Here is a 144,179-nt window from a genome sequence, read left to right as displayed (position 1 = left end):
CATGCAACTGTTTGGATCTTTATTTGTTGGGTAGGAATTTTTGAACACAGAGGCATAAATATATTAAAGTCATTTCAGTTTTATTCATACAGCATCAATTCACAACAATAGTCGCCTCAAGGAGTTTTATATTGTAAGCTGAAAACTCTACAATATTAGAAAGAAACCCCAATAAACAAACGGCACCCAATGAGAAAGCACTTGGTAATGGCGGGAAGGAAAAAACTCTCTTTTAACAGGAAGAAGCCTCGGGCAGAACCAGGCTCAGGAAAGGGTGGCCATCCGCTGTGACCAGGTGGAGGTGAGGGGAATGAGACAGAACAAAAGACACACTGTGGGAGAAAGTTCCAGAGTTTAATAATTACTAATGGTTAAATGCAGTAGTGCTGTATAAACACATAGAAAGTGAAAATGGCTGATGCTCAGTGCATGGGAAACTCTCCAGCAGCCTAAGGCTATTTAAGCACAACTAAGAGAGGGCTCAGGGTCACCTGTTCTCACACTAACTATAAGCTTCATCAACAAGGAAAGATCATATATACATAAATGTGGAAATGCATGTCAACACAGGTTGAGTGCTTCACATCCCACTCACCCACAGCAGTGATCATCACCTCATTATCGCTATATTTAGTATGACTTTTCCTATAACTGGTGGTCATCGGTGCTGCCTAAAAGCAAGGAGACACTGAGTTCCAAGTGAAGGGATGGAAAATTAAGCCAACTGCAGCTCCCCTAGGTGCCACTTCACCCAAAAGCGAGTCAGACCCCTTACACTATATTAAAATATTAAAATGGCCAACTTTACAGCATATTTACACCCTGGTTCAAAAACACGTTAAGCTTATATGGCTATTACCCCTCTCTCATTGCAGCTGTGAGTGTGGGGATTTCTTTTTTCTTTAAAAAAAATAAAAATCATCCACTTGGATAATTGAGTTAGGGGTGTGGCCACTTTCACTGACATGTTTTCCAATCAGAGTCTCTTTCTAGCCGTTATCTAGATTATATGGCTAATATCATGACCTGCTATGTGGTACAGACTATTCAAGAAGTCTGTGCTTCAGCTTTGGTGAGTGAAGTTCTAGTAATTTATTAGCTTGCTAATTAGCCAATATGTGCCTGTGAGTTTTGCAAACCAGGCTAGCTAGTTCTAGCTCATAAGGCTACTTCCGATGCCAAAAACCCCCAATATGGCATCAACCAAAACACTATTTTTGAAGCTTACCTCCATCTTTTAAACTGTCTGTTACTTGGATATTTTTTATATTATTTATTATTTTAGGTTTATTTGAATGATTTAAAAAAAAAAAAATCTCAAGTGCTGCTAAGAGCAAGCCAAAGCAACAGATGGTGATATCTTCCTATATGTGCATATATACCTGCATGTACTTTCATTCCTCCTTAATATGTGGGAAATTATTAATATCCCTATGTATTAAACAATATTCATTATAAATCCCCCTTAATATATTAATTCATTTCATTATCTCAGAGAAGAAAATGACGCATGAAGGTGGAACTCACAGGAAGCCATGTATCAGGTAAAAAACAAGTTATTCCTAAATGCAGCAGAAATCTGGAGGGGCATTATTTTTTTTAGCTGTGCATGTTTTTTCTTTTCCAACTACAGCTTCATTGTATGCCATTGACATGCAACAGTTTCCATTCAGATGAGAAGCTTTTTAAGCAAAGAAATTGCTCTAGAAAAAAATCATACTAAGATACCTCTCTCAGATCGTGTGCTTTTCAGCTTTTAATCTTCAGTTAAATAAAACAGTTAATGAGAAGTCGATGTATTTATTTACAAGGATGCGTTTGACATTATCAGAATACCCTTATTAAGTGTAGGAAATAATTTTCTCTGGTCCTGCGACTCGTTCCTTCTGTCTGGCCCGAAGGTTTGCACTAAATTTGGCAAAAGAGCATTCACATTTGCAGCTCCTGGAATCAGCTGCAAAATCAACTGAAAGTTAAGAAGCTGGTTTGGGTGAATACATTTAAGGTGATTTTTAAATGACCTGGAGGCAGTTTCTTCAGGCTGCACATGTTTTGCCTATCACTGCCCCTATTCTTTTTTTAAATATTTTGCCCAAACAAATTTTACTGATGTTTTAGGTTTTATTGGTGCATAAATTCAGAGATTTTGGTTGTTTTTGTATTTTGCACTTTATTAATTGTGCATTTTTGCTGTGTGTGTGTGTCTCTGTCTGTGTTACTGGCTTATGCAGCTACAGTTTAATGCACTTCTACTTGCACTGTTATTGTTGAGGTAATTGCTTGTAAATGGTTTACTCATATTTTAATTGTACTGTCTTAATTAATTGTATAATTTCATTATATAAGTTTGCCTGTTCGGGCACAGTGACAGCTGTGTGTTAGTGGCTGCTGCTTCCAGCGAATGATAACAATGAAAAATAACCTTATGGTTAGTGATTATTCACGTTTCATTTGAGTCAAAATGATGGACGGTGTAACATGAACTCCGCCTCTTCGTCTCTAAAGTCCTTTTCGGTGACATGCGCCAGCAGAGCAGCCTTTGTAGCGGATTCATGTGAAGAGCGGTGATTCAGTGTCCTCCCAGCTGAGCCACACAAACCCCCCAGACCATTTACTGTGGCATGCTGAACTCTTACTGAACCAGCGTGCTGTTAGTGGAGCTGAAAAGCACATCCAGTTCACAGCATTGATTTCACTCACCCAGTCAATTATCCGGCCATCCAGCCATCCAGGCGGCCGGTCAGCCTTTTTTTCTTTTTCTTTTTTGGGAACATTTCAGATGGGTGTTTGGGTGTGAGTGAGCATTAGGCATGCGATTTGAAGAAGATTACCAAGGTCCAGAAAGCTGCCTGGAGGCTTCGTGTGCTTTTCAACAGAACTGCCACTTTCCAGGCTGCATTAGGCTATGAAATATCTGGTGTGTCACTCTCTCTCTGCCCTTTCTCTCTCTGTGTCTCTCTCATTCGCTAAGTGGTTCAGACATTGAAAAACATGGCTGCAGGGCCTGGCGGCGATATCTAGGTCTTCTCTTACCTGCTCTTCACTCCCTTGCTCTTCAATGATATGAACTATTCCTGGTTTGTGTCGCCATGACGTCATCACCTCTCCAGTTCTGCAGACTGTCCTGTGCCTCTTTTACAATGACCTCCTATCTACTTGTGTTAAATTGTGAAAAGAGAGTAGCTGGGTGTTGCTGGCCTAATTATTCATGCTGCTGAGACTTTCATCTTGCCAGCACTGCAGCTTACAGTATGTTGTTTTCAGCAGTTCAAAGGCCTAGGTTTCCCTGATTAGCTATGTTGTGGTACAGGTTAATAAAGGTGTGGTATTACAAAGCATAAAGCATGTCACTAGTAGTGCTTTTGCTGCGATTAAAGGTTTAGCTTTAAGGGTGTGTCATCCTTTATCGAAAACAGAGCAGCTCTCTGGGCTTTTGTCTTTTTTGGGCGTTGAGATCAATTTACTCCTTCGCTGTTTCTGTTTGTGGATGTTGTGAGTTCAACACACCTTAATAGATGACAGTAACTGTTGATTTCAGGAGACAAGGTGGCAAAACGTCTTGTCGTATGTGGGGTACGATTGGGAAATCACAGATGCATGTGTTAAGATTCCAGAAAGCATTTAGACATACTTATTTAAGATAAGATAACTCTTTTTTTTTTTGTCATTGCACAGTCATACATACAGTAGTACAATGAAATTGGAAATTTGATAAGGAGCGTACCTCTACACCGCCAAGTTGGGCTCAGATGGTTCCATGATTTAGTTAATTTAATAAAATCAGCATAATAAACAAATAAGTAGGCTCCACTTTACAACAATACAGCTGGTTCTTAAATGAGATCGCAGATTCTAACACGAGCAAACTCATAGACAGCGTTTCTGTCAGTGCATAAGCATTGAAGTAGTTCATATTTTAATTGATTACATTTGTTCTTGGAGATTTAAAAAAATAAAAATATGAAGTGAACTATTTGACTAGCTAATGTGTTGTATTGCCTTAGAAAAACAAATTTAATGGAACAATTAGACTGAATTTTTTAACATTTAGCGACTGACCTCAAGTAATTTTAGCGATCGGTTTCAATCACAAGGCGATTGCACAACTCGCCAATTCTGGTACTTTCTGGTAAATGTCAGTGTGGCTTCACAGTGCTGGGCAGTGAGCACAAGGCACAGTGAAGGATGTCAGGCCCTCAGGCCACCCTTATGAAGTCTTTGTCTCATCGTGTGGTCAGAGACATTCACACCAGTGGCTTGCTGGAGGTCATTTTGTAGCTCGAGCAGTGCTTATCCTGTTCCTTCTTGCACAAAAGAACAAATACCTGCCCTGCTGATGAGTTAAGGACCTTGCACCGCCCCATCGAGCTCTCCTACAGTAACAGCCTGTCTCCTGGAATCTGCTCCATGCTCTCAAGACTGCGCTGGATGGACAGCAATCCTGGCAATAGCACGTATTGGTGTGCCGTCTTGCAGGAGTTGGACTACCTGTGCAACCTCTGTGTCCAGTATTGATACTGACCCTAGCCAAATGCAAAGCTAGTGAAAAAACTGACAGAAAAGATGAGGATGGAGAAACTGTCAGTTTCCTCCACGTTGCCTCTCTAGTGCACCGGTTAATTTCATGAACACTAAATCAGCTGAAATTGGTTAACAACCTCCTCTGCTGCTTAACCGAACTCATCAGTGTCCTGGAAGTTTACCTGACTCGATGCTATACTCTGATTAAAGTGGGCCTTTTTTTGAGCAGTGTACATAAAAGACTTTTGAAATAGTGTTTTCATTATTCCCCTAATTTAAAGATTTTCTGTCATTTAGGTTTTATACATCACTCTCTAAGACTTAAGACTTAAATGACTCTTACTATGAATAACTCATAAATGTGGCTCCACCATTTCCCAATGACATTTTTCCTCTCACGTGTTTACTTGAGTCATACTAACAATCTATGATAATTATGATGTTTAAGCCAGAAAACAGGCCACCTCATGATTAAATCATAGTACGACACATATGTAGCATGCATTACAAAAAACACTAAGTGTAATATTACAGGAAGATCGGAGCGGATCAAATAAGTTCACTGTTTTAAAAAAACAAAACATATTTAACATCAGTCCAAGTGTCATAAATGCAATATTATTCTAATTGTGAAGGTTAAAATGTTTCTGCTTCAGTGAAAAACTTTTGGATCTTCTTCTTCTTCTGGAATAAACTGGTCTTTATCCTTCAAGCTTGGGTCCTTCACCAGAGGCCTGTGCAGTATCTTTGCTGTTCCTAGGATTGGGCTCTTCTGGACAGAGATCTTAGATGTTGATGCTGAAGCCATTCGCCTAGCTTGGCCGTCTTCCTTTACTTGGCTACCACTGCTATATCTGGTTGGTTAGCTATCACCAGTTTTTCTGTCTGTATATGGAAGTCACACAGGATTTTAGCTCGGTCATTCTCAACTAATGCACAGGAAGAAACGTGAGTGAAATCAACGGTTAGCGTAACGTGATTCCAGCTATCACTCGTAGTCCTCATTGGCTGTCAGGGGCGAACATTTGTAGTTTTTTCAACACGCATGTATTTACACAAAGAATGTGCGAATGCACCATAAGAAGCTTCAGTCTTCTATGTCCTCTAATTTTTGAGTCTGCTGATTGTTGTTTGTCCTGAAACCAGCAGGTGCACTACCCCCAGTAGCTGGACTAGTGTGCTGCCATAAACCATGGTAAATTGTAGGATACAGCTGTGAATATCTTATTAGGATGAGTGTTGGCTGAGTGCACTGCGTGGGATGCGTTTTTTTTCTATCTGGCTATGTGACATTGTGCTCAAGTGCTGTAGATTGCAATTGCACGTACTGGGACGAAACCAACCGTATCTGGCATCCACGTGAACACTTTGTCCTCGTACAGCCTTTACAACTTACTAAACATGTTTTGCCTTGTGAAATCCACAGAGCCAGTTTAGTGTAGAGAGAAACAAAGTGAAGTGTGGTTCAGTCAACAAGGCACCCACACAGGAAGTGGTGTTTATAAACCAGGTTGCTCTTTGAGAATGCGCAGCACTTCCCTCAGATTAACCGTTGCCACTGCAGTGCACTTTACCTGCCCTGCTGCCTTCAGATAAGATGAGTGCTGGGATTTAATCACTGGAAGTGATAGTTCTCACACAGCATCCAAGCGGCTGTGGATGCCAGATACCACTGTACCGGTCTGGCCTTGTTGCCATTAGGGACTTAATCACTTAAAGTATGTGGAAGCGCCTTTGCAAACTAAAGACTGTATGTCTGTGTGCTGATACTGGGTTGGAACAGTGAGAGGAGTAAAGGTGGTATTCATGCCAAAATGACTCTAATTGGTACCTTCAGTCCTCTCGAATGTCCTCTGTGCTCATATTTGCCAGTAGAGATGTCACGAAATTAACAAAAAGGCAGAAATTGGGTGCTATTACCGCCTCACTGGCAGAAAGTCTTCATCATTTTGTGTTTGGAAAGAGCTGGGAATGAATGCAGATTTATTTGCACATAATGTTTTTTACATGATGCAAAACCCTAAAGAAATGATGAAGACAAAAGTGGATGTATGTTGGATATTCGCCATGAAATTTAATGAGCAGGGCCAGTGGCAGATAACCCACAACTGAACCTTGTGTGTAACAGAGAGGGCGAGAGACAGAAAGGAGCGAAGAAGAGGAGGTGGTCGTGTGGGATAACTGCAAAAGAGTGGTGAGAAATGAATTTTGTGTGTGTGTGTGTGTGTGTGTGTGTGTGTGTGTTCGCTTGTCCATGTCACCTCCTCTCTCTGCACCAAAACTTGTGAGGGTGACAGCCTGTGAGAGGAACAGGAAGCAAAAGAGACTGTGGAGGTGTGAGTCTGTGTATGTGTTGGTGTTTGTGGGCAGTGTAGCAGCTTGTTGAGCCGGCTAGCACTTGATCTATTATTAGGATCGATATTTTGTCACCTTTTTGAAACAATAAAAAAAAGGTGCGAAAAATGCATTTGGGGAACAACAACTATGTTGTCAAAGTATATAAAAGTGTGATTTAAAAAAAAATAAATTTAAAAATCACAACGTTTTTAATCTCCCCCCTTTTTCTGTGCATGTTTCCTCCAAACTGCAGCTTGGCTGATGTGCACGGTCAGATCGTTGCTTTGACAGGTACATGCTGCACTTCGAAATCCAATATTAATTTTCTGAAGCACCTGGTTGCTCTTCCCTGTGGGACCAAAAAGCGTGTCTTTTGGAGGAAGAAAGCCACTGATCAATTATTGCATTTCACACTATTGTTTCTGCTAATTAAAAAAAACAAAACGTTCTTCCAAGTGAGCTCCTGGAGGTAATGATTAATTGAATTCTCCTCCTCAAAGGAGCACTAACAATACTTTTACGTTAAAGTGCTAAGACGGTAACCATATAAAACTTGAATTCAAGAGGCATGCTTCATCAAAAAGAAATCTTCATCAAAAGGAACCTTAAATATTTAATTACTATTTATTTAAAAATTTTTTACCTATGGCTTCCACCCGGGTTGACACATGCATGAACCATCACAGGTTCAAGGAAATTACCTTTTGTGTTTATTTATTTATACATACTTAAATACTAAGGTGACATGATGGCAGCATTTGATGCAGGCACATCATCTGAAGCTGCAGGTCATATACAGTGCTTAATAAATTTATTAGTCCACAACATATTTTAGAAATCCATCAAAACCTTGTTTAAAACTAAAAGTAGTATTTATTTGGCAAATGAGAACTTGAATGAATGTTTTTATAGCCAAATTTGAGCTGACACAACTCCACAGAAATTAATCAAGCATAACATTTAACCACTAAAATTAATTTTTCTGCTCAGCAATACAAATAAATAACTGTAATTTGGCATCTTAATCAAAAACAATAACACATTTGATTATTTTCTCCTTTTTTGTAAAACAGTCAGTATGAAAATCAGTGGAGCTTAAACCTTAAGCATAAAGCTTATATTGGATGGTGGTATAAATAAATTTGTTAAGCATTATAAGTGGAGTTAGCCTAAGCAGCCTGATCCTTGGCTAGCAATGATGAACAGCAAGTATCACGGCTGATCAAAAAGAACACGCGAGAAATACGTTTTTCTTCGTGATTTAAATGTACTCCATATTCATTCGACATTTAGTGAACATTTCAAGTCTTTTTTTTTAAGTTGAATGATTATTCAAACTTTGGAAATGCGGAAAAGTTGGTTCAACAAATGGATGAGGGAACTGAGGCTGGTGTCAGTGCACCAACCACGCTCAGACATGTTCAGGAAAGAAGCTACAACTGTAGCGTTACTAATATCGAGTCAGTCATAAGCCAGAGATCTTGCATGGGCTAAGAAGAAAGAGAGCTGGATTGTTGCTCTTTTCTGATGGAAGTCATTTTTTGTGCATTTCATTTGGAAATCAAGGTCCCAGAGATTAGAGATTTATTTTCGCAGCTTAAGTGTTTCCACCTGCTCACAGTGAACTTACTTAATCTGAACCTCACAAGCAATCTGTGACGTATTATCAATAGAATGATGAGAAAAACTCCCAAAAACCCCAAAATACAGATGAGCTGAACCTCAGCAGAGCCACCAGCTGATCAACTCCGTTCCTTGTCACACTGATGTAGTAATTTATGCTAATATGAGTTGCAACCAAGTTGTGAATTCAGAAGTTGGACATTTCTGCATTGTTCTGGAGCTGGTGGTTGTAGCTCACGAGGTAGAGTAGGTCATCTACTGACTACAAAGGTTGGTGGTTCGATCCCTGACTGCACGCCAAATATCCCCAGGTTGCTCTCAGATGCACCCACGAGAGTATGAATGTCTGTCAGCATTGGACAGAAAGCACTTGAGCACAGAAGAAAGAACAGAAAGAAAGTGCTTATATGAATGGGTGAACGAGGCATTTTACATAAAGTGCTCTGGTAGTAGAAAAGCGCTGTATAAACAGTCCATTTACAGGTCATAGGAAATATTCTAATAATTTGATATACTAGATGTCTGACCTCTCATGAGCTAAAAGCAAACAAAGAAAATAATAAAAATGGCTTAAAATGTTTCACTTGCCAAGTAATAAGTCTAGAAAATAAAAAATTATCTTTTTGAATTAAAATACGAGATGATCTACATTTTTGAGATGCACTAGTGTAACATAAACACACAATCTTAACATCAAGTTGTTTTTTAATTCTTTTTTTACATTTTAATACCCGTGCCACAGTTACACCGTTCAAAGCATCCAAACATGATGGAAAACCAGAATGAGATATTGTTTTGTCCTCAGTATTTCATAGCGATGTCGTTAGATGTCACTAGAAAAGCAACGTATAAAGTATAGATGTAGATAAGTTGTATGTATTTTAAAGGCTTTCTTAGCGTGGCCATTTCTAATTGTGTGGTGTCAGTGGAGGCTTCACACTTATGCCAATTGATAAGAAAATATTAAAATAAATATTTAAACAAAACAATAATATATATATATATATATATATATATATATATATATATATATATATATATATATATATATATATATGATCACCTCTTTTTAAATTAATTTAATTTAAAAATCAACACCACCGTCTACTTTAAAAAAAACTTTTACTGCTTACTTCATTAGTGACAGTACAGACATATTTTTCCGACATTAAAAAAACAATATAAACCTTTGTGTGTCTCTACTGTATTTTTCAGAAGGTGTACTTCAATAGAGTTTTAGGTAGCAGGCGGAGACCTACAGGTAAAAAACACAAAACCCACCATAAAACAGCGTGTGGTGCATGCAGAGCTGTGATTGTGTATTCATGTCTTGTCCCCAACCAGCAGACAGGATAGTGAGCGCAGCTGGCAGCCAAGTGTTGATGTTGGAGTGTGTGTGTGTGTGTCTGTGTGTGTGGGTGCGCACATGGTGACTGCATCTAAAGTAGCCCCTGTTGTACACTCATGGCACCATGATTCAATTATATAGAGCCGCTGCTTTGCCTGAATATTAATCTGGAGGCCCAAACTTAATTTGTCTGGCGATGGGGGACACAAGCCCATCTGGCTGTATGGTAAGTGTGACTCAGTGTGTGCGTACGAGGGGGTTGTCTTTCTATTGTGAGACACAGAGGGACCTGTCACCCTCCTCTGAGGAAGACAGATCAGTTTGGAGGAGGCAATCACTGGACACCCATGCGCACACATGCGCACAACTGGTGAAAAGTGAGGCATATAGAAAGTAAGAATAATCCAAATGAGTTATGACCAGCTGCTTTATAATATGAAGATATAGCGAGCACATTTATTCCATGTGGGCGAGAAACGTGTGCTAATGTTTTTTCACTGATGTGAATCTAAGCCTTTATTCAAACCAAAGCCCATTCATTTTTTTGCTGGTTTTTATTCTTGGTATCTGAATGATCTTCTAGATGTTAGATCCGTATATTCAGCACAGTGACTGCATACAGCTGTATATGTGTGCAGATGAACAACACCCCCTAAGGTCAAGTGGGAGCCCCTCCCGCCTCATCCTTGTCACATTGCCCACAGTCCTCTGGGACATAGGCAGCGCCCCAGGGCTTGAATTCAACCTCACCGTGACCCTCCCCCTGTGTGCAAGTGACCTTTCTCTGACGTGTAAGGTTAGCTTTTATACTGGAGCGAGGTCAAAGGCAGTGACTGAGAGGAAAGAGGTTGAATAGAGAGAGGCAGCGAGGGAGGAGGAGGCGGAGGAGAGGGTTGGAAAAGAAAAAAGATAGGAGAGGGAGAGCTGGAACAAAGGGTGAGTGAATGTGTGTTGTGTGTGAGGGAAAGATGAATGGGAGTGGGTTGAAGAAGTTAACAGTTCGTCTAGTGTGTGTCTCATTTTGTGCATCACATTTGGTTTTTTTGGTCTTCTTGCTTTGCTTGTCAACATGAAACAGGAGAGGGGGGATAATGCAAGGAGACTTTAAAGTTGACTGTAGACTGGTGCGGTCCATCGTCCATTATGTCTGTCTCTGCCGTTAAAGGGACCAATGTTTCTCATCCAAATATAATGATGCACAAATTCAGTCAACCTGCAAAAACCTGAATCCCTAATTTTCTAGAAGCAGAATCTCTTGTTCCTGAAAGTGGAGAAGGGCTATACTGTTCCGCATTTCCAGGTCTCTTTTCTCATATTCCAAGGACACATGTGGCAACCTTTCCAAATCCTAAAGGGTGGATTTGTATTTCCAAGTAATGGAGCTTGATTAAAATATAAACCAGTGCGAGAGTGCAAATCAAATTTAAAGGAGATGCTTATAAAAATAGCTTCATAGTTAACATTTTGAATAAGAACACAAAAGTATGGCACCCTTCACAGAAAAATAAAAAACGCTGGCACTTTATTTACATTTATTTTTCAGCAATTTTCATTTGAAGTCAGAAATGTTGTTATATGTGTACTTTAAAAGGTTCGTGAATGCACACTCAAATAGACCTTGGCCTGTGCCGGTTAGTTTGCAGTGTACGAGCCTGTGTGTTAACACGGGTGGATCAGCCAAGGCTGTGGACCTAATAAAAAGGGCCAAACAGCTTTTTACACCTGTATGTTAATTTTGACACTCTAGTGTTTCCCTTGGCTTTGACGTGAGTGTTAAGACAAACTAGAGCTTAATTGCTCGCCAAGCAGTCACTCCCCACATAAGTTACACTGCGCTGTAAAAACACAAAGTAAGCGCGCATTAAACTGCCACGAGGACGGCTTTTGACTCACCGAAGCTCATGAAGATCACGACTGAGGTTATTTATTAATCAGACCTGCCCGTGTCGTGTTTTCTGTGCTTTGTTTTCCATTTAACTCTTCATTCCCCGTGTTTCTGCCTACTTTTACTTGCCTCAGCTCACAATCTTGCCTTTTGCTTAGACCTTTACTTTCACATGTACACGTGCAAGAGGTGCACTCAATGTATAATGTAGGGCTATAATGTAAGACTAGAAAACACATGCCGCAGGACATGCTAAACATAATGGTCATGTTTTGTAGTGAAGAGTCAGTCTTAATCTGTCTGTGGAGACGCATGCTGATGTCACAATGATGTACAATAATTATGTCCTACAGTGTCTGACCATTACAAACTCACGATGACTAGAAAAAATGCGCAGACAAAGTGTCGTATGGAGGTCATTGCCATGAAAATCAGTGCTTCCTGTCACCAGTTTTTGTAAGAGGAACAAACTTGATAGCTGCAGCATTTTTCAGAATGTTTAAACTCATCAATGTAAATGGCTACTGCTCCTGAGAAACCAAATCCCGGCCTTACTTTGTTTCTGAGAGTTTGAATCGCACGCGCAACTGATTCACAAACATATCCCACATGCTTTGTTTACGTGTGTGTGTGTGTGTGTGTGTGTGTTTGGGATTCAGAGCTTGGAGCCTTGAATCATTCTTCCAAGAAGTGTGTGTAGCTGTTCTGACACCACATAATGTTGCTATTGTGTCGCCCAGTGGCACGAATCTCAGTGTCAGCCCCAGTGTCTCCAAGTAGGGCCCTCGCAATCGCCCAAATGGGACGATGAATGGTCCTTTGTTTGTGGGCCTCGTGTCTGAAGTGCAGACACACACAAAGGCACACACAGCGCTGTTACATCCATCTACAGGGTTTAGCGTAGGGTAGAGGCTAGACACACACACACACACACACACACACACACACACACACACACACACACACACACACACACACACACACACAGCTGCTCAGATATGAAACAGAGTGATAATGAATGACTTTAAATAGGTAAGAGCTGCTGCAACCCACACATTGTAATTATCATATATATTGTATTGGCATATCGCTCGTGGCTCAGTGTCAAAAAATGTACACATTTAATGAAAGTGTGACTGCTGGATAAAGAGTACTGGGCCATATAGACTCTGCATCGCATCTCATCTCATTAAGCGTGCCTGTTATTGTCATAAAGAAGCAATAATATAGATTCTTACCTCTGGGAGTCATAAAGTCGCTGTAAAGGAAATTCATTTTCACGTCGCTACAAATTTCATTTTAACGCTGCTTTAGAGTAAAACCGTTTGCCAGGTTAACAATCTGAAAAGGTTATTTCGTTTGCTCTCAGTTCCTTTTCTTGGGTAATGAAAATACACTTATGTTTTAGGGAGGGAAAAAAAAGAAGTATTTCTTCACTGCCAAGTGACCCTGTGCTGAAAACAAGATGAATAAAAATCAGGCTGAATTACACCAAACTGTCTGCTCTGCCTTAGTGCAGGAGGAAAGGGAAAAAGAGAAACCATTTTATTCGTCTTCGTCAAACTGATCAGATCAGACTGAAATGGAAGATCAACATTCCTACTGTGACCCTCCTGGACTGAAAGTGGTGTGGGAAACACATGACTAGCGCTACTTTCTGGACCTGCGTCTGCAGAGAATATGTGGCAGGTTCATCAGACAGTGTTTAGGTTGTGATATTGTTATTATTTTTGATGTTTTGTTTTGTCAGACAACTGGATGAGTGCAAAATAAATGAGGAAAAATCGCAATCACAAGCCTTTATGAGTTAAGCTACATGGAAATGCAACATAAGCTTTAAAACACAGGAGGGTGACAGATCAAACATGTACTCAGTTTCCCAGACATGGATTAAGTCTTGTTGTGGACCATAACCTTTATTCAATGGAGTTCTGTATTGAATTTTTTCTTTTAGTCTGGGACTAGGCTTAGCCATGTCTGGAAAACTGTCCAAGTCTCTGAGAGCCCAGTCATCCCGCAGACCCTCTAATAGACTCAGAGGTCCTGTATAGCTGATTTTTACCTGTGTGGCATAAGCTTCTATTAGCTCATAGTACCATATCGCCCCAATAGCACTTTGCCCTTGTACTGCAGGCTTAGTCGGGGTTCCCAGGGTATTTAAAAGTAGAATGGGAAGCAGAGCCTTCAGCTTTCAGGCCACACTTCTGTGGAAGCAGCTCCCAGTTTGGATTCAGGAGACAGACACCCTCTCTACTTTTAAGATCAGGCTAAAAAGTTTCCTTTGTGATAAAGCTTATATTTAAGGCTGGATCAGATGACCCTTAGTTATGCTGCAATAGGCCTAGGCTGCTGGGGGCTTCCCACGATGCACTGAGTGTTTCTTCTTCACTCTGTGTGCAGTTAATCATTAGTTATTATTAACCTCTGGCTCTCTTCCACAGTGTCTCTTTTGTCCTGACGGACCTTGTTGATGGTTAATAGTGATTATTTTGTTAACGTGCACCAAACTACAGCTCCACTTGCTCTTCTACCGAATAGCTGCGTCTATACTTTCCTCATTGCCAGCTGATTTGTGGTATGAGATCAACAGAAACTTGTTAAAAGAAAAAAAAAAAAGGGAAATTCCAGTGTATTTGAACTTGGCGCATTTCCCACTGGGACAAGGCAACTTTGCACTCATCACCTCAGTCAAAGAGACTTTGGGAGACGATGATTTGCACAGAAGCACAGTTTATTGGCTTAGCTGCTTTTGAGCATTCTGTTATGACGACTTTTCTTCTATTTGTCATTACGTATGCATGTCAGTCATGCTTGTTAAAAGTTTTTATAACCTTCATAACCATGTGGGCCATTTTATAATTTATGTGTAAATCATGTTATTGCTGTGTAACAGAACAAAAACCACAAAGATACAAAGAGAGGGGATGAGGACAAAAATGAGGGAGTAAAGAAAAAGAAAACATCTTTTAGTGTTGCGTCTCCAGTAAGATGAAAGACTTCAGAGCCATTAACCTGCTGGAATGGAAACAGACAAAAGAAGAAATGAATAACTCACCCACTGGCCAATTGTCTTGTGGTTATTAATTCACTTTTAACTGTTTGTTTTGCATACTTGAAAGGGAAACTAGGACACTAAAAATGCTGTGATGTGCTGATACGTTTGCAGCAGTGCTGTTAATTAGATGAATTAGCCGAGCTCTATGATCGTGATCCCCGTTCTCCTGCTGGCCCTCAGCCACAGCTCAGCTCGCTGCGTTGTTGGAAATTACTGTCATGTTTTGCACAGTCTCAGTTTGACGGTATGAATCTGTCACATTTTAGAAGGAGAAACAGGCTGGCTAACTGACAGTACAATGCTAACATGTTACAGTGCCCACAGTAATAATCGTATCTCAACTCTGTGATGAATTAAAGAGAATGCAAAAATCTCTCTGAAGATGCATAAAGCACAAATTACTTTTTTATTCGCTCCATTTTGGTGTCAATGTGTGCGCACGTTGTCATTATTACTCATTTAAAAATGTGTCAATTAAAAGAATTAGCTTTGTAATTAGCTCCCTCTCCACACTGTCTGCAATGTTCCCCTCGAGAGTTTGTTCTCTCATTCGATTTTTACCATGTAGTGCTGGCTTTGCTGTGTCAGTCTGCGGGAGAATATATTCAGAGTGCTGAGTTTGATGAAACCTATTTCTGACCAGTTTGATCAGACTGGCTTATCAGTAGTCTGTCCCACCCCTACTGTGGAATGGTCAGGCAGCTCTTAGTGCGAACCTTGGAGGCGTCTCTCACTTTCTGACAGTTTGGTCGGAAACATGCACGACGAGCAGCCACCGGAGGTCATTTTTTAGGGCTCTGACAGTGCTCCTCAGTTTCCTCTTTGCACAAAAGAGCAGATACCGGCCGTGTCGCTGGGTTGATGCCCGTCTACAGCCCTGTCCAGGTGTCCTTGTGTAACAGCCCATTTCTGATACACTCTTGAGATTGTGCTGGGAGACACAGAAAACCTTCTTGTGACTGCATGTGTGGCTGTGGCATCGTGAAGGAGTCGGACTAGCTGTGCAACCTTAGCGGGCTGCAGGTCAATCCATCAATTTTTTGCCAGATATCTTGATATGAGGCAGTAATCTAAGCGGGTTCGTTCTCAGCTCCCTCTTCGTTGTCAGTCTCCTGCTTCACACTCCCCTCACTCATGACAAGTTCCTGAGCCCCAGAGATATTTCAACTCCTCTACTTGGGGCATCAACTCATTTGGAGTTTGCATTTCAGCCGTTTTCAGCCTCAGACATTAGCAAAAAGTAAATGTAGAGAAAAATCAGTAAGAGGAAGGGTTGCCTTTGATATCCCTGAAGTTTAACTGATTTTGTGTTACACTGTGATTAAGTGATCCCTTATTTTTTTTGACTGGTGCAGTTAAAGGACTAAAACAAGAAAAGTGTTACATCTTCCTATTTGAAAGCAAGCATCCTAGCTATCCCCCCTTCTTTTGTTTTTCTTAGAAATGATCAAATTAATTGAGGCTGACTATGAAAACCAATATCCACTGAACACGCAGAAGTAATTTGTTATTTTTGTTGCTGTTTTTTGTGCTGGACACATTGCAAAGACTCACTCTGGTATCTCAGGGGCCATAGCGTGTCTTCCTAGATATGTAGGCTGTGTGTGGGTTGTACTGTACTGCGTGTGCTCAACAAAATCAAGACATAACGGTTAACAGAGAAAGGGGATGTGGTTGAACGAGTACTGTTGAGATACTGTGATTCAACTTTCACTAAATTGATCACTCATCCAAAAAAAGACAGAGGAAAAAAAAAGCCTGTGTAACACCCTGAAACACAGCATCATTTAGAAACAGAGTCTACAGCGACTGCCGGATCTCGTGGGTGTACGACACTCAGCAGCCGAATTCACTCTGACTCACACATCACAAATATTCTCACACCGCCAATACTAAAGGAGTTTGGATGCTAACAGTTATATTTAGGGGGGGGCAATGCATAACCCTGTGAATCATCCTTGCCCATTATTGGGCACGTCAGGTTTTCTAACTCGTTTAGCTCCTGACATGTTAGTGACTATCCTCACAGTTACCGTTTTTGTGTAGCTAGAGAGAGACAACAGGAAAGCTGGGAGAAAGATATCCAATAAATGGCCTTGGAGCAGTTTTGAACCCAAGCTTCAGCATTAGATTGACAGCCTTACAGGTTGTCTGAGCTGAGCTGGTGTGCAAACCAGAGCATGCCTGAATGTGCACCCAACTGTAGTTGAAAACCAAGCTAACCTGTTGGCAGTAGTTGTTGTCTTTGTGATGACAGCAATGGGAGTGGTAGAAAGAGAAACGAACACAAATGAAAGACATCTGCAGATGTCAAACTCATTGATGTGGACGTGCTGTGGAAAACAACTTCTGAGTGTACTTGAGATACTGAAGTTCCATTTGGCAACTTGGCAAAAGAACTCAATTTTCTTTTCAATTTCAGTTTTATTTATACAGTGCCTATTCACAGCACCAGAAATCTCAAGGTGCTATGTTGCCAGGTAAAAACCCTACAGTATTAGGCAGAACCCCGGTGGTCAGACCTTTCTTTATGAACAGCACTTAGCAATAGCAGGAAAGGATAGTTCCCTTTTAACAGGAAGAGACTGGAGGTCTGCCGGAGGGAAAAGGAGATAAAGGAGGTTATTTTTAGTAATGTTTTATGAACAGTTTGCAGGGGTCTGTGAGTTCATTGGAGTGGGCTCTGTGACATACCTGGCTCACAGAGGGGGACTGACTAACAATCTCAATTAGGCAATAGTAGCTCAACCTTTTTTTTCTGTATTTGGAAAGGGCTTTTACACTTGGCCAAACCCTGATAAACCCTCACAGTCTCATGCGGTTGAGATCATGTCATCTATGTGAATAACTATGAAAAATTCTGACTTTGAATATTAAAATTTTGTGTCTTAATACATGTAAATGTTACACATTGACCAGTTAGAACCCTGGTATATATATATATATATATCATCTATCTATCTTTCTTTCTTAGGGGTGCAACTATACACAAAATTCACGGTTCGGTTCGATACTTTGGTGTCACGGTTCGATATTTTTTCGATACAAAAAAAAAAGTTCATGCTTTTTTAATTTGTCATTTATTAAAATTATAAATATATATTTTAACTCAAAAGTACAGTTTTTAAATTTAATGTTGCTGAAACAACAAAGTAATAAAAAATAATATATCTGATTGAGAAATCACTCATCTTTGGAAAAGAGAGTTTATTACAGAGAAATGGCTCTTTCCAAAATAAAAGCTATACTATACGCTTCTTCTGGGCTATATTCTCAGCAGCATATTAAAAATATCAGGTCCCCATAAGGAGAATCATGTGCTAACGGCTGTCTAAATGACTCTGGTAAAGTTTGTAGCATGTGAGGCAACGTGACTCCAAACAATCGTGGTCTGACTAGGACCGACTGCAGTCAAACTGAAACAGATTAGTGAGGGGTTTGCACATAATTGCATCTATTTCTAAACAGAGAGATTGTCAGTCAGTCTGCACTGATGAGTGCAACCTGTCAGCTATGCATCTCTTCTCAAAAGAAGACTCAACACCACTGGTTGCCAGGCTAAGCTGCAACTGATATAAAATAGATGGGAATATTTATCGCCATTTTATCACATTGTATTGTTGTAGTCTCACAAAGAGATTGAATCAATATAGAAGGAAAGCAACTGACTATTTTTCCCATGTGCGTCTGTATCATAAATAAGTGAATTCATGCAAAAGCTCTGCGGGCATGCATTTGCTGTGCAGAAACTCAAAATGCTGCCAGTACTGTGGGATATTATTGTGTTTTAGAGGATGAAATCTGGGGTAGTGCATGCACTTTCTGCAAAGCAAACATGTAGGGTTGTGCATTGGGGCATTTGTGTGGAAGAGGTATACTCGGGCTATGTTTGTTTTTTAGGAATATGTTAGTAGTTAGTTCATTTTTTCATGTTAAAGGGTTTCTGGTGGGGAGTTTTTCCTTATATCACTCACGGGCCTAACAACAGTGGGTGTTACACGTATTGTGCAGTCTCTAAAGGCAAACTTGTGAGTTGTGAAATTGTGTTATATCAATAAAACACACTTGGCTTGACTTGAAATGTGTGGGAGTGTGTATGTGTGTGTTGAGGGTGGGGGGGGGGGGGGGGGGTGCCAGAGCAGGCTGAGGTAGAGCCTGCATGTCCATGGACAGAGCAGTACCTTGTACAAGAGTTCATGTGATCCCTTGGCTGTGCGCAGAGCTCTTTTATGTGTGTGTTTACACACACAGTATACTAGGAACACGCCTCGCCCTGCATGCCACCTCACAAATCAAAGGACTGCTGGCACGCAGGGAAGCAGGTCTGTAAAAAGTAGGAAAAGGCAGACAGCTGCACCGGTTTTCTTGAAGACACACTCAAGTTGAAACTTCTTGCTGTTGTGCTTCAGTGCCTTCTTTGATAAGCTGTCCACAGACCTTTTTAAAAAAAAACATTTTTATGCTTTTCATGGAGGTCTGAATCCAACACCGCTTTTTCTTTCCCCCCCCCCCCCCCGCGTATCGTTCAGTTTTGCTCTTGCTGTACGACTTTGCCACTATCTGTCGCATAAGTTCGGGTTGCCTAGCAACAGGGTCGTGCTTGTCGCAGCAGGTTCCCACATTGACAGTCGCTAGGCGGGAGCCTGGCAACAAAGACATCAGGTGTTACTTCCCACTGCTTGTCTGTGGACACTTCCATCGACGTCCAATGGCTATAGTGTGTGTTTGTGTGTGTGTGCGTGTGTGCACAAGGTTTGTGTGTTCACTTCTGCTCTGGTGAGCAGGAGAGGTTCTGCAGACGCTATCCGTGTCCCTTCACCATCTCTAATTATAGTGTGCACGTGTGTGTGTGTGTGTTTGTGTTGATTTCTGCTCGAGTGGTCGGTTACTGAGTGCAGCTCACAGTGGAAGCTTTGCTCACGCCGGCTTGTGACACTTCTGGGTGGCTGGTCTGGTCAGGTTAGGAAATGTCACACGGACATGCGAACACACACGCACACACTCGTGTGCACACACATGCCACTTCTTATAAATTGAAGCATTTAGCTGAGATGACCATTGTAAGCGAGATAAAGAGAGAGAAGGATAGAATGATCTGATCATTCCCCACCATTTATTTTCTCTGCTCTGCTGCAAATCTTTATCTAGTCTGCGAGTTTATTCCATAAAATAAATAAATAAAAAATCCGCTCTACCTCGTGTTTCTTCACCACTCCTCTCCCAGTATGAAAGTCCATCTGTTGACACCGGTCGCATCAGCTCTCTCTGGCAGCAAGTGAGAGAAGCCTGCTGCAGCTCCGTTTTCAGCCAGGCCACTGTGAGGGCACAGATGCTCCTGAACAACAAAGACGTCACACTTCCCCTAAAAGCAAGCTGCTCTAAGCTTGTGTGAATGAAATGCTTTACAGCGTGCGATTCACATGTCTGCAACAAAAACAGTGTTAATCTGTGTACATTGTTATACTTTTCACTGAGCTCAAATTGCCATACCACACTTACTCAGGCTGCTGATGTGTGTTCATCGTATTGCAGAGCACATCCTTAAAATTGCTAAGTCCCTCTTTGTGTTTTTCTTATTTTTCATACTTTCTGTAGAATGATTGTGATGGTGGATTTTCCATGATGCAGAGTCTTGTGTTTATTAGTCATCTTGCGGTCTGGCTGTTGGGACATAAGCCTGTTGGGTGTTTGGTTAACCACTCTGGTCCGATCTGTGATAGCTCGACAATTACTGGACGGACTGCGATGACTTGTTTGCTACTAATGGAAATTCCTGATCCTGATGGGGTGAAGTGCAACTATCTGGGTTATTCCCTGACTTTTCCTCCACCAAGAGGTTGTCGAATCTGTTGGAGGCACTGCCAGGAAATTCGTTTTAGGATGAATTGTAATAACAGCGCCAGTCTATCACAATCCCAGTTGCTCCCACACTTTAGGTGACAGTTAATCGCATCCTCAAATGAATGCCGATGGGGAAATTTTAGCCTGATAGTCCAACATGAAAAAGACATGTTGGATGGAAAAAAGAAAAAAACATGAAGGCATTCTGGTAATGGCAAAAACTACAGTTCATTTAAACTGCCCAACATCACAGCGTTAAAACATGTTTACTGCCTGGCCTCCTGCTTTACGACAGCTCCGGGGAGTGTGATTTTATTTATTTATTTGTGTTTAAATGAGTCGTTCGCTTGTACTGTAGTTTTGTTGATTGAAATCCTATATTTTATTAGTCCGTTACTTAATTAGCTAATATTTGTTGTACATGTGCAGTTTATGGCTGCAGCGTGCCAACTTCTGACTCCCACTCCCTGTAGGAAGTGGGTAGAAGAGAGTCTGGAGAGGTGGAGGTATGCACTGGAGAGAAGAGGAATGAAAGGTAGTTGAAGCAAGACAGAATGCATGTATGTGAATGAGAGGGAGACAGGTGTAACAGTGAAGATGCAAGGAGCAGAGGTAGAGAAGGTGGATGAGTTTAAACACCTTGGGTCAACCATCCAAAGCTACAGACTGTGCACAAGAGAGGTGGAGAAGAGAGTGCAGCCAGGTCGGATTGGGTGGAGATGAGGGTTGGGGGTGATTTGTGACAGGATGACAGCAGCAAGAGTGAAAGGGAAGGTTCACAAGATGGTAGTGAGAGCTGCTTTGATGCATGGTCTGAAGATGGTTTGGAGATGTTCAGAGGAAGGATAGTGGGTGTTCATGATGGAGCTGTGAGGAGCCCGAAAGATTATCCTTTTTTTTTGCCAATGATACACGAACATCTCAATTACTTGGAATAAAAACAATTTCAACTCTTCTTCATGCTGTCTTTAAATGTGGCTCAAGAGTTGGCAGTTCATCTTGTAATCGGAAGGTTGCCGGTTTGAGCCCCGGCTCTGACAGTCTCGGCCATTGTGTCCTTGGGTAGGACACTTCACCTGTTGCCTACTGGTGGTGGTCAGAGGGCCCGGTGGCGCCAGAGTCCAGTAGCCTCGCCTCTGTCAGTGCTCCTCAGGGTAGCTGTGGCTATTATGTAGCTTGCCATCACCTGTGTGTGAATGTGTGTGTGAATGGGTGGATGTAGTGTAAAGCGCTTTGGGGTCCTTAGGGACTAAGTAAAGTGCTATACAAATACAGGCCATTTACCATTTAGTTGATGTGACAAAATGGATAAATATCAGTCACTGCCAGTGATAAATGCTGTTTGCCAAAAAAAAAAGTAAATATGAAGGCAGTCAGGAAGGTCAGTGCTGGCTGGCTGATATATTATTAGTGTTGTAAGCATGTTGGCATGAGGATTTTAGTGTTTAGCTCAAAGCAGCTTTGTGGATTTGAGCAGACTTCCAGTTCTTTTCTCAGAATAGATCCAATATCTCAGCCTGGCGCAAATGAGTCAGTGAGTTGTGGATGTACTTCATTTAGAGCCAAAGAAACCTATATTTTGTTTATTTTGCTGAGTCGGCAGGTTCTTCACCAGAAGAGCCACTGAAAGAGTTCATTCAGGAAGTGAGCAGGTCATGACATCATTTCCTCCACAGCCTGTACAGGAAACAGTATTATGGCTTTTCAGTTTCCGCTCTGCCTGAGATCACCTTTTACTTTTACTTTTTCTCAAAAAACACCATTTTACTATTAAACGTGTGTGTGTGTGTGTGTGTGTGTGTGTGTGTGTGTGTGTGTGGCACACATGGCAGCTTCTTATTGCAGGCCTGCAGACATAGTAACGATGACCTGCTGAAGTTCAAACTGAGCCTCAGAATGAGAAAGAAAGATTGAAGTGGCATGGTTGATGGTGCAGGACAGGCTGGTCGGACTGGTATTTTCCCACACAACGATCTCTAGCATTTACAGAGAATGCTGTGAAAAACACATCAGAGAAGAATGGCCAGAGTGTTTTGACCTGATAGGAAAGCAACAGTAACTCAAATAACCACTCATTGCAATTAATGTGTGCAGAAGAGCATCTGAATGCACAATGAACCTGGAAGCAGATGGGCTACAGTAGCAGAACGCCACAGCGTGCGCTACTGCTGTCAGCTAACAACAGGAAACTGAGGCTAACGTTCCCGTGGACTGTTACTGGACAACAGAAGATTGGCAATAGGTTGCCTGGTCTGATGAATCGTGATTTTTGTTGCAACATTTGCATGGTGGGATCAGAATTTAACATAAACAACATGAAAGCATGACTCCATACTGCCTCAGTAGGCCAGGCTGCTGGTGATCAGTACTTTCTTGAGCATCAACTTAAGACCACAACCAGTCTCCAGCATCCAAATGCAGTGAGTCCATTTGAGTCTGCTGTACTCAAATGGACACCACAGTCACCAGATCTCAGTGTAACAGAGAGAATTTTCTGTTTCGAATTGTGGTGAAACAGACAGTTCGCATCATGGAGGTGTAGCTGACAAATTTGTAGCAGCTGTTGTGATGCTTTCAAATCAATATGGACCAAAATCGCTGAAGAATGTTTCCAGCACCTTGTTGAATTTATGCCAAGAAGAATTAAAGCAGATCTGAAGGTAAAAGGTGTCCTAGAAAGTACTAGAAAGGTGTATCTAATGAAGTGGCTGGTGAGTGTATAGTGAAGGACGAGTAGTATTTTTACAGAGCACACAGCAGAGATTTGTAGGTGGATATGACTGTAGGATTTAATTTGGCAGCAGCCACAAAGTGATGATATGATTAATCATTAAACGTCTCGGTATCTACTTTAGCTCCAGAATATGTTGACACAGTTAAAAATGTCTGAATCCAATTATAGTTGAGATGGAGTCAGTTTTTTTTGGGAGAGTGGAATAAACTGCTGCGCAGTAGCTGCTGCTGAGTTGGAAAAGGTCAAGAGAGCGAGCTAAAACCACTTGGTAGCCCACAGTTATTGATTTCTCCCACAGCAAAGCATATAGTAGAGGAAAAAAAAACATCTGGGGATGCTTCTGCGCGTTTCAAATCTACTTTGTTTTACACAATGTTTGACCTCTGCAGCCCTCGGACTACACAGAAAACAATCTGGAGTGCTCTCCTCCGGCTTTGCCTGTGCGCCGATCAAACACAAAAACGCGCATGCTGTGCAGACGGGAGGGCACGCACACACAAAAACCCCACCAAGGGTCTAAAAAAATACAGTGTGTGATCCATCAGACAACTTAAAAAATAAATAAATAAATAAAAATACAAGACGCAGCCACAAAGAGCTGTGCTGGCACTTGTGTGTTGAAGTTTGTGGGAGTGCGTCTGCGCTCGTAAACCGTCATCTTAAAGTGAGTGTCCTCCCTCCTCGGCTTTGGTTCGTCATCGAGGCCAGCAGAGATGCAGCCAGCTTTTTGTCTGGCTCACACAATGGACGATGCTGGTGTGAGTCACCCTGCGCACACACACGCACACGGATCCATTCATTCTTCAGTGCCAGCACAAAGTCGGCAAAGCTCGAGTCATCATACGGTGCCCCGAGGCTTGATTATATTTATTCGTGTGCTCTATTTATGGGCTTTAACTAATGGTTGTTTAGACACTAAAAGGACCTGCCAATGGTTTTCTCAAACAAGGTGATTAATAATGGTTCGGTTTGATCCAAAACGTATGATCCGTTGTTAACCAGTTTGATTTTGACAACCAAAAATACGTCGGAATGAGACAATGGAAAACAGAATAGTGAATAACAAAAGCAGAATTATGTTAATTATATGCACATTTTTAGAAGTAGAAAAGTGTGGGTGTTTCTTTTTTTTTTTTTGCTCCATATAGCTTATCTAGCATCTAGGATGGTGTGGTGATTAGCACCGTCACCGCACAGGAAGGGCTTGGGTTTGACTCCAGCCTGGGGCCTTTCTGAGTGGGTCCTCTCCAGGTAATATGGCTTCCTCCCACAGATATGCATGTGGTTAGGCTAATTGGTGAAACTAAACTGACTATAGGTGTGGATGTGGGTGTCAGTGTCTGTGTTAGCTCTGTGATAGACTGGCAACCTGTCAAGGGTGTACCCCGCCTCTCGCCGTATGACAGCTGGGATAGGCTTCAGCCCCCAAAAGCAGTAAGAATTTTGTCCCCAATTATGTTGTTTTAATCTTTGCAAACCAAAATTGTAATTACCCAGCCTTCTTTCCACCTCCAGCCCAGAGTTAATAGTTATGGAATAGTTATGGAGCAATAGGAAAATGGGCAGATGTCATCTCGAATTCTGGATTACAGACCTTTCTTTCATTCATCAGTCAGTGTTGGGCCCAGTGACAGACAAAGGAAGAGACACAATCTTCATTCTTTAATTAAAGTTACAGTGTTTCTGCCTGTTCTTACTGTACCAAGCTGAATTAAGTGTGACCGGTGCCGGCCATCAGTGTCAGTTATTCATTAATCATCCCCTGTATGATTATGAGCATTCACTCATTTTAGTATTTCATTTCTATCCCCTCTTGCATCTGCTGTTGGTGTGTTTTCACTTCCCTGTTTGCCAGATTAGCACATCTATAACATCCTTACTGGCCCTGTTTGTGTTGTGATTCTGCGTGAAATAAAACAAAGAAATCTAACGTTTCAGCCTTTCACGTGTGTTTACGTGTTCAGAATAATCACGTGGGATTATGTTGATCGCTGTGGATAAGGGCTGGAGGACATCCAATAGGTTTGAGGGACGGGGCCCTCAGCAGGGAGGTAACCCCTGCATTAAGAGCGCCCATCGGGACGCCAAAGTCGTGGAGCCCCCAGGCATATGTTGGGGGGCTCAGCAAAGGCGAGTCACTGATGAAGGTCGCTGCGTGGCAGTCGTGCACACCAACACAGACGGCGCTGTTAATTTCTAAAGTGTGTTCGGCTTAATGTGTGACGATGTAAATGAGCTGCAGCGTGCACACGTATGAATTGTTAGTAAAATGACCCACTGCGGCGCCACGATTAGTTACGCAGTCTGTCTGCTGACGACGGAGCCAACCACGTGTGTGCCATTGTTTCTTTTGTCGTGTCTGAATGACTTTTCTTTTTTTTTTGTCTAGTGATACCACGCCAGCTTCCATGTGACTGCACTGAGAAATTGACGAGACAGAAAAGAAGGAAAAAAAACCCCCAACACACACCAGAGTTTGTTCCAGCACATCTTTTCTTTCCTATTAGTTTATTTTTTCAGCTGCTTAGAAAAACAAAAACAAAAGCTCATCACAGATGACCCACCGTCGTCAATCCCAAAAGCTCGTCCGCGCGTCGGCCGGGCCGCTCGTTTTGTCAAGATTCACGAGAAAATCCAAATGAGGGTGCATCTCATTCAGTCGTCGAGTGAGTCACGTGACCCGAGCGCAGGGGTCTAAGGGCACAAGGGGTTGGAGGTGGGGGGAGGGGGTGCCACAGATGATGGGGGCAATCCCCACCTGCCCCAATCTGCTGAGAGAGGGAACCGCTCTTTGCATAATGGATACTGACTGATGGCCTTTTCTTTTTTCACAAAGGAAACTCCAGAAATTCCAAACTTACACACTTGCCAGCAAGCTAGGTATCACTGCTTCAGATGTGTTAAAAACCCACCAGAAGAAAAAAAAGTTTATTTTTAATATATATATATATATATATAAATGAGCTAAATATAATTTAAATACAAACCTAAAAACAAAATAAGACAACAACAAAAGACAAAACAATAAAACAGATCACTTCTTAAGCAGACACACACACGTACAGATGATTGGGATGCGTCTTCAAAAAACATCTGAGCTTAAAAAAGAAAAAAAAATTGTCACCCATCTCATCTAACTAATCTTCTGGGGTGTGTTTCTACCACACAGGATCTTAATTCTTGATGCAAGACACAGAAAATAATAATAATATAAAAACAGCCCACAGAGAATCAGTGGGAACTAAGCATATATATGTGTGTGTGTGTGATTACTCCCAAACAGCTACTTCCTGATGAAAAAGGATGAGCTAACTTGTAGCCACACAACCACGGTATTCCTATGTGTAACATCACTGCTGCATTATTCCCCAAATTTAAGAGGTTTTTTTGTAATACTTGTAATTATATCGTATGCAGATTATATATAGAGAGCCCATTTAAAAAAACAAAAACAAAAAACCCCCAAATAAACGTGATTGGCTTGGTATGACTATTGCAGTACACACGTTAGCTGGAATAAGGGTCACACATGACTAGCTAATATGAGGTCAAACAGTTAAGATTTTTCTTGTCGTCATTGTCATCTTCAAATACACAGGTTAATAGTTGTCATTTCTCTCCAAAAGGAAAAAAAAAATCAAGACCAAACTACAGTCGATATTAAACACTTGCAAAAACATCCACTGCAAAGAATGGCTTGCGTAGGAGGAAATTGTAAAGAAGCATTGTACTTCTGCTTCATTGTGTGCCATGCTTATTTTTTTCTTTTAGTTGTCACATCACTTTTTCAGTTGTTTTATATTTATATATATTTCCTTCAACACAACGATGCGATAAAGTCCTCAGCACGCTCGCTGCTGTGCCCTAAACAACGGAGAGAAAAAAAGGGCAATTGACAAGGCCACTAGTCCATTAAAACATCCTCCAATCCCTCACTATGCTCAACTCAGATCTCTCTCTACTTGAATTCGCCGTTACTCTGCAACGCTGATTCCAATTCAAACTTCCTACTTCTGTTTTTTCTGAGTTTTCAAAGCAAATCGCCTCAAAACGGTGCAAAACAAATCGATCCTGTGCAATAAGGCCTATGACTATAATATCTCATACATATTACCATTGAAACAGGACTTCAAAATGAAACATTGATAACCAAAAACAATAAATGATAAAAAAAATATAATGATGATGATGATGTGGTTAACAAAGCATAGACGTGCACGGCTTAACAGCAGAAGAGACATTCCGTAGCAAGACAAAAACAAAGGAATTATCAGACCGCAGTGTCTGATTTAATTTCCTAATGCTGCTCCCCCCTCACCCCACCCTCTGCAATATTTCTACTGCTTCTATTGGCTGTGTGGGCCTGAGCTTGGGGAACAGGGAGTTGGGGTGCCAGTGGGGTGTGCTCGGAGTGTGTCGTCTCACAGGGGCTCAAGCAGCCATCTGTCACCCTACTCTAGCCAGCCTGATCTTTATCCCCAACCCAGCCTGGCCCAGCAGGCCCGCTGTCTCATCTCCTCAAAAGGGCTTCCCGCTGGGTGGGGGGTGTCGGGGAGACAAAGGCAGGGAGGAGCTGTGGGGGGGCTCCACAGCGAGGCCCTTTGACCTGGTCCCTGGCCTGGCAGGGCAGACAGCCCAGACAGACAGCACTGTGTCTGCTCCCTGCCTCCTCCTCTCTTTTATCAGCCACACAGACCCTGGGGGCTAACGGAGAGACAGAAGAGGGAAGGGGAGGAGGGGAGGTGTGGCAAACGAACACAATGAAGAGACTGACACAGACCACCCCGGCCCCCACCCGCCCCTTCGCTCTCCGTCCTCTATTCATCTCTGGGCACAGATCTCTCTATTCCCCACGGACAGACCGCTGCCCTCTCCTCCTCTCTGCTACGTGACCCCTCTCTTGTCTCTTCCCTCCTTTATCCAGCAGCCAGCCAAGCTCTCAGGCTCCATGTGGCCGAACACACCCACACTGACTACCTATCAGTTACCATCTTCTCAAATGTGTGCCAAATGTGGCACATGTAGTGTTGGCTTTTTGGGTTACCTGTTAGGAGGCTCTTACATGATTTGTCTGTGGTAGTGGTCACCTTTTCTTATCCGTTTTGTTTTTTAATAATGGAATTTACAGTTAAGCTCAATAGCGACATTTACTTCTTTAGGCAACAGAGATTATTACAATGCATAACCAGAAAACATCTGTTGTGTTGGGGTGAGGAGGACACATCTCCTCTTCTCCTGTGGGAGCTGGCACCTAGGCAGTGGTGGTGAGCTTTTGGATGGTACGGTTGTAGTACTGGGTAGTGAGAGCCTCCAGGGGGCTCCAACGGTGCGCATGCAGTTCGATGACCTCCATGAGCAGAGAGCGAGTCAGCGGAGATTCGGCGGGACAAAGCATCTTGTCTCTGACAGCTGCTAAGAGCTCTGTCATCATCTCGGGGAGCTGCTCTTCCAGCAGTCGGCCTGTGCTCTGCAGCTGGTGGAGAGACAAGGAAGGGAGGGTGGGGGAGTAAAGAGGTAGGAGGTCAGAGAAAAGAGTGCGTGTGTGCGTCCTTAACTGAGAACAAGACACAATGTCTGGCACCTTGTTATTGTGGATACAGTCAGACAAGCAGAGGTTCACACACCCTCTGGCCATGGAGATGTGTGCATGCCGAGGCTGCCAGTATGTAATCAAGACTGCAAACATTGTGTTTGCGAGCATCTGGGAACTCTTTTCCAATCAGAGCTCACCTGCCTTAGCCCTTTCTGTCCTTTTAGTTCTAGGTATTACTTTCTGCCGTTTAAAGGATTTATTGCTGCCTGGCAGATTTCCCATTAAATGTGGAGGCTGTGGCTCTATGGGTGATGCAGACTGTACTCGCCCCCACCCCACCCACCCCTGATAACAAGACCCCTGATATAGTTTGCAAGATAGTTGTTCCAGGGGGCTAAATTTCTGTGTTTTTACGTTTACATCCTGCTAGCTTCATTTAAAAAACACACAGCCTCTGGTCTAAAAAACCCACTGCAAAGCCAATTAGGTACTTTAACTGTGTTCTTTTATGGCCAGCAGGGGGCGACTAGTCTTGTTGCAACAAGAAGTTCAAATGTATAGAAGTCTATGGGAAAACGGGCCATCTGCATACCACATTTATGACCTGAGTAAATTCTTTCCTAATAAATTTATGATTGTGGTCGCTACTTTCAAGTCTTTCGTGATGTTAAATCCATCTGCAGAGTACAATTTAGTTATGCTTCGACTGATAATGCTACTGATAAGCATATAGTTTTGCTTCCCAGTTTTAGAAACACTACGCAGCAAAAATGCTCAAATTAAGGCTTCAATATGCAAATCCAGAAACCAATGACTGACTATATCCATCTTTTGTATAGAGATCGAAAATGTGATGTAATTTCCGGGGTAAAACCGCAAAGGATTGTAGGTACGAGTGGCAAGCGGTACTAGGGCACGCAGGCTTTCATAAGAAAACAGTCACACAACGATAAAAAGAAACAAAGAATGGCATTATTAACTGCAATAGCCGGTCACATGACAGCCATGGGAAGCCGACAGGTAAGGAGATCGTTTTTTATCGGATTCTGTCGTGGAAGAGAAATTGTTCAAGCCATGTTTCCGAAGTAACAAAGAGCCGACTGATGGCTTCTGTTGTAGTTATTACGTAATTTATCATAACATAATTGTTGATGAGGGTTACAAATAAGTCTTATATTGATTTGAATTGAATTCGTTGCACTATGCTGCTTTGTTCACTGTGGCGATCCAGACTGGGCCCCCTCTATCAACCTGGGTCATACCGAGTTTAAAGCTGCTACCACAGCGAGATTTGATCGGTTAAGTGAGAGAGCGATATAAAAACAGCCGCGAAAAGTCCCGCATATATGTGCCCAAAGTGTTGTATTGAAGCAATCAAGTGATGAATAACTGTTTTCAAGTAAGTTGTTTTGCAATGGTTATTATTATTATTATTATTTTTTGCATTGTTGATTTGTTTTTCACCGAAGCAGCTAATAAAGCATAGTGGAGTTTTACAATTTTGCCTGTTTCTTGTAAGATCCTATAATAGAATGAAACAATAATGCCAGTTATAAATAAAGACAATAAATTGAATGAATTACGAAACACTTATTTTATTTCTACTGGATCTGAAAATGTAGTGTAACACTACAACCTGAAAAGACAAATAGATTGTGTTTGCCTGTACAGGAGATAAAGAGAAAAAAAAAATTAACAACAGCTGTGAAATGGAATAGTCCAAATCACCAAAGTAAACTGGACCTGGGCTTGTTGCAGCGATCTGAAGTTACCAAACATTTTGTGAGTGTATGCACCCACACTTAGGACCATATAATAATAAATATGTGCGTGATAAAAGTTGGGCAGCACGCTAACGTCCTTACTCCACTCTGTATGCTCGTATAGGTCTAACCTTTTCACTCCTTTGATTTTTTTCCTCGTACTTTTTTTTTTTCTTGGTTTGCCTTTTCGTCAAGTCTGTCTTTGTACGGACCTGCCGTGTTCTCCGTCGTTTTGTACATAACTGTTTTAGGGGCAAATAAAATGCAAGTAGGGATTAAAACCGCAGAATTAATGATTACCGGTGCTGGAAATGCTAACGCTTGATGCAGTGTTTTGATTTTGCTGCCAGTCGTACCTACAATGCAATGCGCGAAAGTCACGTGGTCTGTCAATCTCTATACAGTCTGTGGTGTCTGTATAGGCGAGCACTTGTGTTTGTAGGGGCCAGTTTGACTTTTGAGTATGAAGACTTGACTTTAAGTAATTATGCATTGATACCTCCATGGAGCAGCAGAGGACTGCGTCTTCCTTAACATCCGTCGACTCTAGCAGCTGCAAAGGACAAGAACAGACACTGTAAGACTTACAAAGCAAAGGGCTGCGCAAACTAGCACAACACAACTCCAGAAGTAGCACAGTAGAAATGATGGAAGATGCACTGTATACATACAAAAACTGATTTAAACCACTTGATGAAGAGAACAGAAAAATGTGTTCATGAGTTCACAAAGAAACGGGGAGGGACCTAATCCTGATTGTAAATATTTTTGACATTAACATTTTAAATCCTGGAAGACAACACACTGAGCTTCCAGGCTGCCAGCAAACATCACACATCATGCCTTCCTTTACGCACAATGTACATACACACGCAGTAGCACACACACGTAAACACACAGCGTGGCCAAAAACAAACAGTTTGCCGGCCCGCATGCACAGATGGGCATACAAATACTCCCCTGAAACAATGCAGGCAGAGAGAGGTAGAATAACATTATGCCAGAATACGAGCTTCTAGGTTCAGTTTACAGCAGAAGCGACTTTGGCTAAATGCTCAACTCTAATGCTGCCTTAGTCTTCATAACACTGTTTACAAAGCTCTGCTTTGATTAAACTGATGGAGGGAAGGAAGTACCATGGAGGAAGGGGGGAGCGTGTTTTGAAAATGAGGAAAATACTGTCACGTATCAATGCGCCGTCCAGCGACAGAGTAAAGGAAAAAATAAGTGAGATCACGGAGGGAATAAACAGGACATCACCTTGTTCAGGAGAACGACCCATAAATCCAATTTGTTTTTCAATGCCAACTGTATATAAAAATGTTCAATCTCTTATATGGTTTATCACCTGAATCTGTATTACCTAACATACTGTCCCACAGCTTAGCAGTGTTGGCTCACTCTTAAAAAAAACAGAAAAGAAAAGCTTTTTAAACCCACTGCATGCTACCAGACTGCAGACAGACAGAATTAGCAACCAGCTGATGGGCAGAGAGCAGCATGAAGTTGCCAAATCCCGATATTTCACACAGGAATTGGTGCATCTTAAAACTGGAAGTTTAAAAAAAATGGCAGACTGACTCTCCATAAAGGCTCATGTTGCTCTGAAGCTATTCAATGATTAAAACAAACAATTTTGTATGAATAAGTTCACTATAAAAACGGCAATGATATAATATGTGAGTACTAGATAGAATGCATCATAGAGACTCCAACCCACTCAAGTAACCCAACTTCAGTATTTCAGAGCTAAATAACACGATCACTGTGTTTTCATTTTAAAACTGAGCAGACAAACCAAACCCTGTTTAAATGCATGCTTTAGGAAAGACGCTGTGATCAAAACCAGTCATTCAAATGTCTGACTCCTCAGAGGTAAAAACATTTAAAAAAAAAAAAAGTAATCCTCCACCATTTGATGCTATGCTCCACATTCACTGTGAGCAGGCCTCTTATTTCCACACTGTAAGCTTAATGGTATTCCACCTATCATTTAGGTCCAACAGTTGCTCAGACGTCAGCTCCTCAGTATGCTCAGACGGGCGTGGTGACAGTGTGGCTGTTTGATGTGGAAACTCAAGTCCCGTCCTTTTCCAGAGCAGGAGAACTATGTGACAAGCGGGATTAGCTCATAATGAGTTCCCCGGGGAACCGAGGGAGGAAGTTTTGTTCAATACACTTATAACGATCTAATCTATACTCATCTATCATCGGCTTTCCTATCCGTTGCAATAAGCTTTTCCTCTCTTCTCTCTCCTGTCACTGCTGCACCGTAACACATGGTGTGTTCCAGCTGAAAAATCAGCATTTAAAAAAAAAAAAGTTTTTGAGAGACAGCTTAACACTCAGTCTCTCCGGCTGAAGCTGAAAACACTCGGATGTCTGGTTGGTTATATCATCAAGAAACTAATCTTACTGCCATGGGAAAACCCGGGATTCTGTGCGACTTCCATTTACAGTATTTTTATTTAAAAGACATCAGGATTAGAAAATACAGCCGTCTTATTTTTTTTCCCTTTGATTGTTTCACAGCACTGAAGAGAAGAAATAAATCCAAACACGGCTCTGTGAGTGACTTAAATGAGTTTGGACTTCACATGTGCATTAGTGCAGCGGTCCCCAACCTTTTTTGTGCCACGGACCGGTTCATGCCCGACAATATTTTCACGGACCGGCCTTTAAGGTGTCGCGGATAAATACAACAAAATAAAACTAGTACCGGTACCGAAAAAAAGAAGATTTATTCATAACACACGTGAAAAGACCCAGGAAAACCGAGTTAACGATAAAAACGATAACAAAATAACACCGAAAACCGATAAAAACCCTGAAAACCATACATTTCACACCTGAGCCTCAACTCTCGCGGCCCGGTATCAAACGACTCACGGACCGGTACCGGTCCGAGGCCCGGGGGTTGGGGGCCGCTGCATTAGTGTATCTTCAAGGTTGTATCTTCAATAACTGCAGCACGGGATGAAGCAGAGCGAAACATGCTTTATTAAAAACACACAAACTCGAAGGATTCTGACGTAGTAGACAAAACTGGAATTCACGCTTCAGGACCAGCCCCATATTTGTCTGGTATCTGTTATAATTTAATTTAATTCAGTTTTATTTATGTAGCACCAAATCCCAACAACAGTTGCCTCAAGGCACTTTATACTGTAAGGTAAACACCTACAATAATACAGAGTTTAACAATGTAAGACTGTTAAACTTTCCCCCCCTTGAAAACCCTGAAAGCTGTCTTCTGAACTGAGTGGTTTCTGTCATAGAACAAAATGACTGAGTGTGCATCAGAAGTGAGCGGAAACTATTCTAATGATCGTCTAACCACGTCTTTATTAATACATACTGACGTGTCAACTTGTCATTAAGAATACAGAGGTTGTCAAATCTTAATGGGGGAAAAAGTTAAAATCCACTGAACAAGTTAGTAAACAGCTACTGGTAGCTTTCTAAGAGGGAAGCCAAGATACCATATAAATAGGTCCTGATGTCACCACCGGAGGGTATGTACATGCTGTCTACCAGGAGTGACTGCAAACCAATATCCTGATGGCAACTTCTATGGGTCACATGATGACATGATGATCTTTTGGGGTAGAATCATGAGCCACACTGCATCACAGTTTTTCCCCTTCATTTGAAAATAACAGAGTTGAACTCAAGTGATTCAATAATTGGTAGTGTGTATGATTACTGGTACACAAAGAATGTTGCTTTAACTCAAGGCTAAAGGTCCAAGTCAAAAATCTTTTATATGATTTTTATTAAGTTCTGACCTGAAGGGTTTTTGCCAACCTTTGTTACCATGGCAACATATTAAAAAAGAAGTAAGCCCAAGAGACAAAAAGATAGATGAACGTGTCATTTTAATTGTGCTACAACGCATGCACAGCTGTAGAACGGGTCACTTAATCTAGCAAAAAAAGCAGCTAGTTGGTGAGCAGTCACAGATCAACTGAGCTAAAACAGGACAGCAGGTCCTGGAGCTTGAGTCAAAAGTAGGACTCAAACAAATGCAAATATTGCTCTGTAATGGCAGGATGTGTCAATTGGAAAAAAGTCATTCGTTTTAAGGTGTGCTTTAAATTTAATTTTACTTGAGGATTATGTCTTTTAGTTTGTTCTGTGTGGGGCAAATCTTCCATTTGATTGGAGCTATAGCAGCCTGTCAGTTATTAATGGATGGGATCAGCACTCATTAATTTGCTCTGGCTATAGGAGCTGGCATTTAAGCCCAAACACTAACACACCTTTGCTGTTACCTGATCCTGTTGTGCAGGCTACGTTTACTGGAGAAGTGTCTCCTCTGCAGGGACATATGTATGCATATGCAAACACTTAGACCGCATGTATAAGGCGGGTGTGCGTGTGCATATGCAAACACCTATTGCACATAGCTTGTAGCAAGAATCTGACAATCGCATGTTACAACAGGACAATCAAAACAGCGGCCAGATCAAAGTCACGAAGACTGTCTCTAGGAAACTGATTATTAGACCGTTTATGTGGGCTTGAAAAAACACACACACACACACACACACACACACACACACACACACACACACACACACACACACACACACACAAACACACACACACACACACACACACACACACACACACACACACACACACCATATATCCTCATTATTAGTGTTTAAGTTGTTCACAGGCGCCTTCTGACCTCTAGTCTTCTCGGGGCTCCCTTCATACTGCTGATGTAGATTATAGAGGCGTGTTTGTGTGTATTGCTGACTGGTTAGTCCACACCCTTGGTCATGCTGTTGAGCCTTTTAACAAGCCTGAGATAAAGCCCTGGGCATACCCTCAGACAGGGTGTGGATGGCTTAAACTGTTTGCGATTGTTTTGTTTGTTAATGAGACGCCAGGTGTGTTCAAACTACACTAGAAATATGGAAGTGAAACAAAAGCTGAATTTCAGAATCCAGCCCTCCACCCTCACCAGAAAAATGCACGCACTGTGTAGGAGTTAAAAATAATGTCACCAAATATCCAGCATAGATGCTGGGAGGCTGACGCCTCTTTGCCTGCGAGGAGGTCCTCTGTTTAACCAGCTCCGACTGTTGGGCTGTTGCTCCTTTTGTACTACATCACTTGATCTGGGGCTTGGCTAAGATCTCACTGGCTAGATTTTCTAATGCCTGGAAAAACAGAACAAAAAAAGGGGGTGCAGAGGTCTCCAATTACCCCACTTGAATTTCAATATGAGGAAATGTTCTCCAGTGATGCCAAAAAATTACTTGTCTCCCTGAGGGCTGGACGATATGTTTTCATATCAGATGCGGGGAGGTTTGAAGTGTCATTACACGAATCCTTTTGTTCCGTATAGAGTTCACTTCTATCTCCTCTCACTCATGCAGCCAAACCTCACTCTCCTTCTGCTGATCCGACAACAAATAGAACTTCATCTCACAGCTGCATGTGGTGCAGCAGATGATAGAATTTGTTAATGTAAAATCACATTAAGAAGATACAAACAACAAAGGAAATATCATAAAGAATCTTACTATAACGACTGTAGTGTACGTATGACTGTCTCTGCCCCATCTCCTCCTTATTGGGTGGGCCTATCTGAATGAAACTTTGTCACACATACAGCAATTTTTAATTCTCCGTCTTTTTAAAGTGGATTTCTTATAAATCCCAATTGTTTTGATTCTCATGTTCATCATCCCTCTGTGAATGCCATGTTATTCTATGTGGTCCGAAATGCGTGTCTGCGGTGGACGTTTGTTCAACTCACCGCTAAATGTGGGATGAAGAATTTGAAAAATTGCCGCTAGCAAAAGAAGTGGAGTCTGCCTCTGTGAGTTAATGCCTACTGCGATCATTGAAGGGAATACACACTAACCCTCACAGCCTTATTCAGTTATTTGACTTAGTGTTGCCATGTGATTCGTTGATTTAAATACTTGCGTTAAGGAGCAGTTGAACAGGTGTACCTAACCAAGCAGTGATGCTATTTTGTGGATGTGTATTTTTGGACAGTGTTCAGACTAGTTCCTACACCTGACCTTGTTTTTCCTCTCTCGTTCAGACCCTGTATTAAAACCAAGCTTCCTCTCTGCTGGTTTCTTTTTTACCTGTTGTGCCATGAGTTGACAGTCAACCTGAGCCACAGTCTCCCCCACTTCCCCTCACCTCCCTCACCTCGCTTGCTTCCCCTTTCAGTATTTCATTTGTCATTAACCACTTCTGTATCGCCGTGCGTCTGCTGCGGCTTCCCTTAATGGTTTCCATGGAGACCGAGAGACCGTGTCTAAGTGAGCAAGACCAGCTGATGAGAAGTGAACCTGGGGTCACAAAATTTTACTGGAACTGATGGTGTCCTGGCTGTTTTTGCACCACTAACCAAACAGAGCTGTGGTTTCAAGAGTCTAGACTGAGTCTGGCCAAAAACAGGAAACTCTGATTCAGTGCATGTATTGAACTGAGCAAGCACGATACAGAGACGCAGCCGGGCACTTTCTTTTATTCGAAAAGCGTGAAAGGGGTTGATAATTTTGGCTAGTGACCTAAAAGAAAACAGATACAAACCTCTCGTAGACAAGTGTAGATGGGACACACCAGCACCCTGAACGGCTCGCCGGAGCTCCTCATGGTACCAAACACTTCGCACAAGAAGGTGATGAAACCCAACCACCGCTCCACATCTGACTGCTGGAGCTCCTCGCGACAGGAAAAATCCCTCTGAGTGGAAAAAGGATGCTTGGTTAGTTTAGAAAACACACTGAAACATTCCCGGTTATCCAGCTTCAGTAGCTGTGTAGTACAAGTAGGCAGTGGGTAGGTAGGTGTTAAATTCATAAGTGAAGATGGTTAACCATCTTCCTGGCAGAACCATTAATCATTATTAACAACTTTTCCATCTCTCTAATGGGATTTTTTGGTAGGTGGCACATATATTAACCTTGTTCCTCAACGTACTTGAAGCCAAAAAGCAGCTTGAAAATGCATTAAAAAAATTCCCAAATTTCTTTTAACTGCCAGAAGTGGATGCGAGTGTGTTAATTTAGTTTGAAAGTGAAGTGTGGTGAACTGTGTGGTGCTGTTAAAGTGCCGGGGTTAATATGTGTTAATGCTTAATGTGCACTTGTAAAGATGTTATTCAGCAGATTAAAGTGAAACTTTATCAACAATCAGAGCCGCTCGCTCTGCTGCCTGTTGGGCTGCTGAACGGCTACACTAAAAGTCTGCCTGTGCACAAACAACGGAGACGTAAAGAGGTTTGGCAGGAAGCTCCGCCCATTTAAAAACAAGCGCAACACGCGCTCAAAATTAAACTAAAATGATTCAGCAAATTATCATATCATATTATAATATCAAAAGGTGTCAACAGTAATAGACAAAAAGGGGCCCCTGGGACTTCTGAGCTGTGTTAAATATTTCATTATGAGAAAGTCTGACTATGTTCAAGCAAAGCCACAGCAGACGCACAGTAATTCCACCCCATACTGAGATCCAGGGGCCTGAAAGCAGCATCATTAATTAAAGCTTTCATGAGCCCACTTATGACATTTAAAATGTTTTAAAGCAAAAAAAAAAAAAGTCAAAATGTCAAAGACAAGGGGGAAGGGGGGGCATGCTGGCTGGCTAGCTAGGAAGTGGATTTTAAAGTGAGGAATAAAAGAAAAGAAGGGACCTGACAGCTGAGATGAAGAGGGGGTGAATAAAAAAAAAAGGGGGGGGGGTGTAAAAGGATCAAGGCAAGATTCACTGCTGCTGGATTTGGGATAAAAACAAGTTTAGCATCTAAAGGAAGAGGTGGAAAAACACTAAAGCTCAAGGGAGGAGGAAAAAGAAGAGCGTAGGAGTACAGGGGGGGGGCATAGAAGCGGATGGGTTAACATTTAGTCCTTGCCGGCATCAAGGATGTGTTGTATGTCTACTTCTAGTTTGTCTGCTGCTCTCAGGAGTTTGCGAAGGGCGAAAGGAAAAGTTTGGCGGGTGAGAGATGCACTTGGGAACTATGCAGGATGAAGTAGTGAGGCAGTGGCCTGTGTCATTCTAGGTGAGGGGAGGGTGATAAGATGGGGCAGCTCTGGAATACAGAGCTCATGAGGGATGAGGAGGAAGGGGGAGTGAAGTATGCAACGGCGAAGGGGATGTTTTCACGGAGGGTGCGAGACTGGAACGGTGCAGTTAAGTGAAGACACGGAGAGGAAAAAGGGGGAACGGGTTTCTTTCTTCCCCCCTGGGTGTTTAGATTAGCTGCTGTGCCCACTGACATTTACGGCGTCTCACACACAAACACACACAGTGGGCTTCCACCTGAACGTTCTCAAAAAAGCAAAGCTTGAAAGTAGCTGCTGAAATGACAGATTATTATGTTAAAACAGGGGTAGGCAACTCCAGGCCTCGAGTGCCGGTGTCCTGGAGGTTTTAGATGTGTCCATGATCCATCACAGCTGATTTAAAGGGCTAAACGACTCCTCAGCATTTCTTGAAGTTCTCCAGAGGCCTGGTAATGAACTAATCATTTGATTCAGGTGTGTTAACCCAGGGTGCGATCTAAAACCTGCAGGACACCGACACTCGAGGCCTGGAGTTGCCTACCTCTGTGTTAAAACATAGAGTATAAAATATGATGTTTAATGCTCATTTAAACTTCTTGTTTACAATAACTCATGCATTTCAAGGCATAAAATGGCAGGTACAGTCAGGGGGATTCAAACATTAAAGCAATAGACTGGACAAAAGATTTTCTGGGTCATTATTGCTTCATCTGAAAATGCTGTTTTGGTTAATCAATTAAAAGTGTTTAGTCTATTCCCAAAATATATAAAAAATGATTCAGACTAGAGGTTTTGTTGCTCTACAAACAATTAAATATGAAACTGTTTTCTGCTTAATTTTTAATGATTAACTGCAAAAATGGTTTAGCTGGAAGCTCAACAGTGTGACATGGATTTAAAATATCTAAATTCAGATTTACCAGATTTATCATTTTGACCAGTTTATCATAGTTACTCATGTTCTCACAAACAGATTGGATACAATTGCCAATGCCACCCCATTCACTTGCAGACTTACTGACTGACTCCATCTGCCTTTTTTGATGCAACAACGTTGTTTTAAAAACACTAACTAACTGCAAGTGGTCACAGACCTCATCCCCATCTTCAAAGCAGCTATTTCAAAAGGCAACAGGCTCTCAAGTTCATTGCACATGGCTGCAAACACTGTTGTTTTTTTAAGAACAGTTTAGCACACAACGTTTTTTCAGTAAAAGTTACTATTTAAAAAAATCCCCCCCCCCCCCCCAAAAAAAAAATAAATAAATAAATAAATAAATTACACCTGCTTCAGTATTTAGAGAAAACATTAAGGAGCCAGGATAAGCTTTGGACGCCGTTGTTGTCATCTCACCTGCAGCATGTTGAGCAGCAGCGATCTAAACTTGGTCCCCTCCACCATGAACAGCGCCATCTTGTCGCAGAGCCTCGCAGCTGTTGCCGCGAAGCTCCTGTCCGACACGGCCTTGGAGTAGATCGCGCCGACCACCTGAGCGAGGGTTTCCTCCGAACGGGCTGAGGACTGCGCCTCCTCCATGAAGGACGCCAGCTGTTGCTCTACTCCACTGCTGTTGCTCCTCATGCTGTTGAGAAGCGCCACTAGTCGGTCCATATTCCGTGATCCGGGGCCCGACTGCTGCACGCATGCTTCCTCCTGAGGGGAAAGATAATGCATGTAAGTGGTTGGTGAGGATAATGATATTAGACTCAGAGCACAGTAGATTTCAACACAAATCAGATGTTCCTACAGAGAAATAAATGTCAGCTAATCTGACACATGAGTTGCGATGAATGAAAAAGCAAGTTGAGTTAATGAGAATGTTTAGGAAGTTTATACGTCATGTTTCTTTCCTTAGGGAACAGTTGCTCTAGTTAAAGTCCTGAATATGTGGACAGACATATTAAAGCTCATTTGTAGCTTAAATAGCAAATGCTTCAAAAATGGTACAGTTTCACAGTGATGCATTACTCTGACTAGTAATGATCTCTCATGTGAAATTAAACACCATTGAACTTTTCTGTTTTGGGTTTTTTCTGTTTTACTAAGTTCTCTCACAGCGGAGAAAAAGTCCTGGCTTCAGTGCCAGTCATTGTTACATTTCTTGTTGAAACACATCCCAATAACCTCTGACAGTTCCATGTTTGGGTACAGACACTTCTTGTACTGGGTTGACTGACTTGGTCAGTGGAAAAAGGGTCAGCAGTTAAGTTCAGTGACGTACACGGGCCACAGCTTTCAACATTTTCTTCTTTATAAGCTGTCATATGATGATTTTTTTTTTTTTTTTTTTTGCTGAAACATTCCTCTTCTATCATGCAATGTCCTTGACACTCCCACAGAAATTGTCACAGAAACTCTAATTTACATTCATAACCACTCAAGATTTTTCACATAGAGCACTATCTGGGGTGTCATTTTAAGTGGATAGCCACCCTGGCTCCGATTATTGCTATGTTGGCTCAGTAGACATAGAGTGAGCCAAGGCAGGTATGACTGATACTGTATTTCCAGTTTTCCTATATCCTTTTCCAATAACGTTCTGGTTCAAAGGCAAGTTTATAACTATGTTTATAATTAAGCTGATTAGAAAAAGAGAGATAAATCACAGGTATATCCATTTTTCTTACATTGAGCCTTTGTACCTATTAACTGTATTATTAACTGTATTGTTACACATTGTTTTCCATTGTTAACTGTCAATGCCACTGGGAAAAAAAGTGTAGGAGTATGAGTGAAAGGAGGGAAAAGAACAAAGCAGGCAGTGGGTTCGTTATCATTTAAAAGGTGGTGACTCATGGCACAATTATAATGTGTTTCCCTTGCTCAGCTACCATTCTAACAAAGCAGGGAAAGGGTTGCAGAGATGCACCTCCTAAACTGGTGACCAGAAATAGGACGGGCCCACCTGCCCCATCCCTCTCGCCACAGAGGAATCCTGGCAGAAACTGATGCGAGGAGGCCAGCATGAGCAGCAAGGTGGCCGTTTCATTTCACTCAATTTCAGGTGGCTCGAGTATTGGGGAAAAAAAAAAGTAAAAAATTGAGTCTGATCTAGCGGGAGGCCCTGCTGCTGCTCGTATTAGATGAATAAATTCACCTTCCACCTGTTCCCTGCTCATCTCGCCGTGTGCACGCAGAGTTGTAGCAAAATATATGTGATTTAAAATCGTCTGCAATCAGACTACTGCCAAGCAACAGATTGTGTAGCCCTGCTGAAAGCGCGTGACTTGTAACCCAGTCAAGGTTTTGCAAAATGTTGCGAATACACCAGGTTTTGTCACCAGTTAGGAAAAAACGTTATTGCAAACAACGATGATGCAAACATTAGATGTATTTCTCGGTGCATCCCATCAACCAAAAGTTCCCTTCTAGACTGGTTTCACTGATTCACTGGCATCACAGAGGGTATATTTACTAATTCCTGCCTTGCTGCATCTTGGGAAGTCCCGTGTTGTCAAATCAATGGTCTCCTGGTGGTAATGAATTAGCTGTAAGGAGAAAAAAAAAGGGGGGGGGGGGGGTAGGGGGGCAGCTACAGTTGGCCAACTCATCAGTTTGGGGCACAGTGGAAAACATCAAAAACTGTTAAGCTAATGCTGGTTTAGTTCCTTCACCTCCTTAGTGAGAACATGTGCTCCCCTCCCTGCCAGTCTGGGTGTGTGTTTCAACCTGAATGCTGTAAAAATGAACAGACAAGCAAGGCAGGGAGGAAAGTGTTTCTCCATGTGTGTACATAATGACAGTGCACCCATGTTTTTGAACTTAATTAAGGTAATCATGAGAGCAAATGGTGTCGTGTGACTGTGTTTGTGTGTGTATATACACATCGGTTCTTGTTGTTTTAATACTGACTGACAGTCACTAAGCAGCTTTTCAGTACCTTGTCCTTTAGTCTCCTCCTCAGCCTCTCCTTTGACGACTGCAGAAGGCAGATTTTGGGCTGCTCCGACTGGCCCTCGCTTGCCTTTCCACTTTGCGGTGTGTTGGGAAATTCCTTGTAAGCCGTCAGATCGGCGAAAGCGGTCGTGTTTGCCGTCGAGTCAGATTTGGGTGACTCACTGAGACTCTTGCTGCTGCAGTCTAGAAGAGGTCTCATGTGCTCGTCACCCAGTTTTACATTCTCAGTCTCTTTGTCTTTGGTTGTTCTTGGGGGTACTCCTTTATCACCGGTAGTGTTTGTCTGTCCATGCCCCTGACCTTTCTGATTGTTGTGCCAACGCCGGTTCTGGCTGTATCCGTGATGTAAGGGCCCTCCTTGGCGCTGCCCATGTCCCCCTTGATACTGGCGTGGGGGTCGACCGGCACAAGTGTTTCTGTTATCTCCCTGTTCTGCTGAACTCTGCTGTTGCTGGTTTGGGGACTGCTGCTGGTTTTGATCCCTCTGCTGCTGCGGTGACTGAGGCTGGTTCTTCCCTCCTCCGCCACCTCCGCCGCCGTGAGGCCGCTGCTGTTTCCTGAAATGAGGGCAAGTTTTAGGTGCAGTGTAATGAAATGGCAGCCGCCTTATATCTTAAACGGCTCTGTGACACTGTGACGCACCTTCTCACAAAGATCAAACATTATTCTTGTGAGAACCTCTACACAAAAGCACTAACCCACCACTACTGAACTACATCTAGAAAATCAAAAGCCCAGTGCCTGCTTACATGTGGACGCACAGTGTGTCTGTGTTTTCCTGTCCTGCATTGCTGTGTCCTTTTGCTGCACTGGCTCTGGGCTTGACAAGCCGCTGACATATGGTCCAAGGGATTAGTCACCCTGGCACTGAGAAGGCAACCTATTATTTGCCTCAGCCAGTGAACTAGCTCAAAGGGTAGCAGCAGCTAGCAAGCATTTGTTTAGATATACCTAACTGTATCCATGTAGGCAATTTAATGTTAATTTTTGACTGATGTGATCTGTAAATGAAGGAAATGAAATCAGTATGTTTAGCATATTGGTGTAGGTGGTTACAAACTTTACTTGCAAATGAACAGTAGCTAGTTGCCAAATATTATAAATTAGCATCTATACGGTTGTTTAACTATTGTACATGAACCCAGTAAAACGTATACAATGAAACGTCATGGTGGAGGGGTGGGGCGGCTGTAGCTCAGGAGGTACAGCGGGTCATCTACTAATCAGAAAGTCGGTGGTTTGATCCCTGGCTGCTCCCGTCTGCACGTCAAATATCCTTTGGCAACAGACTAAAACCAAGCTGCACTCAGATGTATCCTTTGGAGTATGAATGTTAGATAGAAAGCACTAGCGTTTAAAAAAACAAAACAAAAAAAGGATAAAAATTATGCTCGTGTGAATGAGGCAAGTTGTATAAAGCACTAAGAGTGTTCAGTTACAGTATAAAAGTGCTGCATAAGGACAATTTAAATAATAGCTTAAATCTGGAACGTCAAACTCATTTTGCGTACATGGTGGGTCACACCACTCACCTGTCTGTCCATGTATAGACGATTAACTACACATTGAATCGCTCAGATATTTCATGATATTATTTATTTATATTTAGTTTTTCTACACTTCTGTAGTTGAAAGAAATCTATCAGCGTGACTCTTTGGGCTTAAAATGTAGTTAATAAATGTGCAAAGTTACAGAACAGAAAGTTTTTGTTAATTCACAGAAAATGTCCTTTTTTAACTTTGAAACCATTGTTTTTTAAAAAAAAAAAGCAATAAACCCCAGAAATATTTCTCTCACTGAATTTTTTTTAATCTATTACTTAAATACTTAAGTCGTATAAATGGCTGTGGAGGAGGTCTGTCAGCAGCAAACTCTGTAAAACCTACGAAGTTAAATGTCTAAAATTGACACCGTCCTTCTAATTTTTCAGAACCATCCAGTGGGCCAGATTGGAGTCTCTGTTGGGCCAATTCTGGCCCCCGGGCCGTGTTTGACACCCCTGACTTAAATGGTTCAATTAACTGGTAGTGGCACGCTGATAGGCATAGCCTGTTAAGTTACTAAATAAATTACAAAGCACAACAGACTTTATGTTGGATTTAAGGCTTAGTTGTCCAACATTTGCTGGATCAAGGTTGTCCTGTGAGGATCGGCTTTCTCTGTTTTAAAGCAATGTAAACTGAAATATTCATGGTTTGGGGAGAGAGTTTTGCGCATGATATTTAAGGAATTTTTTTCTACAAATAATTGATTCCATCAGTAATAAAAAAAACAATTAGCTTTTTTTCCTGTCTGGCAGCTCTCTCGGTAAAGGAGTGTTTGTGTGAACGTATTTATCGTTTTTGTGCGTGTGTTCATGTGGTTTATGTCTCGCCCGGCCTCCCTCCTCCACTCTCTGGGAGGTTGGAAGACAGTTCATCTTGTGAGTCACCTCTGCCAAAGAGCCTACCTTCATCACTTCATAAATATTCCGTCTCAGCCTGATCTGCGTTGGCCTGACGTGTTTGTAATCGCACTGCTAATTGAAGCGGTTCCCTCTGTAAAGAACGACAGCGCCTCTTTCACAGGAATGATTTTCTTTTGCATCAAAAAATTACCCTGTAACTTTTCCTGTATTTAAAAAAAATATATTTATTTTTTTAACCAGTGCTTTATTTTAATCACTAAATTATCTGGCTTATGGTCATTGTGAGCGACCAATTTAACAGTCCCCGCTTTGGTGTCCAAGTTATTTTTTACATTTTTGATTAGGCTGAGCTGTAAACAGATGGTCCTGCAGTTCTATTTTTGAGAGAGTTTACACCTGAGGGGTATTTACTGTAGGTTTAAGACTAAAGAATCAGATGCCTTACGGATTAGGACTTCAGTGCTAATGATGATGTTTAATTTGCTAAGCTGCTCACTGCAAGACAAGAGAGCTGAGGAATATGACACGTCTGTCTTTGACACACACACACACACACACACACACACACACACACACACACACACACACACACACACACACACACACACACATATACTCTGATTTGATTCATTAGATATTTACAGTAGCTGTTAGTTCAGGCTCAACACTAATCCATTCTGATCTACTGGTGTTGGTGATGAGGGGTGAAAGTGAGAATGAAATAAAATGTAAATCATATTTAATGACTGTGAGCTCTGCGGTAGAGAGAGCGTTGCTCAGATTGACCGCCCATCAGTCATATTAATGCCAAAGAGATGTTTGCATTAGGGATAAATGATGGGGCCACTGATGAAATTTCATCTCGCACTGTCTTGTTACTTGGAAACAGACCTGACTCTGGCGTGACCGAGCTTCTAATGAAATGAGAAATTACTTCTTCTTTTTGTCTGAGGATGATGAGTTTGGTAATATGAAGGTATTAACCGGTTTAAATTAGTGTTTGATGTTGCCTGGCGGGCTCCACCTCCTCATTATATGGAGCCATTTGTGTGTTTGATTGAAGGGGGGGGGGTGAGTACCACACCATCATCTGACCTCTGGGTGTCTTGAGTAGAATCAATCAAATGCACTTTCCACCGTTTTGTACTCAGGTCTCGTTCTGAGCATCTTTCTTATGTTGTCACTAACCTGGCGCAGACTTGACGCTTTCCCCCTGGGCCAGTAGGCAGAAGTACGGTTAACTGGTCTCGGGTGAACTGATCAAATGCTCTACAGACAAGAGAGATGGGGATGCCACAGTGCAGGTGATTGGAAGGATGGATGAAGAGTTGAGTACAGTGGCAGCAGTTTGTAGAAAACAGCAGGGGGGATTTAATGGAGAGCGTAAAAGGAGGAAACGGAAGGTTTTAAGAGAAGGAAAAGCAAAGCGGCAAAGAGGGAAACAAACAAAAACTACAGGTTGATAATGGTCATAAAATCAACAGGCACAAAACTACAGAAAGAATGCTAAGGTAACTAAAAAGGTGAAATTAATGGCCAGACATGATCATTGGAGGAGGCAGGATGCTGATGATCAATCACGACTGTTGCCGTGCACGGTTATGTGGATGGAGAATTCATGGAACCACCGGCTGACCCAGACTGGACAATTGATCGGCCCAGGGGAAAGACGCCTGGAGGCCAGACGAGTCAATAACGGGGCCAAAGCTTCATAAAGAACACAACACGCTGGCCTAATGGACTGTGGGGAGATGGGTTTCGACTGCTTGACTGAATATTTGCATTGCTAAGTCTTGAGATTTAAAAGTCCAAAGCATATTGAGCGTGTGTGCATACATGCATGCAGAGCTTTTATTGATTACACTCAGTAAAGCAGGCGTTTCATGGTGGGTGCAGAAGAAGCAGCAGACCTCTTTCAGATGTCTGTCACACACCATTTTCTGTATAATGCATTCTATGTTGATGATTTTTTTTAAAAATAATTTTGCAGTTTCCATCACTCTAAATTTGAGAATCACTCACATTAAATAATTTTGACTATTTAGTTAACAAAACAAAAGGAAAACCCTCAAAATATTGGCTATGGTTAATAGGAGGGTTATCAATTATTCAGTATGGCTCATTTACCTGATGTTGGCTTAAAATGACATGTCATATACACTTACAGGTCACTTTATTATTTAAAACTTGCTAGTATTGGGTGTAACCCCTTTTGCATTTTCCCTTAATTCTTTATGACACAGATTCAATAAGTTGCTGGAAACATTCCTCAGAGACTTTGGCTCATATTGGCATGACGGCATCACACAGTTGCTGGAGTCTGTGCATGCCATCTGAGTGCAGTGAACTCATTGTCATTTTCAGGAAACCAGTTTGAGATGATTTCATGTGATTGGCTGATTAGATATTTGCGTCGAGCGTGTGGCCGGTGAGTGTGTGCATACACGCGATAAAACAGGTGCTATAAATAATCGCAGTCGTTTTGTAATGACAGCTCTTCAAAGACATCGCCAAGTGCCACACAATGCATTTACTTCACAGGCTTAATGAGTCACTGAGCGGGGATAAGCCCTGATATGAAATCGTGAGTTCAGCAGGGCACATAAGGCTCGTACTAGAACTGAGATGTATAAAAACGGAACCAGGCCTACTTTCATCTTCATAAATCTAACAGAAAGTGTGCATTTCTGGTTTTCTCTTTTTGTATTTTTTTGTTGGTGCACAATTTCATGCCTCTGGCCCCAGATGTTTACTCATATTTGAGAGCATAAAAATCATAAAGATAGCGGAACTGTTAGTCATTGCGGTGACATTTAGTCCCACACAAACTGTTTTTAAATCGTTTCAACTCTCAGTTCAACAGCTCCAATGACACTTAACAGGTTTCAGCTATGATGTGTTGTAAATGGGATGTTTATCATCCTCGATTAGTGTTTGTTGTTTGTTTAGTCATGAGTACAGTTAAAGTGATGCTGTGGAGAAAGTGCACTTCTTCCAACAAAGACAAAATTAAGTCAATATGTGTAAAAAGCTTCTTGTTAATTAATAGAATGGGTTTTTTTTTAAAGAAAGACTTTAAGGTATGATGAAGAAAGGATCTGCTATGCTCTTTCTTTGCCCCCTTTTTCTGTTTTGAAGCAGAAAGCGGTAAGCAGCACATTCCAGTAAATCACAACTAATTTCAGCCCTGCTTGACGTGCCTACTAAAGTAGAAACACATGCACTACCTCCCCTTTCTTTTCCTTCCTGCCACAGCCAGCCTACACTTTTCCTTTACTCAATCTCTCAGTCCCACTCTGTTTCTCTTTCTTGAGCTTTGTTCAGCGCAGCCTGCATACCTCGGACAAATAGTCAAATGATCAATAGTTATTTCCATATTTCAACATCTTCTGCTTTTAGCACGTTTGCTCATGTTTTTTTTCTCCTTCTCCTACCTCAGCTGTGTTGAGACATTAGACAAAATAAATCACTAAATACAACGTTTGCATTTACAGTGACTGCTGGTGTTTAGTTGCACAATTACAGGAAAAGATTAGCATGTTTTACAAAGAAACAAATGTGGTAAATGCATTTGATGAGCAGACATGTTAAGCTTTATAAAGACCTTTCACTTTGTTAACTGGCTTTGCTTACTAACCACATGTCGGTAGAAAGGCTTTTAGCTTTGTAATAGGTAGCTCTGTTGGCATGACCCAATCATATCACTTTTTTTTTCATTCTCCTGACCCTCTACATATAAAATCTGCACCTACTTTTAGCCATTCCACTTTAACTCTACTCCACACTCTTCTTCTCTCAACTCCCAGCTTTTCTTTTTCATTAATAATTGTATTGTTTAAAAAAAATAATAATTTGCTTTCATGTTTGGCTTGTGAGAACAATCACGGCTTTTTCCTTTTTGCTCCCTGCTTTTCCAGCTCTACTGATCCCCATTTCATGTCCGCCCAGCTTTTTATCCTCTGCCTCATCCCTCATTTGACATGTTTCATCCTTAGCTTCATTTTGCTTTCTGTGTGATGCTTCTTTTTAGTGTAAAGCAGTTGTTTACTGAGGACCAGGGGGAAAATATGGAGTTAAACTACAGTGAATTAAGATGATTTATGAGGGGCGAAAGAAACCATAGTTTATCATTCATTTTTAATCAACTTCCGAAGAAGGTCAGGCCAAAAAAGATTTACAGACAGTTTAGTTCCCAGTAACACAACCGGGTCAGCAACCCTCGGTCACTAGGGGAAAGACCCCTGACAACGATAGGTCGTTAGGGAAAAATGTGTCTGGTTGGTGAGTAGTATGCAGAGGTTGCCAGCTGTCACTAGGTAAAATTGATAGCAAAGAGGCATAAGTGCTGCCCTCAAAAGCTCTTTGTGATTGCTTTGGTTATTAGCAGATTCCCGTAATCACCTGTAATCTGCATGGAAGATGTTGACTTGTCTGCAAACGCCCCCCACTTACTCAGCTAGTGGTGGGGAAACTGTGAAAAGGGGAGTGTACTTCTTTCCCTATCAACTAGATGTTTCCAGAGGGCTGCCTCTAGGCCTGTGTGACTGTGATGCCTTAGGGTGGTAGCTAGCATCACTGGCATCAGACCCATAGTAGCATGATAGGATCGATACTTTGTATGGAAAGTGAAAATCACAGTGGTTTAGTGGTCACAAAAATGTGTTCAGAATTGAAGGTAATTCATCTCATACAGTATGATACCCTGGTCTCCCTTACACAAGCTGCCTTTGCAGGTTAAAAATATCAGTATTGGTAATACTGGCCATGTATTGATAATGGTATTGGATCAATACCAAAATTTGATTGCACAGCACTAGTGGTAGCCTGGTGGCACCTTTGACAGCATGCACTCATCACTGAAAGAAATTTATGGTTTGAAAATGTGAATACACTTCCAGAGTCCACCATCAACAAGTCATTCAGCAGAAACCTGTTTGCCAAGTAATTCATTGTGGTTAAATGTAAATGAATGTAAATTTAACAGAAGGTTGTGACAAGGTTTTCTTGTCAAGATCCCTCTTCGCGTTTAATGTTATTCCTTTTCAGTTGGATTCAGGCGCAGATGGCTGAATGCAAATGTTGGCGGCAGATTCAAATTTATGAGACGAGAGTTGTGTAAATTCCTGACAATTGTGCATAAACCAGACACAGGCCAGCAGTTTCTCTATGTAAAACTTCCCCTAACATGTAAGCTGTAAGACTGCCTGGGAGCAGAGTGCACGAGAAAACAGGATGGTCTTGTGTTAATATTTCCCATTTAAAAACAAATAGACCAAAACCCAAGCAAACTGATGTTGGTCCATATTTTTGTTCTTTTCTTTCTGCCAAGCCTTCGCTGCTGCGGCCATCAAACATAAATACAAAAGCTCTGGACAAAAGTAATTATCCTCTGAGCTTAAAAACAAGGATAAAAGTGCTTTTTTTCCATTTGAATTAGAGACAATTTCCTCTTTTTAAACCACAAATACAATCACAATATTTTCTCTTCGCTGGTCGCTTAGCAACTGAAGAACAGTTTTCCAGTGACATCAGGGCAGAGAGTGAGAGAGAGAGAGATTTTTTTTTCTTTTCTTCTTTTAAGGACCTGGTTTCAATGAAGTCAGACTTGGGTGAAATTGGATTTCATTGTATACAATTAAAGTAGATGTGCCAGTGTGAAACCTAGTTTGGACTTGAGATTACTTGAACATTGTAGGCACAAAAACAAGTGACTAAAAAGCTGGCACTTTTTTATTATAGAGACCTAATCAACTTGAAAATGGAGGAGAAACTTGTCTCCTCCGTGCATTTTCTTTATTCCCCATCTGCAGTGGAGTGTGGAACCTGCATTACTGTCTCAACTTTTCTTTGGATGGGGAGAGATGTCAGGGCTATGGGCCTGACTGCACTGACACCAACACAGAAAAATGTTTCCTCTTACTGAGGTAGGTGTGTGTATGTGTGTGTGTAGGCTTACCGTCGGTCGTTCCTCCTGCGTCGGAAGAGCTTTTTGGTGTGTGCAATCTCAGCCTCGTTAGGAAGGGGTGGGAAGACCTGTAACAAGACAAATCACAGAGTAAGAGTAAGCATCGCTGCTTTCAAAACTAGCATAAAGAATATACACATGACTTCAACAATAATCCATTAAAACACACTTGAGTTGCTAGTATGTGCACAAATGTCTACAGCTACAGTTAGAACTGTCCTTGATGATGATTTTGATTTTAAGAGAGTGAAGAGTGTTGAACATCTTGTTCCTTTCCACAGGATGACTAAAGTACTGCTACAAGAATTCTCACAGTAATAGTTGACCAACAATTTTTATTCAGGCTTGTGTGACTGCTGGAACTTTTTCCACAGTACTTGTAAGTCATGGAGGAAGTCCCCCCCCCACGTTTGTGCTTGTGATACTTCTGAAATGAGGAAGTATCGAAGTTCATAGAAACCTGTTTTCAGGATCTTTTTCAAACTGTCCTTCAAGGTACATACTCACTAGCACATGATAAGACACAAGCATATTTTTTTCACAAGACCAGCGCCCATTTTTAAAAATCTCAGTACCGCATCAGCTGTGCAAACAACTTCTGGTTTTAAAATTGAACAAAATTGGGGGGAAATGGACCGGGAGTGGAGCCTATATGTGCTGGAGGAAATACACTGAAAATTTCATTCATGAAATGAAGCTCGCAATTTTCTCTCAGCCTGATACTTGAAGTATTCACAGAGATGGTGATGTAGGAAGAAAATAAAGAAACAGGATTAGAAGAAAGAAAAAGACCACACTCATGCTGTGTGTGAAAAGCTAGGCTGTGAGTCTGTGCCACAAAAAGCATTTCAGGTAGGCAGCTCCGCACTGTAAAATGGCAGCTCTCTTACCCTTGGAAGGGCCATAGCCATGGGACTTAAAGGCCTCTTAGCATCTGTTGGTTCATCAGCAACCAATCTAAATTTAGGGTTGGGTTTTGTTTTAGCCACATGCTAAATAGGGACTATTTTAGAAACTAGAATATGCTACATTTCAAATGAAGTGTCACATTTTGGCATAAATATTTTTCTGTTAAAAGCTTTTCTATTTAGGTGTTACAAATAGGAGAACATCCATCAATCTTGTCACAGATGGCTAACACAGACAACCATTCACGCTCACATTTACACCTACAGCCAATCACCAGTTAACCTTGTTTGCATGTTTTTGGACTGTGGGAGGAAGCTGAAATACGCTGAGAGAACCCACACAGGCACAGGGAGAACATGCAAACTGCACTCAGAAAGGCACCAGTCCACCATTTGATTCAAACCCACTTACTGTGAGGCCACAATGCTTATCACTGTACAACTGTGCTGCCCCAAGAAGAAGAATAAAAAGAAAAAATATCCTAATATCCTGTTGGACATTAAGAGTATATAACATACACACTCTATTGGCGATATCTTCTATCCTGTCATTGCTGCTGTTGTTCCTTTGCCAACCACCAGCTCGCCCCAACCGGCTGTGGTGTATTACTGCCCTTCCCCGAGCCTGGTTCTGTTGACGATTTCTTCCTGTTAAAATGGGTTTTTTCCTTCCCACTGTCGCCACTGGTGCTTGCTCATTAGAGGAGGTCTGATTGTTGAGGTTTTCTCTCTAGTGCTGTATGGTCTTTACCTTATAATGCAAAGAGTCCTGATGAGACCGTTGTTATAATTTGGTGCTATATGAGTAACCTAAAACTGAACTGAATAGCTGTTGCATCACTGTAGAGTTCTCATTGGCCATGCAAATAAAAACAGAAAAAAAAAATCCCTTTAAGGCATAAGCCATCTCTCTTCGGAGCTCCCTGCTGGGCAGTGATCCTCAGGGAGTTCCTGGAACTGTTTGATCCACCTATAGTATGTAGAATTGTCCTTGAAGATCTCTTTGATCGGCTGCTTCAAACAAGGATTTCAAACATCCTTTTCATTTCCAAAGGATGACTGAACTATTACCACAGTAATAGCTGAGTGAGAGTTATTGATTGCGATTAGTTTTTCGCAGGCATGACTTTGACAAACTGTACAGTAATAGGATGGCTATGGCGAAAATCCACTGCCTCATGTCATTCACTGCAAACAGACACACTCAGTAATTTACTCAATAATGACCAGTACATTGTGTGTGTGTGTGTGTGTGTGTGTGTGTGTGTGTGTGTGTGTGTGTGTGTGTGTGTGTGTGTGTGTGTGTGTGTGTGTGTGTTTATGCACTCTGGAATCATTAGAAGTTGAGCACCAGCAATCATCATACAAATGTATTAAAAAGAAGCCAAGTGTCTAAAACTGCATAAAAATGGATAAGAGAGAGACAAAAGCTATTATAAGCCTCTTTTTTTATTGTACCAATAACTGAACTCAAATATGTTCTGTTTAAAATGTGATAGGAAAGAGGAAAGCAGGATATCCTCACTTTTGTGCAGGTGAAAACAGCAGAGATATGAAAACAAACAATAATTCATTGAGGGACGAGGAACAGTTATTAATGTTCTTTAGTTTAAATCAAGACTTAACACTTCCCAGGGTTTTAATAAATAGCACAAGGTGCCCTGCATTGGAAGCGACAAAGTATAATCAAACAAATAAGAAACATGAGTATGTTTTTACAGTTAGTTCTAACATGGATATTTCCAATGCACACTGTGTTGGATGTCTTACTTACACAGTTCACTTCTTGTGAAAAGGACATAAGACTGTCTGCCATCCATTAAACATCAGCCCTGTCAATCAAACATCATCATTATGCGCTGTTACCATGGTTACAGGCAGGACTAGCACATGCAGTGTGCAATAAGAGTGAGTGCAGGAGGCTTGGTACTCCTGGTTTCAGGTCTCCCACCCTCATTTTCAAGTACATTGTGTGACACACACACACACACACACACACACACACACACACACACACACACACACACACTTTCGAATTTCTGTGTCCCAGGTGTTGTATGTTTTTTTTCCTTACAGGTGCAGCAGTTGGCGACACGTTGTGTATTTCTATTTGTACTCTATCCTGTCCTGCCTTAGACATTGACATAATGTATACCACATATAATATAATAACTTTAAATACAATGACCAGAAATGAAGAAATAGTCAGATAAACCCTGAACAAGAGGAGCCTAATCAGAATTTATAGAGCTGAACCTGGCTCGTTTGGCACAACAGTGCATTCAGATCATAATTCTGATTGCAAAAGCTACCAGACAGGACAGGATTTAAAAAAAAGGTGCATGAGGCAGAGTGCTGTGCAGTCTTTGGTCGATGCTGTATAATACTGTATCATCATTTTCTTCTTCTACATAAAAGAATGACAAAAAATACGGTCGATATTAAATCTCAAAGATTTTTTTGTCTCATGACTTGATAATATCGACCGTATAATGACAATAATGCCTTTTGATAATGATCACATGAGCATTTTTAATATTTTGTTCCCATTTTTTTTAGTTTACCTTGACATGAAACAGGACTCTTAGACTTTTTAATTCAATGCAAAATAACTAAAATATCAGTACATTTCTGCCGTTATTTTAATGTTAGGAATACATTTAACGAATCATCCATTTACACAATAGATCATAAACAGCCTGAGACGTCGAGAAGTTAGATCAATTTAAGAATTGGTCTCAATTGTTGTTGTTGTTTTTTTTTTTTTTTAATTCAGTCTGCTGTCATTATAATGACATGCACCAGCATGGCTCCTTGGCTTGCTTTGGTAAGACTGCCGTAAAACTGATAATGACTCATACCTGCGGTTTGGATGAATTTAAATGTTCAGACAACCACGTGTGACATGATGCATTCTTAACAACTTCTAACACAATACGTTCTAGTGCACAAAACAAAAAAAAACATCCTCCCCTGTAGTTTTTTTTTGGCACACTGCGAAGTGATCCAGTCAGTGCACTAGACTGGATACCCTGGCAAGCCAATTCTGGTTGGTATATGTATGACCACTCTGGTTTAGAAGTAACACGAGAGAGAACTTTTTAGAGCTCCAAGCTTTGGTTTCCATATATTACAGAAGAGTGAGATAAAGTGAAAAGAAAACTGTGTTACAAAAAATGTTTGTCAGCGGTTCTTTAGTCCTGTAATGACTTATGCCAGCCTTTCATAAACTTCCTCCAAGGACTGTGAGTACACACAGAGTACAGAACATACCTGTACAGCATCGCACTGCAAACTCAGACATCATCTAAAAACCCTCAGAAGAAAAACTGAAGAGCCCAAAATTATTACAGTTGAATTCTGATGGAAATCTGAGATGCAAAGAGTCTGGAAATGTAAATAAACACATGCTTTTAGCCTCTAACAAACTAACCCATATTATAGACTGCCTTTGTTCCCTCATAATTTAACTCTTCTTACCACTGGAATGATCTGAGAGGGAGGAAAACGGAGAAACTGTTGCATGTTTAGCTACTGTAGTTCTCCTCTAGGATATCATTAGCTATAATTCTGCCCTCAAATGGTAACCAGATGACAGTGAGTGCACGCGCGCACACACACACACCCCACCACCACCACATATTTCTTAAACTCTCTACTTGCTGCATTTCCTATTGCTAGTTAGATCTCATTAGAAAGCGCTATTAATAGAAAAATAGAAAAAAATGTGAGTAGTTTCTATCAGATAAGAGAGGCGTGATCGAGAGACAGGAAACGAGAAATGTAGAATTGCCTCTCAAGCAGCTGCATGTGTGAATATGCTATCTGCAGGTAGCAGCCAGTTTAAGGCAGATCAAAGTGAGGACCCATACTGTCCTGGTCCCCAGCCAGAAGACCTCTCACCTCGAGGCAGGCCGTGCTAGCCCTGTGGACGTGACAAGGATGGAGGGGAGGGACTGCCTGCGCAAGAGCTGATAGAAAATGAGACTGATTTTTATCTGTGGATCTGATCACATCTGTATGTTTTTTAAAACAAATGTAGCTCTTCAAAGATTACGATACACTGGTGGAGATGAATGACGAGCTGTGCTACAAAAAACGACGAAAGAAGGATTAACCCCTTTCATCACCACTGTCAATAGTCTTTTATTCAGACTCTTAATTTTATCGTCCATTGAACAATTAGGGCTAATAATGAGGATTCAGACTCATGACAGCTAAATTTGAGGAATATTTTTAATTTGGATTTTATATGCTTGAAGTAGTCGGCAATAAAGGGGCTGGCAGTGATGAGGGCTCGAGTCCTGCTAATGTGAAGGCAGAGCTTCCTTTTAAAACATTCATCACTTGTTTTAACCGAAGCCTTAACAAGCCAGAGCTGGCACAACACACGCATTTTAATAGCTAACAATGATCGTTCCTGCAGTCTTCAGTTTTAGACTTCAGTTGTGGATATGCATGTGTAGTACGCAGCCTTATTTTGTAGAAAAGTAAACAGCATGGTGATGTAAACCATCAAACTCAAGTTTTTCCAAGTTTAAAACAACATCGAGTCTCAGATGTCAAACAGCGTGCCAACAGCTGAAATATAAATCAGCTTGAATTTTACAGGCCTGACTGTGGTGTCTCTTTTATGCGTGTATTGTGTTTTGTGGTTGGGTGTTGCGCGTCCGCCTTCAGGGGAAGTCTGGTCCTGTAGCATGCCAAGGACATTCACAGGTTAGCACATAAATCACAGTAAATAATTCACTCTGGAGTTGGGTTGTGAACTCTTTGTCATCATTAGCATCTTGGAATTTTCTTTAGACACAGGCTGACATGGTTACAGGACTGCCTAAAACAACCACGCAGATTCCTTCAGACTGTTACCTTCAGGTGTTCATCTGCACCAGGAGCAGTCTGAAACATGAGCAGCACCTCTGCCACGCATTTGTTCTGACTTTGGCACACAGTAGTCATTAATTATAGTTAGTGGATAGTGCTTGTTTTTTTTCCATCCAGCTCAATTATAAATTGAAAAAAAAAAGGAAAACCTGTTTAGAAACCTATTTTGTTTAGGTACCAGTGAAACATGGGATGCTATTATAGCTCTCATGTCCTGCATCATTCCCCCTTGCTAATACTTTCCTGTCGACATTCCTGTCAATGTTAGTAATAGAGGTAAAAAAAAGAAAAAAAGATCAACCTATCTAAAATTGAACTACACATACTGAGGTTTTGATGTTAGCATTTTAGCTGCCACCATATTATTTTGTCATTTTGGAGCCAGAAGCTGCCATATTTGGATGAAAGTGTGGAGTGTTATTAGCTATTAGCTAGTTATTAGCTAATGGTAGCAAGCTAGCAAAGTTTAAAGTCAAAGCTCGCAGATGTCCAGATAATTAGTGCTTAATAACACGCTAAACAACTACTAGCATTTCATGTAGCTGAAATAAAGTGCAAAGTCAGTTAATATGTTAAAAAAAAACGAGTTTAGGGGCTACCTTACAAAATAAAACGCCTTGAGGCAATTGTTGTTGTGTTTTGGTGCTGTATGGATAAAACTGAATTGAATTGAACTGAAAATTCCAAAAACGTGACTGTAAAATGTGACTATAAATTTTGAACTTTGAACAATATTTTCATGCGTTTTACATCTTTTCCTATTGATAAAGACTCTCCTTATACTACACAAAAGTAATTAAGTAACAGATAAATAATTAAATGACAGAAAAGTGTCTGTTTTTAAACTGTCTGCTATATAAAAATGTCAGTTTCTCCAATTTCACACATTTATCATGCAGTTTCACTGGTCTGGCCCCACTAATACTTAGTAGCATTTGAGAGGATTCAGTTTTTCTAAAGAGTTGCCTAAACAGTCACGTACCAGGTCAAATGCCATTGTTGATCCATTCATAACAATTATGAGTATGGAAGGAGTATAAGTTGCAAGGAAGGAAAGTAAGGAAATGAGAAATGTTAACAGGGTGGAAATGTGGAGAATGGAAATGGAGAATAAAGATTATAGAACTTTGTCTGCTATAGCATAGAAAATGAAATGCATGTCTTCCTTTCCCTTCTGCTTTGTAACAATTCTGGTATGATGCTTATTGAGTCGCTCCATTGTTTCTCTTAGTTTATTTATGTTGCAAGGGCTTTCAGCCAAAAGCAATAAATTTAAAGCTGACCCAAGGGTGGCATTACAGGACAGGTTGTTGAGAGCAAAAGCCGCTGTCAATACAAGACAGCAGGCACGTAAAATGAAAATACAAAAACGTTCCTCAACGTTTCATTCACAGGCCAAACCAAACAAATAACGCTCCTTTCTGTGTCTGTAAGGAAATTAGAGTTGGAAGTTTTTGTCTTTTGTCTTTTGTGGGGTGGGGTGGGGGGTAGATTTGAAACAGTTTCTTTGTTTAACTTTGTTACTAGCAGGCTTAAAAACTACATCAGATGAACATTATCTGAGTCATATGCTTAAGAAATAGGAGAACCGAGAGATGCATCTGGCTCTTCAGTTCATCCATCTACTGTTTGCCAAAGCCTCAACAGAAATGGTCTCAGTGGAAGGGTGGCTGTCCAGAAGCCATTGTTAAGAAAGAGAAACAAGAACTGGACTGAGAATCAGCAGCTATGCTGATGGAGTCATGTATCCAACTTGGGGTTGTGTTTCAGGCAGTGATGTTGGGGATCTCATCAAAAGATGGAGTTCACCAAGAAAATTACAGTAAGTATTATGACAATTATCCCAAACATTGGTAAAAGCACACCAGGATTGGCCTCCCCAGAGCCCAGACCTCAACAATATTAAGCAGTGTGGGATCACCTTGACAAAAGGAACAAAAGGCAGCCAACATCCAAAGAAGAGCTTTGAAGAACTAGAAAGTGCATTTTCTGAAGAAACTGCAGTGTGAATGCTTGAATCTGAATGTATGCACTGAAATGAATTAATTGCTGAATTTTGAGTTAAAAATATTGAATGAGATTAAAAAAAAACACAAAAAAAAACGAATTTAACCTGAAAACAAAGGTGCTGAACTGCTAAAAGCTGAAGGTTACACAGAAGAAGGAGTTGGAAAAAAACTGAAAATGTTTTAAATGTAAATTAGAAAACCCTAAGAAATGAGAAAAGAACATTTAGAGTCAGAAAACATCTGAATGAATATTAAAAGGTCATATTCTTTGAATCACTGAATGACTAAAATGTGATCCCTCCACTTTGATCCACACAGTTTAAAAAGTTTAAATGCCTGAGCTTTGAAAGATACGGTGTTGGAAAGAGAACAATAATGGCGACAATTTGAGGGTAAAATGATGGCTGTAACACTGTGGACACAGCAGCAGTTGAAAGAGAAGTGCTTAAGATGAATCTTGGTACAGTGGCAGGCAGAGCTCGTTAAGCAGGCAGGTGTGAGCCTGGTTGCTATAGTGACCGCACCCAATGGCTCCATACACACGGACACAGACATGCGCCTCACTTTTGCTGCTTAAAATGAACAGAAAAGTCAGGCCGAAACAAATCGCTCCCAAATGAAAAGTATAGGTCGTATTGACAAAATTCTTTCACCGTGAGCGACAGCAATGTCTAGTCTACCAAATTCTCAGTTTTCATGTCTGTGGAGTTTATTATATGGACGTGGTGACAGTGGAAAGACACCATGCTCTTCTGATTTTCAAACGAACCTTCTGAGACATTTTAACATTAGAGTCTATGGAAGAGTTGGAGGGAGGAGGCTGTGCATTGGTGACATTTATGAAAGAACCATAACACCTAGTACAATAGTAAACACATTGGATGAAAGAGGACAGCCATGGCTACGTTTTGAGGGTAAAATCATACCTGTAGAGCAAACGCTGCGGACACAGCAGCAGTTTTAAAAAAGATTTTAAGATTATTTTTTTTGCTCCTCTCACTCTAGCAGTTGAGCTGCCTCACTCTAGCCCCAACATTCCGTCCCATACACACCCATTATAAACTCTGAAACGGGTGAAAAAACATCATGAAACTTAAACTGGAACTGAAGAAAAAGTATAATAGATATTGAAAAGATAAATACAAGTTGAATAGTTGAATGTCTTGTCTTCGTTTTAAAGTTTGAATGGTGGCTCTATGTGAACGTATGTTGAAGTAGTAAGAGTTTAAAAATGAGTAAGTTGAATGAGAATTTGAAGGGTCTCCCCATTGAAATACATGGGAAATTTTTGTTGAATAAAGTTGAATAAAATTAAAAATATAAATGTTAAAAATGAGAAAAATACAAGCAACAGTGTCCAAAAGAATAGGAATCTAATGGTGTTTGAATGGTTTTTCTAAGTTGAACGGTTTTGAAGGAGTAGGCTTTCAAAAAACGTACGGAATAGATAATAATAAAATAGAACTAGAAAGTGCATTTTCTGAAGAAACTGCAGTGTGAATGCTTGAATCTGAATGTATGCACTGAAATGAATTAATTGCTGAATTTTGAGTTAAAAATATTGAATGAGATTAAAAAAAAACAAAAAAAACCCGAATTTAACCTGAAAACAAAGGTGTTGAACTGCTAAAAGCTGAAGGTTACACAGAAGAAGGAGTTGGAAAAAAACTGAAAATGTTTTAAATGTAAATTAGAAAACCCTAAGAAATGAGAAAAGAACATTTAGAGTCAGAAAACATCTGAATGAATATCAAAAGGTCATATTCTTTGAATCACTGAATGACTCAAATGTGATCCCTCCTCTTTGATCCACACAGTTTAAAAAGTTTAAATGCCTGAGCTTTGAAAGACACGGTGTTGGAAAGAGAACAATAATGGCGACAATTTGAGGGTAAAATGATGGCTTTAACACTGTGGACACAGCAGCAGTTGAAAGAGAAGTGTTTAAGATGAATCTTGGCAGAGAGAGAGAGAGAGCTCGTTAAGCAGGCAGGTGTGAGCCTGGTTGCTATAGTGACCGCACCCAAGGGCTCCATACACACGTACACAGACATGCGCCTCACTTTTGCTGCTTAAAATGAACAGAAAAGTCAGGCCGAAACAAATCGTTCCCAAATGAAAAGTAAAAGTCGTATTGACAAAATTCTTTCACCGTGAGTGACAGCAATGTCTAGTCTACTGAATTCTCAGTTTTCATGCCTGTGGAGTTTATTATATGGACGTGGTGACAGTGGAAAGACACCATGCTCTTCTGATTTTCAAACGAACCTTCTGAGCCATTTTAACATTAGAGTCTATGGAAGAGTTGGAAGGAGGAGGCTGTGCATTGGTGACATTTATGAAAGAACCGTAACACCTAGGACAATAGTAAACACATTGGATGAAAGAGGACAGCCATGGCTACGTTTTGAGGGTAAAATCATACCTGTAGAGCAAACGCTGAGGACACAGCAGCAGTTTTAAAAAAGATTTTAAGATTAATTTTTTTGCTCCTCTCACTCTAGCAGTTGAGCTGCCTCACTCTAGCCCCAACATTCCGTCCCATACACACCCATTATAAACTCTGAAACGGGTGAAAAAACATCATGAAACTTAAACTGGAACTGAAGAAAAAGTATAATAGATATTGAAAAGATAAATACAAGTTGAATAGTTGAATGTCTTGTCTTCGTTTTAAAGTTTGAATGGTGGCTCTATGTGAACGTATGTTGAAGTAGTAAGAGTTTCAAAATGAGTAAGTTGAATGAGAATTTGAAGGGTCTCCCCATTGAAATACATGGGAAATTTTTGTTGAATAAAGTTGAATAAAATTAAAAATATAAATGTTAAAAATGAGAAAAATAGAAGCAATGTTGTCCAAAATAATAGGAATCTAACGATGTTTGAATGGTTTTTCTAAGTTGAACGGTTTTGAAGGAGTAGGCTTTCAAAAAACGTACGGAATACAGAATAAAATATAATAACTAGAAAGTGCATTTTCTGAAGAAACTGCAGTGTGAATGCTTGAATCTGAATGTATGCACTGAAATGAATTAATTGCTGAATTTTGAGTTAAAAATATTGAATGAGATTAAAAAAAAACAAAAAAAACCCGAATTTAACCTGAAAACAAAGGTGCTGAACTGCTAAAAGCTGAAGGTTACACAGAAGGAGTTGGAAAAAAACTGAAAATGTTTTAAATGTAAATTAGAAAACCCTAAGAAATGAGAAAAGAACATTTAGAGTCAGAAAACATCTGAATGAATATTAAAAGGTCATATTCTTTGAATCACTGAATGACTCAAATGTGATCCCTCCACTTTGATCCACACAGTTTAAAAAGTTTAAATGCCTGAGCTTTGAAAGATATGGTGTTGGAAAGAGAACAATAATGGCGACAATTTGAGGGTAAAATGATGGCTGTAACACTGTGGACACAGCAGCAGTTGAAAGAGAAGTGCTTAAGATGAATCTTGGTACAGTGGCAGGCAGAGCTCGTTAAGCAGGCAGGTGTGAGCCTGGTTGCTATAGTGACTGCACCCAATGGCTCCATACACACGTACACAGACATGCACCTCACTTTTGCTGCTTAAAATGAACAGAAAAGTCAGGCCCAAACAAATTCTTCCCAAATGAAAAGTACATGTCGTATTGACAAAATTCTTTCACCGTGAGCGACAGCCATGTCTAGTCTACCTAATTCTCAGTTTTCATGCCTGTGGAGTTTATTATATGGACGTGGTGACAGTGTAAAGACACCATGCTCTTCTGATTTTCAAACGAACCTTCTGAGCCATTTTAACATTAGAGTCTATGGAAGAGTTGGAGGGAGGAGGCTGTGCATTGGTGACATTTATGAAAGAACCATAACACCTAGTACAATAGTAAACACATTGGATGAAAGAGGACAGCCATGGCTACGTTTTGAGGGTAAAATCATACCTGTAGAGCAAACGCTGTGGACACAGCAGCAGTTTTAAAAAAGATTTTAAGATTAATTTTTTTGCTCCTCTCACTCTAGCAGTTGAGCTGTCTCACTCTAGCCCCAACATTCCGTCCCATACACACCCATTATAAACTCTGAAACGGGTGAAAAAACATCATGAAAGTTAAACTGGAACTGAAGAAAAAGTATAATAGATATTGAAAAGATAAATACAAGTTGAATAGTTGAATGTCTTGTCTTCGTTTTAAAGTTTGAATGGTGGCTCTATGTCAATGTATGTGGAAGTAGTAAGAGTTTAAAAATGAGTAAGTTGAATGAGGATTTGAAGGGTCTCCCCATTGAAATACATTATAAATTTTTGTTGAATAAAGTTGAATAAAATTAAAAATATAAATGTTAAAAATATGAAAAATAGAAGCAGTGTTGTCCAAAAGAATAGGAATCTAACGGTGTTTGAATGGTTTTTCTAAGTTGAACGGTTTTGAAGGAGTAGGCTTTGAAAAAACGTACGGAAAAATAAAATATAATAATAATAATAATAATAATAATAATAAAGATTCGAATAACAATACTGTGAATGCTTTTCAAGCATTCACACTAACTAGAAAGTGCATTTTCTGAAGAAACTGCAGTGTGAATGCTTGAATCTGAATGTATGCACTGAAATGAATTAATTACTGAATTTAAGTTAAAAATCTTGAATGAGATTAAAAAAAAACAACAAAAAAACCCGAATTTAACCTGAAAACAAAGGTGCTGAACTGCTAAAAGCTGAAGGTTACACAGAAGAAGGAGTTGGAAAAAAACTGAAAATGTTTTAAATGTAAATTAGAAAACCCTAAGAAATGAGAAAAGAACATTTAGAGTCAGAAAACATCTGAATGAATATTAAAAGGTCATATTCTTTGAATCACTGAATGACTCAAATGTGATCCCTCCACTTTGATCCACACAGTTTAAAAAGTTTAAATGCCTGAGCTTTGAAAGATACGGTGTTGGAAAGAGAACAATAATGGCGACAATTTGAGGGTAAAATGATGGCTGTAATACTGTGGACACAGCAGCAGTTGAAAGAGAAGTGTTTAAGATGAATCTTGGCAGAGTGAGAGAGAGAGCTCGTTAAGCAGGCAGGTGTGAGCCTGGTTGCTATAGTGACCGCACCCAATGGCTCCATACACACGTACACAGACATGCGCCTCACTTTTGCTGCTTAAAATGAACAGAAAAGTCAGGCCGAAACAAATCGTTCCCAAATGAAAAGTATAGGTCGTATTGACAAAATTCTTTCACCGTGAGCGACAGCAGCTTCTAGTCTACCTAATTCTCAGTTTTCATGTCTGTGGAGTTTATTATATGGACGTGGTGACAGTGGAAAGACACCATGCTCTTCTGATTTTCAAACGAACCTTCTGAGCCATTTTAACATTAGAGTCTATGGAAGAGTTGGAGGGAGGAGGCTGTGCATTGGTGACATTTACGAAAGAACCATAACACCTAGGACAATAGTAAACACATTGGATGAAAGAGGACAGCGATGGCTACGTTTTGAGGGTAAAATCATACCTGTAGAGCAAACGCTGCGGACACAGCAGCAGTTTTAAAAAAGATTTTAAGATTAATTTTTTTGCTCCTCTCACTCTAGCAGTTGAGCTGCCTCACTCTAGCCCCAACATTCCGTCCCATACACACCCATTATAAACTCTGAAACGGGTGAAAAAACATCATGAAACTTAAACTGGAACTGAAGAAAAAGTATAATAGATATTGAAAAGATAAATACAAGTTGAATAGTTGAATGTCTTGTCTTCGTTTTAAAGTTTGAATGGTGGCTCTATGTGAACGTATGTTGAAGTAGTAAGAGTTTAAAAATGAGTAAGTTGAATGAGAATTTGAAGGGTCTCCCCATTGAAATACATGGGAAATTTTTGTTGAATAAAGTTGAATAAAATTAAAAATATAAATGTTAAAAATGAGAAAAATAGAAGCAATGTTGTCCAAAATAATAGGAATCTAACGATGTTTGAATGGTTTTTCTAAGTTGAACGGTTTTGAAGGAGTAGGCTTTCAAAAAACGTACGGAATACAGAATAAAATATAATAATAAAGATTAGAAGAACAATACTGTGAATGCTTTTCAAGCATTCACACTAATAATAAAGATTCGAATAACAATACTGTGAATGCTTTTCAAGCATTCACACTAACTAGAAAGTGCATTTTCTGAAGAAACTGCAGTGTGAATGCTTGAATCTGAATGTATGCACTGAAATGAATTAATTACTGAATTTAAGTTAAAAATCTTGAATGAGATTAAAAAAAAACAACAAAAAAACCCGAATTTAACCTGAAAACAAAGGTGCTGAACTGCTAAAAGCTGAAGGTTACACAGAAGAAGGAGTTGGAAAAAAACTGAAAATGTTTTAAATGTAAATTAGAAAACCCTAAGAAATGAGAAAAGAACATTTAGAGTCAGAAAACATCTGAATGAATATTAAAAGGTCATATTCTTTGAATCACTGAATGACTCAAATGTGATCCCTCCACTTTGATCCACACAGTTTAAAAAGTTTAAATGCCTGAGCTTTGAAAGATACGGTGTTGGAAAGAGAACAATAATGGCGACAATTTGAGGGTAAAATGATGGCTGTAATACTGTGGACACAGCAGCAGTTGAAAGAGAAGTGTTTAAGATGAATCTTGGCAGAGTGAGAGAGAGAGCTCGTTAAGCAGGCAGGTGTGAGCCTGGTTGCTATAGTGACCGCACCCAATGGCTCCATACACACGTACACAGACATGCGCCTCACTTTTGCTGCTTAAAATGAACAGAAAAGTCAGGCCGAAACAAATCGTTCCCAAATGAAAAGTATAGGTCGTATTGACAAAATTCTTTCACCGTGAGCGACAGCAGCTTCTAGTCTACCTAATTCTCAGTTTTCATGTCTGTGGAGTTTATTATATGGACGTGGTGACAGTGGAAAGACACCATGCTCTTCTGATTTTCAAACGAACCTTCTGAGCCATTTTAACATTAGAGTCTATGGAAGAGTTGGAGGGAGGAGGCTGTGCATTGGTGACATTTACGAAAGAACCATAACACCTAGGACAATAGTAAACACATTGGATGAAAGAGGACAGCGATGGCTACGTTTTGAGGGTAAAATCATACCTGTAGAGCAAACGCTGCGGACACAGCAGCAGTTTTAAAAAAGATTTTAAGATTAATTTTTTTGCTCCTCTCACTCTAGCAGTTGAGCTGCCTCACTCTAGCCCCAACATTCCGTCCCATACACACCCATTATAAACTCTGAAACGGGTGAAAAAACATCATGAAACTTAAACTGGAACTGAAGAAAAAGTATAATAGATATTGAAAAGATAAATACAAGTTGAATAGTTGAATGTCTTGTCTTCGTTTTAAAGTTTGAATGGTGGCTCTATGTGAACGTATGTTGAAGTAGTAAGAGTTTAAAAATGAGTAAGTTGAATGAGAATTTGAAGGGTCTCCCCATTGAAATACATGGGAAATTTTTGTTGAATAAAGTTGAATAAAATTAAAAATATAAATGTTAAAAATGAGAAAAATAGAAGCAATGTTGTCCAAAATAATAGGAATCTAACGATGTTTGAATGGTTTTTCTAAGTTGAACGGTTTTGAAGGAGTAGGCTTTCAAAAAACGTACGGAATACAGAATAAAATATAATAATAAAGATTAGAAGAACAATACTGTGAATGCTTTTCAAGCATTCACACTAATAAAGATTAGAAGAACAATACTGTGAATGCTTTTCAAGCATTCACACTAACTAGAAAGTGCATTTTCTGAAGAAACTGCAGTGTGAATGCTTGAATCTGAATGTATGCATTGAAATGAAATAATTACTGAATTTAAGTTAAAAATTTTGAATGAGATTAAAAAAAAACCCCGAATTTAACCTGAAAACAAAAGTGCTGAACTGCTAAAAGCTGAAGGTTACACAGAAGAAGGAGTTGGAAAAAAGCTGAAAATGTTTTAATTGGAAATTAGAAAACCCTAAGAAATGAGAAAAGAACATTTAGAGTCAGAAAACATCTGAATGAATATTAAAAGGTCATATTCTTTGAATCACTGAATGACTCAAATGTGATCCCTCCACTTTGATCCACACAGTTTAAAAAGTTTAAATGCCTGAGCTTTGAAAGACACGGTGTTGGAAAGAGAACAATAATGGCGACAATTTGAGGGTAAAATGATGGCTGTAACACTGTGGACACAGCAGCAGTTGAAAGAGAAGTGCTTAAGATGAATCTTGGTACAGTGGCAGGCAGAGCTCGTTAAGCAGGCAGGTGTGAGCCTGGTTGCTATAGTGACCGCACCCAATGGCTCCATACACACGTACACAGACATGCGCCTCACTTTTGCTGCTTAAAATGAACAGAAAAGTCAGGCCGAAACAAATCGCTCCCAAATGAAAAGTATAGGTCGTATTGACGAAATTCTTTCACCGTGAGCGGCAGCAATGTCTAGTCTACCTAATTCTCAGTTTTCATGCCTGTGGAGTTTATTATATGGACGTGGTGACAGTGTAAAAACACCATGCTCTTCTGATTTTCAAACCAACCTTCTGAGCCGTTTTAACATTAGAGTCTATGGAAGAGTTGGAGGGAGGAGGCTGTGCATTGGTGACATTTATGAAAGAACCATAACACCTAGTACAATAGTAAACACATTGGATGAAAGAGGACAGCGATGGCTACGTTTTGAGGGTAAAATCATACCTGTAGAGCAAACGCTGCGGAAACAGCAGCAGTTTTAAAAAATATTTTAAGATTAATTTTTTTGCTCCTCTCACTCTAGCAGTTGAGCTGCCTCACTCTAGCCCCAACATTCCGTCCCATACACACCCATTATAAACTCTGAAACGGGTGAAAAAACATCATGAAACTTAAACTGGAACTGAAGAAAAAGTATAATAGATATTGAAAAGATAAATACAAGTTGAATAGTTGAATGTCTTGTCTTCGTTTTAAAGTTTGAATGGTGGCTCTATGTCAATGTATGTGGAAGTAGTAAGAGTTTAAAAATGAGTAAGTTGAATGAGGATTTGAAGGGTCTCCCCATTGAAATACATTATAAATTTTTGTTGAATAAAGTTGAATAAAATTAAAAATATAAATGTTAAAAATATGAAAAATAGAAGCAGTGTTGTCCAAAAGAATAGGAATCTAACGGTGTTTGAATGGTTTTTCTAAGTTGAACGGTTTTGAAGGAGTAGGCTTTCAAAAAACGTACGGAAAAATAATAAAATATAATAATAACTAGAAAGTGCATTTTCTGAAGAAACTGCAGTGTGAATGCTTGAATCTGAATGTATGCACTGAAATGAATTAATTGCTGAATTTTGAGTTAAAAATATTGAATGAGATTAAAAAAAAACAAAAAAAAAACGAATTTAACCTGAAAACAACAGTGCTGAACTGCTAAAAGCTGAAGGTTACACAGAAGAAGAAGTTGGAAAAAAGCTGAAAATGTTTTAATTGTAAATTAGAAAAACCTAAGAAATGAGAAAAGAACATTTAGAGTCAGAAAACATCTGAATGAATATTAAAAGGTCATATTCTTTGAATCACTGAATGACTCAAATGTGATCCCTCCACTTTGATCCACACAGTTTAAAAAGTTTAAATGCCTGAGCTTTGAAAGATACGGTGTTGGAAAGAGAACAATAATGGCGACAATTTGAGGGTAAAATGATGGCTGTAACACTGTGGACACAGCAGCAGTTGAAAGAGAAGTGCTTAAGATGAATCTTGGTACAGTGGCAGGCAGAGCTCGTTAAGCAGGCAGGTGTGAGCCTGGTTGCTATAGTGACCGCACCCAATGGCTCCATACACACGTACACAGACATGCGCCTCACTTTTGCTGCTTAAAATGAACAGAAAAGTCAGGCCGAAACAAATCGTTCCCAAATGAAAAGTAAAAGTCGTATTGACAAAATTCTTTCACCGTGAGTGACAGCAATGTCTAGTCTACCTAATTCTCAGTTTTCGTGCCTGTGGAGTTTATTATATGGACGTGGTGACAGTGGAAAGACACCATGCTCTTCTGATTTTCAAACGAACCTTCTGAGCCATTTTAACATTAGAGTCTATGGAAGAGTTGGAGGGAGGAGGCTGTGCATTGGTGACATTTACGAAAGAACCATAACACCTAGGACAATAGTAAACACATTGGATGAAAGAGGACAGCGATGGCTACGTTTTGAGGGTAAAATCATACCTGTAGAGCAAACGCTGCGGACACAGCAGCAGTTTTAAAAAAGATTTTAAGATTAATTTTTTTGCTCCTCTCACTCTAGCAGTTGAGCTGCCTCACTCTAGCTCCAACATTCCGTCCCATACACACCCATTATAAACTCTGAAACGGGTGAAAAAACATCATGAAACTTAAACTGGAACTGAAGAAAAAGTATAATAGATATTGAAAAGATAAATACAAGTTGAATAGTTGAATGTCTTGTCTTCGTTTTAAAGTTTGAATGGTGGCTCTATGTCAATGTATGTGGAAGTAGTAAGAGTTTAAAAATGAGTAAGTTGAATGAGGATTTGAAGGGTCTCCCCATTGAAATACATTATAAATTTTTGTTGAATAAAGTTGAATAAAATTAAAAATATAAATGTTAAAAATATGAAAAATAGAAGCAGTGTTGTCCAAAAGAATAGGAATCTAACGGTGTTTGAATGGTTTTTCTAAGTTGAACGGTTTTGAAGGAGTAGGATTACAAAAAACGTACGGAATACAGAATAAAATATAATAATAATAAAGATTAGAATAACAATACTGTGAATGCTTTTCAAGCATTCACACTAATAATAATAAAGATTCGAATAACAATACTGTGAATGCTTTTCAAGCATTCACACTAACTAGAAAGTGCATTTTCTGAAGAAACTGCAGTGTGAATGCTTGAATCTGAATGTATGCATTGAAATGAAATAATTACTGAATTTTGAGTTAAAAATATTGAATGAGATTAAAAAAAAAAAACAAACCCGAATTTAACCTGAAAACAAAAGTGCTGAACTGCTAAAAGCTGAAGGTTACACAGAAGAAGAAGTTGGAAAAAAGCTGAAAATGTTTTAATTGTAAATTAGAAAAACCTAAGAAATGAGAAAAGAAAATTTAGAGTCAGAAAACATCTGAATGAATATTAAAAGGTCATATTCTTTGAATCACTGAATGACTCAAATGTGATCCCTCCACTTTGATCCACACAGTTTAAAAAGTTTAAATGCCTGAGCTTTGAAAGATACGGTGTTGGAAAGAGAACAATAATGGCGACAATTTGAGGGTAAAATGATGGCTGTAACACTGTGGACACAGCAGCAGTTGAAAGAGAAGTGCTTAAGATGAATCTTGGTACAGTGGCAGGCAGAGCTCGTTAAGCAGGCAGGTGTGAGCCTGGTTGCTATAGTGACCGCACCCAATGGCTCCATACACACGTACACAGACATGCGCCTCACTTTTGCTGCTTAAAATGAACAGAAAAGTCAGGCCGAAACAAATCGCTCCCAAATGAAAAGTAAAAGTCGTATTGACAAAATTCTTTCACCGTGAGCGACAGCCATGTCTAGTCTACCTAATTCTCAGTTTTCATGCCTGTGGAGCTTATTATATGGACGTGGTGACAGTGGAAAGACACCATGCTCTTCTGATTTTCAAACGAACCTTCTGAGCCATTTTAACATTAGAGTCTATGGAAGAGTTGGAGGGAGGAGGCTGTGCATTGGTGACATTTATGAAAGAACCATAACACCTAGTACAATAGTAAACACATTGGATGAAAGAGGACAGCGATGGCTACGTTTTGAGGGTAAAATCATACCTGTAGAGCAAACGCTGCGGACACAGCAGCAGTTTTAAAAAAGATTTTAAGATTAATTTTTTTGCTCCTCTCACTCTAGCAGTTGAGCTGTCTCACTCTAGCCCCAACATTCCGTCCCATACACACCCATTATAAATTTTGAAACGGGTGAAAAAACATCATGAAACTTAAACTGGAACTGAAGACAAAGTATAATAGATATTGAAAAGATAAATACAAGTTGAATAGTTGAATGTCTTGTCTTCGTTTTAAAGTTTGAATGGTGGCTCTATGTCAATGTATGTTGAAGTAGATACAGTTTAAAGAGGAGGAAGTTGAATGAGAATTTGAAGGGTCTCCCCATTGAAATACATGGGAAATTTTTGTTGAATAAAGTTGAATAAAATTAAAAATATAAATGTTAAAAATGAGAAAAATAGAAGCAGTGTTGTCCAAAAGAATAGGAATCTAACGGTGTTTGAATGGTTTTTCTAAGTTGAACGGTTTTGAAGGAGTAGGCTTTCAAAAAACGTACGGAATAGATAATAATAAAATAGAATAACTAGAAAGTGCATTTTCTGAAGAAACTGCAGTGTGAATGCTTGAATCTGAATGTATGCACTGAAATGAATTAATTGCTGAATTTTGAGTTAAAACTTTTTCAATGAGATAAAAAAAAAAACCAAATTTAACCTGAAAACAAAAGTGCTGAACTGCTAAAAGCTGAAGGTTACACAGAAGAAGAAGTTGGAAAAAAGCTGAAAATGTTTTAATTGTAAATTAGAAAAACCTAAGAAATGAGAAAAGAACATTTAGAGTCAGAAAACATCTGAAAGAATATTAAAAGGTCATATTCTTTGAATCACTGAATGACTAAAATGTGATCCCTCCACTTGGATCCACACAGTTTAAAAAGTTTACATCTCTGAGCTTTGAAAGATACGGTGTTGGAAAGAGAACAATAATGGCGACAATTTGAGGGTAAAATGATGGCTGTGACACTGTGGACACAGCAGCAGTTGAAAGAGAAGTGCTTAAGATGAATCTTGGTACAGTGGCAGGCAGAGCTCGTTAAGCAGGCAGGTGTGAGCCTGGTTGCTATAGTGACTGCACCCAATGGCTCCATACACACGACACAGACATGCACCTCACTTTTGCTGCTTAAAATGAACAGAAAAGTCAGGCCCAAACAAATCGTTCCCAAATGAAAAGTAAAAGTCGTATTGACAAAATTCTTTCACCGTGAGCGACAGCAATGTCTAGTCTACCTAATTCTCAGTTTTCATGCTTGTGGAGCTTATTATATGGACGTGGTGACAGTGGAAAGACACCATGCTCTTCTGATTTTCAAACCAACCTTCTGAGCCATTTTAACATTAGAGTCTATGGAAGAGTTGGAGGGAGGAGGCTGTGCATTGGTGACATTTATGAAAGAACCACAACACCTAGTACAATAGTAAACACATTGGATGAAAGAGGACAGCCATGGCTACGTTTTGAGGGTAAAATCATACCTGTAGAGCAAACGCTGCGGACACAGCAGCAGTTTTAAAAAAGATTTTAAGATTAATTTTTTTGCTCCTCTCACTCTAGCAGTTGAGCTGCCTCACTCTAGCCCCAACATTCCGTCCCATACACACCCATTATAAACTCTGAAACGGGTGAAAAAACATCATGAAACTTAAACTGGAACTGAAGAAAAAGTATAATAGATATTGAAAAGATAAATACAAGTTGAATAGTTGAATGTCTTGTCTTCGTTTTAAAGTTTGAATGGTGGCTCTATGTCGATGTATGTGGAAGTAGTAAGAGTTTAAAAATGAGTAAGTTGAATGAGGATTTGAAGGGTCTCCCCATTGAAATACATTATAAATTTTTGTTGAATAAAGTTGAATAAAATTAAAAATATAAATGTTAAAAATATGAAAAATAGAAGCAGTGTTGTCCAAAAGAATAGGAATCTAACGGTGTTTGAATGGTTTTTCTAAGTTGAACGGTTTTGAAGTTATAGGATTACAAAAAACGTACGGAATAGATAAAATATAATAATAATAATAATAACTAGAAAGTGCATTTTCTGAAGAAACTGCAGTGTGAATGCTTGAATCTGAATGTATCGACTGAAATGAATTAATTGCTGAATTTTGAGTTAAAAATTTTGAATGAGATAAAAAAAAAAAAAAGAAACAACCTGAATTTAACCTGAAAACAACAGTGCTGAACTGCTAAAAGCTGAAGGTTACACAGAAGAAGAAGTTGGAAAAAAGCTGAAAATGTTTTAATTGTAAATTAGAAAAACCTAAGAAATGAGAAAAGAACATTTAGAGTCAGAAAACATCTGAAAAAATATTAAAAGGTCATATTCTTTGAATCACTGAATGACTAAAATGTGATCCCTCCACTTGGACCCACACAGTTTAAAAAGTTTACATCTCTGAGCTTTGAAAGACAAGATGTTGGAAAAAGAACAACGATGGCGACGTTTTGAGCGTAAAATGATGGCTTTAACACTGTGGACACAGCAGCAGTTGAAAGAGAAGTGTTTAAGATTAATCTTGGCAGAGTGAGAGAGAGAGCTCGTTAAGCAGGCAGGTGTGAGCCTGGTTGCTATAGTGACCGCACCCAATGGCTCCATACACACGTACACAGACATGCGCCTCACTTTTGCTGCTTAAAATGAACAGAAAAGTCAGGCCGAAACAAATCGCTCCCAAATGAAAAGTAAAAGTCGTATTGACAAAATTCTTTCACCGTGAGCGACAGCAATGTCTAGTCTACCTAATTCTCAGTTTTCATGCCTGTGGAGCTTATTATATGGACGTGGTGACAGTGGAAAGACACCATGCTCTTCTGATTTTCAAACGAACCTTCTGAGCCATTTTAACATTAGAGTCTATGGAAGAGTTGGAGGGAGGAGGCTGTGCATTGGTGACATTTATGAAAGAACCACAACACCTAGTACAATAGTAAACACATTGGATGAAAGAGGACAGCCATGGCTACGTTTTGAGGGTAAAATCATACCTGTAGAGCAAACGCTGCGGACACAGCAGCAGTTTTAAAAAAGATTTTAAGATTAATTTTTTTGCTCCTCTCACTCTAGCAGTTGAGCTGCCTCACTCTAGCCCCAACATTCCGTCCCATACACACCCATTATAAACTCTGAAACGGGTGAAAAAACATCATGAAACTTAAACTGGAACTGAAGAAAAAGTATAATAGATATTGAAAAGATAAATACAAGTTGAATAGTTGAATGTCTTGTCTTCGTTTTAAAGTTTGAATGGTGGCTCTATGTCAATGTATGTGGAAGTAGTAAGAGTTTAAAAATGAGTAAGTTGAATGAGGATTTGAAGGGTCTCCCCATTGAAATACATTATAAATTTTTGTTGAATAAAGTTGAATAAAATTAAAAATATAAATGTTAAAAATATGAAAAATAGAAGCAGTGTTGTCCAAAAGAATAGGAATCTAACGGTGTTTGAATGGTTTTTCTAAGTTGAACGGTTTTGAAGGGGTAGGATTACAAAAAACGTACGGAATAGATAAAATATAATAATAATAATAATAACTAGAAAGTGCATTTTCTGAAGAAACTGCAGTGTGAATGCTTGAATCTGAATGTATGCACTGAAATTAATTAATTGCTGAATTTTGAGTTAAAAATATTGAATGAGATTAAAAAAAAACAAAAAAAACCCGAATTTAACCTGAAAACAAAGGTGCTGAACTGCTAAAAGCTGAAGGTTACACAGAAGGAGGAGTTGGAAAAAAACTGAAAATGTTTTAAATGTAAATTAGAAAACCCTAAGAAATGAGAAAAGAACATTTAGAGTCAGAAAACATCTGAATGAATATTAAAAGGTCATATTCTTTGAATCACTGAATGACTCAAATGTGATCCCTCCACTTTGATCCACACAGTTTAAAAAGTTTAAATGCCTGAGCTTTGAAAGATACGGTGTTGGAAAGAGAACAATAATGGCGACAATTTGAGGGTAAAATGATGGCTGTAACACTGTGGACACAGCAGCAGTTGAAAGAGAAGTGCTTAAGATGAATCTTGGTACAGTGGCAGGCAGAGCTCGTTAAGCAGGCAGGTGTGAGCCTGGTTGCTATAGTGACCGCACCCAATGGCTCCATACACACGTACACAGACATGCGCCTCACTTTTGCTGCTTAAAATGAACAGAAAAGTCAGGCCGAAACAAATCGTTCCCAAATGAAAAGTAAAAGTCGTATTGACGAAATTCTTTCACCGTGAGCGACAGCAATGTCTAGTCTACCTAATTCTCAGTTTTCATGCCTGTGGAGCTTATTATATGGACGTGGTGACAGTGGAAAGGCACCATGCTCTTCTGATTTTCAAACGAACCTTCTGAGCCATTTTAACATTAGAGTCTATGGAAGAGTTGGAGGGAGGAGGCTGTGCATTGGTGGCATTTATGAAAGAACCATAACACCTAGGACAATAGTAAACACATTGGATGAAAGAGGACAGCCATGGCTACGTTTTGAGGGTAAAATCATACCTGTAGAGCAAACGCTGCGGACACAGCAGCAGTTTTAAAAAAGATTTTAAGATTAATTTTTTTGCTCCTCTCACTCTAGCAGTTGAGCTGCCTCACTCTAGCCCCAACATTCCGTCCCATACACACCCATTATAAACTCTGAAACGGGTGAAAAAACATCATGAAACTTAAACTGGAACTGAAGAAAAAGTATAATAGATATTGAAAAGATAAATACAAGTTGAATAGTTGAATGTCTTGTCTTCGTTTTAAAGTTTGAATGGTGGCTCTATGTCAATGTATGTGGAAGTAGTAAGAGTTTAAAAATGAGTAAGTTGAATGAGGATTTGAAGGGTCTCCCCATTGAAATACATTATAAATTTTTGTTGAATAAAGTTGAATAAAATTAAAAATATAAATGTTAAAAATATGAAAAATAGAAGCAGTGTTATCCAAAAGAATAGGAATCTAACGGTGTTTGAATGGTTTTTCTAAGTTGAACGGTTTTGAAGGAGTAGGCTTTCAAAAAACGTACGGAAAAATAATAAAATATAATAATAAAGATTAGAAGAACAATACTGTGAATGCTTTTCAAGCATTCACACTAATAAAGATTAGAATAACAATACTGTGAATGCTTTTCAAGCATTCACACTAATAAAGATTAGAATAACAATACTGTGAATGCTTTTCAAGCATTCACACTAATAATAAAGATTCGAATAACAATACTGTGAATGCTTTTCAAGCATTCACACTAATAACTAGAAAGTGCATTTTCTGAAGAAACTGCAGTGTGAATGCTTGAATCTGAATGTATGCACTGAAATGAATTAATTGCTGAATTTTGAGTTAAAAATATTGAATGAAATTTTAAAAAAAAACAAAAAAAAACAACCAAATTTAACCTGAAAACAACAGTGCTGAACTGCTAAAAGCTGAAGGTTACACAGAAGCAGAAGTTGGAAAAAAGCTGAAAATGTTTTAAATGTAAATTAGAAAACCCTAAGAAATGAGAAAAGAACATTTAGAGTCAGAAAACATCTGAATGAATATTAAAAGGTCATATTCTTTAAATCACTGAATGACTAAAATGTGATCCCTCCACTTGGATCCACACAGTTTAAAAAGTTTACATCTCTGAGCTTTGAAAGACAAGATGTTGGAAAAAGAACAACGATGGCGACGTTTTGAGTGTAAAATGATGGCTTTAACACTGTGGACACAGCAGCAGTTGAAAGAGAAGTGTTTAAGATGAATCTTGGCAGAGTGAGGGAGAGAGCTCGTTAAGCAGGCAGGTGTGAGCCTGGTTGCTATAGTGACCGCACCCAATGGCTCCATACACACGACACAGACATGCACCTCACTTTTGCTGCTTAAAATGAACAGAAAAGTCAGGCCGAAACAAATCGTTCCCAAATGAAAAGTACATGTCGTACTGACAAAATTCTTTCACCGTGAGCGACAGCCATGTCTAGTCTACCTAATTCTCAGTTTTCATGCCTGTGGAGCTTATTATATGGACGTGGTGACAGTGTAAAGACACCATGCTCTTCTGATTTTCAAACGAACCTTCTGAGCCATTTTAACATTAGAGTCTATGGAAGAGTTGGAGGGAGGAGGCTGTGCATTGGTGACATTTATGAAAGAACCATAACACCTAGGACAATAGTAAACACATTGGATGAAAGAGGACAGCCATGGCTACGTTTTGAGGGTAAAATCATACCTGTAGAGCAAACGCTGCGGACACAGCAGCAGTTTTAAAAAAGATTTTAAGATTAATTTTTTTGCTCCTCTCACTCTAGCAGTTGAGCTGCCTCACTCTAGCCCCAACATTCCGTCCCATACACACCCATTATAAACTCTGAAACGGGTGAAAAAACATCATGAAACTTAAACTGGAACTGAAGAAAAAGTATAATAGATATTGAAAAGATAAATACAAGTTGAATAGTTGAATGTCTTGTCTTCGTTTTAAAGTTTGAATGGTGGCTCTATGTCAATGTATGTGGAAGTAGTAAGAGTTTAAAAATGAGTAAGTTGAATGAGGATTTGAAGGGTCTCCCCATTGAAATACATTATAAATTTTTGTTGAATAAAGTTGAATAAAATTAAAAATATAAATGTTAAAAATATGAAAAATAGAAGCAGTGTTGTCCAAAAGAATAGGAATCTAACGGTGTTTGAATGGTTTTTCTAAGTTGAACGGTTTTGAAGGAGTAGGCTTTCAAAAAACGTACGGAAAAATAATAAAATATAACTAGAAAGTGCATTTTCTGAAGAAACTGCAGTGTGAATGCTTGAATCTGAATGTATGCATTGAAATGAAATAATTACTGAATTTAAGTTAAAAATTTTGAATGAGATAAAAAAAAAAAACCCGAATTTAACCTGAAAACAAAAGTGCTGAACTGCTAAAAGCTGAAGGTTACACAGAAGAAGAAGTTGGAAAAAAGCTGAAAATGTTTTAATTGTAAATTAGAAAAACCTAAGAAATGAGAAAAGAACATTTAGAGTGAGAAAACATGTGAAAGAATATTAAAAGGTCATATTCTTTGAATCACTGAATGACTAAAATGTGATCCCTCCACTTGGACCCACACAGTTTAAAAAGTTTACATCTCTGAGCTTTGAAAGACAAGATGTTGGAAAAAGAACAACGATGGCGACGTTTTGAGGGTAAAATGATGGCTTTAACACTGTGGACACAGCAGCAGTTGAAAGAGAAGTGTTTCAGATGAATCTTGGCAGAGTGAGAGAGAGAGCTCGTTAAGCAGGCAGGTGTGAGCCTGGTTGCTATAGTGACCGCACCCAATGGCTCCATACACACGGACACAGACATGCACCTCACTTTTGCTGCTTAAAATGAACAGAAAAGTCAGGCCGAAACAAATCGTTCCCATATGAAAAGTACAAGTCGTATTGACGAAATTCTTTCACCGTGAGCGACAGCAATGTCTAGTCTACTGAATTCTCAGTTTTCATGCCTGTGGAGTTTATTATATGGACGTGGTGACAGTGGAAAGACACCATGCTCTTCTGATTTTCAAAAGAACCTTCTGAGCCATTTTAACATTAGAGTCTATGGAAGAGTTGGAGGGAGGAGGCTGTGCATTGGTGACATTTATGAAAGAACCATAACACCTAGTACAATAGTAAACACATTGGATGAAAGAGGACAGCGATGGCTACGTTTTGAGGGTAAAATGGTGGCTGTAGAGCAAACGCTGTGGACACAGCAGCAGTTTTAAAAAATATTTTAAGATTAATTTTTTTGCTCCTCTCACTCTAGCAGTTGAGCTCTCTCACTCTAGCCCCAACATTCCGTCCCATACACACCCATTATAAACTCTGAAACGGGTGAAAAAACATCATGAAACTTAAACTGGAACTGAAGAAAAAGTATAATAGATATTGAAAAGATAAATACAAGTTGAATAGTTGAATGTCTTGTCTTCGTTTTAAAGTTTGAATGGTGGCTCTATGTCAATGTATGTGGAAGTAGTAAGAGTTTAAAAATGAGTAAGTTGAATGAGGATTTGAAGGGTCTCCCCATTGAAATACATGGGAAATTTTTGTTGAATAAAGTTGAATAAAATTAAAAATATAAATGTTAAAAATATGAAAAATAGAAGCAGTGTTGTCCAAAAGAATAGGAATCTAACGGTGTTTGAATGGTTTTTCTAAGTTGAACGGTTTTGAAGGAGTAGGCTTTCAAAAAACGTACGGAAAAATAATAAAATATAACTAGAAAGTGCATTTTCTGAAGAAACTGCAGTGTGAATGCTTGAATCTGAATGTATGCACTGAAATGAATTAATTGCTGAATTTTGAGTTAAAAATATTGAATGAGATTAAAAAAAAACAAAAAAAAAAACGAATTTAACCTGAAAACAAAGGTGCTGAACTGCTAAAAGCTGAAGGTTACACAGAAGAAGGAGTTGGAAAAAAACTGAAAATGTTTTAAATGTAAATTAGAAAACCCTAAGAAATGAGAAAAGAACATTTAGAGTCAGAAAACATCTGAATGAATATTAAAAGGTCATATTCTTTGAATCACTGAATGACTCAAATGTGATCCCTCCACTTTGATCCACACAGTTTAAAAAGTTTAAATGCCTGAGCTTTGAAAGATACGGTGTTGGAAAGAGAACAATAATGGCGACAATTTGAGGGTAAAATGATGGCTGTGACACTGTGGACACAGCAGCAGTTGAAAGAGAAGTGTTTAAGATGAATCTTGGCAGAGTGGCAGGGAGAGCTCGTTAAGCAGGCAGGTGTGAGCCTGGTTGCTATAGTGACTGCACCCAATGGCTCCATACACACGACACAGACATGCACCTCACTTTTGCTGCTTAAAATGAACAGAAAAGTCAGGCCAAAACAAATCGTTCCCAAATGAAAAGTAAAAGTCGTATTGACAAAATTCTTTCACCGTGAGCGACAGCCATGTCTAGTCTACCTAATTCTCAGTTTTCATGCCTGTGGAGCTTATTATATGGACGTGGTGACAGTGTAAAGACACCATGCTCTTCTGATTTTCAAACGAACCTTCTGAGCCATTTTAACATTAGAGTCTATGGAAGAGTTGGAGGGAGGAGGCTGTGCATTGGTGACATTTATGAAAGAACCATAACACCTAGGACAATAGTAAACACATTGGATGAAAGAGGACAGCCATGGCTACGTTTTGAGGGTAAAATCATACCTGTAGAGCAAACGCTGCGGACACAGCAGCAGTTTTAAAAAAGATTTTAAGATTAATTTTTTTGCTCCTCTCACTCTAGCAGTTGAGCTGCCTCACTCTAGCCCCAACATTCCGTCCCATACACACCCATTATAAACTTTGAAACGGGTGAAAAAACATCATGAAACTTAAACTGGAACTGAAGAAAAAGTATAATAGATATTGAAAAGATAAATACAAGTTGAATAGTTGAATGTCTTGTCTTCGTTTTAAAGTTTGAATGGTGGCTCTATGTCAATGTATGTGGAAGTAGTAAGAGTTTAAAAATGAGTAAGTTGAATGAGAATTTGAAGGGTCTCCCCATTGAAATACATGGGAAATTTTTGTTGAATAAAGTTGAATAAAATTAAAAATATAAATGTTAAAAATGAGAAAATTAGAAGCAGTCATGTCCAAAATAATAGGAATCTAACGGTGTTTGAATGGTTTTTCTAAGTTGAACGGTTTTGAAGGAGTAGGCTTTGAAAAAACGTACGGAAAAATAAAATATAATAATAATAACTAGAAAGTGCATTTTCTGAAGAAACTGCAGTGTGAATGCTTGAATCTGAATGTATGCACTGAAATGAATTAATTGCTGAATTTTGAGTTAAAAATATTGAATGAGATTAAAAAAAAACAAAAAAAAAAAACGAATTTAACCTGAAAACAAAGGTGCTGAACTGCTAAAAGCTGAAAGGTTACACAGAAGAAGGAGTTGGAAAAAAACTGAAAATGTTTTAAATGTAAATTAGAAAACCCTAAGAAATGAGAAAAGAACATTTAGAGTCAGAAAACATCTGAATGAATATTAAAAGGTCATATTCTTTGAATCACTGAATGACTCAAATGTGATCCCTCCACTTTGATCCACACAGTTTAAAAAGTTTAAATGCCTGAGCTTTGAAAGATACAGTGTTGGAAAGAGAACAATAATGGCGACAATTTGAGGGTAAAATGATGGCTGTAACACTGTGGACACAGCAGCAGTTGAAAGAGAAGTGCTTAAGATGAATCTTGGTACAGTGGCAGGCAGAGCTCGTTAAGCAGGCAGGTGTGAGCCTGGTTGCTATAGTGACCGCACCCAATGGCTCCATACACACGTACACAGACATGCGCCTCACTTTTGCTGCTTAAAATGAACAGAAAAGTCAGGCCGAAACAAATCGTTCCCAAATGAAAAGTAAAAGTCGTATTGACAAAATTCTTTCACCGTGAGCGACAGCAGCTTCTAGTCTACTGAATTCTCAGTTTTCATGCCTGTGGAGTTTATTATATGGACGTGGTGACAGTGGAAAGACACCATGCTCTTCTGATTTTCAAACTAACCTTCTGAGCCATTTTAACATTAGAGTCTATGGAAGAGTTGGAGGGAGGAGGCTGTGCATTGGTGACATTTATGAAAGAACCATAACACCTAGTACAATAGTAAACACATTGGATGAAAGAGGACAGCCATGGCTACGTTTTGAGGGTAAAATCATACCTGTAGAGCAAACGCTGCGGACACAGCAGCAGTTTTAAAAAAGATTTTAAGATTAATTTTTTTGCCCCTCTCACTCTAGCAGTTGAGCTGCCTCACTCTAGCCCCAACATTCCGTCCCATACACACCCATTATAAACTCTGAAATGGGTGAAAAAACATCATGAAACTTAAACTGGAACTGAAGAAAAAGTATAATAGATATTGAAAAGATAAATACAAGTTGAATAGTTGAATGTCTTGTCTTCGTTTTAAAGTTTGAATGGTGGCTCTATGTCAACGTATGTGGAAGTAGTAAGAGTTTAAAAATGAGTAAGTTGAATGAGAATTTGAAGGGTCTCCCCATTGAAATACATGGGAAATTTTTGTTGAATAAAGTTGAATAAAATTAAAAATATAAATGTTAAAAATGAGAAAAATAGAAGCAATGTTGTCCAAAATAATAGGAATCTAACGATGTTTGAATGGTTTTTCTAAGTTGAACGGTTTTGAAGGAGTAGGCTTTCAAAAAATGTACGGAAAAATAAAATATAACTAGAAAGTGCATTTTCTGAAGAAACTGCAGTGTGAATGCTTGAATCTGAATGTATGCATTGAAATGAAATAATTACTGAATTTAAGTTAAAAATTTTGAATGAGATAAAAAAAAAAAACCGAATTTAACCTGAAAACAAAAGTGCTGAACTGCTAAAAGCTGAAGGTTACACAGAAGAAGAAGTTGGAAAAAAGCTGAAAATGTTTTAATTGTAAATTAGAAAAACCTAAGAAATGAGAAAAGAACATTTAGAGTCAGAAAACATCTGAAAGAATATTAAAAGGTCATATTCTTTGAATCACTGAATGACTAAAATGTGATCCCTCCACTTGGACCCACACAGTTTAAAAAGTTTACATCTCTGAGCTTTGAAAGACAAGATGTTGGAAAAAGAACAACGATGGCGACGTTTTGAGGGTAAAATGATGGCTGTGACACTGTGGACACAGCAGCAGTTGAAAGAGAAGTGTTTAAGATAAATCTTGGCAGAGAGAGAGAGAGAGAGAGAGAGAGCTCGTTAAGCAGGCAGGTGTGAGCCTGGTTGCTATAGTGACTGCACCCAATGGCTCCATACACACGACACAGACATGCACCTCACTTTTGCTCCTTAAAATGAACAGAAAAGTCAGGCCGAAACAAATCGTTCCCAAATGAAAAGTAAAAGTCGTATTGACGAAATTCTTTCACCGTGAGCGACAGCAGCTTCTAGTCTACCAAATTCTCAGTTTTCATGTCTGTGGAGTTTATTATATGGACGTGGTGACAGTGGAAAGACACCATGCTCTTCTGATTTTCAAACGAACCTTCTGAGCCATTTTAACATTAGAGTCTATGGAAGAGTTGGAGGGAGGAGGCTGTGCATTGGTGACATTTATGAAAGAACCATAACACCTAGGACAATAGTAAACACATTGGATGAAAGAGGACAGCCATGGCTACGTTTGGAGGGTAAAATCATACCTGTAGAGCAAACGCTGTGGACACAGCAGCAGTTTTAAAAAAGATTTTAAGATTAATTTTTTTGCTCCTCTCACTCTAGCAGTTGAGCTGCCTCACTCTAGCCCCAACATTCCGTCCCATACACACCCATTATAAACTCTGAAACGGGTGAAAAAACATCATGAAACTTAAACTGGAACTGAAGAAAAAGTATAATAGATATTGAAAAGATAAATACAAGTTGAATAGTTGAATGTCTTGTCTTCGTTTTAAAGTTTGAATGGTGGCTCTATGTCAACGTATGTTGAAGTAGTAAGAGTTTAAAAATGAGTAAGTTGAATGAGAATTTGAAGGGTCTCCCCATTGAAATACATGGGAAATTTTTGTTGAATAAAGTTGAATAAAATTAAAAATATAAATGTTAAAAATGAGAAAAGTAGAAGCAGTCATGTCCAAAAGAATAGGAATCTAATGGTGTTTGAATGGTTTTTCTAAGTTGAACGGTTTTGAAGGAGTAGGAGTACAAAAAACGTACGGAATAGATAAAATATAATAATAATAATAAAGATTCGAATAACAATACTGTGAATGCTTTTCAAGCATTCACACTAATAATAAAGATTAGAAGAACAATACTGTGAATGCTTTTCAAGCATTCACACTAACTAGAAAAATTTGCATTTCCTGCGAAAATGCAGTGTGGATGCTTAAAGCTGAAGCTGTATGCAAAAAGTAGCTGAAAAAGCTGAAAAGTTGCAGAAATTGTAAAAACTTTGCAGAAGCAAAAGAAGTTTGCTAAAATGGAATAACTTAGCAGAACTGCAATATCTTAGAGGAAACATAATACTTGGCAGAAATACAATAGCATAGCAGAATTTAGCAGAAATATTGTAACTTACCAGAAACATGATAACTTCTCAAAAATACAAGAATTTAGGAGAAATAGTATAAGATAACAGAAAGAATATATTTAGCCAAAAATACTTAAACATTACAGAAACACTATGATTTAGAAAAATAGTACAACAGAGCAGAAATATTGTGATTTACCAGAGACACTGTGATGAACTATGAATATTGTAATTTTAAATTGAGACTATGTTTTAGCACAAATATTATAATTTGGCAGAAATACTATAATTTAGCAGAAATACTATATTAAGCACAAATCCTATAAAAAGCAGAAATGGTATGATTAAGCACAAATACTACATTTAGTAGAAATACTTTGTTTTAGCACAAATCCCATAAAAAGCAGAAATACTGTACTATGATTTAGTAGAAAAACTATAATTAATCAGAAATAATAAATTTAGCAGAAATACTATATTAAGCACAAATACTATAAAAAGCAGAAATAGTATGATTAAGCATAAATACTACATTTAGCAGAAATACTATATTAAGCACAAATCCTATAAAAGCAGAAATAGTATATTAAGCACAAATCTTATAAAATAGCAGAAATAGTATGATTTAGCACAATAGTAATAAGTTAAACAGAAAAATTGGAAAAGCAAAATGGACAGCTGAAAAAATGCTGAACATGCTGAGGGTCCCTCAAATATACTTGTTAAATGACAAAAATCTGCAAAAAAATTTATTACAGCCACACAATCACAAATATGTACACATGAGGAAACACACATGCACAGAGAGACACACACACAAGATCCAATTCAGTCAACCAGTCTAAATATATTGAATTTGAATCTTAGAATGAGATCATCCCATTAAAAGCCTTTCTCTCTCTCTCTCTCTCTCTCTCTCTCTCTCTGTCACACACACACACACACACACACACACACACACACACACACACACACACACACACACACACAGGGAGAGAGAAGTAAGTTTCTAGGTCAGCCTGGGAGCTGGTGAATTTGAATCCACCAATCAGAGAGGCTGTGCACTTTTCCCCACCAAAACAGGTGCATCTGTTTACACACGCAGCAGCACAGAGAGACACAGGATTTTTGCAGTCTATTTCTCATAGTGACGACTCCCCTCAAACAAATGACCGTAATTTCCTAACCGTAGGGGCTAGAACGGTCATTCTTACACCGTTTTGTTCAGAAGAGATGGGGGAATCTTCAAGTGTTGACAATTTAATATTAAAATATGAATTTTTAGAGATATATGACATGGATGACTTGTTGACTTAGAAGCCACGAATTCCCCAATATGCAAATTTGAATGCCTGAGACCACATATGTGATTGGCTGGCTGGGAAGCCGTGCAGGCCCTGATTTGTGGATTTGAATTCCTCAGCCCTCAGATATGATTGGCTGGCTTAGAAGCCATGAAGGCCCCAATATGCAAATTTGAATGCCTCAGGACACTTATTTGATTGGCTGGGAAACTGTGCAGGCCCTGATTTGAAAATTTGAATGTCTCAGTCCTCACAGAGGATTGGCTGCCTGGGGACCTGGCAGAAATATATAGAAATACTATTATTAAGCATAAATACTACATTTAGTAGAAATACTATGTTTTAGCACAAATATTATAAAAAGAAGAAAAACTATAATTTAGCAGAAATACTATATTAAGCACAAATCCTATAAAAAGCAGAAATACTATAATTTAGAACAAATAGTATAAAAAGCAGAAATACTATAATTTAGCAGAAATACTATGTTAAGCACAAATCCTATAAAAAGCAGAAATACTATAATTTAGCAGAAATACTATGTTAGGCACAAATACTATAATTTAGCAGAAATACTGTATTTAGCACAAGTACCGAAAAGTACCAGAAATACTATGATTTAGCAGAATAGTAATAACTTATTGAAACACAAATGCACAGAGGGACACACAAACACAGGCTCTAATCCAGTCAACCAGTCTAACTATATTCAATTTAAATCCTACAATGACATGCTGCCAAATAAGGGCAGGGTCCTCTCTCTCCCACTAAACACACACACACACACACACACACACACACACACACACACACACACAGAGGGAGAGAGCTGCCGAATTTAAATCCACCAATCAGAGTGGCTGTTTACGTTTTCCCGCCAAAACAGGTGCATCTTTTTACACACGCAGCAGCACAGAGAGGCACAGGATTATTGCAGCCTATTTCTCATAGTGAGGACTCCCCTCAAACAAATGACCATAATTTCCTAACCGTAGGGGCTAGAGCGGTCATTCTTACACTGTTTTGTTCAGAAGAGATGGGGGAATCTTCCAGTGTTAACAATTTATCATTAAAATGTGAATTTTTAGAGATATATGACATGGATGACTTGTTGACTTAGAAGCCACGAATTCCCCAATATGCAAATATGAATGCCTGAGACCACATATATGATTGGCTGGCTGGGAAGCCGTGCAGGCCCTGATTTGTGGATTTGAATTCCTCAGCCCTCAGATATGATTGGCTGGCTTAGAAGCCATGAAGGCCCCAATATGCAAATTTGAATGCCTCAGGACACATATATGATTGGCTGGGAAGCCGTGCAGGCCTTCATTTGAAAATTTGAATTTCTCAGTCCTCACAGAGGATTGGCTGCCTGGGGACCTGGCAGAAATATATAGAAATACTATGATTAAGCATAAATACTACATTTAGTAGAAATACTATGTTTTAGCACAAATACTATAAAAAGCAGAAATACTATAATTTAGCAGAAATACTATATTAAGCACAAATCCTATAAAAAGCAGAAATAGGATGATTAAGCATAAACACTACATTTAGTAGAAATACTATGTTTGAGCAAAAATACTATAAAAAGCAGAAATACTATATTAGGCACAAATCCCATAAAAAGCAGAAATAGTATGATTAAGCATAAATACTACATTTAGTAGAAATACTATGTTTTAGCACAAATAGTATAAAAAGCAGAAATATTGTAATTTAGCAGAAATACTATATTAGGCACAAATCTTATAAAATAGCAGAAATAGTATTATTTAGCACAATAGTAATAAGTTAAACAGAAAAATTGGAAAAGCAAAATGGACAGCTGAAAAAATGCTGAACATGCTGAGGGTCCCTCAAATATACTTGTTAAATGAAAAAATCAGCAAAAAAATGCACAGGGAGAGAGAAGTAAGTTTCTAGGTCAGCCTGGGAGCTGCTGAATTTGAATCCACCAATCAGAGAGGCTGTGTACTTTTTCCCGCCAAAACATGTGCCTCTTTTTACACACGCAGCACAGAGAGGCACAGGATTATTGCAGCCTATTTCTCATAGTGAGGACTCCCCTCAAACAAATGACCATAATTTCCAAACCGTAGGGGCTAGAGCGGTCATTCTTACACCGTTTTGTTCAGAAGAGATGGGGGAATCTTCCAGTGTTTACAATTTATCATTAAAATATGAATTATTAAAGATATTTGACTTGTAATGCACCATAACTGAGTAGAGCGAAGCAAAAACTGCCTTGACTTGCCCTCAAACAACGCTTTCTAACTCGAAATCTATTTGGAGTATCGATATCATTCTTTCACCGTAAGAGACAGCAGGCTTTGGTGAACAATCATGGAAATTTTCAGGTCTCTGTGGAAATCCAACAAAAAGTTATGACGAGAGAAAAAAGTGGTTCATTTCCACAGTTTGAAATCTGAAGAAATCTGAGCGAAGGACGAATTTCCTACCCTCAAACAAGTCCAACTCATTTCAGAACGGTAATAGGTGAGAAAGAAATTCTTGAATTGTGAGCGTCAGGGGTGTCTGAAGATATTCGGGGACAAGCCTCATGTCTTAACTTTGCTTCGTTAAGGAGATATGACGATTCGAATATGCCTCTCATTACAGAAATCCAGCGGTGATTTTGAACAAGCTCTCCATTCACTTTATATGGAGAGTTTTCTGACCTTGTGTTAGTCTGAGGAGATTTGCAAAAATTCTATAAATCCCACAACAATGATGGTGACATTTTCTGAAAGCCAGCAAAAATACCTACGTTTTGATGTATAATTTGTGGAAGTTGAGTGAAAATTGAGCAAGTAGCAGGAAGTTGTTCGGACATGAAGTGAAAATTGCAAAACCTTCAGTGGCACACTGGAAGCCAAGAGCATAGCAACCATAACAACACATGTATTTTGTGAAAAATCACAATTTTGCAACTCAAAACTTTAAGAGGCATAAAAGTAAAACAGTAAAAGATTTGAAAAAGCTGAATCATACCTGAATAGCCCAATAATTTGTGAACATTTTAAAATTTGAATGGTTGTTCTAGGTGAAAATATGAGGAAGTAGTTAAGTTTCAAAAACAAGCAAATTTTAGCAGAATTGCAGAAGTTTCCCATTCATTTCAATGGGACAAATTAAAGGAAAAAAGCTTAATATTTTAAAAAGTATAATAGTTAAAAATAGCAAAAATCGTAGCAGGAATTAGCAAAAATAGCTGAATAGTTTAAAATTTGAACGGTGAAAATCGGCTGAAAATTGTGGAAGTAGTTAAACGGCGAAAAGTGTACGGAAGCAACTAGAATAATAATAATAATAATAATAATAAAGAATAAAGAGAAACAGGAACTCAATAGTGTGGATGCTTAAAGCATCCACACAATAACTAGAAAGTGCATTTTCTGAAGAAACTGCAGTGTGAATGCTTGAATCTGAATGTATGCATTGAAATGAAATAATTACTGAATTTAAGTTAAAAATTTTAAATGAGATTAAAAAAAAAACCCCGAATTTAACCTGAAAAGAAAAGTGCTGAACTGCTAAAAGCTGAAGGTTACACAGAAGAAGAAGTTGGAAAAAAGCTGAAAATGTTTTAATTGTAAATTAGAAAAACCTAAGAAATGAGAAAAGAACATTTAGAGTCAGGAAACATCTGAAAGAATATTAAAAGGTCATATTCTTTGAATCACTGAATGAATAAAATGTGATCCCTCCACTTGGATCCACACAGTTTAAAAAGTTTACATCTCTGAGCTTTGAAAGACAAGATGTTGGAAAGAGAACAACGATGGCGACGTTTTGAGGGTAAAATGATGGCTTTAACACTGTGGACACAGCAGCAGTTGAAAGAGAAGTGTTTAAGATTAATCTTGGCAGAGTGGCAGGCAGAGCTCGTTAAGCAGGCAGGTGTGAGCCTGGTTGCTATAGTGACCGCACCCAATGGCTCCATACACACGTACACAGACATGCGCCTCACTTTTGCTGCTTAAAATGAACAGAAAAGTCAGGCCGAAACAAATCGTTCCCAAATGAAAAGTAAAAGTCGTACTGACAAAATTCTTTCACCGTGAGCGACAGCCATGTCTAGTCTACCAAATTCTCAGTTTTCATGCCTGTGGAGTTTATTATATGGACGTGGTGACAGTGGAAAGACACCATGCTCTTCTGATTTTCAAACGAACCTTCTGAGCCATTTTAACATTAGAGTCTATGGAAGAGTTGGAGGGAGGAGGCTGTGCATTGGTGACATTTATGAAAGAACCGTAACACCTAGTACAATAGTAAACACATTGGATGAAAGAGGACAGCGATGGCTACGTTTTGAGGGTAAAATCATACCTGTAGAGCAAACGCTGCGGACACAGCAGCAGTTTTAAAAAAGATTTTAAGATTAATTTTTTTGCTCCTCTCACTCTAGCAGTTGAGCTGTCTCACTCTAGCCCCAACATTCCGTCCCATACACACCCATTATAAATTTTGAAACGGGTGAAAAAACATCATGAAACTTAAACTGGAACTGAAGAAAAAGTATAATAGATATTGAAAAGATAAATACAAGTTGAATAGTTGAATGTCTTGTCTTCGTTTTAAAGTTTGAATGGTGGCTCTATGTCAATGTATGTGGAAGTAGTAAGAGTTTAAAAATAAGTAAGTTGAATGAGAATTTGAAGGGTCTCCCCATTGAAATACATGGGAAATTTTTGTTGAATAAAGTTGAATAAAATTAAAAATATAAATGTTAAAAATGAGAAAAATAGAAGCAATCATGTCCAAAATAATAGGAATCTAACGATGTTTGAATGGTTTTTCTAAGTTGAACGGTTTTGAAGGAGTAGGCTTTCAAAAAACGTACGGAATAGATAATAATAAAATAGAACTAGAAAGTGCATTTTCTGAAGAAACTGCAGTGTGAATGCTTGAATCTGAATGTATGCACTGAAATGAATTAATTGCTGAATTTTGAGTTAAAAATATTGAATGAAATTAAAAAAAAACAAAAAAAAAGAAAACGAATTTAACCTGAAAACAAAGGTGCTGAACTGCTAAAAGCTGAAGGTTACACAGAAGAAGGAGTTGGAAAAAAACTGAAAATGTTTTAAATGTAAATTAGAAAACCCTAAGAAATGAGAAAAGAACATTTAGAGTCAGAAAACATCTGAATGAATATTAAAAGGTCATATTCTTTGAATCACTGAATGACTAAAATGTGATCCCTCCACTTTGATCCACACAGTTTAAAAAGTTTAAATGCCTGAGCTTTGAAAGATACGGTGTTGGAAAGAGAACAATAATGGCGACAATTTGAGGGTAAAATGATGGCTGTAACACTGTGGACACAGCAGCAGTTGAAAGAGAAGTGTTTAAGATGAATCTTGGTACAGTGGCAGGCAGAGCTCGTTAAGCAGGCAGGTGTGAGCCTGGTTGCTATAGTGACCGCACCCAATGGCTCCATACACACGTACACAGACATGCGCCTCACTTTTGCTGCTTAAAATGAACAGAAAAGTCAGGCCGAAACAAATCGCTCCCAAATGAAAAGTAAAAGTCGTATTGACAAAATTCTTTCACCGTGAGCGACAGCAATGTCTAGTCTACCTAATTCTCAGTTTTCATGCCTGTGGAGCTTATTATATGGACGTGGTGACAGTGGAAAGACACCATGCTCTTCTGATTTTCAAACGAACCTTCTGAGCCATTTTAACATTAGAGTCTATGGAAGAGTTGGAGGGAGGAGGCTGTGCATTGGTGACATTTATGAAAGAACCATAACACCTAGGACAATAGTAAACACATTGGATGAAAGAGGACAGCGATGGCTACGTTTTGAGGGTAAAATCATACCTGTAGAGCAAACGCTGCGGACACAGCAGCAGTTTTAAAAAAGATTTTAAGATTAATTTTTTTGCTCCTCTCACTCTAGCAGTTGAGCTGCCTCACTCTAGCCCCAACATTCCGTCCCATACACACCCATTATAAACTCTGAAACGGGTGAAAAAACATCATGAAACTTAAACTGGAACTGAAGAAAAAGTATAATAGATATTGAAAAGATAAATACAAGTTGAATAGTTGAATGTCTTGTCTTCGTTTTAAAGTTTGAATGGTGGCTCTATGTCAATGTATGTGGAAGTAGTAAGAGTTTAAAAATGAGTAAGTTGAATGAGGATTTGAAGGGTCTCCCCATTGAAATACATTATAAATTTTTGTTGAATAAAGTTGAATAAAATTAAAAATATAAATGTTAAAAATATGAAAAATAGAAGCAGTGTTGTCCAAAAGAATAGGAATCTAACGGTGTTTGAATGGTTTTTCTAAGTTGAACGGTTTTGAAGGAGTAGGCTTTCAAAAAACGTACGGAAAAATAATAAAATATAACTAGAAAGTGCATTTTCTGAAGAAACTGCAGTGTGAATGCTTGAATCTGAATGTATGGACTGAAATGAATTAATTGCTGAATTTTGAGTTAAAAATATTGAATGAGATTTAAAAAAAACAACAAAAAAAAAAACGAATTTAACCTGAAAACAAAGGTGCTGAACTGCTAAAAGCTGAAGGTTACACAGAAGAAGAAGTTGGAAAAAAGCTGAAAATGTTTTAATTGTAAATTAGAAAAACCTAAGAAATGAGAAAAGAACATTTAGAGTCAGAAAACATCTGAAAGAATATTAAAAGGTCATATTCTTTGAATCACTGAATGACTAAAATGTGATCCCTCCACTTGGATCCACACAGTTTAAAAAGTTTAAATCTCTGAGCTTTGAAAGACAAGATGTTGGAAAGAGAACAATAATGGCGACAATTTGAGGGTAAAATGATGGCTGTGACACTGTGGACACAGCAGCAGTTGAAAGAGAAGTGTTTAAGATGAATCTTGGCACAGAGTGAGAGAGAGCTCGTTAAGCAGGCAGGTGTGAGCCTGGTTGCTATAGTGACCGCACCCAATGGCTCCATACACACGTACACAGACATGCACCTCACTTTTGCTGCTTAAAATGAACAGAAAAGTCAGGCCGAAACAAATCGTTCCCATATGAAAAGTACAAGTCGTATTGACGAAATTCTTTCACCGTGAGCGACAGCAGCTTCTAGTCTACTGAATTCTCAGTTTTCATGCCTGTGGAGTTTATTATATGGACGTGGTGACAGTGGAAAGACACCATGCTCTTCTGATTTTCAAACGAACCTTCTGAGCCATTTTAACATTAGAGTCTATGGAAGAGTTGGAGGGAGGAGGCTGTGCATTGGTGACATTTATGAAAGAACCATAACACCTAGTACAATAGTAAACACATTGGATGAAAGAGGACAGCGATGGCTACGTTTTGAGGGTAAAATCATACCTGTAGAGCAAACGCTGCGGACACAGCAGCAGTTTTAAAAAATATTTTAAGATTAATTTTTTTGCTCCTCTCACTCTAGCAGTTGAGCTCTCTCACTCTAGCCCCAACATTCCGTCCCATACACACCCATTATAAACTCTGAAACGGGTGAAAAAACATCATGAAACTTAAACTGGAACTGAAGAAAAAGTATAATAGATATTGAAAAGATAAATACAAGTTGAATAGTTGAATGTCTTGTCTTCGTTTTAAAGTTTGAATGGTGGCTCTATGTCAATGTATGTGGAAGTAGTAAGAGTTTAAAAATGAGTAAGTTGAATGAGGATTTGAAGGGTCTCCCCATTGAAATACATTATAAATTTTTGTTGAATAAAGTTGAATAAAATTAAAAATATAAATGTTAAAAATATGAAAAATAGAAGCAGTGTTGTCCAAAAGAATAGGAATCTAACGGTGTTTGAATGGTTTTTCTAAGTTGAACGGTTTTGAAGGAGTAGGCTTTCAAAAAACGTACGGAAAAATAATAAAATATAATAATAAAGATTAGAAGAACAATACTGTGAATGCTTTTCAAGCATTCACACTAATAATAAAGATTAGAAGAACAATACTGTGAATGCTTTTCAAGCATTCACACTAATAATAACTAGAAAGTGCATTTTCTGAAGAAACTGCAGTGTGAATGCTTGAATCTGAATGTATGCATTGAAATGAAATAATTACTGAATTTAAGTTAAAAATTTTGAATGAGATAAAAAAAAAAAAACCCGGATTTAACCTGAAAACAAAAGTGCTGAACTGCTAAAAGCTGAAGGTTACACAGAAGAAGAAGTTGGAAAAAAGCTGAAAATGTTTTAATTGTAAATTAGAAAAACCTAAGAAATGAGAAAAGAACATTTAGAGTCAGAAAACATCTGAAAGAATATTAAAAGGTCATATTCTTTGAATCACTGAATGACTAAAATGTGATCCCTCCACTTGGACCCACACAGTTTAAAAAGTTTACATCTCTGAGCTTTGAAAGACAAGATGTTGGAAAAAGAACAACGATGGCGACGTTTTGAGGGTAAAATGATGGCTGTAACACTGTGGACACAGCAGCAGTTGAAAGAGAAGTGCTTAAGATGAATCTTGGTACAGTGGCAGGCAGAGCTCGTTAAGCAGGCAGGTGTGAGCCTGGTTGCTATAGTGACTGCACCCAATGGCTCCATACACACGACACAGACATGCACCTCACTTTTGCTGCTTAAAATGAACAGAAAAGTCAGGCCCAAACAAATCGTTCCCAAATGAAAAGTAAAAGTCGTATTGACAAAATTCTTTCACCGTGAGCGACAGCAATGTCTAGTCTACCTAATTCTCAGTTTTCATGCTTGTGGAGCTTATTATATGGACGTGGTGACAGTGGAAAGACACCATGCTCTTCTGATTTTCAAACCAACCTTCTGAGCCATTTTAACATTAGAGTCTATGGAAGAGTTGGAGGGAGGAGGCTGTGCATTGGTGACATTTATGAAAGAACCACAACACCTAGTACAATAGTAAACACATTGGATGAAAGAGGACAGCCATGGCTACGTTTTGAGGGTAAAATCATACCTGTAGAGCAAACGCTGCGGACACAGCAGCAGTTTTAAAAAAGATTTTAAGATTAATTTTTTTGCTCCTCTCACTCTAGCAGTTGAGCTGCCTCACTCTAGCCCCAACATTCCGTCCCATACACACCCATTATAAACTCTGAAACGGGTGAAAAAACATCATGAAACTTAAACTGGAACTGAAGAAAAAGTATAATAGATATTGAAAAGATAAATACAAGTTGAATAGTTGAATGTCTTGTCTTCGTTTTAAAGTTTGAATGGTGGCTCTATGTCAATGTATGTGGAAGTAGTAAGAGTTTAAAAATGAGTAAGTTGAATGAGGATTTGAAGGGTCTCCCCATTGAAATACATTATAAATTTTTGTTGAATAAAGTTGAATAAAATTAAAAATATAAATGTTAAAAATATGAAAAATAGAAGCAGTGTTGTCCAAAAGAATAGGAATCTAACGGTGTTTGAATGGTTTTTCTAAGTTGAACGGTTTTGAAGTTATAGGATTACAAAAAACGTACGGAATAGATAAAATATAATAATAATAATAATAATAAAGATTCGAATAACAATACTGTGAATGCTTTTCAAGCATTCACACTAATAATAAAGATTAGAAGAACAATACTGTGAATGCTTTTCAAGCATTCACACTAATAATAAAGATTAGAAGAACAATACTGTGAATGCTTTTCAAGCATTCACACTAATAAAGATTCGAATAACAATACTGTGAATGCTTTTCAAGCATTCACACTAATAATAAAGATTAGAAGAACAATACTGTGAATGCTTTTCAAGCATTCACACTAATAAAGGAGGCCATACCAAATTTTGACTTTCAAGTTAGCTAAAACTGTACAAACAGTTTTGTCCTATTTACTGTATTTCCATGTATCCTTTCATAGGAAAATTAGGATTTACTGAAACATATGTAAGTATAAAGAAATATAGGGTGACTTTTGCACAGTACTATATGAAATTTTACACACAGTGTGACTTTTACAGCACTAAGTGATTTCATTTTATAAATTATTCACGAAAAGCAAACTATTAGCACTCTTATTACTTTAACTTACTAACTTTATATGATGAAAGATGGCATTTCTACCGTTAGATTTAAGTAGCAGGAAGAGATAAATTAGCAGTAACATGCTGATCCTGGATCTTTTTTATCGGACCATCTTGTCACGCTAGTATTCAGAATCTATAAAACCCCTCTAGTACAGGATTTCCTTCATGTTTCATGATACGCATTGCCTTTCATGTAACTTAGTCTGTAGCTGATGCATGCTAACAGTACAGACAGAGGAGATTTAGAGCTGCCACGGTCGTGTATACAGGATGATCTGTGATAAGAGGCAAAGATGTGAGGTCCTGACATTCATGTCTCATTTAATAAGTGATCAGAGGCCAGCGCCACAGATGCTGAGACAGGTACATCAAAGAACTCAGGGGTCTTGCTACTGGAGGATATGGAGAACACTGCAGGATCAAAGTGTCGGAGACTGAAAAAGGGAGAAAAACTGTAGTACCCTATAGAAATTAACTGCTGCTGCAGCGGGTTTTAAGTGCATATAGCTGTGCTCTTGGCAGCTCTCAGAATAATGAAAAAAGGCTTCAATCATATGTTCTATCTACATCCCAATACTCTGTGTGTGTGTCTGTGTGATGTGTCTTTTAGTATATTTATAAAGACCTGCAAATAGCATATATACATTTTTATGAAGACATTTTGCTGCTTCTTACAGTGAAACTTTACAATCCGTAATCACAAACTTAAGATTACCTCATTCCTTAGGAATAAGCGCACAGGAATGCAATTTATTATGATTAAAGTGCAGGTATGGCATTTTTAAGTCTGTCTTAAAACAACACTGCCTTTATGAGTGGACTTCTGCTGTGTATAAGAATATGGTTGGTGTCTGCGTTTATCCAGGATGATCTGAAAGTAACAAGCATTAGATGAAAGCTCTCCCTAGACTTACCCCGAGGAAACCTTTAAAGGCCACGTTACCGCTAATTGGCTGAGCCTATTTCTCAGAGGACCACAGTAGGACAAAAAATTCTGACGTAAAACAGCAAGCTGTCAAAAGAGCCACATGTCTGATGATTGTGAGCTCAATTGCAAAGATTACTACACATACTGACACGCTTGACTCATCAGAGCCTATTGTGAGCAGCTGCCGAGGGGGTAGGTGCGTCCAAAAAAAGACATAATGCGTTAATCACGAGAAACTAAAGGTGCGTGGCAATGTAAGTATTATAGTATTGCTTCGACAAACACACACACACACACACACACACACACACACACACAAATCATTAAAACTTTGGCAATTCTCTTTATACTAGAGCCCAACTAATTTTTACGGCCCATACTGATAACAATAGTTAATAATTAAGAATCTGATACATCAAGTTGTATATTTTTTTCTTTCAAACACAAACAGATTTCTCTACCATTTGTTACATGAGTCCTTATTGGACTGGATTATTTATTTACACTCTGCCTGACTCTGATTGGCTCAGCTAGTCCGCAGGTATGTTAATGACCTAAATACTTTGCAGACTGCCCTCTGGTGGATAAACTATGCAAGCTCAACATTCAAAACATGGATAAAGTGCATTTCCCCCTTCTAAACTTGAAATTTTAAAGTTTTATTTATTAGCAATTATAAATGTTTATACTAATAGATTGGCAAATAGCTAATATTGACTGACATATCAGCCTAAGTGTCTACAAGAAAGTATGCATCTTCTAAAGTTCAACAAGCAAACATATTCAGTGAAGACTGTACTAAGTACACTTGTGAAGCTTTGGGAATTCCTGTCAAATTACTTCTCGGAGAAAGGTCTCTATGAAGAGTAGGAATAATTACTGTGACAAAAACCTAAACTCATGGAGAGTGTGCTACACCGTTTCTTTAAAAAAAGACCATAAAATTTGATTAAAAGGGATTAAAATCAATGAACCAATTAATTTTTGGCGTTCCACTACGATATATTTTATGCTTTTGCATACACCACTCCATATTCTTTCTGCCACTCATATGTGATAAAACAGGTCAAGTCACTGGTGACGTATTGAATACCTCTGTGTGAGTGGTCATACATTTCCCATGGTATTGTGCTTTCATGCATGCGTGTAAGCATGGCTCCAGTCTTTCTCCCAAGCCAGAGCCCAGAGCAGAACAGAGTACAATGATGATTAATCCAGTATGTGTGCGGTTAATAGAGTGTAGGAGCCAATCGGTAGTAGGACCAGAGACAATAGCAGGAAGTAACCACGTGAAGGGGGGCTGCCGGTCACCATGACCCTATGGATATTGTTCTGCTGCCTACCAAGATTTGAAGGATGGAGGGGACGAGTGAAGGACACCATAAGGAGGGTGGAGGCAGAGCATAAGGGTAGTGGTCATAAGTAGGAAAAGGCAAACTGGAGGAAACAAAGCGAGAAGAGGTAACAGATAGTAAAAATGCCATGAAGGAGACAGGTTTAAGGTTAGCTTAAGTTAAAACTACAGGAAAGAACAGCAAATGAGTGCGTATGACCTGCACGTCTCAGACAAATTGACAGCTGACACACAGACCACCAAAGAAACCCACCCCGCCCCCAGTGTCATTCTATAACCGGAGTCCTGCTCTGCGGCACGTACACTTCCACACTGAGGGGCCAACCAGTCTGTAATATCCCAGCTCCAGATTCCTGCTTTGTTCTCCGTTTGGACGGCTTTGTTCACAGACCAGAGACCGGATGTCTTCTCAGTGACTAGCTGCACTCTCCTTTTCTCCCGGGTTGCACCCAAGTGCTCTCCTCATTATCTGGTGCCCTTTATTTTTATTTTATTGTTTCTTTCTTTGAGAAGCAAAATACTTTCTTTTTTCTTTTTTACTGAACCAAACACAAAAAAACCCTTAATATTAAAACATGACACCACATATTTATCATGTGAACCCACTGCTGTACAATACAGTACAGTATATACTCATTGGATACCCTACTTGCTAGTATCAGGTTGAACCGCTTTTGCCTTCAGAACTTAATTCTTCATGGCACAGGCTCAACAAGGTTTCTCAGAGATGCTGGTAAATATTGACATGAGGCCTTTTAAGTAGTGTGAACTCCTCAACATGGTCAAGAAACCAGTTTGAGTATCTGAGCTTTGTGACATGATGCATTAAACTGGTGGAAGCGGCCATCAGAAGATGGGCACACAGTGGTCATAAAGACGTGGACACGTTCAGTAATAATACTCGGCCAGTCTGTGTCATTAAAACAGTGCTCAAGTGCTACAAGGAAAAAAGAAGAAAAAAAGCATTGCCCAAACAATTACACTGCCACCACCAGCCTCAACGGTTGATATGAGGGAATATGGATCCATTTATTGTCCAATTTTGGTGAGCCTGTGTGAACTGTAGCCTCAGTTTCTGTTCTTAGCTGACAAGAGTCTCCTGCGGGGTGATCTTCTACTGCTGTTGCCCATTTGCTTCAAGGTTTGACATTTTGTGCATTCAGCAATGCTCTTCTGCATGTCTTGATTTTAACAAGTGTTTATTTGAGTTACTGTTGCCTTCCTATCAGGCCGACGAAGTCTGGCCATTCTCGTCAGACCTCTGACATTAACAAGGCATTTTTGCCTAGAGAACTGCTGGTCACTGGATATTTTCTCTTTGTCAGACTATTCTCTGTAAACACTAGAGATGGTTGCGTGGGAAAATCCCAGCAAATCAGCAGTTTTGAAAAACTCAGACCAGCCCCTCTGGGACCAACTAACACACCATGTTCAGACTTACTTAAATAACCTGTCTTCCCTGTTCTGAGGCTCGGTTTAAACTTCGGCAGGACCTCTCAATTGTGTCTACATGCCTAAATGCACTGAGTTGCTCCCATGTTGATTAAATGTTTGTATTAACAAACAGTTGAACAACTATACATACAAAAGTAGACATGTCCTGAGAAAATGTTTAAACTTTGCCAAAGGAATAAATGGCCTGTATTTATATAGCGCTTTACTAGTCCCTAAGGACCCCAAAGCACTTTACATATCCAGTCATCCACACATTCACACACTGGTGATGGCAAGCTACATTGTAGCCACAGCCACCCTGGGGCGCACTGGCGAGGCTGCCGGACACTGGCGCCACCGGGCCCTCTGACCACCACCAGTAGGCAACGGGTGAAGTGTCTTGCCCAAGGACACAACGACCGAGACTGTCCTAGCCGGGGCTCAAACCGGCAACCTTCCGATTTCAAGGCGAACTCCCAACTCTTGAGCCACAATCGCCCACATACTTTTACACTTTGCTTTCTTACACACAATTAAATATGGAACAACAGAGAATAAAAGTCACAAGACAACACAGTACAACAACTGCATAAATTCTATATTAGGGTATGGAATTTGGCTCTGGGTCCGAAAAGTCAACTGAATGTGAAAGTGGCTTGCATTCTTTCAAATGGCCAGTAGGGGGGCTAGCCATGTTGTTGCAAGAATAAGTCAGATTGGTTAGCATTAAATGGGAAAATGACCCTACTGATCACTTGACCGGTGACCTCAGGAAACACTTTGTTGACGAGTTTATGGTCTCAGTTGCTGGTTTCGAGCATCTTCAATTGGTAAACATGGTACTCATTACAAGCAATAAGGATGAAAAAGGAGGGTATACTTTAGGGCAAACAATTAAATGATAGTCCATGACACGGTGGCCACATCCATGTTTTGTCTATACCTGTTTTATTTTAACTGTCTCTGTCTTATTTATTTGCTTTTGTGTGAAGGAATTTGTACGTGAGGGCGATTACAAGTATTCTTTTTATACAGCCTTTCATGTTTCCCAGCATCCATTGGATACGTGACATGAATCAAATACTTGCTCCCTGACCCCTGGATGCTTCTGTCGTTACAACCTGAAATTGCACGTGAAGGCAGGTCATTGTGACTGCAGGATGACATTCCACAGAGGCCAGTGGAGGTGCAGCAGAACCTTAAAGCAAAGGGAGGAAGCCCTTTCTCACTGGGTTGCTCACACGCCCTCGCACAAATGAGAGGTTTTCCACGTCCGAGGGCTATTTGTAAGCGCATTGTGGCTCCTGGAAAAAGGGGAAGTGAATGTTGGAAGGAAGCGTGGATTGCAGACGGGGACTTTGGATGATGTAGTCCTGCCGTGCAGTAGCAGGAAGTGATGACTCTGGAAAAGTCCAGTACATTATGAGTGGAAAAATACCTGATGATTTCTTTCTATCTATTTATCCTTCCATCCGTGGAGGCAGTTATTATACAATAGGGCAGTTTAGCAGCAAAGGGTTCACATGATAAATATATAGAGTCATAATAGGAGTAATCGGATCGGATTGTGGGAACCAAAGTTGTGATACATATTTATATTTTCACCTTTAATCTTGATGCAATTCTATTGCCTCTTAATTAAAACTGATATATCTTAGCCCCAAGTGGGCCCCCAAGGCTAATTTTACCATCTAAGAAGTTGAGAGGAGTGATGTTTCTATGGCACAACTATCAACAACTGACAAATAATAAGGAGCAATGTCTACTCACAGCTTTTTCTTAAGTGCCCGTTAAGCCAAAATAGTTATGAATCAGTGGTTTAATTGTTTCTTCCACAAAGGAGGTGGAACCTTGTGTGTGCTGCATGTGAGAAAAAAACAACTTCAGACTATGTTTAGACCTGATTCTCATGACATTGTCCAGTTTTTGTATGTGAGAACAGCTTTGGTAGAGTGTGGGCAAAGGAAGAACCCCATATTGCATTACCCTAGTCCAGTTTTCTCTTGTTTTGGAGATTTGGTTGAAGATGCCCTCTAAAAGTGCGCTTCCAAATCACAATATTTGATATTATATATAAAGACACACTGATCAACCGACCAGGGACAGGAATCAGATACTTTTCAGCATCCTCGCTTGGTGACTGGCTGGGCAGCATCACCAATGTCAGATTACGAGCCCATTCTTTTCATGCATGCGCATAGTAGCACAGGAAAATAGTCAGTTTTCACATTAGCAAACACACAACACTGTGATCAACAACACTGTGATTGGTGTGGTTGTGATCTGTTAGCGAGTTCTTACTGAGGAAAACACAAAATTGGCCAAACTAAATTGGCAGGGTTGGAAAAATGGTGGGTTTGATTCTAGTGTAGGAGTCGCTCTCATGGCTCATGCAGTGATGTCACTCGGTGCCCTTCTGTCTGTTGACATCACATTTTTGGCATGACTCAACTGGCTTTGAACCCCACCCAAGTAGGTACTGAAAAAGTACCTGGTAGCCCATACTACTGCCAAACGGAAAACCAAGTCAAGTCGAGCAAAACTGAGTAAGTAGAAGTAGAAAAGAAGCTTATATCAGGTAAAGATTGGTGTACAGGAAGTGTGAAGTTTAAAAGATTTTATTATGAGAATAAAATTTTGCATTGAAGAAAAGCTTTTAAATGTATATGCTGCCAATTATAGTTTTTAGAATGAAAATCTGAATTGTCAGAAATTGGTTTGTCAGCAGGCTGCAAGGCCATGGGTGCAAAAATGTTTATGTTGGAAAAAATACGTATATAACGGCACAAAATGAAACTATTCAAAGACAAAAGAAATAAATAAAAATCCCCTGATGACTAAATATTACGTAAAGGAGAATGGGCATCTAATACAGATGTTTTTTTAGAGTTTCATTATTTGTGAGCATGTCAAGGCATAAGCTTAAATGCTTTTTTCCTCAGAAGGTGAACAAGATACCCCATGAGGATGTCTGCATGTCTGCCAGTTTATTGTGACCAGGAAGACTTGTCTGCAACAACATGCACGTGCTCATCAGGGAGGCTTCCAGTGGAAAAGTACTGTACAACCGGAATAACTACTAGTCTATGGGATATTCAGCTGTCCATGTCTACGACCAAGGATCACTGCTTAAGTGCAGCAAGTTACCAGCAGAAAAGAGAGATCCCTGCAAACATAAATACAGAGCCAGGATGCTGAGAATATATATTTATTTAATAGAGATTCATGACAATAAAAGCGATGACAATACTGAAGAAACACCACTCCCTTTCTATTAGTAACAAAACCATGCGCAGTGGGGTATGCAGTTTGTAATTTAATGTAATAATGCTGGTTATCAGTTAACTACAAAAATTCTAGTCATCTAACGAGCCACAAAAAGATGTACATACTTTCAAACACAAACCCCTGTGCTTATCATTCCAACCAAGGTTTACATTGATTTTGTTTTATTTTACACTGTGGTCTCTTGTGGAAGACTTAAGTACCCTTCCTGTTATCTTGAGGGCTATTCAAGACCAAAGAGAGTGTCAGTGAATGGCCTTGTTAGTATGACAAACAACTGGGCATCAGTGGCCTTGCTTTATAGCTGCATGACCCCACAGGGCATGGTTTTGCGATCAGCTTGCCAGGGCTCGATATTCACACAATCGGAACGTGAAAGAGTAACTGGGAGAAGATGAGAATTGCCAGAAACAGCTGAGAAATGTCAGGGAAAACAAAACAGAAAATGTGGCACTCAATTCCCAGCTCTGCGTCTCTGATCCCGATCGCAGCACAGAAACGCTGATGACCCCATCTATCTTTTGGCCCTTACTGAATGAACGGAAACGACAATCTTGGCTCAGAAATGATACAGTGAGGAAGCCATCTCGATCGCTCACCTAGATCCATCTTAGCCCAAGCTGCGTGAGCGGCGCAGCTCAGCTCAAAGGCCAAGAGGGGAAGGAAAGAGGAAGACACTGTAGCTTAAACACCATGAAAGACGGAGGATATTTTGGCTCAGAAAGCAGGGGAGGAAGAGAGGAAGGTGACAGGAGTGACCTAATGTGAACTCTCGTCACCTCAATGAATCACAAATCATGTTGGAAAACACAATGCTCAATACCTTATACAGAGAAGCATTCCAGCTGCAAAATGACTTTTACTCTGTTGATGTGAGACACGTCACGTTCAGAAACACGGCTGTTGCCCTTTAGACTGCAAGTAATGTAAGTAAGAGGCACTTAGATCCCATTTAGAGAAGATGCTAAACCTCCTCAATAGTTCAGGAACTCAGAATAACCCTATAATATATATAAGGTTACTTTCCCTGTCAAGATTTTAGAAAAAGTTGCCTTTCTCAAGTTTTTTCATAGTTTTTCATACTTGAATACTTTTAATATGTTTAAGAGATTTCAGTCTAATTTAAGAAAGATGCAGATTTTGCCCTGTTAAGAGTTTATAATGATATCATTTTATCTGCTGATTTTGGCTCTTCTGGACTTTACTGCATTTAGACAATGATCTAAACTAAATATTTTTAAACTGGATTTCCTTATTTGATGGCACCTTTAGAGTCCAAACTGCTCGCCATTCCTAACTTCCATTAACTGCGGCATCCCTCAAGGATCCGTTTTAGGTCCTTTTTTACTTAAATTGTACACGCTACCTCTCTTGCTCTATTGTTCATAGATACAAAATTCACTATCACTGTTATGCAGGCAAAAAAAACAAACACTTCAACAAAATGACTTCACTTTACTTATTATTTGATTTGGCATCCCACGCTCCACAAACATCAAGATAAGATACTTATCTTCCAAACTGCAGTTGAAAATCATGGTGTTTATATGGAGAGTTATTTGAGTTTTAACGATCAAATCAAGGATGCTGTTAAACGAAGCTTTTACCAACTGAGAACCAATCACTAAGTTAAAGCCAGTTTAGCAGCTAAAGGATTTCAGCTGGACTGCTGCAACTTTACCTCAAACCTCTGTCTCTCTCTCTCTCTCTGTATTGCAGATGATTTAAAATGCAGCTGATCAATGTTTAACCAGTACAATGAAAATAGCACATCACTATCTGTGATATTTCAAATAGATTTTAAAATTTTACTATTTGTTTTTAAAGTCCACAATATATCTGTAATATATTGAAGAAGTTCTTTTAAAAAAATCTTTTATCTCCGCATTTTTCCTCTGTGTCACGGAGGTTCTGGCAATTTCTTAAATCTCTAGAGGACGCTCTTTTTCTGCTCTATTATATGCTTTATTACAGCTCACTGTAAATGTTTTCTATTGCTCTTTTATTTGACTCTTTTGAACACTCATAGATTTTATTTATATTTTCATTCTTTTCATTCTTGTTTTTCAAATTATTGGGTTCTTGGTGATCTGGAAAACACTCTGGGTCAATATGTCTGTGAAGGTTCTCAGCCATCCAGGTCATGGTAGTCTAAGGAGCTTGGAAAGAAAAGCGTCTGGACTTCTTTAAGTTGCTTGAAGACTCTGGGTCAACTTATGTTGTTGTTTGTACACTGACCTGACAGTATAGTTTGTACAACATTTGCCTTTTTGTCTTATTACAAAGCGAGAAAACACTGCATGGGGACTTCAACTAAACTAAAGAATGCACGTACACAGAAATACTGAGGCATACATTTTTGTATTTTGTGGACTGAAATGAGAAAGTATTATAACTTCTATCACGGTACAAGTATTGTTTTGAGACACACTTGGAGAAAATGTGAACCTACTCATTAAGTTTTGCACGAGTCTGTTAGAGATAATCAGACGCTGACTAAAACAGCGACTGCCTCAGAAACCAACAACCCACATCTCTTCTGTGTGAATCATTTGGGCATCTATGCATATATGTTATGCAAACATTTGCCCACTAGAGGGACATATAACATCATTATTCACAGTTACAGCTCACTCCTGCATCTGACCAGCGGATGTCACTAAAGTTTTTATTTTCAATCAACAAGTCTCAGAAAATACATATAACACAGACTCATCTTGCACCCTTAAGTTCCTTTTTTTTCTTTAAAAAAAAAAAGAAATTAACAATACAAATTGCTCCTTTAGTACAAGAAAGATCATTCCTGTAATTATGTTTAATAGTAATTTAATCAAAAAACGGACTCCAGCACTCTTGACTCTGAACTCCATTTGGTGCACGTTATTCCTTCACCTAACCACCAGGGGTCACTCTCTAACAGCAAATCACACAGTATTGCTAAAGCTTCTTAAAGTTGTGACCTGTGAATGGCTTTCTCACACCTGTTCACTGCAGTACTAAACTGGGATGGCTTAGTTTCACACAAGAAAAAAATCAGAGACTTACCGAGCGAAGATGGGGTAGGAACCTTTCTATGTCGTTCATGTCTATACCATCATCTTCTTCAAACTTGTTTTTGATTATCCTGTAAGAGAGAAAGGGTGAGATCAGGAGGTTGTATGATGCTATAAATTAAGGTGGTATAGAGCAATCAAAACTGTTCTGAGTTCCACCAGTGAGACAAAATAACTGAACATAAATAAATGTATAGTTTACCCTTCTCTGTCAATGTGTGGCAGATGCTTTGGCGTTCCTCTGAAGTGTTTTCTGTGAAAATGGCTAAAATCCAGCTTCTCTGGCTGCACGTCCCAGCCTGCACCTCTACAAGGAGGAGACAAAGTAACAGTTAGAGTCATGGAGAGTCTCTGCATAAGTGCATATGAGGGGAAATGCAGATCTTTAGCAGGTCTTGTGTGGGATAATCTGGACTTTATTTGGATCACTTGCATGAAAACTGCTACAAAGTTGCAAAAACTCATTTTAAAAATGATGTGGGACATTTTCTTTTTAATCAAATCCCTTAGAAATGATTTATTTGCCTTTTTATTTTGAAGATATAGAGAGACATTGTGATATTTTTTGATTTCTTGTTACATCACCATCCTTTAAAGTTATCCTTCAAATTATTTTTGGCTTTTCAAAAGGCTTTAATTATACTTTCACTAAATCCAGATAAAACTTCACAAGCTTCTACTTACGAAAGCAACTGGTGTTCAAGAACCAGTTCCCTTGGGGGGGGACATGAGATTTTATATAATGAATGGCTTGCTTTTCTTAATATTTCAGGTTGTCATTGATTACCGTAATGTATGTAATTTTTTAATGCCTGGTGTGAATGCAGATGTATAAATATGTGAATTGTTTATGCATCTATATCTCTGGCTCTATATGTGTATAAAATGATTTACACATTTCTGCATGTTTTATACTGTATAATTTATAATCTACTTGCAGGGTACCATTGCTAATGAGACCCTTAGTTTTTCTTATTATATCATCTGATATACAATATATAATACACTATGTTTCCATATTTCACACACACACACACACACACACACACACACACACACACACACACACACACACACACACACACACACACACAGCTTTTATCAGGAATGCATACTTGAATGAATCAGTGTGTTTTAGTAAAACATTTAACCCTGTAACACGTCTCCACCTGCGTGAGGAAAAAACTGCTTACTGCATGCTCCGTTGTGCCAGCGTGGACGGAAGTCGCTGCTGTGCAGATGTTACCATGGCAACCAGTCCTGCCTCCACTTTTAACTGATTTATGTTTCGCTCATTTCCTTTCTCTAACGTTTTGACTTTCCCCCCTCTGCTCTTAAGTCTCACGTCTAGCTCTTGTTTGAAAAACCTCTTGGACACACAGAAGCTGATTCACGCAGAGACGTCATTTATAAAGAGTAACAGGATTTAGAGCACTGGGGCTAAACAGTCGAGCCTCCGGTAGCTCAGATGTAGTTTAAATGTGTTTTTTTTTCTCCCTCGTGATTAAGGTTGAGTGAAGAGATACTTAGTTTGGAACGACAGCTGAACAGATTTGCTAAAGGTCAAGCTGAATGTTGAAACTACTGTCTTGGACTACAAAGATAAAACAGGTTAAAAACAGGACACTAATGGAGCTCAAGTGCTAAACTGCAACCGCTGACCACAAGTGGAGAGGAAATCTTATTAAAGAAGTGAAAAGAGTAACCAAACAAAATTACAAAATGTACCAAAGAGAGGAACAAACAATTGCTACGAGACTGTGCTGTCTACTGTCTGTCACATGACCATCCAAAAGCTATATCCAGCAGACAGGTGTGTGAAACAGAAAGGTACCTACCCATGTGAGTCCATTGTGTTAGCAGCCCATATGTCTGTCCCCAGGATGTCAAAGGATCCCTCTCTGTTGCCATTCTAGATAACACACAAGGAAAAAGAAGAAAAAATATTTTCAGCATGACTACAAAATACTTCTCACCAATCCCATGTCCACATTACTCAACTTGTATGTAACCTTTCACAAGCATCCTCCAAATCATTTGTTCCTCCAAAGGTATTCTAGAAAGACTTCATTTGTAGCCTAGACGTTTCTGTGACTTAACTCCATAACCAACCATAACCAGAAGCAAAATCCTCAACAAGCAAGGCCTTGTGTAGAGAATGAGCAGCTTCCTGCTTTACATTCCCTCATTGTTAGCAGTGTTTAGAGCCTAAAATTCTGAAGCATTCTGCTGTTGAAACCGAGACCCAGTTGACTACTGTTATATCCCTAACAAAAGGGAAATTGTTTCTCTCAGGATTTTGAGCAGCTAATGTGGCTAACATGACCAATAGCTGTGACTGTATATCAATATGCCAGAACTATGTGAAAGTTTTAATCAGAAACTGTGGAAACATGAAATCAGTGATTTGAATGAGTGAATGATTTGAAATCAGTAAAAAAAAGAAAAGAAAAGAAAGGAATCCATGTATGTTAATGTGTTTTCATTAAACGACTTTGTCCTGTGGCACAAACTAAGCCTATCTGGATTTTATGTTAACATTAACCAACAGGACATGAGGAAGCCTCCAAACTTTTCCTCTGCTGAGGTAAACCAAAGCTTTACTGGCTCTTCCTTTGCCCCTGCTTTTTTAACGCTCTATCTCTCTACAAGGTTTCATAATTTGGCTCAGGACCTTTTCAGTCTTTACCATGATGGAACTGAAAAATTAACTGCTGTGGCAGAGAAACAAATGGTCATGGGCATTACATTATCATGTACTGTGTAATGCAGTGATCTCTGTTCAAAGCTCCCCGTGTTCCTGGTCTAATGTTTTGTAGGCATACAACTCACTGAAGGTGGTGTCTGCTCTGTAAGTAACTAATGTAACTAATGTGCCTTCATTTTGCTGGACCAGCTGACAAATGAGAACAAACCTGGCTTCTCAGGAGGAGAAATTCCTTAAAGAGGATAAATTGGAGCATTGAAGCATCTAAATCTGTTCTGACAGCTTGAACGCACAAATGACCATGGTATCAGGGTTTTTTTCCATTTACTTTCATCTTGATTAAAGTCATGTTAGTGAGGCACTTTCAGAAAGTTAATCCAACTCAAAAGCAGACAAACCCATGTGTTTCTGTACCTTGGCAGAACCTTTGTACTGGTTGTTGTGCCCCCTGCTGCCAGATCGTGAGCCAGATCCAGGTCTGGACCCTGAACTGGGCCTGGAACCTGTGCTGCCATTACTGCTGTGTTCCCATTCATCCTGTGGAGTTGAGAGAGTTAACGAAAGAAATTATGGTCTTTGTTTTTGGTTTTCCATTTTTCCTCCTTTTTGCTCATGCTTTGTGTGTGTATATATATTAGACCATTGCTCTAGATAGTCAATGTCAAAACCTGCTGAACATGGAAAATGGAAAAAGATTGACCTCAGCTACCCTGCTTTATTTTGTTAGATCATTCTAATCCATGCTGCTAAAAAGTCAACTCTGGAGAGCAACAATACAACAATAAAAAATCACCAAAATCTGCATTGTGAGAACGCACCAGAGCGACACACACAGACTCAGATTTAACAGACTAACTAGCTGGTAACTCACTTAGTATTTTTTTAATTACTGGCTCTAGCGTCATAGTGTCCCATGACAGTCACTATGAACATGCGTTCAATGTAGAAAGTGTAGATGAATGACTAAAGGTTGGTGTTACAGAGCTCTTTCAATCATACACTGAAGAGCTGACAGAGCCCAGAAAACGGACGAGCATGTACAGAACAGAGAGAAGGAAAACATGTGATTTAATCATTGTGGTGATCCAGTGACCAGAGAGTAAGTCAATATGCAGCTCGAGCAGACTGAAAGGGTGCACTGGGTAAAATTAGGACTATTTTCAGATCAGCAACTACTATGTGCAACGGTATACATCTGACCTTGCCTAGGAGATGTGTTACAATGACTAAAGCTTTTGTATTATTGTTTTAGGCATCCAAATTATTTTGGTTGTTAGTGATTTAACATCTTTATATTAACACAACAGCAGCATTACATTATGTTCAGCATAATGGTAAGCATAAAGGCAATTGACTGATAGGAGGCTACCTGTCTGCAAGCAGTTGCAGTCTGACTTGGACTGAGAGCAATCAGACTTAGAGAGACTGTCAAAGGTCTGCAAATAATCTGGTTTTTTCAAATGCAGACAGATGTGTTGCCATCAGTCTGAATAAGTCATTGTCAATGAGCACAACTTAAGGATACTCAACTCAACTGGTTACCAGCTGGTTGCTGAATACAACTGTAATAGGTAAATGTGAATTTCTGTCTAGGTAAACAGAAACAGATATGTGATTTTTCACAATTTATCACTGTTGATTGTTATATTATCAGAAACAGATTGCATGTAATTGCCAACTTGACCCCATTCAATCACTCATATCAGACTGTTAGCAAACTGATTCCATCTTATAGCAACAGTTATAGCACATGCTAGCGACAGTGTCGATATGCTCATTTTCCAGCAAACAAAAAAATTGAAGTGAGGCAACTTATCTCATCTTACTGGATAAAACAGATGTTGACAAAGTGTAATGTCATTTGCGGTGGACAAAACATGACAAGTCCCACTATATGTTATTGCAACGGTCAGCATCTTGCAAAATGTTAAAAATTGCAATAATATTGTATTGTGAGTCATATATTGTGATAATTTCATATCACAGGGTATCTGGTGATCCCCACCTCTATTTAGCAAAGATAGAGCTGTGAACAGACAAACACTCACTGGCTTAGATGTGCCTCGTCCTTGTGATGATGTCCAGCTACCATCTTTCTTATCATTGCAGTCATCTGTCCACTGAAGAAGAGAGAAAACAAAGTAGGTAGGTTAACAATTACGGCATATTTAAAGTCTTATTAAAGCATATTCAAATTTACTTTGAAGTTCTGCTTTTAAAACGGACTCAAAATTATGTTTCTGACCAAATCTTAAAGCCTGGTGTATAGTTTGTGTAGCAGCCAATAAACTAGGTCAAGGCAGCTGAAGCAGCTAAAGGTGAACTACAATGTAAGTTCAACACTGCCATGCTTTCTTTGCATTATGGTTCTGTCACACTACAATAAAAATAGGGACAGCTACTAATTAACCAATAATCTGTGGTTGTCCAGTGATTGGCCGTACATTGGTTGATCAAATGGCACATGCACAGGTCACCCTGGTGGAAAGCAAGGCCTGCAAATAATTGACTAATTGAATATATCTAATTCATAAATGCAGACGGATTGCCAACATGTTGGAATCGATCTTTCTCTTTCAATGAGATCATCTGAGATGTGTCTCTTTGCAATGGGGAACTCTATTCAGCTGGATGCCAACTGGTTAGATTCTGTTGTGTTCGCATATAAGAGCAAGACTACTGAGCTTCTATGTCATGTTGTAGTTAAATCACCGTCCTGAATCAGTCAAGTCACTATTTGAAGTTGAACTTCTAAATTTCTGTTTCAAATGTCTGAGATTAGATGTGTTATTTTACTTTTCTTCAGTGCAAAACCGGCCAATCAGAGACAGTATTAGATGATACCAATCTATAAAGAACCTAAATCATTAAATGCCAAATCACTGTTCATACAAATAAAATGAGAGTGATCCTGCAGAAAACTGTGAATAAACATATATCTTCATCAGAGAATCTATATGGCACATAGAGCATACCAAAAATGTAAGAGCCTGTGAGAATGTGGCTCTCACACAGTCATTTGCGAACTGAAACTCAGAACATAACCTGCTCCGGGCCATATTACGTGTTTGGCATTAGTTACCATGGTAATCTAACTAGGTAAAAAGACAGCTACCTTCATAACAATGAACGCTCTGACATTAACCTCAAAATACCACCCTAACCCAATAATCTATCTTCGTGGTACATCTCTGACGAATGCCCTTCCACTTTCTCTCTATTTACACAGTATTCATTACAACACTAATGGCAGCTGACACAGAGAGAAACCTTCCAGTCTTTTTTGGGAAGATAAAAAAAAAATCCACAGACACCACCAAGGCCTGGAATAATCAAATACAGTACTGCTGATGTGATATAGCTCTGACCTGGGGTACCTTGCAGCTACTGTCCAAGTCCAAGTCTCCATCTGCCTTGTCTCCCAGAAGCCCTTGCACTTGATACTCCAGCACATAGCTGTCGATAAAGCGCTCCAGCTCTTCTATCTCCTGCGAGCGTGTGCTCCCAGCCTCGGACGACGCAGACGCCACCGAAGAGCTCTCCATGGCAACGGGTGCAGTGATGGGTGGAGGGGGAGGAAGGGGAGGGAGGGAGGAAGGAAAGTGACCTGTGGGGAAAGGAAGTTTAAGAAATGTACAAAAGTAAGTGAAGCTCAACTTTTTGACAGTCATTATATAGTCATTATAAGAAATGTTTCAATATCGAGACACTGACTGTCAAAGAGGTGCGTGGACATCAGTCCAACGACCCAATACAGACAAACTGTTGAGTCACTTGATCAAATATATCCCTGGGAGATTTACCTAAAATAATCACTGCTTGCAGCTCAGGAACAGCTAAACACATTTTTCTTACCTTTTCCACCTCAACTCCCTGACATTTGAAGAAGGTACACAGCCTCCCTGATGTCAGCAAACACCCATACATGCACTGCCTGCTTCCAACAAACTGTCCAACACACAAGATAGAAAACTTGTGTTCAGGTGGAGCTACAGCAGGCCCAGGCAGGCACTCAGCTTATCAATCCAACTTTTGAAAAGTTGCTCCACAAACCCTGTTGGCTGTCACCATTCACACACCTCTCAATGTCAGTTTGTTTTCCCACCTTTACCTCGCCGTCTCTCTCCCTCTGTCTCCTGTCAGTGTTTTTGTGTGATCACCTGACCCCCGGCCAACAGGGAAGCAGCTTCCTGGCTGTCTGTCTATTGCTACTAAGCTCCTTTACATCACGGCTTGATCACCAGCCATGCAAAGAGGATTTATGGCTGGAGCAAGCAGAATGGTATCTGCTGAGCCCTTGGGACTCGCTGGGGAGTCCTGTGCATTTGCAGCCAACAAGTCAGCTACATAAAGTCTAAAGGCTTTGTTTTGGCTATGATGCAACAGTGCTGCCTAATGCCAGAGTAATGGGGAGTGGTATTTCCTAAACATATTCTGCAATCTCTTTTTCCAAGATCAAATTTGATCTTACTAATTTCTGCACTGCATGAAGGGCAATGTTTTTCAAACAGACGTACAACAAAGGCAGGATCATTTCTAAATTAAGCTAGCATAACAACAACTCTAAACAAATTTAGAACAGTCAGCAAATAACATCAACATCCTCCACTAGAAGATCAGACCTCAGGTTCTGAACTGTTGTTGAGAGACAGTAACCTGAATCTCCACAAACACTAGCAGGTCAACATGTTATACATCTGACTCACGGTCAGCACTGTAATCCATACGTGTCAATAATATAATCCACCATACATTAATGCCAGGGCTTTGATTAGCCTGGTGATTTGCAATTAGTAGGTTACAGAAATATGCACACTCAAACCAAGTGTGTGCTCAGCAACACGGGACCTGCAAGTTTATGAATGCATGCACACATGTACAAGTACAAGCATCCCCTGGCACACCCATGCATATATCTACATATATGTTTGCATGCTTTCATATTTTCTCCAATCTCCGTATAGATGCAGTGATTCACTACTTGTTACCTCTGCCGAGGTAACTCTGTTTTCACTACTGCTTTCTGGTTTGTCTTTTTGTTTGTTAGCAGGATTATGCACAAGTTGACAGGATGCTTTTTATGAGTGTAGGAAGAGAGCTGGGGCATATGGAAAGCAAGAACCTGTTAAACAATGGTGTCTGCCTTGCCAGCAGTGCAGTACAACTAAAGGGTTTAAAAAGGGGGTCCATTTTGGTGCCTTTAACTTTTAAACCATATGTCTGAGTAAAATTAGTTTGCTTTAATCAAGCATAGTTCTTCCTTAATTAATTTTTTAGCGATACTGGATCTTATGTCACTTGCTGCAATTATTGCCAATCATAATCACTGAGAAAGCTGCCTAACAGGATGTAGGGTCACAGCTATCGCAGTCATGCTTGGTACATGGACTTGAGACCCCATTTTAAGGAAGGACAAACAATTCTGTGGCTTTGACCAATGGAGGGCTTTTTTTCTAGTAGTTCAATCCAGCTTTGGAAATATATTGTGACATTTATGATGAGATTGTTTGCAAACTTGCACACCATAAAAGGGTGCACTGTTGGCTTTAGTAAAGTTCTACAGAGGTTTACAAGTTTTCCCTGCGCTGTCCCTTTTCGTTGCCATTGCTGACTCAAGAGACATTTGTTATCTTCATGGTATTTGGTGTATTTTAAGACTGAAACTAACACTTTTCATACTCATATGCAGCCCAAAAAGGCAACAAATTTATCTGACAATCCAATCAATCCAAGTTGTACCCCTCGCTATGTCCTCAGCCAAACCGGTAACAACCTGCTACTTTTGGATACTCCCTGCTGGTTGCCACAGCGGGTATCTCTGCATATCTGACCTAGCAGATTTTTATGCCAGACGCCCTTACTCATGGAACCCCAAAGGGATTTGTGTCTCCCACTGCTCTACCAGCAACCTTTCATGTGTCATGTGTTAATCGAATGTGTAAACCACTATTTTACATGGACCCACTGTATACGAACCATGGACAGTGCAAACTCACTTCAGACATTAAAAATTAATGGTAAATTAACTTATATATAATAAACTTATATAAGAGACGCCTAATCAAAGTCTGGGCTTAAATCCGATAATGGCATGGCCTTAAACAGGCCATTCATGCTTGAAAACCCAGCAGTGTGAGCGAATTAAAACTATTCTGCAAAGAAGAGTGGACCAAAATTCCTCCACGAGGATGTGAAACACTCAGTGCCAGTTATTACAAATACTCAATTGCAGTTCTTGCTGTCAAGGGTGGTGCAACTAGTTATTAGGTTTAGGGCAGCGGCCCCCAACACACTGGCCACGGACAGGTACCGGTCCGTGAGTCATTTGGTACCGGGCCGCGAGAGTTGAACCTCGGGTGTGAAATTTATGGTTTTCAGAGATTTTAGCAGTTTTCATCGTCATTTTTTTCCCTGGGTCTTTTCCCCTGTGTTATGAATGCATTTCCTTTTTTGTTACCGGTACTGGTTTTATTTTGTTGTATTTATTCGCGACAACTTAAAGTCTGGTCCGTGAAAAAATTGTCTGACATAAACCGGTCTGTGGCGCAAAAAAGGTTGGGGACCGCTGGTTTAGGGCACACACAAAGCGAGGAAGATTTGGATATCTTCTCTCTCTTGATTAAAAAAAATCATAATTGGAAAATTGCATTTAGTATTTTTTTTCACTTATCTTTGTCTAATATTAAAATTTGATAATCTGAAACATAAAAATTACAAAAGAAATCAAAACTAATTTTTTTTACAGCACTGTGTTTATTCACTCGAGCTCTGAAGTTAAAAGTGTTGACTTATAATACTTTTAACACAGTTTGAATAAGTAGAGCTGCAATCAATAATAGTGTGAATGCAACAGTATGTTGATAGATGCATATCGATAGTGGCTACAATCCAGTCAGTTGTCCTACTGTTGTCCTTGATATGTAGTGTGGGATTACTGCCTAAGGGTAAACAGCTGCCAGCAATTATTGACCCTTTGATTGATGCAAAATACACATAGCTTCTGGGTTTTTTTGCCTTGCTATCTATGACAATTTCTACAGTGCTATTACAGCCTTTATGTGCTTTCTGTAGGGGATGAGTAAATCACCAGGTCCATCTCAATGGCATTAACTTCAGGATATAAAGCTTGTTCTGCATATCACAGGAGTGAGGCATCTGTGGAATGGAGTCTACCCAGCAGTGTTTTGCAACACAGCACTCTAAATCTGCAGTTCTGATTTGTTTCATGGCTACATTGACTAAAAATCTATTTTTTCTCATGAGGGAAAAATAAGTGTTTAGTCATAAAACACAATCACGTATAACAGTAAAAAAAAGCCAAACTATTATTGTACTTATAGGCTGCAGGAAAAGGATAGGAGATTAAAGCAAGGACCTGCTCTTCACAAAGAAAAGGATACTACTGTATTTGGTGTATATGTGAGGAATAACAAATAAAGATGCTCTGCAGGCTGGTAGCCCATCTTAGAGCTTTGACTAAACAGAGGAACTGACTCTGCAAGGTCAGGGACACAAATAGCATTGCAAGGCAGCTCAGATTCACCAAACACAGGTCTCATCTTCCCCATACACGCTAAGATCAATCAGCGATATGAGCTCTCAAATAACAAAAAGATGCAGACAATGATGAAATGATTCTGAAGTCCTGCTTGCATTTTAACTTACTAGTAATGATCGTCCAGCCTTTCTATCTACGCTCACATGAAATGAGAAGATTTCTGACATTTAAATAAGCTGCATTTTGTATCCACGCCTAACCTGACTCCTATGATACACGCATACTTTACAAACATCTTCAACTTGGGAGTAGAGAAGATCCATACAGTTACAGGGTGGGCACTAATGCCTATTTTTAACACAACATCCAATGTGACTTTTTCCTTACGTCATCCTTGTATCCTGACCTGTTTGTCTGAAATATTTAATGTATGAACTTTTGGACAATGACATAATTTTTGTACTTTTTTCACAGGGGATTTTTGACCAAACAATCAAGATGTGATTGAAGTGCAGACTTTTAGCTTTAATTCGAGGAGATTTACAAAAATAGCGTGTTGACTGTTTAGCCATTGAACAATTGACTGACAAGCAGTTTCATGGCCATGGTAGTTTCATATCTTTTCACAAGAACTCCCAATGAACGTCTAAAAAAATGTTGAAGCGAGTGAAAAAAAGCAAACTAAACCCATCAGAGAGATTGCAAAAACGTAGCCAAATCAACAATGTGGTAAATTGCCTGAGAAAGGGAAGACACAGGCCAGCTTAGCAAAACCAATAAGCCTGAAAGGCTACAGAAGGTAATTACAGCAGATGATTGAAGGATTCTTTCCTTGCCTAAGAAAAACAACTTCTCAGCTTCTTGCCAAGTCATGAATGCTCTAAAATAGATAGATGTATCACTGTCAGAGATGCAAAAACGTAAAAACAGAGGATTTGCAACAAGGTGCAAACCACTGGTGCCAGAAAACATCTAAAAGAGCTATGATCTTTCTGATAAAAGAAATTCTTTGTATAGATGAAACCAAGGTTGACCTGTAAAAGAATGATGGGAAGAGAAAAGTATCGAGCAAGACAGAAACAGTCACTGATTTGCAACAATGTCTTCCCCTCCTGGCGCAGGGAATTTGGTTAGATAAAAACTCAACACACCAGTTGTCATCAACCCCAGGTACTGTCAACTATTTGTTTAAATTACTTACTATAGCTATTCTAAAATAGATAAGAACTACAGGGTGGCGAAAATTTTAGACTGCATTCCAAAAAAAGCATGTGCATCGACCAGCAGGGTCATATGACCTGTACCAAGATAAGTAGTATAAAATGGTTTGCAGACAAACGTGCATAAGCATTCGAGGTGCATATAAGCAGATAAGTGTTCAACACAATGAAGCTTAGCATTAGCCGGTCTAAAACTTTCCAGCTTTTTACTACAAGTTTGTGTAATGTTGGATTGCGCCAGTGTGCAAACAGTCCAGTTAACGGTCCAGCACACTCACCTCTAGCGAGCAGGCTTCATGTGTCCTGCTTCCTGCAAACTCCCTCACCGGCACCACAGAGCGTATCTCCAGTAGTGCAAACACATGTGAATCCACTTATTCCAGCTGTGTGCACCATGTAAGAAAGTATAAAATATCCTGACCCATGTCTCCAGATTTCAAGCAATTTTTGCAGTGGTTGTTGCACTGTGGAGTTTTTTTATACTACCTGTTTATGTAGTATTAATTTGCTTGTAGAATCATCACAGTATAACACACTCTCTCCTCTTTTCTCTATTCTCCTTTTCTGTCTTCTCAAACTACATTTTTCAGTCCCCTGACCCACAATGCTCTAACTCCTCTGCTCTTTCCTGTCTCCATCTTTTCGCTCTTTTGCCCCAATCCTAACAGCTGTTACAACAAAGAACTGCCTGCCATCCTGTCCAGCTTCCCCTCAAACTTCACTGCTAAACTTAAGCCGCTTAAGAAATTGCACATCAGTACACAACAATTGCAGACATCAAAGTCTCCTCCTAACCTTTCAGTTGAATCTAGACAAGCCACATAATTTATTACTATCCATTGTCATTAGCCGAGTGGTTCTGGCAGGTTCCGGTTAGGGTTAGGGACAATTTACCTGAGCCGCTCTATGTTTTAGAGTCTCACAGCTTGTTATCAGCCAAAAAATACACACATTATTACTTATTACAAAGCCTTTCCAGCATGAATAGTGGAGTAACAATTAGGGCTGCCACGATTAGTCGACTAGTCACGATTACGTCGACTATCAAAATCGTCGACGACTGATTTAATAGTCGACGCGTCGTTTGAAGCTTTGTAAGATCCCAAAAGACGCAGGAATAAGTAGTAGGATTTAAGAGTGTAATAACGGACTGAAACAGAAGATGGCAGCACTGCATGTACAAGGATGCCAGCTGCCGTTAAACTCCGACGAAGAAGAAGCTGTGTCCCAGAATTCATAGCGCAGCCCTGCTCAGTTTCCAACAATGGCGGCAGCTGGTTAGTTTTAATATTACTCTTATTATTCTTTCTGGGTCACAAAATAAATGTTTAACATATTTTCAGGCGAGAATGTAGCTGTGTAAGCCTCAAATATCTGCTCAGTTTATCAAGACACCACATATTTTCAAAGCGCTCCGACGTTTTCGGAGACGTCTGTTACCCACTAGCTCGATAGCTAGCCGGGGGCTAGGCTCACTAGAGCCCGTGAGAACACCGGACTCCCCGCAAATCGTTTTCAAACCCACCACCGTCTTTCGCTACTCAGGTTAAACATATATAAGTCACTTAGATAACTTAAAAATGTTATTGTTTGGCTTTTTTCAGTATTTTATTTGTTCCTGAGTAAATCGGTTTGGCTGAGATTAAAGTTATAGTTTTTACACAGCTGAATAAACGTCAAGCAGACAGCTGATCATCAGAAGTGTGAGATGCTCGAGAATATACTCCGGTGTCCTGTTATATTTTAGATAGCAAGGAGTTTATTAAACTTCACCAAAACAATCTGCAGATTTCATTAAAATTTAATAAACTATCATCTTGTCTTTATTTTTAGTTACCACAGACCTGAAACACTTAAAGCTGTAAGCTAATGATAGTTATATAAGAGCAGATGCTGCTGGTGCAATAAGCTGTACGCTTTACATCCAATGGATGATGATCTGATTAGTCGACTAATCGCAAAAATAATCGGTGACTAGTCGACTATCAAAATAATCGTTTGTGGCAGCCCTAGTAACAATGTGTGGTGAGAAGCTGGGTTACCTCAGGCAGTGACCCTCCAGGCAAGCAGAGAAACATTAACCCTATAAAATGCAAAGCAGACTATGAGGTCAGCTGCATCGATGCCCAAAGTGAAGCAGTGTTCATGTTGATACTAAACTGGCCAGACAGACACAGCGTGGCACTGGACTGCACACTGTGTCTTTGTTTCAGGACCGATAGATATACTTTCATCACTATGCATGTCCGTGATTGGATGTATCTCCAAAATCAGAGTGCATATATTTGTCAATTAATGGACAAATATATGCAAACTTACAACAGGAGTGGTGTATAAACACACACAAAAAATCAATTTTGCTGTAGACATTCTAATCAATGTGTCTAATTAATGTCTGAATAATGAAAGAGTACTGTCACAACTAGTTTAGAAGTTAATCGTGGTCCAAAAGGAACGTTGAAGCATGGGCATATCCAAAAATGTAATTTTATGAAATGAAAACATATGCACAGGCTCGTATTTTCTTTTAAATTGTAGGGAAAGTGGAACTTTTCTGGAAAACCATACATATAATTAGTAACTATCTTAAACTTCTGGAGAATGCACTGCACAAGTTAGCCTGTTGATGTGCTGAATTAACACACTGCCAGGCCTACTGAATGAGATATTGAACAAACTGAATTATTGTTCCTAAAGCTTAAATATGACTTGTGCCCTGGATCTATGTTGAGCCTATGACATAGCCTAGTGGCTGATGCCTTTCCCAGCATTTATACCTGTGCATGCTGTACCTGTACCATGCTTTACCACCATGATGGAGCTTTTATCTTCGAGTTGTTCCAGTCAATTCTAAAACTGGCAGCAGAAAAAGAAGATGGAAAATCCACAAAAAGGAAGAAATAATGGTACTGAACGGGCCAACCAGTCTTCCATTTCTGTCGAGGACCACACCAGGTTTCGGTGTAGGTTTTTGTGGCTGGGGGAGGGGGGGTTTTGGTTTCAGTGTACCTACAATGAAAATTTAACACATAAGCACAAACTCAATTTAAGCGTCAGAGTGCGGAACAGACTTTTTGGACTCCTTCACGTGATGTGCGTCACTCTCTTCGTGGATTTTACTCACTAAAAAGAAATCAGCTGTAATGGAAAGAACACAGCTTCTACTGTGTGAATACAGAAAAACAAGCCTAAACCATTCGGTGATTTGCAACCTTTGATATGGTTACACAACAACCAATCAGTAAGAACCATAATCCTCACAAGCCAAACAGAGCAGAACATGAGACCCCGTCTACCCAGTGGGAATCCAAGTCAATGTTCTCACCCCATGCAGTGAGAGCTGGTAATACGTCTAATCTGGTCTACTACTGACTGGCAGCTTAAGAAACTCACACTTGAGCTTAAATATAATTTGGAGTAGTCTATTCTTGAGAGCAGAAGAGCTGCGTGCCTTCTTTGACTCTAATCATTCAGCAGACATACTTGCTGTAATAGATGTATGCAAATAGGTTAAATGGAGCAACCACATACTTTGCTTAGGATCAAGGGCTTTACAGTCAGCAAAGGGTACTAATAACACCTGTGTGCATATGAAACATTAACAGTCACTGAAGACACAGAGATTCAAAGATTTTTTACACCTCTGCCAGTATGTAATGACAAATGGACAATTTTCTATCATAATACAGGACTCCACAACGTGCTTCATTTATTTTATAAGTAAATGACAAATAAATCCTTTTAATACTGCATCTTATTTTGCATTCACTGGAACCGGTAGTACCAGGATGAGCGCGTCTTCTTACCTAGCAAACATGAACACTTTAAATATATCGCCTACAAAATGCAGTTGAAAAAGTGTCACTGTTCACATTGCGTGCCACTCTCTGACAAAGCCGAGGGATAATAATAAGCATTATGTGGCTGGCACCAATCAATCACAATTTCTCCCGCGACACTTTTTCTGCATAATGCGTCTCGGTAGTGAAACTGGAAATTCTATTTCATTTTCTTTTCAGACATTCGTCACACTTTAGAGAGTGCATCCCCTATATTTGTCCATCTTATGGTTTTCATACAAAGGCAAAAAAAAAGGGCATTCTCAAACCTCCGTAAGCCTGAGAGGGGTGGCTTGTTGGTCAAGTTTGCAACGTAGGTAAGTAGTCAACCTCAGGATACCCCTGACAGGCATCGGGAAGTACAGCACCAAAACAGAAGCAGAAATCCTGTTACCAGAGCAACAGGTGGCAACAATCGAGAAAACTGCCTTTGTAGATCTATTATTGTTACTACTAAAGATGACATGGATACAAGGGAATTGTCAGGGCTAAACAAGGGGAATATCGATATTCCCCTTGTTTAGCCCTGACAATTCCCTTGTATCCATGTCATCTTTAGTAGTAACAATAATGTAAAGGGATCCCTTTACATAGCTAAAAGTTACAGTCATAACAATATAAAAACATAAATTTATGTGCGATAGGGAGCCTCAAGGTTAGACATTCAGCTTCAGTTATACTTGATGATGATGATCTTTGCTGATGGCTTCAGAGCACACTGATAGCAATTAATCCCCACAGTTAACTCTGAAAATTAACTGGATGCTCAATGCCGTTCATTTGTCTGACATCCTGCCCTCATTCATCTCCCTAGCGCTGGAAGAGTTTCTCCTCCACGAATTGTTGTGTTGAAAACGACTGCATGAAAGTTCTCTAAAGAACAACTGATGTAAATCAGCTTAAGAGGTCATTCTTTTTTGGCACTTTATAAATATAGATTTTTTTCTACAAAGATGCGCTCCACTGCAAAATCACACAGTCATTCTACAAAGATCAACTCTCCTAGCAGAGCTATTCAAGTCATAAAATACTACCTGTTCTTTCACACTGCAATACAAGTTACATAAAACAAAATATAAAAATATTCCATTTTTTCCCTCTTATGTGTACAAGTGTGTGATTAGAACGACCTGAATCCAGTGGAAGAGACTAACAGTGTGTGCACATGTCACACGAGAGGGGAGGTACAATGGTGTGTGTGTATACTTAAAACAATAGCCTCATTGTCCTCTTTTGTCCCTCTTTGTCCCTGTACTGACCAAATGGGAATGGACTGGGCATGTGCAGTACTGCAGAACTGCTGGGATTGAAGCTCCACATTGCTATGCTCTTCTGTCCGGACACACGAGCGTGGAGGCGTGACAAACAAATGAGGGCATGCTGACCTGCTCACAGGCTTCCTAACATGTATGGAGGGTAGATAACAGTCCTGAGACCTTAAAGGTGAACAGCAACCAAAAGTCAAAAGACAGGCACAAAGGTGAGTGTTCAACAGAGCTGTGGCTATTATTGGTCAGGGCTGAGATGATGACAAAGAGATCAACCACACAAACAACACAACTAGTAGCAACACAATGGCTTACTGCAAAAACCATAGTATATAACATGTTGGAGCTCCATCATCTCTCACAGAACTGCTGTATGTTTCTCTGATTCATCAACCGTGTAATCACTCTATCCTCACTTTCTCATTTCCCACTCACTCATCCGTTCCAGAGAAGCAATGTAATGAGGAGCAGCCCCCACTGAAACAAGGCTAGATTTCTGCTTTACAGCCTGACTCAGGATGATCCAGTTTTGTGCAGGCAGCTCCCACTCTCTCCGTAAGATTGCTGCTATATTTGTGCCTCCTCCACATTCTTCAAAGCGCTACACGCACATACAGGGAACCGGGTCTACATCATGACCTAAACACCAGCTCTTTTCTAATGCTTACGTTGACATACAACACAGAGGTAAGAGTTACCTGCTGCTATGGAAATTAACCCTGGCATCACTGGTGAGATCAGCCTTTCATTATTGTCTTTTCTCTTTTTTTGTCCCTGTATGGTCTCCCAGGACAGAGTTCACAATAACGATCGTTCATCACGTCAATGCAGGATTCACATGCGCCATGATGGCAGATCACAGGGGTGATGATGGTGCACTGACTCTTAGATTAGTATGAATGAAACTTTTTTTCAGGCCACATTTACACATCAGCAAAACTCAGTTTTATATTAATGTGAGAGCAATCTAACTACACAACATATCACAAAGTGAAAAAGCAAATGGATGGATATTTCTAATATTTCCTAACTGTAGCAATGTGTATTAAGAATCCACAGTATCCTTTATTGAGCATATGTGGGGCACATAGTGTATCAGATCTTTCTTTTTCTTGATCAGCTATTTGATGATAGTAATATAGGCATATTATCAAAGTTCAATTTCAGACATATCCTTGAATTCCCTGCAACTGTAGGCAAATCTCAACCAAGTATGTCTTTGCTCATGTACTATCAGATCATGGCCAAATCATAATTGACTGAACTATCTTCACAACAGCTAAATGTTACCAAATGGGTGGACTTTACATGTACATGTACAGAATGAGAAAGTGGCTGAGCATGACTGACCACTTGGCATTCTAATGAAATAGCATATGTCTCCTGAGTGATCACAGTAATGTGACAAGGTAAATACACTGCAGAGACATGCTTTCATCACTGCAGACAATCTTTTTTTAAATTCTCTATTAATAATACCACCTGTATAATGCAATCATGCAAAATAGGTCTAGCTTCTAAGTCTGCATTAAAAAAGGTTACCTTGGTCTCTGCTTTTTGACTTGTAGCAGCATGCAAACATTCCTTAAATCAGTAAAGTCACTCTGATCCAATCAGTCCCTAAACAGCTGGAATCCCAGGAATGCCATGCGCAAACTTCACCGAAGTATGAGCTAAAGAGCAACAGTCAGGTCGGCTAGTGATCAAAATATTAAGTCTGCCAAGTTTTCTCATTAAGGACTGCATGATTAATGAATAACATGTAACACATTCATCATTGGAGTATGAGCTAAAGTTTATGTTAAAATATATTTAGACAGACGTTCCAAATCTGACAGAAATGTTGATCTGCCTCTGTCCTGCCACAGTCGCAGCTGTGATGATCCACTCTTTGTTGTGAGGGCCAACAGCTGAGACAGTGTGCTGCTCTGCAGCTAGCTCAGCACAGCTGATTGACTTTAACGCTTTAAGCGACTGTTCCCATGATTCCTGTCAAGCAAGTATGACGCAACGTTACAGAAACCGAAGAAAGACTAACAACCTGTGCCACTATAGCTTAAGCTTTCTTTTTTTAAATTTAGCACTTAGAACCACGCCCATGCTGTCTGTGATGCTAGTACCGTGTGTACCGGGGTCAGTGAAGCGATACATGACGGTTCGTTTATGTCAGAGGTTTTGAAAACAGCTGCACAGCATTGTTCCTGTTAAGGTAACAAAGCCACATCTGGGGGCACTTCCACGCCCTGTTGTGTGTGTCTGTGTGTCTGCGTGTGCCCGCGTATCGCCGGTAACAATGGTGACGCAAGCTTTGCGGCTAACCAGCCGGCTAGCGTTAGCCCTTAGGAGCAGTAACCGAAAGGCTATAAATTACAAATTCAAACAAGTCTCCGTCACCTCTGTCGTATCAACAGGTCTGCTGGTGGAGGCTTAACCAATCCCAGCATAACCAGGTCACTCACTGAGACAACTCGCAGCAAATCCAGCGCATCTCTTAAAACTGTTATCTCGTTACAACGGTTGAAACGCTCCAACCGAAAAACACCTTCTGTTGTCTTAAAACGAAGTAAATCCTCACCCGAAGTGAAATGCGAACTCCTGGCGAACCTTGGATCGCCTCCAGAGATTAAATCCGCCGTGTCATGGGTGTGTTTCTCTAAAAGAAAGCGAGGGGGAAAGAGGGTTAGCTATCCAGTGGCAACTCCGACGTCCCACACTGAGGAAAAAGGGAATGCAGGAATGTGACGTTCAGTCCGGTCTGCTGGCATCATTGACACGTGCACTCAAGAGCGGAGCACTGTGGGAAATAGAGTGTAGTTAAGTAACAGATTGTTACGGGTTTATTACTAGCGCATTAATCGTTATCCACAATTTCCATACCCAGTGAATCTCTGTGCTACTTACCGAAAACATATAAACCTTAAATTATTACAGCCCTTAGATATAACAATTGAAGCTAGGTTCCAACACTGCAAAAAAGTAAGTTAAAGATCAAGTAAGTTAAGATTGTGGGTTATTACGTCAAAGTTTCAAATTGTTATGTCATGTTATCTTATGTTAAATCTGGAAATAACATCTCGAATCCTTTGAGTTATTAAGTCAGAATTTTCAGATAATTATTTACAACTAACATGAACTTTCAATAGACCAAATTTTTATAATTTTTAATTTTTATTTATTCATTTATTCATTTCCCCCCAGTGGCATTAACCTCCTATAAATGTACTATAAATGTTTTAATTATTATATAATTACTTTTACAGAATTATTTTAACCAGGGTAATTGATTATCCAAAAATATACACACATCTAACAGGGGTAAGTCACTGCTACTACCTAATTCTGTTAATAAAAATACAAATAGCATTCTGGGGTTTTTTCAGATGTGTTTTTTAGTTAATAATACAAACAAATCTTTTAAATTGGCCATATTATGCACATCATTATTTATTTAGCACGGTCCACTAAAAAAGGTTTACATGCTACACTGTTCAAAATAAATTCCAGTTACTTTTTTACATAACACTAAATTTCACTCTCCTCTAGGCTACACCCCCCCCCCCCCCCCCCCCCCCCGCTCTCAGTGGTCAGTTACCCACACAAAAATAAGTCACTGGTCACCTATTGTACTTTATAGTTGTGTGCTGGATTCAATCAAAGAGCAAGGGATAGTTCTGGGCATGCTGAATTCTTCTGTGGTGGGTTGTTTTGCTTTGTGAATCCAATACTTGCCTGTTCCAAAAGAAATTCTGTTCTGTAATTAGTTCGGGTGGCCCAGTGCGGACACCTAAAATTACTGCCCTCCAAAAAAAACCCAAACTGATAATCGCACAGTTTATATAGTTCTAAGTTCAACCCTACATGCTCAACCAGAATTGGATTGGGGACAGAAGAGACTCCTGTAAAAGCTGTTTTGTTACACAGTGCACAATGCTTTCAGATAATGGCTTAACCATTTCTGTAAGTACTTGCATGCTGAACTTTTGTTCCTCAGAGTTGTTTGTTCGTCTATCAACAGCATACCCAAAAAGCCACCCTGATGAATTTTTGGTTAAACTTTCAGAGAGCTGGAAATGAAACAAGACGAAAGAAGGATTCTGTTATACTTGAGTCAAGATCCAAACTGAGAAATTTGGCAAAATATGTTCTCTTTTGTTAACATGCATTTTCTGGGAATGTTAAAAAAAGGCCGGGTGATTTTAACCAACACAGACTATGATTTTTAGCCTTACAAGTTCCAAATGGCCCCAGGGGCAAATGATCAAAGCTAAAGGTGACATTAGGCTCATTCGCTCGTCATAGTGTCTTCACTAAGGGTTTTCCTTTTGCTTTGGGGACGGTGCCATTAAATGAATATAATAAACAGGGACTTTAGCTCTGCAGTTGCAGGAAGTGGGTGAAGACTCTTGTATTTGCTCTTGCAGCGAGCAACAGAACAGCTTTTAGTTAGAGAAGGGACCGTTAGGCTGCTGCTTTCTCCTTTTTGGTTGTTAGGTAAGCATCATGCAAATGTATCACACGGTGAGGAAGATAAGCACTGAAGAAAGTCTAGCCCTGCAGAAAAAGGTGTTTCAGGCTATCGAGCGGCACGGTTTTCGGCCAGAGAGAATTACTCAATTTGAAGTGGACTTTGAAACTTTGCAGCCCTCCAACAAAAACAGTTACATAAGACACCAAAGCAACAAAGGAAGAGTAAATAAGCATTATAATACTCTAAAGAATCCCCTTTTGTTTCTCAACTTGTTAGAAGCGCATAAATAAATTAAATGAGATCAGAATACACGTTTAATGTAACCACAAACTGAATAAACTCAGTGCAGATACATTTCTATTACAGTTTAACAAACTAGTGCATTAGTATTAGTGATTTTAAAAGCTGGTGAAATTTTTTATTATGGTGTCACAAAAGAGAGTGGCACCATTTGTTCATTACCTGAACAGGAGTCGTATGATAGTCCTGAGAGTTATTGTCAGTGCAAAGTATTATAGTGTAACACTGCAGTTATTCTGGTTGTCAATAAATCAGCTGCTTAGTCCAAAACAGAACAGAAGAACTGCAGCTAGCAGCTGATCAGGCTCTTAACTATCAGTTTTTCAAATCCTATAAAAATATTCAAAAGATAATTTTGGCCGTTTCATGAAGTTGTGTTGATTGTGGCTCATAGAAATGGATCAAATTAGAACTTCATGTGTTTTAATGGCGTGAGGTTAATCACAATACCCTACTATTGAATATCTCTTATAGCCAATATAGTGACTTTACCTGTTAAAGATTCTGTACCAATTTCAGGGTGTCTGACACCTTTTTATTTATTTTACTCAATAAAGAAGTATTTTTATACAAGGATCCGTTTCACTTAAGGGAGGCTTTAGAGAATTTAAATGACTGCTGTACTTTCTTCTATCACTGAAAGGTGTATCCCAAAAACTAAAGCTGTTTTGAATGTCTTCTCTCTAGCTTACACATTTAATAACAGACACGCAGAGAGACTGTCACAGAAACCAACATTCTTTTATTTATTGTCTGAAAAGTTGTCTTTATTTAGCTTTTTGGGGGTTTGTTGTGCTACTTGTATTTGTTGTTGCAGTGCTCATAACCTTTTCAAAATTCCAGTCTCAGATGTAAAACGTGTGTGAACAAAAGTGAACTACTCATCTCTTTCTAAATGTTTGCTCCTCTTTCACAGTGGAATGCTTGTTGCTATTGGTTGAGCAATCAGCATTGATTTATGGGGGATCTTAGGTGTGAATGCAGCTTGAATGTGGAATCATAATTGATTATCTTATGTGAATCTGCTTTTGTTGTACCACCAGGCAAAAACCATCCAAATACAAAAGAATCCCACAGTCTGGTTGCACCTGCACACAGACACAAATGACTGCAGAGAAGGGCTAAAAACACTGGAAAGAGTCTTTTTAGTGTAATCATGACCCCTTGTGGAAAAAGAAGAAAGTGCAGCTGGAGCAGTCGGCTACTCCTTTGTCAGGGTTTTGTGTGTGTTTGAGTGTGACGTTAGATGTGTACATTTTATGAATATGTACCCGTACAACTGGGATTCATCAGGGTCTTTAGTCAATATGGTACACAGTTGGAGGAGAGAGCCAAAACAGTCTGACTGTCAGTTAGATCTGCATATAGTTAGACATACGGGAAACAGACAGATGGAAGAATAAGCAATACAAAAATAGATAAAGTGTTAAAATGAGGATGTATGAATCTGAGCGTGGATAGGTAGACAGACAGCCGAGTGAAAAAGTGCCCTCTCTGTTCCAGATGGCTGCTAGTCAGAGGCTAATTAATTGGCGTGATGGAGATTGCAGCAGGTCATTACACCCCTCCTGACCCTTTCTTCTTCTGCTACTTCCTTTTCTTAGTCTCTGGTTTCTTCTCACTCACTCTCTCAGTGCTATGCATATCCTTAACTGTCCCATAATTACTTTGTTGTCCTCTCAGCATCAGCCACAGCACTCCAGCCAATTCAGGCTTCCATTCCCACCCATGCCGTTGAGCAGGCTTCTCTCGTGCACATGTACCATTTTGTCTGGTTTCTTCTCACGTGTGCTAAAACCCGGAGCTTTCTCGTTGAGATGTGTGCTTCAGGAAAAAAATAAAGCAAAACCTTTGAAGTGGCATCATGAAATCTGTAGTCTGCTAACTGAGAATGTGAGAAAACTTTTTCTATTATGCATCTAACCTAATTCAGCCCCGCGTCTGTGTTAAATCAATGAATATACTGAACATTTGATTTAAGGCTTTTGTTGAGGCTTTTTTTTTTAATGCTGGTCAAAGTAATTTGCACTGTTGCCAAGGAAACCATAGTGTCAAATTGGTATATAATTTAATTGTTCGAAAAAGAAAGTCAGTCAGTGAAGTCAATACGAACAAAAAGTCAAACATTGTTTTTATTGAACACAGAGAGAAGAGATAAATCATTTGTATGTATTTTTGAACACGTGTAATGTTATATTTATTTTTAGGCCGCACTAACAGCGTGTGAGTACAGATCAGTTCAAACACTGTATAATTACATACTAGTGGAGTGAGTCCTAGCAATGCTACAAAGTGCAGAATAAAAAATTTCAAATCCTGTTAACATATGGCAATGCACAAAAGCATATTCATTTAATTATTTAGATTAAATTAAAAATAATAAAATGATCACGTATCAGTTTGTCTGCATCACTTTAACACTGAAAATAGCAGATTGGAAGGGTTTAAATTAACCAGTAGCTGTGAATGAACATGAATTAATTATTTGCTTTGTTACGTTCCATCCATGGAGGTATATTTTGGGTTTATCTTTTAAATCTTTTTACTGTGATAAACGTTTCTCGTAAGATGTATTTTGAAGTGGGTTTGATAGTCGTGCAGAACATTTAGCTAAGTGGGAGAATGAGAAGCAAAATCTGCAGCTGGAGCTGCTCCTCAGGTCGCCCAGCACAAAGCTGAATCCTCCCCAGAGGGATGGTAGCAAGGCACCAATTAGCAGCAGAGAGGGCGCATGATGATATTTCCGTGTGCTTGTGGCCTGGGCAGCTCCGTCTGTGTGTGTTATAAAAGGCAAAACCATAAACATGGAATTAGACAGTACAGGCCCCACATCTCTTAAGGTCACAGACGCTCCCCTCCTGCGGCTTCTGAGAGCAACGGTGTGATATAAACAACACCAGCCAGGAAACTGTTAGTACTGTATATATGTTTGTTTTTTCTTTAAAGGGCAGCTGATTATTTGTGCCTGTCAGTCTGTGAGGTTCATCAGGCCAGCGGCCCTGATGCAGTGGTCTTCTGCAGCTCTGCTCTGTTATTGTTGGGTTGAATGGCTGCAGGAGATAGGTGTGGGAGAAAGATCACTGTGAACTAGATGGAGAGAGTGGGTGGAAGTGACTGAACATCTCTTTGTGTAAAACACACACACGCGGGCACGCAAACACAAAATCACATGAATACTCGGACAAATAAAACACACACACACACACACACACACACACACACACACACACACACACACACACACACACACACACACACGATTGGCTGGGGTTCAATTTGTTGAGTAACAAAAACACGATAGCGTTATAACCAGCAGGTGGGGGCAGCAGACAGATCATAGGACCGTGGTGTGAGCAGTGCTATTAAAATGTGCAGTAAGTCACAGATTTACTGTAACCTACATGGAGGCGGAAAGTAAATGATGGAATATATTAATGAAATCTCAAATGATTCCTGCAATAAACAATCCTGTGGTATTTTTGATACACACACACACACACAGATTGTGTCAGGCAGGCATGTACTCAACTATGTGGCAAAATAATATAAACATAATTTCAATTTTTTTCCAAAGCACTTTAAAAAAAATATGGTTAGAAGGAGTTTGATACCTCACTATATACTTATTTTAGAGATCTAATCACCAATAGACCAAATTCATAAATACTGAGTTGCAATCAGCAATTGTTGATTTTATTTATCTGGATCCACTGTGGCGACCTCTAAAGGCAGCAACTGAAAGAAGAAGAAGATTTAATTATCTGCTGGTTATTTTCTTGACAATGCAATTCATTCTGGAGCCGAAGAATCCATGGCATCATACAAAATACACTGTTTTCTACTAGTTACAGTACAAGGTGAAAACCACTGAATTCTTTTTTTGGCATTTTACATAAACAACAATCAAAACAGCTTTTAATAAAAAAAATGTTATCAGCTATAAACAGAGATTATTCAAGCTGCAAATGAACAACTCTGTGCATGTGTTCTGTATATCATCCCTTCATCATGCCTCCCGCAGGTGTAGCAGCAGAGGGGGCAGCTCTGCTCTCTCTTCTCCCCTCTATTCTGTCCTCTGAAGCCTGGCACTCCCCCTGCTGTTAATCTGCAGTACAACTCGGAGTGTCCGAGGAGCACGTTGACAGCTCTGGGCCGTGCATGTGTGTGTGTGTACACGCCCGCATGTATGGTGAGCACCCGTTGAGTAGGTGGGTCTGCTGGAAGGGAGTGGGAGAGGTGGGAAAGGGGCAGATGGAACACAGAAGGAAGTTCATCAACGACACATAGAGTGTCAGAAAGCAGAGAAGGACGGAGAGGGAGGGGAACGGAGGGAGCCGCGGGGACAGCAATAGGTAGGGGACAGGCATGCAGAGAAGGAGATGGGGTGGATAGGGTAGCAGGTGGAAGGAGAAAGTGGAAGAGCCAGGCAGAGAAAATGGGGAGGAGAGGGGAACAGGGGAGGTGAGAGATGCAACAAGCAGCAGGGGTTGGAGGGAGAGTGACAGGTATGGATAGAGGGGGGGAGGAATAGGAGTTTAGATGGGGGTGTTAAGGAGATGTGGGAGGGTACCAGAGGATGGGTTGTTTTTGGAAGATGGCAGGGAGGAAGAAACATACTTTTGACCTTCAAAAATAGTTTGTTTGTTCTGTGTGTGTGTGTGTGTGTATGTGTGTATGTATGTGTGTGTGGGGTGGGGCGGTATCCTCTTTACTCAAGGTTGTTGTGTAGTCTCAGAGGAGCAGATAAATGCCGATACATGTGCAAAGTTGCTCAATCTGTAAGGTGCAAACATCAAAGTAATAAGAAAAACACGGTCTTGAGGCGAGGGGGGAATAGCATAATTGCTCCGTGCTAGCTTTCAAGAGGAAAAATATCAGCACTTCCAGCCATAAAAACATCCCAGACCTATTCTCATGTACCCACTTAAAAAAAACCCAGACACTACCAGGCACAGTGTAATGGGTTTGTTTAAAACTATTAAATCCAACTTTTAGGCTGAGCATTCGTGACAGATCCCGATGACATGTTTCCTGCGTTTCTCTTCATTTGCGTCACTTTTCGGGGGATTTTTCATTATACCATCTCCCCTCGTGTCAATGCACGGTCACTTTCTTCTATTCTGGTCTCTGTCATTTATGGTTTATGTAGCGGCATTACACTGTCTGGACATGAGTAAGTGCTGGGGTAATTGAATCCATTTGAAGACAAAATGAAAGTTTTAAAAAAAGAGAAAAAAAGGCGACGAATTGCAATTACAGCCAAGTATTGAAATACTCCGGTTTAAATGTGCACATGACAACTTCCTGAGACCAAGACGTATTTAATGATTTGGCCTAATCTCAACCTTGAGATTTCCCAAAATGTAGAAACTCATCAGGATGAGCTTTTTGCCAATGTTGAGACTCTCTCACCCTCTCTCTTCCCCCCTTGTTTGCAGATATGAGCGAGGTCTGCTACGCTGTCTCCTGATTTTGATAAAAAAGTAGCTTTTATAACAGCAGCTTTACAGTAACTTACTTTCCCATGCATATTTCTCTGCATGATGTAGCTACATTGTTTGACATTCACTCTTTTTCCTCTTGTGTGTGTGTGTTGAGCAGGAGGACTCCAACTAGGGGTGTTAAAAAAGAAACCTCAGCCCACTTACTGACCTTGTCTGAACTGTACAGTACACACAGTGCTAACAAGAGATGCCTTCAGGTCAGAGAGGGGTGTTAAAATTATGAAGCACAACATCTGTGTGTGTGTGTGTGTGTGTGTGTTTGTGTGTGTCTTGTCTGGAAGGGGGGAAAATAAAAGGAGGGTGTCTGGTTATACTGCGTTCATGCCCGGCCAAACTACATCCCACACAAGGCTTAGAGACTGCTGGCTCCTCTGGACTTTTTTTTTTTTAATTAAAACTCCTCACTTTCCTGTGTGTGTGTGTATGATCACAAGTACTATATAAAATATAGATAATACATAATGCATACTGATTAATACTCCATTCACCAGAGTGTACAGACAACATTACTGTTATAATAATTACCGTAACAAATAACAGACAAAGCGAATGACAGGAAATTTAATTCCAGTACTAAAATATAAGCATTGAAATATCAGTGTTTGTTCAATAATTTTGCATCTTTAAAGCTGTTGGATCCTGTGATTCCCACTCAGTCGCTGCCTTAAACATGACATTATGCTTTCACAGTACCTGTGTTTTATTTGTTCTGACACTCGCTTGGGCAGAAACGAAGCGTTTTATAGCACTTGACACTTGAAGTGGGCTGAATATTTTCTATTTACAAGAGAAATAAAAGTTATAGATCAAGCACTTCCATCAGATGGTTCACTTGCGGGTTGAACTCAGCCAGGTGAGCTGTTAAATCATAGAGTTGCTATGGCTATGGCAAGTGAGAGTTATTTTTGAAACCTTACCTGCGTCAGTGCAACACATACAAGCCTACGTGTGTCTTTAAAAGGCAATTAAATTCAGATTTGAGTCAAGGAGTTTAACACTGAGGGATTTTCTTTTCTTTACAGTGTGTGCACTGATTAGTGTTTTGTTTCAGCTAGCAATAAAATCCCTTTGAACAGCATAATCTGAGAACCAGCATATGCAAGATTGGTTAATAAAGACACACAACCTTTTAGTTGTAAATAGTAATGTGCAAAAGTTTCGAGCTACCCCTCATTTTCTCACGTTCTTGTAATATTTTTAAGTAGTTCTTCAGGTTTTCTGAAGATCTGCCAGTTCTTCTTTGACCATCTATACATTAACTCTCAACTTAGCAAAGAACCAGTGTTAAACTGTATAATTAGATGTTCCAATTTGACTGCATGGTGTGCAGTGTGCTTTTTAAAAAAAATGAGGAAACTGGAAATGTGGAGAATCAAATTAGAATTAATTAGAATTAGAATTAATTAGGCAATAAGAAAAAAATCTAGCAAAGACCTGACACAGCACCTGAGACATCCATCAGCAGGTTCATTAGTTCACTAAAGCATCATCAGAGATGGTCTGTCGAAGAGTGGCTGTCAAGAAGCCATTCTTAAGGAAGGAAAGCAGTAAGAAAAGGCCGAGGTATGCCAAAGTACAGAAGAGCTGCACAGAAAACCAGTGGCAACAGGTCTTATGATGAATCCAAATTTGAAAATTTTGGCTCAAATGATCATCAATGTGTACGATAAAGGTCAGGAGAGAGGTACAACAGAGAGTGTTTGCAGCCATCTGTAAAACATGGTTGAGATTTAGTCACAGTTTTAGGGCTGTATTAATAACACAAGTTAAATATTGCAGAAGCTATGAATATTAATGTATGTTAGTATATATATTTTCTGCATATTTCAACATCAGCGATGATGCCACACTTTGAACATCATCGCTGATGTTGAAATATGCAGAAAAGAGGACAGACGTTTATCCGTCACTCAGAATCCGCACAGTGATGTAGAGTTCTGGATAGCAAAGGTTAGTCAGCACACATAAGTGGAATAGTAAGTTGTATAGCAGCCTGACTGAGATGGTCTGTGAGCCAGTTTTGGAACCGAAGCCATATTTTGCAGATGACTGGCCTAGAGAGGCAGAACGTAGAGTATGGGTGTCTCTTTGTACGTGTGTGTATATGTGTATTTGTATTTTTACGTGTGGTTGGCCTGTGGTCTTCATGGTGGGGAGAGGTTAGGGGCTTTGCACTGTAGCAATGGCTAAAGATGTGATATGATCAGAACTACTAACGTTTGTTGTGTGTAGAAATATCTTCAGTAAACCACCCCCATGCTTCAAAGGATGGTGCTTAATGGGTCATATGTGAAGGAAGAATGGTGTGTGGGGTTTTTTTTTTTCATCATGAACAAATGGCATGCTGTGTCCAAGTTTCACATTCATGCTTCGTAAAGGAAAATCTACATATACACCGACATACCGTGCAAGCAAGCTGATTGGTGTTTATTGCCAATAATCACTAGTTCCAATAATCTGGACAGTCTGTGTTTGTGTGTGTGTGGTTGTGACTCATGTTGGAACGTGCCTGCATCTCAGATTTCTGAGTTTTTTAGTCAGTCACGTTCTGTGTGCTGGCAGAATTGGCAGTTTTAACATCATCACGAATACACACATAGATAAAGAAACTCAGTCATCATGTTTAAATGAGGCCACATTGACTTTTCACTGTATGGAGCATTTAAAATATATTTGATGCCTCGTTCACACAAGAGTAAAAATAGGACAACAACCTCCTTGCACCTGGGAAAAATCTGTGGTTGCCAAGTCATTGCCCAGTGATTGCATGAACTGCAAATAGTTGTGGCTACCCAGAGGTTGAGGGTGCAACACTCTCAACATCTCGGCGACCACTTTCAGCTGGAAGGTGAATGCACAGGTCACCTGGGGAAAAGAAACCTGTCTCCAAACAATTGCAGTCCAACTCAGATTGACTGCAGTCATTCTCAGACGGGTTTTTAAAGGTTTGTAAATTTCCATCTAATTTATAAATGCTGATTGTCTGAAAGCTCAACTTGTCTGAGACGTGTCTCTCTACAGTAGGAAAATTGATTCAACTGGTAGCAAACTGGTTATGTTCTGGCTAAATGCCTATGCCATTTTGCAGTGGAATGACTACGTTATTATTTGTGGGGGAATTTCTGAATTTGTTTCAAATCTCTGAGGTTCCGGCTGGACTCTGAATGCAAGTTTTGCTTTGTGTGAATTTCCATGTACGTAGACAGCAGCAGATTTGCAACAGATGGCAAGAAATTTATGATTTTTGCTGATTCGTCACAGTTAATCACTGTATCATCACAAACAGATTGCATGTAATCGCTAACTTGACAATTTTCTATTGCAAACCAAAAGTTCACTGATTATGGTTTTGGTTTTGTTTGTTTGTATTTTTTGCCATTTTATCACTGTGTTGAAGAGCCAAAGTTGCTTTGAAGATAGCAACTGACTGTGAGTGGTCTCAGACCACAAAGTAATCATTTCAAAAGCAACAAGATCACAAGTTCATTCAATGTAAACAGTTGCAAAGATTTCAGTCACCAAGCACTGTTTTCCCCAGAGTGACAGAGTTCATAAGAAAACTGTTTGGTGTGGCTCAATCACTCGACCATCCCGCAAAAAAATGTGTTTTGTGGAATCCAGATTCAGCCAAAACACTGGGAGTGGCGGGAAAAAACAATACACCAAAGTATTGTGATATTTTGCACGGTGTAACCAAATATCGATGTTTTATTAAATCAATCAGAAAATACTAGAGGGCTGCAAGGTTGCCTGATAGGAAGCAGCCTTTCAACCAACAGCTATTGTCTGACTTGGCCTGTCTGGAATTGCTCTCAGTGACTTTGTGCAACTTTTGGACTGCTAATTTACAAATTCAGACAGATTACCAATATGTTGCTACCTTTCTGAACTGTTAATGTGCACAACTTCAGCTGGTTGTATTTTGGTTATATCCTATAAAACAGGAATGTAATAGGTAAATGTAAATTTCTGTTAAATGTATATTTCTGGCGATGTAGACAGCACCATATTTGTGATTTTTGACCCTTCATTACACTTAATTGCTGTATTATCAGAAACAGGTTGCATGCAATTGCCAACTTGACTCCAATCAATTGCAGACTGAGAGCAGACTGACTCTGTCTCTTGGCAAAGTTTGTGGCAGGTTTTAATGACAGTGTTGATATACTTGATAATTTCATTTTGCAGCAAAACAATATGAGATAGCTATATCTTACTGGATAAAACAGATATTGACAAAGTTTAACTTTGTGGACATAATTGTAGTTGAAAAAGGTGATAAAGTGCATTACATGTTATCTTAATGAGTTAATATTGCATCATCTAATGGTTCCCCCCTCTACACAACACTGTCAGAAGTCTTTGATCCAAAGCCATCTGTAATCATATTGTATCTTCCATGTTCTCTTTTCTTTACTTTTCTTTACCCTTTACCTTTCATATATATATATCCAGAAGTTTGTTTTGGCAAACTAAATATTGGTGATAATTTCTAATAGATTTTTTTTTTAATTTCTCGTTCCCTGGACGTCTAATATTTCTGTTACCTTTAGCTCCAGGTCATGTTTCTGATGATACTTTCAAAGAACTTTTACTTAATTACAAAAAATGAATAGGGAGTTTTCACAACAGTAGTGCGTTGTATTGTTGCTGCTTTAAACCTAAACGTTGTTCATCTCAGAACCCGGGCAAAGAAAGCTAAAACTGCCCAACTTAAAGATTACACACACACACACACACACACACACACACACACACACACACACACACACACACACACACACACACACACACACACACACACTAAAAAACCCTAAGTCCACCATTACTAATACCACTTCCTTTGGCAGGATCATCTAATAAAATTTGAGAAATGTTTTTAGATTGTGAGTGACGCACTGAAATATTTCTTTCACTCTGGGTTTGTGGGGAATGTTTTTAATAGCAGCTAACTGTGTGGCTGCTGGCCGAGTGGCTGCTGTGGTGAAAAGGCAGCAGTCAAGAGTCCCTCTTTTTTCATGAACTGTTTGGGTGAGGAACTCTGCTGACACACCACCAAAAAATTGTGCGCGTGCATTTACACTCATACACAGACACGCCCATGCTCTGCACTGCATCGTGCACACAGTTTCATCCCTAGCAAACATGTGCACACATGTGGACAGGAACAAGCAGAAAATGTGCTGTGTGCACAGATGGATATAGACATCCACGCTTGCACACACACACACACACACACACACACACACACACACACACACACACACACACACACACACACACACACAGTATTTATTCTAAGAGTGTATCCCTCCCTGATGACCGGTTAGGGTGAGGAGTGCTGCCGGCAGAGCGGACCAATCCAACTCATTCTACAGTTGATTTACTGTCCCACCACCAGTCCACTACTGTGTAATTACACCAACACACACACAGACACACACACACTCACACTCATAATTACAAACACAGTCACATAGCACAAGCACACACATACTGTACAGTACATATGCACATGGATAAGACTAACATGGCTGTTACACTGATGGATCTTTTCAGCTTGTAGGGCTGGTTTTTATTTTCTTCAGGTCTACGTTTGTGTTTTATCATTTCCATCAATTCATTTTTATTTATATAGCACCAAATCACACCAGCAGTTGCCTCAAGTCACTTGATACTGTAAGGTAAAGACCTTACAATAAATGCAACCCTTGCACTTGGTGACTGTGGGAAGGAAAAACTCCCTTTAACAGGATTATTGCTATCTTTTGAGTACATGGCAAAAGTATGTTCGACTCTTGTGTTATTTTAGTTATTTTATTTTAAACTCACGTGCTACCTCAATTACTGGTGTTTAATTTAAGTATTTAATACTCACATATACCTCAGCCTCCTTTGCAGCCCTGATTAGAATAAACGGGAAGATGCTATTTATGCACACACAAGAACATGAAGTTTAGTTTCATATTTTTGCTTGACAAAAATGAGGTAGGATCAGAGAAATTATTAACGATTGAAGCAAAGATGGGAAAAAGAAAAAGGTTCTAATAATTTGAATCTTAGGCAGAAACAGAGTTGTGAAATTTGGAAAAATTTTGAAGGTGATACTGGGGGTGGGTTGCATAACCAGACAGTCAAAGGTACGCATCAAAAATCAAATTAAATACATTTTTAAAAACAGCACCTGCACGACTGCTGCATGAGGAAAATTGCACTCGGGATGATTCAGACAAATTGTGTGAAAAGTCAACCATAAGCCCACAGCTGTTAAAACTGAAACTTTTATTTTAATACTTGTTATTTATGTTTACACTTTGCCCTTTTCTGCAGATGAGCAATGTGGTTCCTGGCATGCAGTGTGTGGACTGGTCAGGAAAAACAGCCAATCTATAGATCAATAAAGACAGAAAAACTCTCTCCTCTTTACACCTTATGAAAACTATCCACACAATGAGCAAGAGTCAAATCCCTATTTCTTAAATTCTTTTAATGAAATCTGAATTTCTTAAAACTGAAATTGAACTAATAGTGCCTTTTGTTTCTTTAATGCTATGGCAAAACAACCACTCCGCTATAGTGGTTTCCCCTTCTACTCATGTAATTTCGTCCTTTTCCTCAGCTGAGTCTGCCTGACCCAATCCGATTTGTCACTCTCAAACCTGCAATTGTATTCAAGGCCAAATATAGGGGTGGGAATGCTAGGGTGGGCTGTCTATGTGTCACACAACAAAGCTTCGCATAAGGGTGTAGCCCTCTCCCTTACATCCTCCCACCTAACCGCCCGGCATGGCCAAGTTGTTTGCATGGAAACGCGTCTGTGTGCATGCGTGTGTATTTCTGTGTGTGTGTGTAGTGCCTGGTGAGGCAGAGAGATTACTCCCTCCTCCCATTTCAATGCTTTATTTGGAGAGTTTCTCAGAGATTCGTCTCCTGTCACCCCCCCTGTCTGTAACGCTGACCTTGACAGTCTTTGTTTCTCTCTTTCATGCTGTTCTCAAGGTTAATGCAGTTTCAGTTTCACCTGATTTTTAAGCCTATTTTACATCACTGACTTTGAAAAAAAACAATTGGTAAAAATCTTTTAGAATTTGTTTAAGCGTTTTTATTTTTTTGAGGAACCGAGGGAAATAAACACCAGCGGGGAAGCGCCAGCTTTCTGATGGGCATGTGATTTGTACAAAGTTACAAGCTGTTGTAAGGCATGAATTGAAGGCTCCCTATTATTACATGGTAGAAAAAAACGAGCAGCCTTTAATGTTGAGAAATGGAAAGGAAGATGATTATGGTTTATGTGCTAGGGCATCCCGATTATACGACCACAAAAACCCATGCTGAGTCACATAGGTCAGCAATAGGATGTGAATGAAACAGATACACAAGGAAAAAAAAAAACAGGCGCGCAGTCAGAGAGACAGGGAGGAAGTTCCTCAGTAATAATTTCATAACATAATGTTTTTAGTTTCTTGCATTATTTACATAACTGAAGGCAGAAATCGGTTTCTATTGTTCTTATATGTGGAAGTGAATTTCACAGTTTTACTTTCTTGCTTTTTTGAGCATAAAACCTTTCAGAGTTTAACTTTTGACTTGAAAATCACTCATTTATATTTTCTCATTTTGTCCATTATGGTGTTTATACTTATTCCAGGTATACAGATTTCAGCATTGCAATTTTTTTGTGCATCATATACAAAAATACAGGATATACCTAACTATCATACAAAATATGCATGATCAAAAATATGTAAGCCACTAAAAGGGAAGATTGTAACCCGCCAAAAATAAGTTTCATTTTTATGCTGTACTGAGATTTGTCTGCAACAAGAACTTAAAATGCTATGTTTAGCATTTTAAGCTTTTTACCCTGCTGATGTCTTAGGTAGAAAATGAAGATATTCTATGGCACAACTAAACAATTCTTAAAACAGAACAATCATTAACTAAAATCATTGTGATCATGATCATACTGGTCAGTAATACCTTATTATTTTTATTTTTGAAACTATAAAGTATTTTATTATAGTTAACTTTCATTGTGCAAATATTGACACGAGGTCACACAGCCACCGAAGACTGAGTTAGGTAAGTGGCTCAAAAACAGCGAACATGCAGACAGCTGTTTGTTTTCCATTTTAACCCTGTAATCAACATGTCTTTTACCCATGACTCTCCCATAACCTCAGCTGCATGTTTATTATTGTTGCAACAACAACAAAGACCCTGCATTTTCATAAACCTGTTGTTTTTGTACCATAACCCAATCAAGTCGGTTTTGCACATTAAGAGTACCGGGGTAATGGCTGTGTAACAATCGTGTATGAGTGTTAATAACAAAACAGGTAAGGTGACCAAAAATATCTCAATCACTAGCCCAGCTAATGCACTGAATACACTGTCTTTTATTACTCAAGATTTAGAGGTACTCAAGAGGTAATTCCATTAACTAAGTGCATGATAAAAATTTACACTGGCTTCATTAATAGATCATGAAGTTATTTGGTTTTCTCACCAGCTTCAGTAAAATCTAAATTATTAACCAGATGTCAAAGCCATAAATAACTGTATATAACATATTAGCTTAAATGAACTTTTATTGTGTTAACCACATCCCCCGACAAAAACCCCAAACAAATACATAAAGTTTTTTTTATTTCTTTTTTTTTTTTTTGCTGCCTTTTCTTTTTCTAGTTAATTATTGACAAAAAAAAATCACTACTACTCACTTAAGGTGGACCATTTTCTTGCGTGTTATTCTGACTCAGCAGTGAATTTCATTTTGACAGGCCAAAAGAAAAAGAAATTATTTCCTTTCATGGAGAAAAAATGTGGTGGAGAATGCTAGGCAATCCGGTACACTCCAGCAGCGCTAGACCTGTGCTACAAACACAATCCACATGCTACGTAAAATTTAAATCACCACCACAACCCAGTGAGAGTCAAAAAGCGTGTGGGTAGCTAATCTGGTGCAGGGAAGTGCTGTGTCTGAATTTGCATACTTCCGTTTGAAGATTATACACATGTGCTTTCTTGTCTATTGTGGGAATTTTGATAGGTTAGCGTTAGCGTCCTAAATCAAACACAGCAAGTTTCGCACTTTTTGGAAATGACAATACCAATAATGATAAAGATCTTTCTTTCTGTGAAAAAAAGGAAGAAAAACAAAGTTTGTACCAATAAACTCCTAAAACTTTCCCCACAACCATTTTTCATTAACGCGATAAAGTAACGTATTATACTAAATTATGTAATTACATTTAAATTACAATTATGTCGTCACTTGCGTCACAAAACCTCTTCAGTTTCTGCACGCTGAAAAATATCAAACAGAGACGTGCTTTTTTGTTTTTGTGCAACTGCGCTGCAATCAGCTGATTTCAGTCTGTGTGCAGGACAAACGTGATGGTGAAATGCAAATGTCCAGGACAGCAACAACTGGATTGTACTGCTGACACAACTTTCACTCTTTGCAAAGCATCGGTATAGACAGGATGCTAACACCAAGCTAGCTAAAATCTCATTGTGATTTTAAAGCTAAGTGAATGCCGACCTCATCATAGCAGCCAGAGTCCAAACTTCTTCAGGTAACAAAAGCTGTGATGAGCGGGTCATATATAAAAATGTATGTGTCCTCGTCAAAATAGGGACTTATGTTGGTGTTTGGGATTATAGCCTAAGGTTTGTATTGCTGGGCTGCGCGGTGGCACAGTCTTTCTGTGTGGAGTTTGCATGTTCTCCCCGTGTTTGTGTGGGTTCTCCCCAGGTCCTCCGGCTTCCTCCCAAAGTCCAAAGACATGCAGGTAGGGGGGACAGGTTAATTGGAAACTCTAAATTGCCCATAGGTGTGAATGTGGGAACAAATGTGAGTGCAAATGGTTGTCTTTGTCTATGTGTTAGCCCTGCGACAGACTGGTGACCTGTCCAGGGTGTACCCTGCCTCTTGCCCTAAGATAGTTGGGATAGGCTCCCCCGCAACCCTGAAAAGGATAAGCGAATGGATGGATGGTTTGTATTGCTAACTAGTTATTACGAATTATAAGACAGTTGTTCCAGGTCATTTTATAGAGTAACAAGAAAGTAATGTAACTTAACCCAGCAAGTAATTAAGTAATGTACTACATTACTTTTAAGAAAAGTAACCAGTAATATGTAGTATATTACTTTTTTAAATTAAAGACCCCGTGCGTGAAAGCATAAATGTGTACCTGTTAGCTAGCTAAATAGCACTGACATTGCCATCACTGCTGAGGGAATAGCCTCCACCTGTGGGCTGAAAACTTTTCGCTAACTGGCTGGCTACTTACTCAAGTTGGCAACCACTGAGGGTGAGAAAATATAGAGCATTACGCACTAACATTATTTACCTTCATGACTACACCAACCATGTACTGTGTACCTACACTGGCTGTGAACTTATGTACCTAAAATAGAAACTATACCAGCACAGTGACAATCTTGCTTATACAAATCCATCTAGTAACACACCCGTTCACCATTTACTATTATGTACATCCTATAGAATATTATAGGTCATTTGAACTCCAAACACGTCTCCCATCCCCGCTTTAAGAACACAGCACTGGCACATTAACAGGTAAATGAGGCTTCTTCTCCGAAACCATTCCGAGTATGACTAACTACTTTACTTCGCACACTTTTCTGTCAACCCAACTAACAGGTCTCGCCTCTTCTAATCCACACTCCCTGCTCTACACAATGAGACATCAGAATAATTTGTCTGACGAGCAGGGAGGCACATGGCGCGCCCCACGCTCAGGTGCCCCTACTGCACTGTGATGAGACTCTTGAAATATGCAGCGTGCGGCTACACCTGTGACTCACCTGCGCATTTCTGCACCTCTGAGATATCCCTCACCCATTAACCCATTCCCCCACCCCCACCCCAAGAACCCATCCTGCACACACACACATTCATCTACAGGCCACTGACACCAACGAGGGCATGGGCTGAGGTGCAAGACGCCGCCTGCGTGTTTTAATTTTCACCTCCCCCTCCATGACCCTCTGCAACTGGTGACACAAGTGGCCTCCTGCTGCACGCCTCTCCTGTTTTCTCCTCTGCCGTCTGCCCCCTTTTCCCCGTCTCCTCGATTTGCTCTTATTTCCGCCATGCTTCACTTTTCTCAGTTCTATGTTGTTCTTACGCTACACACACACACAAACACACATTTTGTAAGCATATGCATGAAACAAACAACAAGTGAGCAGCAAATGCTTGAAATAATAATTATTAAAAAAAACCACAAAGCCGTGATCTTCACCTCACGTTTTTCCACTCCCTGTCCTCTCCTCCCATCTCATCCACTGGCAAGGTTGCGCTTGCAAATATGCAGATACTTATTATTATTTTCTGTATACAGTGTTTCGATGCTGATCTGATGCATGTGCACCTTCTTATACCTCTTGGATGTAGTTTTCTGTTTATGTTTACATGCAATCATCTACATATGCTTTTTAATGCATCCCCCTGCACTCGTTTATGTGCGCCTTTTATTGCAGGGTGTCTTTGCACGTTTCACAATAGTCATGAGGCTCTTCTGCACTATATATATATGTGTGTGTGTGTGTGTGTGTGTGTGTGTGTGTGTCTCATCAGGTGATGAGGTGTTTACTAGGTTCTGTCTTTAGCCTGGAGGGAGCCTAAGCACACTCTTGTCCCAGCCACCACATACTAGAATAATTGGCCTTTTCACACTGTATAAGCTTCATTACCAGCACCCTTATTTGCATTGCAGAACGTAATGTGCCACTGAGTATAAGGAGTGAATGCATAAACAGTTTTGGTTCAATTGATTTTAGTAGAGTTTGAGGAGCGGGGCTCACAATGAATGATGTAGAAGGCCCACCAACTGCAGCAAAATTTCCCTCCTGCATTTGTCATTAGGCCCACTCAGCTTCTAATGGTTCAGTATCAAATCATTATATATGTCTCAGTAGGTGTTTGCCACGTTTCTGCCATGAGTAAGACAGTCAGCGCGTTGACGCAGTTATCAGTGAGTTACTGCAAAGTGGGTATCAGTGAGTTTCAAAAGTGCCATCCAAAGCCTGGCATAGCTGTAGCAAAAATTATGTTAAGATAAGATGAGATAAGACTTTATTGATCCCACGCTGGGGAAATTTACTTGTTACAACAGCTCAAAGCAAGAAAAGTAAAGTTAAAAGATAATGAAGAAAAAAGTCGTGGCAACAGAGATTATTACAAACAGATTATGTTAAAAAATACAAAAATCTTATTAAAAGTACAGCAGATAAATCAATCAGACTCAGTCTGTTATGATGAGAACAGAATGGGACACATCTGTTGCTAACCTGACATGATCTTTTAAACATGTCGAAAAGGTATGAAAGGAGAGTTTAATACAATCACTTGTGAAGTTGCTGTAGGTGGTGTTTTCTCCTTTGTGTTGTTTGATCT

At 39.4% G+C, this 144,179-nt stretch overlaps 1 protein-coding gene across 5 annotated transcripts; it reads right to left on the bottom strand.

The window, feature by feature from the left end:
- Window positions 1-25,819: 25,819 nt before the first annotated feature.
- Window positions 25,820-124,246, bottom strand: ctif (CBP80/20-dependent translation initiation factor). 5 transcript variants are annotated; one of them, XM_085279814.1, is made up of 14 exons: window positions 124,050-124,246; window positions 111,018-111,256; window positions 109,698-109,769; window positions 108,064-108,186; window positions 106,781-106,854; window positions 105,145-105,249; window positions 104,935-105,013; window positions 50,951-51,027; window positions 46,183-46,263; window positions 42,570-43,143; window positions 40,043-40,342; window positions 37,211-37,363; window positions 31,140-31,193; window positions 25,820-28,817 (listed from the first exon to the last, which is right to left on the bottom strand). In XM_085279814.1, exons 2-14 carry the CDS (start codon window positions 111,192-111,194, stop codon window positions 28,596-28,598), a joined length of 2,091 nt encoding a protein of 696 aa, XP_085135940.1. In that variant the 5' UTR covers window positions 111,195-111,256; window positions 124,050-124,246; the 3' UTR covers window positions 25,820-28,595. The 5 variants fall into 5 exon arrangements, with proteins under 5 accessions (XP_085135940.1, XP_085135943.1, XP_085135941.1 ...); XM_085279817.1 differs by having other exon boundaries at window positions 111,027-111,256; XM_085279815.1 differs by lacking the exon at window positions 124,050-124,246 and adding an exon at window positions 123,869-123,981.
- Between the last annotated feature and the right edge of the window lie 19,933 nt (window positions 124,247-144,179).

The sequence above is a fragment of the Mchenga conophoros genome, linkage group LG7 (genome assembly GCF_057382185.1).
Source record: "Mchenga conophoros isolate Kocher_MC1m ecotype Shallow Benthic linkage group LG7, M_conophoros_male_GT1.1, whole genome shotgun sequence".
Classification (NCBI taxonomy): Eukaryota; Metazoa; Chordata; class Actinopteri; order Cichliformes; family Cichlidae; genus Mchenga; species Mchenga conophoros.
This window is presented reverse-complemented; position numbering and strand designations above follow the sequence as displayed.

Excerpts from the sequence above, each read along its gene's own strand:
- ctif (XM_085279814.1), bottom strand. The coding sequence starts at position 111,194 with ATGGAGAGCTCTTCGGTGGCGTCTGCGTCGTCCGAGGCTGGGAGCACA. Across the intron at positions 109,770-111,017 it reads GTAGCTGCAAGGTACCCCAG|TGGACAGATGACTGCAATGA; the intron begins GTCAGAGCTATA and ends TCTCTTCTTCAG. Across the intron at positions 105,014-105,144 it reads CCACACATTGACAGAGAAGG|GATAATCAAAAACAAGTTTG; the intron begins GTAAACTATACA and ends TCTCTCTTACAG.